Source organism: Nicrophorus vespilloides, unplaced genomic scaffold (genome assembly GCF_001412225.1).
Source record: "Nicrophorus vespilloides isolate i.1.1-1 unplaced genomic scaffold, Nicve_v1.0, whole genome shotgun sequence".
NCBI classification, from domain to species: Eukaryota; Metazoa; Arthropoda; class Insecta; order Coleoptera; family Silphidae; genus Nicrophorus; species Nicrophorus vespilloides.
In genome coordinates, this window is record NW_017099680.1 from 238,095 (window position 1) to 382,273 (window position 144,179).

The window sequence follows — 144,179 nt, forward strand, 5'->3', positions numbered from 1 at the left end:
AAACTATACGAGCCTACAGGGATAACTATAAAGTAAAATATCTAACTCGTTTATTAGTTTACCATTTCACTAATTATTACGTATTATTGCTTCTATGATACACATCTTTTGTTAAATCTATAATATTAGTAATAAATAAACAAAAAAAAATATAGATTGAAGTAATATCATTAAACGCATGAAACTAAAGTTTCTTTATGTAGATTATACATGAACGGAAGATATTTTAACACAATTTTTTATACAAAATATCCTTATTTCTTTGGAGATTTCCGTCCTAACTACAATATTCTTCAACAATATAAATTATGTGTAATATACACTCGTATAACTCGTTACTCTATTAAATGATCCTTTACAACCAATCTAAAAGTATTCCCTTACAACTGTTGCTTAACTTTTGTTAGCTATAAAACAATAAATATATGTTTGATGAATATAGTGTTTATTTTTTTAGAATCTTTTTCTGAAAATCTTTGCTTTTATTTAATAATAAACTTGAACGATGGAATTACAGTTTTATATTATTTTTTATATATTAGAATCTGGCGATACTTTATGTATCTCATTATGTAATTTTAATACGAGACTATAAAAATAAATATGTTTGGTTTTATTATTTTTTAATAGAAAACACATTCTATAAAATATATTTAGTTTTATTGGTAACAAACTAACCATGAAAATAGTACACATTTTATTGAATCATAAATTAAACGTTCTGCTAAGAAATAAATAAAATTCAATGGACCGATAAATATCAGCAAACCTGAATACGGAGAGCCGTTTACGTAATGTTATAGAATCGAGCTTCTAATCTCGATCCCATTTTAAGAATCTACATAATTACACGTTGTACAATTGAAGAAGTAGAAGTAATCTCAAGAGTTGTTTTTAATGAGGCTACTTAGAGATTATATTCATTGAAGTATCATACGTCCAAGTTCTCTCAAAACTGCTGTTTTTTTCCTGAAAAAGCTATATGTTAGACCTTTAGATTTGCTGCTTGAATGTTTCTATAATAGACTACATAATAAATGAATCCGGTCTGATAACAGTTGGATTATGCGAGGTATTGTTATATTTTATTTCTATTCTTTAAGATAATTTAAAAAACTCATGACAACTCAACATTTTCTCTCTTCAAATAAAATTGAAATTTCTTTAAATGACAGCTTTCTATTAAAATGATTGAAACCATTGAATGTCATTTTAAAACCAAAACTTTTTGTATGTTATAAAAGATATTTGAAAAGTCCAGTTTATTTAATATCAGTGCCGTCCTTTGAATTTCAAAGATAAAGTAGAAATATATTTTGTAAAAACTTCAAACTTTTATGCATGGAAAAAGTGACCAGTAGGTGCCTAAAGTTTCATATTTGTCAAAATAGATTTTGTAGTGAACAAGTTTTTACCTTTTGTAACAATTGTTAAATTAGGTTTTTACCCGCTGACAATTTATTTAAGGTTAATGAATACGGTCGTCATTACAAAAACTATCTAAAAATCTATATTCGAACAATTACAGAGAAATTAAAAACGGCTTATTGGTATTAAATCCATGCCAATCAAAATGCTAAGTTAATGCTAAACCACATTGCACTTTTAATGATGAGGATGTAGTTCGCGCTGGTACTGGAAATGGATGTTACATAAGAATGATTTGTCAAACAACCCCGATTTCAATGTCCTCGATTTGGATTTCTTTAAAGCTATTCAAACATTACAACACAAAGAGTCCCCGTCGAGTATTGATGAACTGATTGCGACCATGTATAAAGCATGGGACGAAATTACCGCGAAAAAAACTATACAATGTTTTTATTCTATTGCAGAAGTGTATGGAATTGACCATGCTTCATAAAGGACGCAACGATTACAAGCTTCCTCACAAGAGCAAGGACAAACTGCGGTTGCAGGGAACTTATCCTTTTATAGTTACTAATTTGTTAAATGTTACTCATATGTGTTAATATTCAAATGTTTTCCATTTATGTTATATTTTTGTTGTGAAAATACACGTTATATATCCCTTTGCATATTTTTTTATAAAATTGAACACTTATTTTGGAACAAAGATAATTTCTAAATCTGACACTTATTTTGCAAAGAATGTAGCATATCATAAAACAATTATGTATTTGTACGATGCTTATAGTTTCAGAAAAATATAAGTTTGAGAAATAAAAGAAAATACAATTTAAGATCATCAACTGATTTCAGATCGTGTGCATTTGGCCCGCATGCAATTTGATTTCGAGACCACTCGTTTCTAATCCACAACATTTTTCTTTATACGTTAAGTAAAACATCTAAAAGGTGCAGTCTATTCAAATGTTAATGTTTACAATAATTTGAAACACCCATGATGATTGTATTCAAATATAATTAGAAATAATTTATTTGTTTTCACAAATTGAAGGTGTATAATGGTATTCTTTATGAAATTATAATTAATTAATACATGAATAATTAAATGATTGTTTATTTACTTACAAAAAATGTATATAATATACATACGACAAAAAAAAACAACAGATACATGTTCCAAAAATATTATATTTTATTAAAGAAATTATCAATTTTTCTTTTATCACTATAAATCTTATTGTAACAAGTTACAGCTTTTAGAATTTTGATCGTAAGTCCGGGAGTTCATAAGTTGGGGGATACCTGTATAGCCTTAAGTTCTTATTTATTGTCATGTGTAATTTATGACTGATATATAAATATTTTTGTATACATCAGCTCTGCGTGAATAAAAGGATAATTAAAATAAATGTATCCAACATTCTATATTATAACCATTATGATTATAACCTATTGACCAAAGTGGCTTAGTCATGTGGTATTCACGACTTTAATGAATCTGTGAGTTTAGGGCGCGTTTCAGGTAGCTTCAAATCGACCTACACGACTTTCAGATTTACATATTCCATTTATACAAGAGTCTATATGTACATCAAAAGAAAATAAAACGACTGCATGAATAACTTTTGAATTATTCTTCAAATATTGACAATGATCAGCCACATATTTTTTCTCCTTAAACATTTTAAGGACTTGGTCTATCAACGTCTTTTTTCTTTTAGTATTAAGTAAATAAAACAAATATAAAAAGTGAGTACAAATTTAGTTTTCATGTAAAAAAAACGTGGTCGAAATGTTGAGAAGTTTTAAATGATTTACGCCCCGACGAAGGCACATAAAACTTACCCCCTATTTATAAGCCATTATTTCCTTAACCACTCGAAGGAAAAGAACTTCGACGGTAAACGAGACCACCCAGAAATATAATTAGAATAAATTATATAAATTTAATTACGGTTAGCAGAAATATACCGTTCGATTTTTTTTTATTATTTCGTCGTCCGTTTTTCATTTCTCAATTATTCAACCATAAATAAATGAATCGATTTGCAATCGAAGTGGATGCAAATTAGCATGAATTTCCTTTCCAATTTCCGCGTCCATTTGGGCGTTCCTTTCCGAGGTTGGAGGAGCGGCGACGGAAATGGGCGAAATAAAAGTAAATTTAGGACTGTGTCTCGTCGGAATGGGGAAATAAAAAAAATGAGGAACAAAAAAAAAGGAAGAAGGCGACCGCCAAAAATGTGTCGGGAAGAGAAAGGAGCGATTTTTAAAGGAAACCCAAAATGGAAAAACAAAACAAAAAGAAGGTGTGTTTCCTTTCGGGTTTCTATTCCTGTCCTCGGAGAAGAAGGAGGACACCACCGACCGAAAACCGATGTTGTCTAAGCGTACCAACATTTCGGTATGCAATACAAACATGCCCGTTTATCGATTAATATTTACGAATAAAGCACGAGCAAATCGCAAACAGAAGTCGAGTTCGTTAATTAAAATACTTAAAACAACGCGAATCAACTGTTATTTAATAAGGTAAACTAATATAATTACAACTCCGGTATGTAATTAATAATTTATGTAATCTCTATGGATTTAACTCGTGGGAGTGATTAATACTGAATCATTCGTTAAATATTGAAATTGCATTTTCGTCATGATTGTGTTCTGCGGAATTTACAATTAATCCAATTGATTCGAGCACAATTCGATATTCAATGTCTTCCTAATCATTGAAAGAACAATACTCTTACGCAAAACGAAATCCATTCAAAACAATAGCTTTTGAAAATTAACGAAAAAGTAAGTATTATACCCATATTTAATTTAATGTATACTATATACTATATATATTATTTATGTAAAATGAAAAGCGTAACATAAAATGAAAAACCAATCATAACAATAGATTATAAAAATTAACGAAGCAATCATTTACTTTCTTACTGCATTCAATCATATATACTTTATGTAAAATGAGGAATACATATAAATGCAAATCCTCATCCTAACAGCGTTCATAACATCAAATTAATTGTGTACAAAGCAGAAGTTATATTATGGTGTTCTAAACCAACCAAAGGCCTAAAGTTTTCATATTCGGGTTAACCTTTAGCCCGGGGTTACTCAGACTTGAATGAAATTTACAGCATAATCTCTAGATTAATGTTAACCCGAACATGAAACCACCAAGACTATGTTTGCATTAACATGGTGAATAATGTTATTTCTGCGTAATGTAAAAGATTCTGTAAATCTAAAATTATATAGTGTTTTTCTTTATTGCAGTAAACATATTAGTTACACTTAATGATTTTAAATCAAGCGAATTTACATAAACATAAAACACACTAATTTTCAGGATTCTTCAAACAATTAATATTAATTATGTAATAAATTACTGCGATTCTACTTATTCTCACAAATATGGTTAATATTGAAGTAATGCAATAAACAAGTATTGTTTTTTATTGTAAAACTATTACAAAGTTATATTGGAAAAGTTTTGAAAGAATTAATAATATAATAATCTAGGCAATAAATAATTTCATAATGAAATTGATGAGTTTATTTGATTACTACAATAATATTTTTCAAACAATATTATATTAGAAACCCTTACAATTGTATATTAGTTATCCAAAATTACTTGGTTTTGCATCTGGAAAGGCGGTTTATTTGAAAATGAAAACACGTGAACAAAACGAAAGATAGGATATTCTGAAAACAATGTTAAATAGTCACAATTTCCTTTACATAATAAACTGTTTATGAGCAAAAACTATTCGCAAACTTCTGTGGTTTAATGATTACATAAAATTATCAATACATCATAGAAACTACCTAAGATTTGTGAAATTGAAGTGAAGATGAAATACAAAATAAAGGAACTAAAACTATTTCGTAGTAATTAATCTAGAAAATAATATTTGTATTATATAACTAAATTTATTTTAATTATAAAAATATTGTTTTGAATGATTTTTTTTCTTGGTAAACAATATATTTTTCTAATTATTATTAAATGAATTTGAATGAAAGATTAGTATTAAGTTAAATAACTAGTATATAAACAAATTGTAATTCAATACTAATATTTATTTATATATTAATGCTGACCTATATAAATATGAAAATAAAAACGATTATTCAAATAGTTCTGTAATATCATAAGCATAAATTGTTTATACGAAATTCCAGTTAGATTTATAGAAGATGATGCCAATATCATCTCTTATAGTTTATATAATAACCATATTCCTCGGATCTGGGCGAGCGAAAATAACCCAGAATAATTTAATATTTTAGCCATAACTAAGGGTATATCGTTGATATATAAAAAAGGGTATAAGTATTTATGCGTCCTCTGAGAGGTTTGTTAGTGAGAATGACTTGGGCGCTCTTCGCACGCAGCAAAATTGGATGAATTTTAATCAATTCCACATAGAGTTTTGGGATTTTCGTGGGCCCAAATAAATGGCGTAAATTAGGGGGACGGCCGGAAGCCGGCGTTTCCGTTTCGTGTTCCTACGGGATTAATACGTAATGGGGAAGTTGGGGCGGAAGTGATCGGAGTATAGGATGACGTCGCAGCGACATCGCATTCCGGCAAGATTTTATTACGACATTTGGGCGGAGAAAACCAAGTCGAAGACGAAGATGAAGACGAAGAGGACGGAAAAATAACGACAGCACCGGATACATTTTCGCCACTCGGAAGAGGGATTCGAAAAGTTGCGTCCGGAATTTTCTCATCAATAAAGTGGAATAATCCAGCAACAACAACAAGAAAAAAAACAAACGATCAGGAAAGTGGAGATGCGGAAAGTCGTAAACGACTTTAATCCTGAGTGGGTGGTTTCAGATAAAACTATATATTTTTTTAATGGAATTGACTTCATCCAAACTAGGAACATTGCCTTTTCTCACTGATCTTCATTAATACAAACCATTTATTTCTTATATCATTTATGTACTATTTATTATGTAGATAAAAATGAAATTGTAGCTTAATAATGAAATTAAATAATTGTCTCATTAAGAACAATAATATATATTAAACTATATCATTATTAATTATGTAACATGATTAATTTATCAACGATAATGTAGTTGATTTATTTAAAAAAAAACTTAAGAGACAAATTGAACACTTGGAAACAGACTTTTAGATCATCTGTTATGAAGTATCGTTATATAAAGTTTTACTAAGAACATTATTCAAATATGAGTCCTGCATTTAAATTATATAATTCGATTCTATTTTCATGCTTCTTTAGATGATCTTTTTTTCACCCTTTCGACCTATCAATCACAATATATGAAAACACTTGTAAAATATATAGAAAGTTTTTCTTATTTGATTTCTTATTTTTTTTATTTTACAGATTTTCATACTGTTTTGAATGCAACAAAAACAGGTAATTACAAATTGTTTGTTATTGTTGTTATTGTTATTTTCATCAATAATTTCAGTATCAATGTATAAAAATATTTTATCATTAGTCTTTTGTAATTTACATCTTTAAAAAATTATGAATTAATTTAAAAAAAATATTTTCACGCCGTCAAACAATATTTATCATATAAAAATGTATTGATAACTTCTCTGTTATATCTATTAGTACATATCGAGAGATGTTCTTGCCACATGGGCATATAGATTAGAAATACAAATTTTTACTTGTTACATTTATGAGTTAGGCAAGTTAACCATTTGTGCTTCATATGCTCGTTACGGCTCTGGATAATGTTAGTACAATTACGAAAAGAAACAATTTTCTTTAACCGTTTTATTCTTGAAAACAAGTAACATCTATATTTATCATAAACATTTATTACAGTTCTAAAGAAATAATAGTAATTAATGAAGAACCGTATATGCATATTTAAACAGCGCCAAAAGAACTAAACTTCAAGTTATAGCTATCTTCATATAGATGGCAGCATGAGTTATGTTTGATTCAACGAGTGAATACTCTTGCATAGCGTTATTCAATTATATTTGTGCTACAATGCTGTAATCCAGTGTATGTAGTACATAAATTACGTAGAATTAGATTAATCAATGTGCATACACTTGTAATTTAAAATCGTTTGTATTTTGAACCTTGCATCCTTTCAAGTCTTCCAGTCACATATTTACGAATATTCAAGTTACCTTGGATTTAGCAACTATAAAAAAATTACAATATTTGACAATAAATATTATGTAATAATTTAGAGAGTCTGCGGTCAATATACCCATTGTATATATATGAAAATACATTTTAGTTATTATTATGTAACACAAAAGAGATGTGTAATAAGGAAATGCTATTTCTATTAGGTTTATAATTTATTCTGTATAAAATAAGTATTAATAAGTTATTACTATAATTTTGGAATGGATTAAACTCATTAAGCGAGGTTCCACTGATTTATTTTTTTTCTTCAATTTACAGAAATTTTACAATTAATATAGTTACAAAAAACAAGGATATGTTTTTTTGTTAATAAAGTGCAGATTATTAAATTATGCTGATTTGGGAGGGTTGGATTTCCCCCTAAGAGGTTTATGACAGCAAACATTATTTGTGTGAGTTATTAGTCAATAATCATTGGTAGGATTTATCTGTTAGGGGGACAAAGGTATTCATCCAGGCTCACAGAGCTCTATATCCGGGTACTTTGTGTGTCTCCACAAAGCCACTTCATTCTTGCAGCCAACCCCTTTGAAGAATGTCTAAAGAAGTTTTTGTGGTTGCGTCGGGGCGTCTGATTCGAACTCTTGAAAGGGACTCCAACATTGACATCCTTAAGTCCGGTAGACTATGCAGACATACAAAAACCGCATTGCCGACACAACAAAGTAATTTTACATCCTCCCTTTATCTTTTGATTTATATTTTTGTAAATACCCTTTAAAAAATGTATACAACAGTCAGGTTTTCTAATTACAAAACAAACTAAACTTTAATTGAGTAAAATAAATTTTATTTCCCTTTAAAATAAAAATTGAGATTTGACTCTATATAAGTCTCTATTTTTGAGCCTAATTTAGACTATCGGTCGAAATTATTCTGCTAGAATCATCTATTTATTTTTATCTCTAGCAATATTTGATTTTGTACATTATGTGAATATTATTGCTATCTTATTATATTATTATAAGGAATCATCTAAGTTTTAACAGAGACTACCTATTAAATTACAATTCGCAATACAACTTACTTACAGTAAGCTGTGAAACATTCAAGTTATTACCAGAAAATACAGTTTTCAGCTAGGGTATTTCATTACGTTTATTATTGGTTTATTTACTTACTTTTTACTGTTCTCTGCATATGTCTCATTTCATTCCTATATCATTCAATTACACTTATATTCTCATATACATTTCACACCAATTCCCACTCTTTTCAACGCGAACATTATAATTAATATAAGGATAATTATGTAATCGACGATCGAAGAATTTGACATTTACATGAAGTTTATTAATTACTGTTTTTTAATATACGTTTACGCAACTGAGATTGATGTTTAACAACTGATTACCTAGGTAACGAACTATTTCCACGTGGAGATCTTCCTAGATTTATTTTCAATCTATTTCATACAATATGTTCATTAAATCAAGTAAATTGGAAACTTTTTATAATTTATTGGACAAAAATTTATTAAAAAATAAACTAAATTTTATAGAAAAATAATGATTTGCTTTTGATAATGCTATAATATTATATTGGCTCAGATTTGGATTAATTCAATAACGATTTTTTTAATTTAATTTATAATTCTACTAATTATTATATAAATGATATAGTATAGTACATTGAGTTGGTATAATAATAACTATATCAAGTAGTTTTCATTCGTTTCTTTTTATATGATAACAGTTTTAGGAACAATTACTTGGTTTGACGATAAAGGTTTAAGTGGTTGCAAAATTTAAGAATTTAAAGAACTTAATTAAAAGAACTTTAGCAGACAGTATGTGCGGAATGATGTCAATTCAATCCTTAACATAATTAATCGATGAAGACATACAACATTTGATTGTGCAAAGCGTTTCAAATAAGTCAAAGCAATAGAATCTCTTCGAGTTATCAATAAGGTAACGTCGGGGTGGCGCAATTACACAAAGTTTCGTAAATCGGTCTGATCCCAAGAGGTGGGTGGGCGTGCAACATTGTTGCAGAGGATCAACTTCTTAATCTTTGCGGCTCTTTGTATGCGAGTGATTTGCCAGTCGGATAACCGAAAAGTTTTCCGTTCGTAGATGGAGAGCATACGCAACGGCAGACACGTGCCTGATCTAGTCCTGGGGGGCCCTCAGGCACTTGTTGCGATTCTTTTCTCCACTCCATTCTTTTGAAATTGAACTCGCACTATACAAATGACTGTGTGTGTGTATGTATGTGTCGCGAAATGAAATTGGCACACGGCGTGGAGAGTCGTCGACACATGTGTGTCGAGCATGCAAGAGTTCGTAAGAGTTTCCATTCCAATCCGATCCAATCCAAAAGCCGATTCTGGGCTGTCTCGAACTCGCCCCGATGTTGACGCAATCCGTCCCACTTTGCTTGGTTTCCAGGTAGAACAGTAGAGTACTCTGCTGCACCTGTCGGGTAACGAAATTAACCGCAATAACAGTTTACGATAGAGCCGCTATTTTATCCCTATCCTGCCTAAAGATGGGCACGGGTCGGCCTCGCCGTTCGCACAGAACACGCGCGCTCCGTTCGCTCTCTTTGCTGCTCCGTTCGTTCTTCATCCTACTTCTTCCGAAGTGCTTCGGGCAACGACGACGCCATCGACACCAAAAAAATCAACGGCCCACACCGAATTTATCCTTTTCTCCCGAAATCAGCATCCTCAGAAGAAATAAATCCAACAATTCTACAATACATTTCCAATTGTTCAAATAACTTTAACAGTACCATAAGCTCAGAAGAGCGATGCCCAATTACCGTTCTTCTTTCTTTTCTTTTTTTTACATTTAGGAAAATCCCGGAGTACCATTGGACGTAATCGAGCAACGTCTTCCTCGCCTCTTCCACCGGCTGATCTCGGTCGATGTCCAAAAATTTTTGCCGTGGGTCATTGACGCCGCTTCACGTGATGTTCCCTAAGGCGACGAACCTATTGATTCCCAAGTCTATTTTATTCTTCACGCTATTTTTACACTTACCTTTGGCAATAGAAGTCTTCCGAATACAAATGACTTTATTCTGAACAAATACCGGTAACCGACTCCGAAGGGCTTACTTACCATTACCTCGCTTAATAGCTTTTTGTTCAAATTCAAGTCACAAGTCAATAATCGTCTTCTACAAAGTATTTTTTACCGTCAGTTCAGCGCAACAAACATTTATTTTTATGGATGAACTCAATTGGATATCTGACATACACTTGACGTCTCTAAATGATGATAATTGTATTTTTTATACATATAAATAAAATATACGATAATTTATGATTAAAAACTTGTGGTTTTTCATTAATAGTTCGATATTTTAACTAGGAAGATATTTTTTGGCCACAGTGTTCTCATTTATTCTCTATGTATTCTCTGAGAGGATAGACCTTAGTTTGACTATTAAATATGTTAATATAAAATAAATAAATAACTTAAAAACAAAACATTTTTCAATGCGGTATATAAACATTATTAACTAATTTTACTGAATAAATTAATACTATATTGGAAATATTAATTGAGTTAATTAAGACTAATTATTGATAAATGCCACATATAGACATATGGTATCATTCTATTTTTACAGATAATTAATTATTTACATCTTTTTTTATTATCATTCATTCGATTACATAATTTATGAATCTGTAAACATATTAAAGCATTAATAATATCCTAAGAATTTTATAATAAGTTTAACTCTATATGAAATCCAACCAATTCCAACGCATCATTGTAACGTTTTCAATCAGTATTCTCAAACGATTCTGTTAGTCGATTTTGAACCAATTCATCAAAAGAAGATGCCTGTTTTGGATTAACACGATTAGCAGTGTTGATTAAAAAAATATGTATTTTTATTAATTATAATTAAATTTGGTTTGTTCACGTTATCCCTAATATTAAATTAACACCAGTAACAAAAAAAAAACTGTTCTTAAATGACATGCAAGTTATATCATAATAGTAAAATATGTAACGAACAATTTGTACACCTCGTTTGAATATTCTGTTGTGTCCAACCATTATTATTGTAATTTTATTATTAATATAGTGTATTAACGTACTAGAGACATCCAAGGCGTCTCTTAGTCGCATTATTATATAAACATAAACAACAGTTTCTCAGGATTCTCTACCGTGATTCCAGTTCGATACACTTTAATATAAACAAAGGGAATCAAGCGTAAACATTCCCATCGATACTCCTATACCTTTACTCCGAATTCAAGTCATTATTATAAACACATAATGATCGTTACATGTACAATCGTAATCGATCATCTTTTTCATATAAACAAATGCATAGGAATTTGTCCCGGTCTTATAATAAACAAAACCACTGAGGCCAATTTCCGTGGGAACGCTTAATCATCAAAATAAACAAACCCTACTCCCGATTACAACTCCCACCCCGTATTAATAAGAATTAACTTTGTAAGTAGAATAAGTATTTAGAATTAGTCTTAGTCTTAGTCAACCTACCAAAGTAATCACATTCACTTGGAAAAGGACCCCAAGAGTACCAATTATTATAATAAAGTTATGTAAAACCAATTGAATTATTTAATTCCTATAACTGTGTCCCTGGGACACAATAATTCATCATTTTCGTCAGTCAATGTAAACACACCTGTTTGTCGGATGTGGCCATCTGGATTGACCACTCGATGATTATGATCAGTTTTGGAATTTTCGTCAATTAAGTGAACTGCTTAAATATGTGATAGTTTCAGGAAACCATTTATTGCCGCTGAAGCCGAACGGTGAAAGAACCGCTCAAATGGAAACCCAAATCTATCAAACGTTGAAAGAAAAATTTAGTCGCATACTTTTGTGAAACATTCGGCGATCTTTTAATCTTTGAATACATTGTCGATGAACTTTCTATTCTTTGATTTTACATATGTGAATACGATTTTATTGCCGGAAGTAGGACATTAATATAACATGATTGATTTTTTTGTATATATATATAATTACAGATATTCTCGTCTTATTTTTATTGAAAAAATATAATTATTTAAAATAAATAGACTTTTTTATATCACTTTCTTAAATGTTATTGTTTAATTGTTGCTACAATATTATTATTATTTATCACTTACTTTATAATTTTATACAATAAATAAAAAATATTTGTTTACACAAAATTATTCAATCTAACTTTCAATAGAAATAACAGAATAACGAAATTCTACATTTTAAATGTAATTATGTCAACTGATGGACAAAGAATCAAATTTGAATAACCTTGAACATTAGAATTATCTTAATTAGAATATTCTAGTAAAGTCCTGGAAAATTACTATTTACATATAAATGTAACAATCAATCTTCTTGAAACGAACAACATATGATTAAAGTTGTTTACTTAACACTTTTAATGGATTTTCATTAGAAACGCAATTTCCATGCGACTTTTTAATAAGAAATGTAGATTTGCAAAGGTAACAGGTTATCAAATATTTTAAACATTCCTTGTAGAAAGTTTTATAAATATTCTAATATTATGAATTATTAACAAATACACAAGAATAGAACAAATTTGGAATATTCAATATAATTTTCTTCATAAAAAAACGAGAAAATAAAAAATGTAATTCACGAGATTATGATTTTTTTATATAATATCGAATAAAGTGAAAATTTCAACGAAAGTAGAACATTTCTTGACTATTTATAGACGCAATATTAGCAGATTACTAAAAAATAATAATAGCAGAACACAATCCATACTTTGCACCATGCACCGAACGCTTATGGAATAAATACTTGTATAAATGTTCCCTTATTTTTTTTATAATTTATTCAAACTAATAGAGAAAAAATAAAATATTTTCAATTTTATTAATAATAAAAATAAAATTAAATTTAAAATGGAAAATAATAAGAAATATCACATTTCTATGCATACAAAATAAATATTATAATATAAAATAGCCACAATTATTTTCTCATCGTTATCCAAAAACGGTTTGTTACAATAGTATATAATTAAATACTAATGTAAAATGTTTTAAACTACATCATAGTAATCTAGCAAAATATATATGATAAATCATAAATCAGAATAACAAGTCCAATATTTATACTATACTGAAGATACCTCTAAACAAATACAGATATGATGACTACTAGGACAATAGTTTTATTTAAGTAGTATCTTTACAGTTTGTATAAAAATATGTTTTAATTTGGTAAACATTCTTATTTGTAGTTGGTAGCTATAACGATTTGTATAATTAAAAAGCAATTATGTGGTCTTTTGGAATAGTCAACACGATTTATTTATATTTTTTATGGGATTGCGCATCTGGAAGTTTGGTAATCGTTGTTAGGTGGTTGGTCAAATCTTCGGTAACGAGCTTGAGAAGATCGTAAGCGTCCGATGGAGAGGTGACACGAGAGATGTTGAAATAAAGAAGGAAGGACTCGGAGGAAAGCTTATGGGAGCCTCCGGCTCCAGTATTGTGGGTTGCTGGACTCCGGAGTAGGAACGGCGACAGGTCTGCCCGGAGTATATTGTCGGAGCGCGCGCGTGTTTTGGTATTCCGGTGTGTTTGTGTATGTGTGTGTGTGTATGTCGGTCACGCGCTCAACTCTACACACGGTCTTCGTGGTTCCCACTTTGCTCTACAGGTCAAACCTGGAATGGCCGAAAAGCGGTCAAGCGATGTACAGGTGTTTTTTCGTGCGTAGCTCTTAGGCCTGTTCCGAGGGTACCCCACGGGAACCACGTAAGTTATTTCCATCAACCTGTGGTCCCATTGAATCCCTCACAACAACCCACACCACATAACACACACACGTACATCATCATCAACATCAACACACCGTCTCCTCCGACACATTCCGTTTTCCCTTCGCGGATACAGGTTAGGTTTTTGAGCAGCAGCACCATCAACAGCTACGATTATTTATTTGTTGTTATTTGGTGTATAAAGTTGGCTGGTCCGGTTATGTGAGTGCATCTTTCTATCTCTCTCACTCTCTCAATATCTTCGTGCATGATGTGTGTGTGTGAGTGAGTGCGTGTGTGCAGTTACATGCATATGTATATACTCGTATGTATGTATATGTGTAATAAGACGTTCAGTGCGGGAAGCCGAAATTGTATTAAAGTAACGTTACTTTTTCTTATTAAATTAAATTGCGTCCGTGGTAACCCGTCTGCAAATTGCAAGAGTGTTCACCACGGTCGCGGAATGCGCCCAATTTTTCCCCAAACAGTTGTCCAGTATATATCTCTTAAATACGAGGATTTTTGAATATTTATAATCATATATTTTTTGCGCGTTTTACGTTTGAAATTGTCGATGTGATGTAATGCGGCACGCATTGGAAAGTGGCCGTTTGAAAATAGGTCAATTTTTTTTCGCTCGTATGTGTATATCAGTTTTATTCATTTCAGTGCGCTGCAAAAAAAATTAAATGAAATTAAATGAACACAATGTAATGATGCGCGATCTGTTAACAGTACAACAATGATAACGTATATTTCTGAATGCATCGGTGCTAATTGTTTACTTGTTGTGTTGTAGATGTGCAAAGCTTTGCTAGTCGAGATTAGCAAAGTTCCACTTCAAACGAAGTTTAGGATGCGGTGATCATGGCAGACGCAGGTATAGATAATGAGGCGGATTCGGGCACGAATCCGCCTCCGCCGACTAGTAACAATGATGAAAACGTGGAATCGACACCGCAAGAGGAGGAATCGGAACAGAACGACGCCGAAGGGACGGTCTCCGGGAGCAACACGAATTACGATTCCGCGGGCGAAGGGAACCACAGATGCGACAGCTGCGACTTCGAGGCTATCGACAAATCCTCGCTGACCGCCCACGTGAACCAAGTGCACGGCACCAAAGAATCTGAGATGGAAGTGGAGAATAACAATCCGCCGCAGGAACGGATACACAGGAAGTTGTTCGAATGCGACGTCTGCAATATGAAGTTTTCTAATGGAGCGAATATGAGGCGCCACAAGATGAGGCACACCGGGGTCAAACCGTACGAGTGCCGAGTTTGTCAGAAGAGGTTCTTCAGGAAGGACCACTTAGCAGAGCATTTCACCACCCACACCAAAACATTACCCTATCACTGCCCGATATGCAATAGAGGATTCCAAAGGCAGATCGCGATGAGAGCGCATTTTCAGAACGAGCACGTCGGTCAGCATGACTTAGTTAAGAGTTGTCCACTTTGTAGTTATCGTGCGGGATCGATGAAGAGTCTTAGAGTACACTTTTTCAATAGGTACCAGTTGAACTTGTGACCCTATAAGCACACCCAAGTAAACGTTTTTCATTTTAGGCACGGCATAGATTTGGATAACCCCGGTCCAGCAGGTTCTTCTGCCTCTTTGTTGGCCGCAGCTGCCCAGCAGGGTTTCCCCATTGATGGCACACTGACATCCCTCGGGAACTTGTCGCAGAGCGTCTCCGTCAGCATGACTGCAAATTACAGCGACAGCGGTGATTCAACGGGCGCCCGTTCCACCGACAACGCCACACCTCCGATGCATTTTCTTACGCCTCATGTTGAAATCAGCATGGCAGATGCACCAGCACCAGTATTTTCGCCAACATTGGTAAATTAAACTATTATTTAAGATGTACAATAAACAGTTTAAGTGGATCATAACACCAATTGACCTGATACTGCAGTGTACGCGCTTCATTTTTTGCACAAAAGAACTAATAAGCAAATGTTCTCGTTACTTGTGGATTAACTTTTAGTAGTTTTTTAAATTTATATTTCCAGTTCGCTTTTTATATGCATCAAAATTTCATTTTGCTTGGTTCATTCCAATCTTTCTATTTCTTGAATAAATTGGATTTGCATCGGATAATATTACAGTAATATCCGTTCAGATTTTTCATATTTTCTGTCATTGATACAAAAGAAAACGTCTTCAGTACGCTTTAGTAAAGAAAAATATCTTTATAGAAGGTTAAATTTTTATTCATCCATTATGGCACACTGCATCAATCCATTTAAATATCCAAGAATGGTGAGCAATATATTCTATACTTTTTATGATATTTTCTTAGTGTTGGAAATACTAAGCACACTGTCACTATATACATGTTTTCTGGAAACAGGTCACATGTATCTTAATATAATCAAATGAGCATAAATTGGGAAGGTCAATCTAATGATTTAAAACCAAATGCGCACACTGCAGTGTTAAGATGACAATACAAATGGAGATTAATGAATGTTACTTATCAAACAGTCGGATCAGCATGGAAATGCTCAACCTGGTCAAAGCAGTAGCGGCGAGAACTCGCAAAGGATGAACGGCGATTGTCCTGGATCACCTCAATCTGCAGATTCGAATTCAAACGCCCCAACGAGTTCGCACACGAATTCGATGCGGATGGACCACGAGACGAGCATCACTCCATCCATTTCGTTGATACCTATCAAGCAGGAACCCAATGAAGAATATGAGAAACGAAACGGACCAGTTAATCTAAGCACTTCGCCTTCAGGTATTTTTAGATGACTTTCTCTCAACCATTCACAATTAATTAATATTTTGTGGTAATTGTAGGAAGCGTTCAAATGCAAACGGCGACTTCAAGTAGTCTAAGCTCGCTAATCAAGGTATCTCCGTTGAAAAGTTTACTTCGAGACGATCTGAAACGAAAGATCGTGACGCGCAGCTCATCATCGAGGACCCGATCCTCCGGATCACCAAATCATAACAATCCAGAGAGCAGTCCAAACGATTCGGCGACAACCACGAACGGTACCATCACCTCGACGGGTCCAGAACAACCGTCGGATTCATCTGTTTGGAGAGCGAACAGCAAACGCTCTATGTCCGGACTCCAGTGCGTCTTTTGTGGCATCGCCTTTCCAGATCAGACGCTCTATTTCCTCCACAAAGGCTGTCACTCCGATGCGAATCCGTGGAAATGCAACATTTGCGGTGAACAATGTTGTAACGTTTACGAATTCAACTCTCACCTGCTCAGCAAAAGTCACCAGTGAAACCTCACACAAAACAAGTTAAAGGTAGTACAAGTTCAAAGGCCTTAGAGAAGTGTTTAATTTTTTTCTCAAACACGTAAGAAAACATGACATGTATTAATTTAAACAAAGATTTGTGATAACAAGAAAAACATTGCAAAACATTCCAACGCTCGGCGAATTGTAAACGGCAATTCGTCTGGGACAACATCAAAAAAGAAAATAATATCATTGACTAGTAAGGCAATTAAACTTTTTGATATCCGCTACTACAAAATCAAAATTTTATCGTCATTAACAAATGAAGATGCAATCGTGAAACTAGATATTTTTAAATATTTATACATATTTTTTTTTAATTTTTGAATTAGTATTAGCTGTAAAGTTTATTTGCTTCTGTTACTAGCTATAAGCTTATTTTATCCATAATTTATTTATTAATCAAATAATTGCATTATCAGTTTTAAGCTCAATTAAAATTCTTTTTTTTTAATAATTCTTTCAGAGAAACACAATAATCTTATTATTGTCAAATTAAAGTTTATTATTTCTGTTTAGGGAACTAATTAATAATGTGTTAAATACGTACATTCGTTAAATATTTTTTAGGACATGAGAAAACAAATGACGAGATATTTTTATGTAAATATGTTTATGTTTTGTTTTTTATAGTCGAGTGCCTATGAAATGTGATGACATGAAACAATACCTGATGATATATTATAAAAAAAATGAGATACAAAGAGAGTAAGAAAGAAAAATTATAGATACATTCCGTCCAAAAAAATGTTCTACAAAACAAAAAATCTAAATGAAAAAAATATTTTATAAGTATATTGGAGAAGAGATTAATGTATAAGGTTAGTAATATTTATGTAAATCGAGTTATATATAAAAAAAATTAATAAATAAAGTTGAAAACATTCCAGTTAGCTTAAAAGTGCAATAAAATTGTTAAATGAAATTGAAAGTTCGTTCGTTTTTGCACTAACTTTTATATATAAATATATATATCATGATAATTGAACAGTAGAACCCAAGATTCTGAGATTTTAAATATAATTTCCATCAAATTTGTGATTATTTTTTATGTATTTTTTAACATATAAATATATATATATATTTATTTTATTTATACAAACTGTATATTTGCTGGTGAAAGGGGTTAAATAAATATATATTCAATATTGTTTCAAACTGTTTGTTTAATTTCAATTAATTTTTAATATATAAGAAATAATGTATATCGAATCACTTTTTGTGTTTCTCTAAGGTCTTTAATAGCTCATCGGCGTCCTCGGACGATTTAACTCTGAATAAAATCGGTGTTGGAGGAGGTTTAGCATCTGGCACGGGCAAACAAACTAACATAACATCTTTCTTCCCCAGCCTCTGCATGGGAATTCCATCAGACAATATAAAATTACACAACAAATTACCCAGATTCGTGTCGGCGCGAACGATCAGTTGCACCTTCTCTGAATCTGGCACAGGTTTTAAAAACAAATTTCCCACACCTCTATCCCCAAAGGCACCATCCTTCTTCACAAACACTTTGCACCTAATGGAGTATACGCTATTATCCTCGACAACCGGTGTAAATTCCACCTTTGGGGGCTCATCTTCTTCGGCCTCCTCTGATTTCTCGGTCGTGACTGCAGGTTTCGTCACATTATTGGCGGCGGCGAAAGGAGTCGAGGTGACCGCTCCAAAACTGAAATTGTTTGAAGCGCTGCCAAAGGTGAATCCCTTTTTGTCCTGCTCATCTTTACTACTACCAAAACTGAAATCCTTATTCTCATTTGCTGTATTTGTAGCTCCAAACTTGAATTCTGGCTTGCTACTTTCCTGCTTTTTGGGTGTACCAAATGAGAATTGTGGTTTACTCTCTTCTTTACTATTACTACCAAAACTGAATTGTGGCTTCTGTTCCTCTTTCTCTTTGCTATTACTGTTAAAAGAGAACTGTCCTGTTTTAGTCTCAGCTTCTTTATTGTTTGTACTGCCAAAACTGAATTGTGGTTTAGTCACTTTCTCATCTTTACTGCCACTTCCAAAGCTAAATTGAGGTGCACTTTCCTTTGAATTGTTATTGTTTTGATTATTACCAAAACTGAACTGTGGTTTACTTTCCTCTGGCTTCTTATTGCTTCCAAAAGTCAGTTGGGACTTATCTTCCTTTGCTGGTGTTTGAAATGTAAATGAACTCAATTCTTTTTTAGTTTCTTCACTGACCTTTACTTTTGTAGTTTCAATTTCCTTGAAGTATCTTTCATAATCACCAAAGATTGGCCTCAGATCAATGAATGGATTTTCATCAACATGAGTCTTAATCCAACTTGAAACACTCTCATTCAAGCCTTTCAACTTTGCCAGGTACTCATTATTGGGCTCCTTCTTGGGGGTCTCTACAGGTTTAATAACTTCCTTATCAGTTCCGTTCACATCCTGTTTCAAGAAAGCAAAAGCAGCATTTGGATTTGTTTGGGCCTTATTGAATGCTGTAAATCCGCCAAATACGCTCTTCTTCTCCTCGCCATTGTCAGTCTGAAATAGAATTTAGAAAGCGTATTTTGAGCTCTCTGTCTCTGACTTGTATTGCTTATTGATCTAACCTCTTTAGTTGTCGTCGGGGCTACTCCCCTCCTGCGTGCCGTTTTTATAACGCGCTTCTTCAGCACATCTTCTGAGGCTCTCTTGAAGGTTCCAGCATCTTCGCATTCGTCCTCCTGGTCCCAATTATCGTGGTTTAACTCACTTGTTGCGCTCCTTTTGCCAGCCATTTAATTTATTTCTATTTTTAAGGTTATGATTATGGAACTAGTGGCACTATGCAAACAGGAATATTTGCCAAGAAAATGTTGGTGATTCACACGGTGATGCTATTCTTTATTAGAGCAAACGTTCGATTAAAGTTCAAGCACGATTGGGAAACCGTTTTGTAAACGTTTCGACGAAGAAAGTGCGGGAAACTAAAACTAAATAAAAAAAATAACGCACACTTGGGAAAGAAAACGGTGACAGATATCCAAAAATCTATCCAAAGAGTGAAAATAATTTTCGTTCCAGATAGAAATCATTTGTTGAAAAATGTATATAATTAAGAAAAAAAAACTTTACACACACTAAAAGTAATTTACTCTACAGGATTTGTTGCAAATACAATTAAAATTATTGATTTGTTGATTTAGTTGCCTATAATAAATTTATTGGTATTTGGAAAGTTTATATGTGATTTACATTTAAAAATAAGGATAAACAATTTATAACAAGATTTTATACTATTTTTATAACACAAATTTTACATCAATGATTTCATGTATCAATACTTATTAAGAAATTGTTTATCGTTCTATAATTATTTCTTTTGTATAGCCGATAAACACGAAAAGGGGTAGAAAAAGGGTTAAAGAGATTTATACCAATAATAAATTGATATAAATCTCTATATTCAAAAATAGTATACGTAAAGTAAATATTTTGTAATCCTTTAGTTAATAGATACTAAAGTAAAATATTTTCCTGTTATATTTGTGATAGTTCAGTTGCCTAAAAAATTTTGAACTTATGATTATTATAGAAGTAATTTTTATAATAAATTATTTACTTTTTAATAATTATGCAAAACACATAACATATTTTAATATAAATTGGCACCCTTCATTTTTAGTAGTATTTTTATGGTTATATATATTAAAACGAGCATATTAGTACTTTCATTTTGGTAGTGCTAATTGGCAAATATTAAAATATTTTTGCTATATATAGACTTTTCTGTGTTTAAAGTTCATTTGTAGTTGTATGTCTTTAATTAAAAGTTATATTATTTAAATAATTATATATTTGAAAATTAAACACTGATGTGATTATTTCGGGAATAAATCGCGTAAATTGTATATTCTATTTATTTATAATAGTTCACTCAAATCAGTCTAATAGTAAAGAATGCAATTCCAAGAAGAATTGCAGATAAGGACACAGTGGACGCATCATTGCATAAATCTCCTTTACAGAAGCACATCAGAACTGGACGGTATTGCCATTTGGTTTGTCCGCAGCGATCCTCGCTGTCCGAAGGTCCTCGTTGCAGGCATATCCTTTGTGTAGCCACACCATACTCTGCAAATGTTGAATTTAATATGATTCGATCTGTCAAAATCGTTCTTCGTCTATCATTACCTTCTTTCAACGCATTTTCAGTCTCCACGATTTTCCCACACCAACCGGAAGCGCAAGGGATCGTATCTACGCCCTTTTCTTCGTCCGCCTGTGTAGCATTCAACGTGAACGGATCCTTGCAACTTCCATTCTCACCTCTCGATCTACACACGTAACATCTCTTTAGGCCTCCTAAAAAGAGCACTCGATCGTCATGCAGCACGAAAATTCAACTAATTATCGATAAATACCTTCGATGTTTATAGGGAAAATAGTAAATATCACAAACACTATGGCGATAATTCCAACTTTAAGTTCCATTTTGTTTAGATACGGATCGCAAATGGGACTTAGCAGAATGTAACCTTCTGTCGACCATTACTTTCTCTTGGCCACTTACGCAGCGTCACCGGCCGCGATTACAAATGCAAGACGTCGAAGAAGTGGGGAACATCAACTTTGGAGGAAAATAAAAAACCAATGACTAAGACCTGTTTCAAAATAAATGTTGCGATGGTGTACAGCTTATGAAATTTATTTGAACTACGCGCGAACTGACTAATACTTGACATTCTTGTTACTCCTTTCATCTAATAGCTCCACCGTTTCCGATGTCTTCACAACATTTGTGTTTTCAGGAGGCGCATCATATGGGCTTTCCTCATCGTCCTCGTCCAACAATTTGTTCTCGCGCTTCAGATCCTCACGAAGTTGTTGATAACTTTTGAATCTCCTTCTGCGCGTCCACGTTACAATCAAACCAGCGCAATAACACGAGAGTGTTAAAGATAATACAAATGCCAAATACATCATATGTCTAACAAATGCTAAATATACAATGAAAGAAGTAGTTACATTTCATGAATATACCTTGCGTCAACAGTTTTGCTTTTGACACTACGAACACCCGAACTTGTTGCATTCTGACTTCATCGACGTAACACGTATAATTTCCTTCCTCATCTTTAGTTACTCCATACAAATATAGAGTATTAAAAGTATCTACAGTCACTTTAGGCTCAACGTTTGAGGGTTCGACACTTTCCCCAGCTTTTATCGTATGTCCATTAATTTTCCAAGTTACCTGATTCTCCAACGTAGAGCTTCAAAATTACATTAAAAAAATACATCTTGAATGACTTAATACACTAAATAAGTTACTCAGGACAAATTAGAGTAAGATGTGCATCTTCTGCTAGCACGAATGTTTTCTTGTATTTAAATCCAGACTTCTTGGTAGATTTCCAACCTTTATAAACTCCCTCGGCATCTAGGTTTAATAAATAAGCAAGTAAAGTTAATAAAGAATGTTTGATTACAAACCAGGATTGCAAAGTCCATCGCATTTCTCGACTTCGATGAAGTCAGGGACAACGCTAGTGCCGTTATAAATTCCTGGAACTAAATACTTTAAAGCCATCGACCTGCACGAAACATGTGTAGCCCTTAGCAGCAATTTCTCATGGTAATTTTTACCAACGATTTTTATATTCTGCAATTTGATTAATTAATTTCTTATATAAGTAAGCAACAGGTATTTAATTTTACCCCAACTTGACTGACTTTTAATTTGCAGTGTCCTTTTTTCGAGCGCTCTCCTTGACCTTTCGGCTTACCGCATATTTCGCAAGGACCTGCCTCATCCCACTCAGTGACCATCTCTAATGAAATTCTCAAAGTTAATCGCAAATAGTCATACTCTTTAGTCGTAGAACGCGTTAATAAACGATTGATCGGTTCAAATGTTTCTTCTTGGTACTTCGTCCACAGAGATAATGATCCGATTTCAGGTTTTACTGTATTAAAACCAATTACTAAAATATCATTATATCAGTCAATACTTTATAGCATTTTTATTGTTTACCATCAATGTAAAAGTTATATTTGTTTTCCACTTCGTCTCCATCTAAACCTCTACAAAAATATTCACCAGCATCGTGTTCCGTTAAGTTCGTTATTATAAGGGTGTGATCCGGTGTTACTCTGATTCTGTTCAACGTCATGTTATTTTCCATTCCCAACTTGACTTCATGTTTAATGCTGCTGTTTTTCATGTCCAGTTTGTACCAAATTTTTGGATGGTCGTCGTCATTTTCGTTGCTGCAATTAAAATTTCATTACTTTACAAATACAATTAAATTTTGCATCATTTAAAATACATTATATATCTGATTTTTATAATTTTCTTTTAATTCAAATACAAAGTATTTGTTATTATTAGATATTATTGTTTTATTCAATACAATATATATATACAGTGGAACCTCGTATAAAGAGAAAAATGATTCGCTTAACGAGCGAGTGACGATGAGATGAGAAGTCATCATTTTTAAAACTTATACACATATTATGAATATGTTTCAGTGTACGAGTAAATATCCGAAAGTTTTGAAACAAATTAAACTCGTTAAGCGAGGTTCCACTGTATCTGAATATGTGATCCACATTCATTTATTATTTACTTGGTTATAAGTATAAAAATCAATGTAATATTATCATACCCTCGAAGCGAATTATGCGGGACAAACAAAGAGTTACATGAAACTCAATTGACAAATATGAATCATCAGGAAAAATATGAACAAAATTGTTGAAATTTGTTAATAATTTATTTGGTAAATACTCAAATATTGTGAAATCTATAATAAGCTGAATAAGCTTATAGTTGATATTATAATATTAGAAAACCAGAAAGAAATAAACAATTTCCACTTCTAATTATAGTGCATAGAAATATATTGTTTTCTATATTTTGTACTATGTACTATATTATTGTTACTACATTCTTTTCAGAGATACATAAGTTCATATTATAACAAAACAATGTGTAATAAAGGATATTTTAAGACGAATTATATGAAAATGCTGGCTATTCACAATTGAATCATGATTCCATAAATAATTCCAAGTCATATTTCTCTATATTTTTTTTTTACAATTTGAATATTTAAATTTTATTTTTAATGAAACTGCATAAAACTAATGTAAATCTTTTATTAATACAAAACACATACCAAAAGTGACATTGTAATAAAACTTTTTCTTGTTCATATGCTTCAACAATGTTGTACAAATCATCCTTATCATTCGACACTAATCTGTTTCTTTCTCTGCAGAAACTTTCGCTCTCAGTGGTTATCTCAGTATCATCATCGGATGAAGTGAATTTTAAGAAAATTAGCAATATTAGTAATGGATAAATCATTTTTATCAATATTTATATGAATTATCCATAACAACGGGTACAATTCAATGTTGCTGAAACAAATTTGATAATAATTATTTCCATGTTTATCGCTTAGTGTCTAAAATTGCTCGCTTTCATTACGTAATAATATTTATTATTTTTTAGCTTTGCAATATTTGCGTTTTTGTTCCTTTTACATAGTTTACTTTGAACAACGCTACATGATAGTATGCAGCTAATTTCAGGTTGGTATTTTGTTATTGGAATTATTTTTAATTACAGTTGTTAATTTGTTGATAAGTGATGTTTATATGAATTTGCATAAGCAAAGTGACGAGACGGAAGCAAAAGCGTAATGGTTTTCTATTTATTTTGCTGATTAGTTTATTTGTTTGGTACGACATGAAGTTGGCAACCAACAGACTATACACAACAACTCCCAGAATCCCCCGCATTTAACGTCAATATGGCGGACGAACTTGAAAGTGAGTTTACGCTTGTTTTAAATAGCATTAATCAATTTTCAATATTAATCATCTAAGTATTATTTTTTTGCATGAACGTCTTCAGTGCTTTGTGCGTAGTTAGTGTGTATTGTTGTTCCATTTTCGCAAAGATATTAATACGTGTGCATATCACGACCACAGTTCAAATTCAAATGAAAATGGAACCCAATACAAAAATTCAAATATTGCCCAAGCTATTGTTTAACCTCTAAATCATTTATTTTTAAGGCGAATCTGCAGTTGCTTTGCTGGAATTCAAGAACGGCAGAAAAATGAGTGACGACAATATGAAAGAGGAGATTTTATCGGATGACGAGGATATGGACGTTGATGAAGAATTGGAGTTGGGACCAGCAGCCCTGGGACTCCAAAGAGTTGGCACCCCCATCAACAAGCCAACACCAACACAGCCCACCCAGGTACTCAATGCTAGAGGTATGCCAGCTCGGATAAGGAAGAAGAACAAATTGTTTTATGATGATGAGCTAGTTAATATTCCACATCATCGAGTGCCCTCTGCTAAGAAGCAGAAGCATAGTCCCACCAAGAAATACCATAAATCGCCTTATAAACTCAGAAGGGAAGTTAAATCGTATGACCTTCGTGAAAGGAAACATGAAAAGTCACCACGTCCAACTTCACCAACACCATTGCATTCACCAGATAGGAAAATTGGTCAGAAGATTGGTCTGCGACTTAGAAATCTGTTGAAACTTCCTAAGGCCCACAAATGGGTTTGCTATGAATGGTTCTATAGTAACATAGATCGCTGTTTATTCAGTGGTGATAATGATTTCACAATATGCTTGAAGGAATCTTTCCCGGAACTGAAAACAAGGGAACTGTCTAGAATTGAGTGGACTAAAATAAGAAGAATGATGGGCAGACCTAGAAGATGTTCACAGGCTTTTTTCAATCAAGAGAGACTGGATTTGGAGAAGAAAAGGAATAAGATAAGAGCACTCCAGCAGAGGAAAGTAACTGACACCTCTACATTTCAAGATCTTCCACCAGAGATTCCAATGCAGTTAGTGATTGGTACCAAAGTAACAGCTAGATTAAGAAAACCGCAGGATGGCCTTTTTACTGGTAGCATAGACGCTGTTGATACTTCCAACAACACTTATCGGATAACATTCGAGCGAGCGGGATTGGGTACGCATTCGGTGCCAGATTACGAAGTGCTTTCAAATGAACCTCCAGAAACGATGCCACTAAATCAGAACAAGGTGAGGAGAAATGGAAATACGACAACGTTGAAGAGCCCGATGAAGTTGAAGAAAGATCCCTTGTTATCTGGTTTGATTTTGAACAAACCACAATTACCAGGCGTAGTTACCTCGAGAGGATATCCAGTTAAATTACTACAGCATATGGTGTATGTGAAAAAGATCTTGGCAACGAAACGCGTTAAAATTAAATTGCTTCAGAACATGAACTCCGAGGCGGAAAACTACAATACCTTCAATAAGGATATCCCGGAAGATTTCGAACGTAGATATGCCGGAATTCTGATTGAATTAGAGCAACTCAATACGGATTTGCAATATTATTTGAAAGAAATGCAAGATCAGTGTCAGGAAATTGCACCGGAACATAGTCTTAGTTCCATTGTAGCTCCAGATCAATTGCGGGAGAAATGTCGAGAAGAGGCAGCAGAGATCGTTATGAGAAACAATTCTGCGATGTCCGACAGACCAGTTGCGAACGAGAAGATATTAGATTTGGTGACGGATCTTACTGGGCTAATGATTCAGGTGAAATGCCTCTCAGACTCCGATCAAGATCCTTACAAATTGCAGGTAATCGAAGGAACTATGGAGGACATCAAGCGGAAATTATCCGCTTCCAATCAAACTGTATTTCAGACGAACGTCGAAATCCATATGAAGCATATAGAAATAGGTCTGGGACAAGTGTCCAAAGCCATTAAGTGATTATTATTTACATTATTTGTATATTTCTGTTCAAGGGAGTTCACTTTCGAGTACAAATATTTTAAGAAACGAAATCGGTAAAAACAACAAAAAAAAAAACGCAGTTTATGTAAATATTTATCAGTTTTATGGCTTTGGAAGCTGCTGCATCTTTTAACTTCGCGGGCTGACCAAAGAATATTTCGACTGTAGATCGTAGAATATTTGATAATCAAAAGCGAGCAAGTTTCTTTCATTAAACCTAACAAATAAATTAAGTTATTTCCGATCTTTGCGTTGTAGCATTGTTCGGAAATGAATTTTGCTAATAATTAAATAGCAAACAATATGCGCCTTACTTTTTTAACCTATTTAATTATTAGCGAATTTAAAAATATTTAGTTATGATTGTCATTGAATTGATATATTTTGGTCAGCCCCAAATGACTATGTACATATATAAATAATAAAAAAAATCTTTATATTATATCATAATTGTTAATAGCGACCCGTAAGTGGTGCAATAATCATGTAATTTTTATAAACTGGATTAGATAGTTAAGTTTTTTTTGGTGTTAAAATACTTTTTTTTGTATACTACAATATCTACGAGGATTTGTATAACACTTTATTGTACACTTTATGTTATTTACATTGTATACAGTGGCAAGTTTAATAAAAATTTAATTATTTAATAAAATATCAACCAGTTTTGTTTTTATTTACATATTAAATGAAACAAGTACTTAGGTATCATTTGATTTTTCAATAAGAATAGAAACGAGTTGCTTGAAATTCTTCAAATACTTATGAAACATGTAGTTATGGAGTTACTGTTCTGAACTCAACTCGGTTTTTATCATCTAATCTAGTTGATGACCAGTATGAATAAGTTTTATTTAACAACTAAATATATTACTAATATTTCATTATTTCCAATATAAATTTGCTTTTATTGCTGACAGCGCTCCTCTCGGAACGCGTCATAACTATCACAATATATTTATACCTGAATGTGAATTTATATTTTTATTTTTTTCAAAGTACGTTTGAATACAAAAATAGAAATAATATTATTACAAAATATTTTGCTATTTTAAAGCATTTATAAATCCTCCAAATTCATGCTAAATGAAACACTTTTGCCATTTCTTGAAGCATTAAGTAAATTGAAAACAAGATGCAATTTATAGCAGTTTTGGAAAGACAGTTTTATATGAGATGTCCTCCTAATAATAAAATTTGTAATTTTTATTTTATATAAATGTGTATATGTACATAGAAGAACATTTCAGGTTGTCTAATAAAAATAAAATAGTTATAAGAAAACTTGAAAAAAATGTATATTAAAAAAATATTTTATAATAAATAAACGCATATATTGCTTAACAAAATATATGCTCACATGATATGTTAATGTAAAAAAAAATAGAATAATTATTAAAAAAATATATTTAGTAATGCTGCGTTATTTTCTTAAAAAACAATACACTTAATTAGAGGTTTGAGCGTAATGCCATTCAACACTTAGAAATATTTAAATTAATTACAAAATAGAGAATTTATTTACAGCAAGGAAGGTAATCGTCGTTAGAAAAAGAAGGGTTTTTTAATGCCTCTGTAAAATGGTGATCTATAATTCAAAGAACCTAATCTGTTCGGCGGTAGACCGTTCAGTTTCCTTTCCTCTTGCACTCTGAGAATAGCTCTAGCATGAGGAATGTCGTTGTAGAAGAGTTCACCACGACCGTAGATGTAATTCACAGCTCTTCTAGCATCCAGGCCTGTTAGAAGCAAAGGATCTGGATACGCTGAAAAAGTAAAACAATATTTGTTATTTCAATGATGAATTAAGAGAATTAGATGTACAATGGAACCTAGCTTAACAAACACCTCGTATAACGAGCGTTTTGCTTAACGAGCAAGATAAATTGTAAGAAAAATTACTTCAAAATAGAACGCATTATCGCATATTACATTAGTTTATATGGGGAAAATTGTTTTACTATACGAGTAAAAATGCGGAAATTTTTGAACGTTAAGCGAGGTTCCACTGTATTTTGGTATAACTTTTTTTCAATAATGTTTAAGTATAATTGTTTTTTTTTTTCTTAATATAGTAATAAAAATATTTCAAATCGATATTTATAGATTATGCTAATAATATAGTTTACAATTTGCAAGATGATCTTTAAAGTAAATAAAAGCAATTTAATGACTGTGAATTACAATCTTAATACAAATATCATTAGCTAGAAATTATTATGCAAATATTTTCAAGCATGACAAGTGTGTGTAATTACAGTGCTAACGATTTATGAGCATATCAAAAGCAGGAGTCTACCTAAGCCGTTAGAGAAATCTGGCGTGTGATGAGTTTCGCCTCCATTAAAGTATCCATTCAAAGAGACGTCAAGGAAATTGTCACTGCCATAAGGAAATAGATTCTCGGCCCAAATTTCCCTCGTCTCCTCCAAGAATTCGACCGGAAGAGTGAAGCTCCTCGCATTTCTATTCTGCTGCGGGCGATTCGAGCCTGCATTCCCGCCCTGTTTGCCCTTATTGCTGTTGTTATTGACGAACTTAACGTACTGGTAACTGGTAGAGGTGGATGCCCAACTTCCGGCAAACAGCATCCCTAAGAGAACCACGTAAATCTGTAACTGTGATGAAAACAAAATTAACATGAAAGTAGAGGAAGAGCATTAACAAAGAAAAGAAAACATTTAATTAAGATCCGCTAATTAAGATCGCGCGAGTTACGCAATTCAGGACGACTTCCAAGTGCAAGTAAAAGTGCGGGCTTATTATCTCCGGGCCAACGCGGAATTGTCATGACGATTTCCATAGACTTGCGTAACGCTGAGTGAAAAAAAAACATGCAGCATCCGAGGCGTTAATTATAATCGAATTCAGAAGCAAACGTAACATTTCCATTGATTGTTTTCAGATTTTTTGTTGTAATCTCCTTACGTCACGTTATTAACATCACACGCTTTATACGAATTTTACAGACACACTTGATTATTAATGGAGATACTTGAATAGCGCAATCATGTAATTCGATTTCTGCCAATAACTAACGCGATATTATAGGTAAAGTCTTGATTTCACATTCAACTTAAATTCGTTTTGAATGAAATATAGGTTAACGATTTCTGTTTTACCATTAACATTACGATTTTTAAATTTAACATAAAAATAATCATTTGTTGCTTCAATAATAATAATAGTAATGACTTTATAATTCAAGATAAAGTTATTGTTTATAAATTGAAATATTTCAATTCAATTCTTATATCAAAAACGTTGGATGATTAATAATGTGAGGATAATGAAAATATCCCAAAGGAAATTATAGGAAAAGCTTAGTATTGTGTATAAATTAAGTAATTATAACTAATTTGAGTTTTTCATGTACAAGAAAAAAAATTCCCGACAAATTATTTCATAATTCAATGTTAACAATAGATAACAATAGACAAGCAAATATGTAATAAAATTAATAATAAAATCATTGGTTATTAATAATTATGTAGGATGGGAGAAGCAAGTGAAGATCCTTGAGCTGTTTGCTTATTGACTAATTAAATAAATTATTTCTTTTCGGTAGAACATGGAGAATTCGAAAGCATTTGCAATTACAAATTTAGCGTCTCCGCGTTTAATTTATTAATAAAAAATACAATGGTTTACTATTTCGATATAACGAGTGGTATTGCGAAAGGGAAGATTTATTCTCCGAGTGAAGGGAGTAGAGCGTTTTCAGTTTCATCACTAATATTCAACCTTGCGCAATACATTTTTTTTTTCGTTAAACTAAACAAAAAAAATGTAGGTAAATCAGACCATGTTTTGAGCCGTTGATTTGTATGCAAATATTATTCAAATTTTATTGCGTCGTCTTTACTTGCTCTTTAAATGATTTAATGTGCTGTTTCATCAAAAAAAATTGTTACAAATACATAACTTTAAGTGGAATCTAAATGTTTAAAATCTTAGAAAAAAAATGTTTTATAATTCCTTGACTAACTCATAAATTTGCTCTTTAAAATATTTAATGTATTATTCTTATAAAAAAAATATGTTTAAAATAGTTACAAATAGTTCAATGGAAAAAATAAACTTGAAACTAGTTCTAAGTGTTTCAAATTTCCAAAAAAATATGTTTCAAAGTTCTGATTTTATAAATATTTAATTCACGCAAAACATGAATACATAATTTTTAATTCATTTACTACATTTTTGTTTTATTGATTTTTGTGTTTAATTACTTTAGTAGTATCTTCTCTTATTTTTACTTCATTTTTTAATAACAATTAGCAAAAATATTTATGTTCATGTAGATTTTGAACTTTTGTTTTTCATTGTACATTTTGAGTTGTTTTCGTTTAGTAAATACATCTTATCAACATTTTATTTGCATTTATATGAATATATAAACATTTGTTATTGTAAATATTTTTAAACAATTATAATTCTTTTATGAATGAATGATTTCAGTTTCAAAAGAGCAGAGGTTCCCAATATAAAGGACATGACCCATAGAGGTCGCAAAATAGCTTCCTAGCAGTTAGGTGGCAAAACAATTACAAATAAATGCTGGCTCGCGTTGCAAAAAGGTTGAGAAACGCCCTTGTACTGTAAAACTGCATAACAAAGTATATAGTGTTAATTATATGTAATTTCTTACGATTTTTAATAGAATATGTATAAAATGTGTATTAAAAGGATAATTCTTTATACAGAGGAACCTCGCTTAACGAGCATAATCCATTCCAAAATTTCCGGATTTTTACTCTTTACGACTATAGTGAAACAGATTACCCCATATAAACTAATGTAAAAGACGATTATGCGTTTCATAATATATGTACACAAGTTTTGAAAATGATGTAGCAGGCGAATAATCAGGAACTTTTCTTCCAATCGGCGAATCATTTTTCTTACAATTCATTTTGCTCGTTAAGCGAAATGCTCGTTGTGCGAGGATTAACGGCGAGGTTCCACTGTATTTGAATTAATAACTAGAAATATTACTTACTAAGAACACTATTTTTTTTAAATATATTCATAAAATTGTAACACTTACAAATCTTAAATTTTATGAGAAATATATATATAATTAGTAAAATTGTTGTAATTATATTCAATATTACATTTGTTTCGTTTTGTTGAATGATTTTCAGGATGTGTTAAATCTATAGATACTTATAGACATATAATGGATGTCTTCACTATTTGTGTGTGTCTAAGTTACATACCTGGATATTTTGCACTATATATCTAATGTATTTCTTAGTTAATATTGGCTATGGCTTTGTCCTCATTTGTAAAGATGACATAAGCCAATTTGGTTTCGTTGACTTTAATACATAATTTCCTAATACTCAAGTTATTTCTCAAGTTAATTTGCAGTTTATGTAAGATTATTATATTATCATAAGGTATTAAGACGAAGTTATTTAAAATTGTAAGTAGATTTATTTAGAATATAAATAAGACAACGTTTATGAATATAACAATACATTATGAGACTTATAATCTTGATTTAAACCAGCGTTTCTCAATGTTTGTGCCACGCGACCCATATTTGTTTGTAATTGTACTTCGATTCAATTACATATTTCACAAGTTTACTCTTTGATATACTGATATGGCGACAGTATAAAGTTTTATATTAATAAAATTAATCAAAAATTCCATAATTTAAGCTTTTGAAAAGCCAGAAATACCTAAATTTCTAGACCCAAGTTGAATCAGACAACTTCGTCAACCGAATCAACATCGGATGATACGGATTCAAGATAAACAACTTCAAATTCATCCCTTTCCTGGATATTTTCTAGAAAATTATAATAATGCCCCACTAGGCAAGTCCCACCGCCCCTGAAATAGATAATAAGAAAGTTTTTACCTTTCATTTATAAAGTATTACTATGAGTGATGATTACATTCCATTAGTGTTGTCTTTAATCAGATAAGACATTGTGTGCGAACGCGGCAACGCTCTTTTGTTGTATAACGTAAATCAGATTAATATGATGAAAATTTGATAAAAATCTAAACAATATAAATCGGCACATTGTTGCTTCGCATTATATAATTCCGCACTTACAGTCTGCAAGCTGCGTAATAAATGGATGAGTTGCAATTTGCGAAAAAGTCGCGGATGCAAATGCAATCGTTCGAATCGACAATGTCCACAATTTGGTAATAAACACAATCGAAAGTAGCACATCAATCCATTAAATTTCCAAAATGCAAATAAATTAAAATAGAAACCGAATTTTTAATGATAAATAATTCATACTTGAGTAGAAATTATGATTTTCGCGTCGCGTCAAACTGGATCGTATCAGTTTTTGGCTGCTCAATGGTAACCTGATTTCTGTAACGCGCAAAAAAAAACTTGACGATTTTCGTATGCCGAATGCACTCTGAGCAAAACGAATTGCAAATTATAATTTCAACAAAACAGAACAAACAAAAAAGATTAAATGAAACAAATACATATTCTCAGAGAATAAACATACCGATGCATAATATTGCTTCGTACACTTTCACGAAACACTTCCTACTCTAAGCAGGCTCCTCTTCCCAGGAACAGAACCGTATTCAATTTTAAATTGCAGCTATTTTGTATACAATATTGTTATGTCAGGCAATTTAATGGAGGAATAAATCAGAAATTGAAAGGAAACTAATTTTACTTTGTATGTATGTTGTTGTGTCATTGAAATTGTTAAAAATAGACATGTTACATTGTAACATGATAGATAATCTTGTAACAGTTACATGTTTAATCTGGATATATTGAATACATCTTCGATCAGTGCGGATTCACTATAATATGGTTTCAATATTTTAATTGAGCAAAATAAATTCTAAAAAAATAGTACACTAAATTACATTAATGAACGACGTTTTTTTCATTATAAAGTTTATAGCGTTTTATTTATATTTCTCGATTAGTCGGGTTTCAAACAGTCCGAGCTACCGGAAACGGTTACCCGCACTATTCGAGGTATTGCATTATATTATTTACACTTCAATTAAAGAAATCTTAGAGTTTGTTATGCGATAACTAGGAAATGCTAAAAGAAAATAATTTGAAAATATTTCTATGATTATAGAAATATAAGTTTTCTATAGAAAACTCTAAAAAAATATTACTAATTAAAAAATTCAATCAAAAACATTTTACTTAATCTATACACTGTTAAAAACCGGACTTTAACACCGCATAAAGATAAACAGCACAAAAAGAAACTTGAATGTATAAAGTGGAAATACAATCATTATAAAGATTTAAGTATTCAAGAAAACTTAAACCATAACTTCCACAATTGCAATTACATAATGTACTAAAGTACAAGTAATTTAATGTTACTGATGATGTAATAAATTGTTTAATATTGATATTATTGCTTTTAATACATATAAAATAAATTAGAATTTGATATTTGCAATGAAATTGCAATAATTTTCACATTTGTCATATATTATACTAAATCTGTACTTACTAATACAGTGGAACCTAGCTTAACGAGCAAAATGAATTGTAAGAAAAATGACTCGCTTAAAGAGCGACGCTTCACATAACGAGTGACGATGAGAAGAGAAGTCCCGGATTGCGCGCCTGCTACATCATTTATAGTAAAAATCCGTTTTGACTTTGTAAAATTTACTTCATCTTTTCCTTTTTTTACTATTGAAAACAATCGGTTTCTTATTAAGTTCATGCAGTATATATAATAACATAATATTTAATGTAGCCTAATCAAATACGACCCATATTATAATTATCACTAAATGTAGAAAGTGTTTCCAACAAGTGTTAAATCCTCTCAATGGAAATTTGATGTTTATATTGTAGTTAAAGTTAATAACTATATTATTGCTTTTAAATATATAATCTGCAGAATAATTCTCTGTGTATCTTTAGAATGCAACGATTATTATAATACGTATAATCAATATTGATATTCATGAAAAATAGATAGAGCATAAAATAACACGTTATCAAAGGTTCCAAGTTCTTTTCCATATAATTTATCGTGAAAGTAAATGAATAAAATCGATTTATAATCAGTTGAATTTCGCAATACGGATCTGCGATTCCGGTGAGTGTAAAGAAAACCACGTCTCTTTGACCTTTCACTCGATTTGAACTAATTGTCAGAACATCCAGACAGTCCATAATACAGCAGACAATCGTTATTCGTCGGCGCTTTTTTTAAATTCTTATTCAATAAAGCCAAATGAGCAGGTTTCACATCAGTTATGAAACGGAAAAGGAATGATATTAATGACTGAAAAGAAGGCAGAAGGTTACCATATATGATCCTATTGTGTAGGTTAAAGAGAATGCATTAAGAACGACGACAACAACAACAAAAATAATAAAGTAAGTTGAATACATGTCTGCAGTTATTCATCGAAAGAGCCTTCATCTGGTTTAAGTAGAGCGAGCGCTTTTATTTTCATCTTATATTCATTTATTTTTTTTGTGAGCAATCTCGTGCAAGGTCTCAATTTGCATCCGCGTAGAATCCGCGAAATTCTCGTAAAACATTTGCAAAAAAAATATAAATAATATATTTTTGTCCGTCGCTAAATTTGCATGACAAAAGCTTTTAACATTGAGCAAGTGAATTTCTAAACGGAATTACCAACTTTGGAAGATGCGAGGTTTCCACAATCTTGCGAAACGCTTTACGTTCGCTCATATGCATTACATTTTTTTTCACTTCTCGTTCTTCCTTTATTTATTTGCTACAACTCTGATGTATTTCCATCAGGATTTCATCAGACTTCAATAATCGATTTATTGTGTTCTTGTTGCTATTTTTTTTAATATATACAGGCTCGAGGATTGTGAGTTGTGACTTAAAGCGGCTTCGATCTTAATTGTGGCTGGATTTCCGCGTTGCGAAAGCTAACTGAGAGAGAAAGAAAAATAGAGATAATCTAGTGAATTATCCGGTAGGAATGCGTTTCCCAATCTAATAACAATAAATTATTGGAACACTTGTGTATTTCCCCTGCACACATCATTACCCTTTACGATCTATAATTACAAAATACTTATTAATCACAGGAAATCGATGCTCAAGGTGATTTAATTAGTATCATTATTTTTTTCTTCGATAGAACCTTATGATCTTGAAGAAAGTGGCGTTTCACTATCACTCATCCTTTAGCAATTTTCAAGGAAATTGTTATTATTAAATAGGTACTTTTTTACGATTGTTTAGTGGTTTCAAGGATCGTGCCTTTTACCGAGTTAGTAGAGCAATCAAGAAATTTATGTTGGTGCATTCGAGATTGATTTCTGGGTGCTGATATTTGCAAAAAATACATATATATGTATGTCCTGAATTGCATTAATCGTCTCATGGAAACAAGTTCAGTTTATGTGGAGCAACACTCGGTTTTAATCGCCTCTCGTTCAATATACAATCAATACTTCGAACTAATCTGCAATCATAAATACATATAAATCTTATTTATTTCCTAATAATCGTTTAATTGCAGTTCCAAATTACAATTATAGCTTTATCTCTTACATATATTTCAACTGCATTCTTTATAGATTAGTTGGTTTACTATTATTGGGTTCAGTTTGTGATCAAATTAATATTATTTGTATTTTTTTTCGAAAAACTTGATATCATAAATATTTATGCATACGTTTTAAGATTAGAAAACACTAATTTATATCATAAACTTAATACAACAATACTTCGCATAGTACGGATAAATGGTTCCGCTAATAATTGAGAAATAAAGGGCGAAAACCAATAATTTATGAAGAAAAAAATAAAATTTTTAAATCGGAATATAGAGAATCAGGACAGTTCGAAGCCATACTATGCGAAGTATTGCTGTAACTGTATATTATGTTTTTATAAATTAGACGAAAAACACAAAACAAATTTTTCCAGTAATATTACGAAGTTATAAAATCTAGTTCAATCAATGTTCAATGCTTTTAATATCATTTAAACACCGTTTGAAATCTTTGGTAGCAAATTCTTTAATTTCTTCCACGCATCTTCTTCTGCATTCAAAAAATTTCATAGATAATTTCTTGTCTAAATTCTGGAACGGTTTGGAACGGAAACTCAAAGAAACGCGTTATTTTGCGCTCTTCGTCATACCTGATGCGTTGGGAACGATTGGAAGACCTTAACGAGGTGGTCGGCGAATAATTCCGCCTTATCCCTATTCCTTCTTGCTCAAGTGCCATCTGGTTTGCGAATTGGTGGTACACTCTGCTTAGGTTGTTAGGCTCTTGAGGTAGTCTTGTAGAGCTTCGTTCTTCTGGTTTTCCAATGCATACTTCTGTTTTTTTGTCAATCTATTCAGAAGATTTTCGTTCGACGGATCGTGAATCCATTGGAAGATCTGAGAAGTTATTTTCTTCTTCTAGATATATTTTCTTTAATATTACGGACTTCGTATCAAATCTTTGTTATCAGAAGTAATGTTAATCGAGGTATAAAAGTATTAATTAGACACCAAATAACATAATTTTATTTAATTTATTAAATTGAAAATGAACTATAGAGCTTCATTTGCTCAATCAATTTTATGATTAAATAAAGTAATTTATTGACAAATTTTTTGCACAATCTGATTCAAGTTCCGTTTCGTTATTAGCTTTTTGCAAGGTTACAAATAAATCATCGTCTTACATAACTATATATTTGGTGGGAACTCATCTCTGAAGAAAAGTGTATTCATGTTGGATCACTCGATGGCGTAGGTTGTTATCCCTTTTACATTTTTTCATTGACATTTCGAATTGCGTGACATACCGTTTTATTTTTCGTTCATCTATATTTGATAAAATTACTCATTCAGCCTATTTTTGGTTATTACTTTCTTACTTACTTAAGGTCAGTCAGATAATCTGAAAATATGATAATCCCATTTATTTGGTATACTAATGTAATAACGTGATAGATAATTTATAAAAAAATATTGCAACGTTATAAGTATTGCATAAATAAAGTATTAATGACAGCTTACCAAAGTTAAGCAACGTCTGTTGTGGATAACCACGTCTGTTGGGTGACCAATAAAAAGCGATTCAACTAGATTTACCAGAAATGTATCACTATTAAACTGTAAATATGTTTTTTATTTGTATATTAATTTATATTATGATTAGTACTTAGATTGTCTAAGTTTCGAAATCACAACATTTGTATAACATTTTGTGATTTGACGTGGTTTTTCTGAATTCATACTTGAAAATTTAAAAATTACTAGATGACAAAAAAAATACAGCACATAATTTCTTAACAAATACCAATATTATTTCAATAAATCCTACCAGTTGTGGAATTTAAAATTTATAGACTATTGTGCTTTCACAAGACCTTATTTCTAAAATCATATATTTATTCAATTGTATTTTGATATATTATATATATTATAAATTTGGTTAACAAATTAACTGCGTGGATTGAAAGATTTATCTTCATTTGTCGTAATATGCAGCAGTTATTGCAAGAAAAATAATAACCAGACAACTTGACACTATAAAAAAATGCTTAATTAATTTATTTTATGCTGACTTAATAACGTGTACAATTTCATTGAAGAAATTGTTGCTGCAGACAAGAAAGCCTTCGCAATTAAATACGTTTCCCTTTTGGAAATACCAAACAAATTAACCTGAGGCTAATTTCCCCGAACAATTGCGTAAAGTTCAGATCATCGCAAACTCTTACATGAAGTAGCACTCTGCTCTCTAGTAATAAACTGAACTAATTAGTGGTCGACTAATGAGAAAAAAAAGTTTGAAGAAAAAAATGAGTGTGTAAATAATGAGCACAATTCAATTACATTCAGGTCGTCATTTGAATTCGTTTTTGGCTAATCTGTTACAAGTAGATCAGTTAAAGTACATCTGCATAGGAGGTAATATTAGGTTTCGCAAGAAGTTGGTCGCATTTAATTTAAATTGCGAGACAAAAAGTAGTTTGATATTTATTTTGTGCTTGTTGACTAATCCTTGATAAGTGCATTAAAAAAGTAACTGAACATACTTGATTCCTTTTTCGACGCCCATGACAATGATATTTAAATGTTTTGAAACTCTATTGCGGATATGACACATTGCATTTCCAATTTCTCAGTTTCCATCCTTTATTTAGTTTTTTTTTTAATATTACATGTTTGCATTGAGTGTAAAGTTCTTATGTGATCTAATAGTTTAAATGTCAATTTTGATAGGTGCATTTGACTCAGAGTGGTTCATTGCATAAAACGACATTAATCTTGCACGGTGATGTCATATGATCTGTTGAAATAGAGATAAGTAATTGGTCAGGATAGAAAAACGTGCCATCATGGTCTTAAGAATGAAATAATTGATTGCGTTTTTCTTCAGATTTCAGTTCGATTAGCATAAATATACGATTCTGACGATAGCCACGTTTACCTACTTTTTACCAAATTGTTTTCTTTTTTATCCCTCAAAATCATGTATCACGTTCAAGTTTTTGGACTCGCATAGAAATGTCAATAAAACAACTTACGGTGAAGTAGTTAAACCTTACACAATATTAATAGACTACAATACAAATTGTGAAACTCAAATTTTCTTTAAAATCATTCTCTGTTCAAATTGTTCGTTGATGCAAAAGATATATTATTGTACAACAAATTTACAAATTTAAAAATAGATTTTCTTATAGATGAATGAAAAAGATCAGTAACAGTTTTAAAAATTTCATAAGATTTTTACCTTAAAAGTCAATATCGTGCCAAACATAATTATTGTGGTGCCGAAAGAAAGACAATGTGAATTACCAAAGAATTTGATTTAAAATTTCCATTATTTGTAGATTTTTAATGAAATTCTAAGACAAAAATTCCAATTTGAAGTGATCAGAATTGATACAATACATCGTCGGGAAATTGGTTCCGTTAATATTCCGGACTGTTTGAAACCGGACTATCAGAGGACTTTAACACTACACAAAAAGTGACTGAACTCTATACAAGAATAACAAACAATCATTTATGTATAATAATAATAATTTTGTGTACTAGTTTTTTTATAATTTATTTGTATTTTCTCCAATTAAAATTTAGTTTCTTTTAAAATTGATGTATTGTACATATACTTTATTATAATTGAATCTATTTGTTTGCGTTCAAATGCATTTCATGCATATTTATGTATATTTGTTGTGGTTCTATTTTTCTATAGCTTCGTAATCCGATCCGATGTGAATAAATTTTAAGATCATCGAGAGTTTCACCAAATTTGCACATGTTTTCTTCAAAATGCACACGCCTTCTGCATTATATCTATCCAAAATATATCTTTTATCGATACTTTGAACTTTTAACCTTTTTTCTATATGTGTTTTTATATTATTTATTAACATTTTATGTAATCACCTAAAGGTTTAAATAAACATTAAATATTATGTAATTTTATTTATAGTTTTAAGACTTGCTAGTTGTCTCCACACTACAAATAACCACTCATTTAAATTAAATTGACTATGCAATTTTTGTCCATAAATATTTAAGCTATTGATAAAGTAATCAAAAAAACTAAATTATGTTTAAATTATTACCAAATTTTGAATTGTTGTTCAAAAGGAAAAGTTCTCTAATTTATAATCTCTTTTTTATTTAATAATTCAAACTTTTGAATGTTTTGAAATTATTAAATAAAATCAACTAAAAATATGATTTATTGCCATTTTTTTTAAATTAAACTAACGAAATATTTCTTTGAATTATTTATATAAATTCAAATGAAATGCGGAATGATTTATAATGATTATTATTTCAAAGGAGGTGAAAAAGCGAAAAAAGAACTATTACAAATTTAAAGAAATTAATTAAGGCTAATTACAGTGAGTGATTATATTAAGAAAGTATGAAGGTTTATTAGATTTCGCAATTGCAAAAATTTTAGAAGAGATAAATAGCAAATTTATTATATAATAAGTAAAAACAATATTTTGTAATAATAAACACATTCTCGATTCGCAGCGAAACGAAGATCGCGTATACAAACAGAAATATACAAATTCGCTAAACTCGTAGCCTTCACGACAAATTAAATAAAATTAATTGACGATCAATTTTATACATAAATGAATACTTCCAATGCGATTTAAAGAGGTTGTGCATGATGTAATAACATCTATAATCCGATGCAAGAGGTTAATGCATAGTGTAAACATGAGCATCGAAGTAGGCATAAATAATAAAATTATGAATGAGAACTGTACATAATACATACACGATGGAAATCAATACACCGGATTATCTAGTTTACAGTAGCAACAAGCAAGAATTGGATAAAAAAATCTTACCATTATTATAATGTGAATATTTTATTTAAAAACAAAAGTCCAAAATGTGGTCGTCAACTTTTCGCGCAATTTGCATGCACCTATGGTAACGAGTTTGAGTATCGCACTGAGCCGCTGAAGAATCGCGAAGAGAGTGAAGAGACTCCTCCTTTGATCCCAAATTAAAGCACACCGGTCACAGTTATAGAAGGAGAAATGGGTTTCAAGGTGCAAATAGATGCAGAATCGACCGGATTAATGTGCGCGTTTCAATCACTATATCCTCATACATAGACAGTTTTTTTTTCTTTTAATTTATTCTTCAAATAAGGTCGCAAATTGATCCCCTTGATATTTAAATGAACTCGAGCTCGGAATTTATTGCGAGTTCATTCATCAAAAGTATTTTGCAACTGCAATGCACGCAAATCCTCCTGATCAAGTTTTGATTCGTGCATCAATACTTCTTCGTAATATATCTAATTACATCAGAACAATAAGCTATAATTAATTGCTCTTTTTTTTACTTCTTATTCGATGATTCAGTTCTACCAAAATTTATATCTTTTCATGTTTGTTGACCTTCATTTCGTTAACGTCCCCTTTTCTATGATCTCATTTTATTTGATATATATTTTATGTTTTTATATTGTTGTTCTGCGATAGTCCGGTTTGAAAATTTCAGAATGAACTAAATTTTAATTGAGTATAATAAACACACAAATATCTATTTTTTTTCTTTCTTTACACAGACAAGTCTCATTGTTATACAGTTTATTTTTAATGTTCTCAATTAGTCCGGTTTTAATGAGACATTGGCGATTACTCGCACTATAAGAGTTATTACTGTGGTTTTATGTCTTCTTAATTTAATAAATTATCCCTAAAGCGTTGAATTAATAATATTTATTGCAAAGTTATACAAAATTGTCGTTTTTTTTTTCTACAGCTTCGTAATCCGATTCGATGTGAATAAACTTGAAGATCATCGAAAGTTTCAACAAATTCACATATTTTTATTCAAAATGCACACAGTTTTATAACCATCTGCATTATATTCTTTGAGAAAATTCAGTTTGAAAATTTGAGAACAAACTACATTTTAATTGAGTAAAATAAAAATATTACACACTATTATTACATATGTGATCGTTTTTCCTTCTACACACAAGTCTCATTGTTGTACAGTTTATTTTTACGCAGTCTTAATGTCCTCAATTAGTCCGGTTTTAAAGAGACATTGGCGATTACTCGCACTATAAGAGGTATTGCTGTAGTTTTAAGTCTTCTTAATTTAATAAATTGCCCCTAAAGTGTTTAATTATTAATAATATATATTACAAACTTATATAAAATGTAGAAATTTAAAAAAATACATAAGGATAATTAACATTATTTTAACTATTGTAACGTATAGAGTCATTAAAGTATTAACAGAAACAGATTTAATTTAATTAATCTACAATCTAATTTATTATTATTACAATGAAATAATTCAAAATTTAAATTCTATCAAATCTATTACAAAATTTTGAATTGTATTGAACAAGGATATCCTACTGATCCAGATTAGATCCGTGCGATACATCATCACAAATTCGAATTACTTATTCGTAACAAATCCAATTACAACAGAACAATGTCTATAATTAGTTGCTCAATTTTTTTCTTGTTGTTCGTCTTAAGTGCACGAACTCGAACGCAACTCTGTTCTTGTACAAATGGATTGTTGTTCTTTTTTTTTCTTAATGGGAAAAAAAGAGTGCAACCTTCTTGCTTGTTTTTTTTTCGTGTGCGAAGCGAATGTTTATTGGGTCGATTAAGTAATTTTGCGGAGATGATTCCGCAGTGAAAGTGCTCTTATTGCTCCGAAATTTTTCGTACTCTTTTGATGATTCGCGTTCTGACCAAACACTTTCATTTTTGTTTTCTTATAATTCATTTTAAATCATCATCAAGTCCGTACTGGAATAACAACTTTTCATTTGGGAATTACATTTGTTTACTTAAATTAACAAATTGCGTAACTCATACTTGATAGTAATAATAACCTTTAAAATTTTTAAATTAAACCATAAAAATAAATGTTCAATGAATTGAAAATAATCACAAAAAGTTAACGTTTAAATTCACTCATTTTATTTAATTAAATACTCATTGACTACAGTCATTGTAATGATTAATGTATTGTTTTACATTTTTCTATGTAATTTTATGGTTGTTGTTATTATTAATTCTACTTTTAACGTAAATGTTTATATCTTTGTTTATTTGATTAGTAAATGATAAGTGAAAAAAATCAAAAGTACAAGTCTACACAAGTATATAGACAGAAGTTTTCGTATTCATTACAATTAAACTAATGTGAGTAAAATTTATATGTTGTGATATTCACAGAATTTGGTATACTTAAATATTTTCAATGACATTTTACACTAAAATGTTTTTTTTTACTATAATCAATATAGTCAATTAAGTCATTATTTCTAAACTTTCTACGTAATAGTATATTTTTGCAATTATTATGTAATGAGATTAGTGCTGTGTCATCTATAAAGAATGTAAAACACAATAATAGAGTACACTTACATCTCAATTTTATACCTAGTACAAAAAAGAGCTCCTGTTGGAACTTTGGAAGTTCTTTGTTGAATATTTCAATAATGGTTTTTAAAAAGTAATTGATATAATTATTCGTAAACTGTGTTGCCTACATGATGTTCTTTCCAATCTTCCTAAGTTTAGGAACTACTTTAAACTGTAATAATTTTCATTAAACATTGATCATCATATTGCGTAATTATTATATTTTTTAATCATAGATTATTTCTTTATTTTACAAATTTTATTGGCACCATTTTGAACCAAAATTCATTGAATATTCTTAAGATTTATTTGATTTTACATTGTATTGCCAACAAATTACATACATTGTATGTGGAACAAAACTTTGCTTATGTAAAATGTCTGAAAGGTAAATGTTTCTATTCAAAATATATATAATATATTGTTTCAATCATTCTTATTAGGCAAAAAGGTATGTTTATTGCATCAATCGTACAAAAAAAACATATACAGAAATAAAAAGAATAAAATAAATATATATAATTTCAAAAAAGTCAACTGATACAAAGGGCTATTGACCATTGGTTGTTCTGCCCGGGGATTTTTTTTTCTTGTTTATATTGATTGATTTTATAATATTCTTACCGAAATTGATTGAATTCATAATTCAATAACGCCTTGTCAAATTGATGAAGATAGACATTCATAAGTGTTCTTTTTTTTTTCACTACTACAAACTTCACATTCACATCCATCATTTTTCCAATTGATTTCGCATTTATTGCAACACAGAATCTTGTCATGCGATTTAAATAAATTAATAAGATTTAAATTTAAGTATTACATATTTTTGGTTTGGATTGCTTCCATTGAAATGTCTTTCATAAATAATTGAGAATAAAAAATCCTTGCCCACTGACAGCTTCCTTTCATTAAGCTGCACTTTTGATTATTTTTTTGAGATTTAAATAAAGTTAGCTGACGACCATGAATGTCACTTTAAAAACCTACTTTCAAAAGCATTTTTCTGTCGACATTTGGTAGTTTGGCAATTATCTTTGCAATCGATAAGATCTTATTGCATCTTCTTCTAGAAATCGTCCTTGCACGACAGGAACAGGAAACTTAACATTTGGTTTTGTTTCTCTGTTCCTGGAGATTATTAGAAACCAGATTTATATGAAGATTTATTTAAGTTTAAGATTTAGTTTTGTATTCTTATAGAGTTGTGTGTGGGATGAATAAATATTATTGTTTATTGATGTATTCAATCCCATCAACTCTAGATTACATAATTGAAATATCTAAGTTAGTGGTGATGGGAAAAGTACAGTGGACTTTCACTCTTAAAGAAAAAATAATATTGTCTAAATATTCCAAACTAACAAATGATCTGGGTGGTCCGTTGGTGGTCTTCCGTATGAAGAAAACGTGCATGTTTAAGTTTGTAATCATGACTCTTCTTTACACATACCATGAAATATCTGTTAAGAAAGTATAAGAAAGATGTAAAATTAATGCGAATTGACCTTTTTGAATTTGTAAATATAATAGATACCAAAATAAACTACTCAAATTAACAAAATGAGCATTCGTTAGACAAAAGTAAAAGATTTCTCTATTTGAAATAGTCTAAATTAAAAAGTCTTAGAAGTGGAAACTTTCAAAAACTATTATTTGAATTCTATAATTAGTTTTTTTTTTAATTAAGTTTGTATAATGTGAAATTTATCCTCAAATATTTAATAATTAATTATTCAACTTATTATACAGTAGAACCTCGCTTAACGAGTTTAATCCGTTCCAAAATTTCAGAATTTTTACTCGTATAGTGAAACATATTCAAAAATACACATAATATGTGTACAGAAATTTTAAAAATGATGGAGCAGGCGCGCAATTGGGGACTTCTCTTCTCATCGTCACTCGTTATGCGAAACGTCGCTCGTTAAGCGAGTCTTTTTTCTTACAATTAATTTTGCTCGTTAAACGAGGTTCCACTGTATTTCTAAAACTGCAAATTATAAAATTTAATGTTATTTATTGAACAATATACTACTAATAACCAATGTACATTTATTTTGCAATAGAACACATGTTGATTCTTTCTAATTATTGGTCTTATGTAAAACAAATCTTCGTTTTTCTTGATATTAATGTATTATGTAAAAGCAATTAGGAGATACAAGAAATAACACGTTAACACGTAATTAGTTACAAATTAAAGGTTTCAGTGAATGCAAAATATATAAATCTGTATGGGAAATGTGTATATATTATTATCACTTCTGTTGAGTATGTTTAAACAATAATTGGTTAATCTGCATAAATTAAATGATTTGTTGTTTTTTTTTATAATAAAAATAAATAAATTGATATAAATCTCTTTTATCCCTATTCCTACCCCTTTCGGGTTTATCAGCCCCCACAAATTTTTGTTGGTTTTTGGGAATCGAACCAACGACCTTCTGTATCAGATTTTCTTAATACAGGCGACCATAATTTGTTATGATAAATTAGCTATTTAAGAGTTGACTTTCCTTTGATATTTAATTATTTGTAAGATATTTTGCATTATTGTCAAATGTTGAGGAAAGGATATAATTGTTAATAGAAAGTAAATTTCGGAGAAGATTAAATTGCAATATTTTTATTTATTTCAATTTTAATTACATTCGTTTCTATGTTAAAGATGAAGTAAAGAAAACTGGTTGTGTTTTCGAAGAAATAGAAAAATGAAAGACAATCGGCAACACCGTTTGTTTACAAATAGAGTACTAATGGGCAACTTCATTGTAGTTTCACGACGATCGTTTATGGTAGTGTCTGCAACTCGGCAATCATGGGTAATTTCCCATCATACCTTTTTTTACTACAATCGAAAATATTTTGTGCTGCTTGACAACAAACTTGTCCTTCGATTGTTATAATAACACGCGAGATATACGCTCTTATCAGACTTATCGCGACGGATTCTCAGTTTGTAGGTTAAGTTTGTTGGCTGCCATCTTAAAATCATCGATTGTTTTGAACGGAGGGACAACACAGTTCCATATTTTCGTAACAAATTTGTTTCCGCTTTTCTCGATTCAGATAACGAAGAAGAAGCAGTTTATCAATATTACACCATTGTCAGCGATGCCGACGATTTGCTGGCGGACAATGGAGAGCTGGCATACATCAACTATCCAGACAAAGTTATGTATCTTTCGCTTAGTCAGGGCGAAGATGAGGAAGAATCTACAGAGGCACTCATGAAGTCGTCCAGTGAGAGTGAAAAGACTGAGCAGGTTCCAAACATTGAATTTATCTCACTGGATAATGGTGATATGTACATGACAGACACTCTTGGTATGAATTATATTTAAATTTTTATTATACCTATGTCTAATTTCTTTGAATTTTTAGGAGATACATTTACAAATGTTGAAGCAGACATTGCAGGTATTTCAGAGAATGATTTAATTACTTTTGATGCAACAAAATTAGAGATACCTTCAGATGATATTGAAGAAAATGGTAAAATTAATACCTTTATATTAATAGCTTATCCATTGATTACCAAATGTTTGTAGCAGCAGATTATCGTCAAATCAAGTTGGAGGATGGCACCTGTGCATATATTGATAAATCTGTTTGGAATTCCATCATTGAAAATGCAGCTGATGATAATGACACAGAAGCTAAGGAGGTTGAAAAACCTGTGAAGGAGAAGAAGTTTCGGTGTTCCACATGCAATAAGGTTTACTCAACAGCTAATCATTTAAATGTAAGTACAAATATGTCATTGTCAATTGATATATTACTCATTACATTATCCTAAGTAAAGCTAATCTAACTTTACCAATTATTTAATCAAATTGTATAAATTATTATTACAATTATTTGGTTTATGTAACAAGAAGTAGTATAAAATCAATTGTTTAACAATTTAGATTGTGTATTTACCAAAAATATTAGCTATAATATTTAGATTAAAATATTTTTTGTTTAAAAAGTATTTTATATAATTAAAAAAAATTGTGTTTGATGTGTAAAGTTATGAATTTGTTTCAGATTCATGTAAGGATTCACACAGGACAAAGACCTTACCAATGCATGGTAACTGGTTGTGATAAAGCCTTTGCAACTGGTTATTCTCTGAAGGCTCACTTACGAACGCACACTGGTGAAACTCCATACGGCTGCAACACATGTCCGAAGCAATTCAAGACATCTGGAGATCTACAAAAGCACATTAGAACACACACTGGAGAGAAACCGTTCAAGTGTCCCATTGAGGGATGCGATAGATCATTCACAACATCGCACATTCGTAAAGTTCACATAAGGTCTCACACTGGTGAGAGACCTTATGCATGCGCGTACCCAGATTGTGGAAAAGCTTTTGCATCAGCGACAAATTACAAAAACCACATGAGAATTCATTCGGGAGAAAAACCGTACGAATGCACGGTTCCGGTAAGTAGAAATACAATTGAGATGCAATAAAATATTATTGAGGTTCTTAATAATTTCAGGGTTGCGGCAAACGTTTTACAGAGTACTCATCTCTGTTCAAGCACAGTACAGTACATAAACCCTTCAAGCCGATCAAATGCGAATACTGCAATCAAAAATGCAAACACGAGAACACGCTGAAGGCGCACAAACAGTCCGTACATAAGATATTGATCGCAAGCGACGGCACCGAATATCATTTAGCCAAAGATCCGAACGCCGGTCTTTTCTTGCAATAAGACCGAAGACAGGGTTTTAATTATATAATATGTATATTTTATAATATCCAGCATGTAGTTGAAGGGGACATTCCATGATTTAGTTTGTTTTAAAACTATTATTATTTATACGTTTTTTCACTGGTGGGATCGCTTTTGACATAGGTTTTATGGATTTCTTTATCGAAGAGGAAGTCGACACAACCGCAGCCGCTGCAGTTGCCTTGTAAACTTCCGTATCGCGACAACCATCGACCAAATTCGCAGATAGATCTTTCCTTTTGTATCGAAAAACAAAACGTAATATGCGATTCACTGTGAAAACGAAATTACTGTAATATTTTACCTGTTCGTTAATAAAGTCTGTAACTATCATATCCATTAAATTCAAGTCGTTGTGTGTTTCTGCCACTTCGTGTACCGAGATCAGCTTCTAAAATTTGATCGAAGTTAACAAATTAATAAATTGAAGTGCTTAACCCTTTACCTCTTTGATAAGTTTTTCCATTTCCAAACCGACAGATAGTGATTTGCTTATACCCCACTCGGTGCAATCGCTGCAGGTCAAAGGACACAGCAATACCTTACCTCCACGCAAATTTTGGTACTTTATTAATTTCTGTGCATGCTGTAACTCTTCCACTTGCATCGCGTTGAAGAAGCCTTCGCAGCCAGGAAGAGCCACGTCGGTACGACCGAAGTAAGCAGCCATCGAAAGGTAAGCGTAAGCAGCATTGAGTTCTGCAATAATCTGGTTATTTATTGCTCGTTCGCAGTCTTCGTGAAACAAATGACGCGGGCTGCAGGAGTTTGTGCAGCAATGGTTAATTTGTTGGGAAATCAATTGCTTGAATACTAGCCTAAACATTTTATTAACATAGTGTTTCTGACATTACGGGATTATATGACAATTACAATTGACGCATTTTTTTTTCGAAGTATTACATAGCGTTAAAATATTATATATTTTACTCGTGCTTCTCGAGCTGCTTATCGAACATAAAGACGCCCAGCCCTTCACCAACTCTCTTCAGATTGGTGCAGTGATCGGCGATCTCCTTGATGGCATCGACCTGCTCCTGCAGATACCAGGTTTCCAGAAAATCGCAGAAGTTGACATCCATGTGACCGGATGCGATACTGTGCAAATGCAGGAGACTCTGAAAGTCATATTATTGAAATTAACACATTGGCGTACAGCTCATTGCAGAACAAGTTTTTTTACATCATTGACTTTCTTTTCAAGCTCGAGCGCGCATTGCATTGCTTCATTTCCCGTTGCCCATTCTTGCTTTTCTGGAGGAGCAACATCGGTTAAGACGATTTTACCGCCGCGCTTATTGATGTACTCCATTAAGCGAGTTGCGTGCTCGCGTTCTTCCTCTGAGCACTTTTTGAAGTACTTATGAAAGCCTGGCAGTGCAACATCGTCACGATCGAAGTGGTATGCCTAAAATATTACAATTTAACATATAATTTATATTATACACTGATCGATATTGAGATAACTAATAATTTATTGGCCAGATAAAAATAAACAAAATATTATAAGTTCATAATAAACCATGAAAATAAGAAAAATTCTAATATAAATTAATAAAACTAATTGATTAATAATCTGGCCAAAGGGCTTTTGAAAGATAACAAAAATACTTCAATTTCTATGCAATAATACAGAAAACTATTTACAACCGACTTGTGATTAATACATTCAGGTAAATTTAATTTACTTCTTATAATATTCAAACTTTGTTTGTAAATATGCAATAATATTATTGTAATTTCAAACATCAATATTTTCATAAATAACGACCTTGTGTTAAAGCAATCAACGCAATATGTGAAGCGTTAAGTTACTCAAGTAAACAAGTGTACTCATATTATGTTTACATATTCTTAAACTAAAGAATATACACAAAATCGGCTGTAACGTAATTTAATCATCGAAAAAGAAGATATAACAGCTTTAAGCAACATAATATTTGTATTATTTTATATTTGTTTCTTGAATATGCTTAATTTATAGATTATTACCAAATTGCTTTAAGAAAATATCATAATTATACTCGATTAGTATAATTGTATATTATTACATATTATTGAGTTCGCATCTTTTCAAATAATTATTTCGTAAAGTGTTGTCAATGACGCAATATCTAATTGTATTACTGAAATGTACAGATGTGGGTTTCATCAAGAGAAAATTACTTCTATATAATAAATTGATGTGCTTATCTACGTTAAGTTGCAATCATTTATCCATTAAATTAACTATTTATTTTGAATACTTGATATTATATGATTTTATCCGCTAGATGTCCTTTACGTCATCGCAATTTATTGATTGTTGCGCCAAAATGCGGCTCGATAATTATTTATTTTTTTCGCATCCTGTACAATGCAAAAGCAAAAAAAACGCTCGCAAAAAATCTATTTTTAAGTCTACTCCTTTACCTATCAGTTTATGCTAAAAATAGCGCTGCAGTATTTATTAAACTTACCATAGCTAAATAGGTGTAGCTGGCAGTCAGTTCCATGTTTATCTGCTTATTGGTGGCATCCTCACAATCTTTGTGAAAATTTTGACGAACTTGCGAATGCGGAATAGCCATTGCTGTTGAATTATGAAAAATTAGGAGCGGCTGTGGGCAATGGTTCCTATTCAACTGCTTATATAGGCAGCCCACTTCACGTGAGGTAATTTTCAGACTGACGTCAAACGGTCATTTCGTTTTAAGAACTGAGAACTTATTGATTTTTCGTTTATTTCCGATCATGTACGGTTAAAATGAATCTATAATTATTACTACATATTTTTTTATTACTACATTTTGCAAAATATTACAACTTAGATAGGTACTTTGAATTGTTTTTACTAAGTACTAGTTTGTCTGATACATGTAGTTGTATATCTGATGAATGATATTATATTATTCGAGTAGGTTGCAAATTGTACATGTGTAAACGTACTTTAATCAATAATTAAAACTTAAATTGTATTCTTTTCAGCACTTTTCAGTGGTCGATCGGGACAACTTCATTCGTGTTGAAGCGACTTGCTTATAAGAAGTGTCAAAACTGACAAGTGTTGCATGTATTTTAAAAATATCGTTTGGAAATGAGGAAATTTTCTCTATCGAAGATCTTGGTGATATTGTTTCAGTTAACTCACAATATCCATGCCCACACCCATTGGGTGGTCACTGAGAATGGCCGAATCCAATCGAAAGTATGTGGTGAAAGTCACTTAACCTTACCCAACAACTGTTTACTATTTATATTTATGCTATTGTTATAGTTGGATTCGCCGTTCAACTTGCGACGGCCCTACGATCTTCTAAGCCTAATGGACCAAGAGAAACGCTATGATGATCTGAATAAAGTAATTGAAGACCTGGAGAGGCACACAAATAGAATCAATAAAAAGTCTGATGCTTTATCCACTGGTGACCAAATTTCCTGGGACAAATGCTCTGATATCACTGATATGGTGGATGGTGATTATGATATGATCACATCCAATGGCAGTGATAGATTTAAAATTAAAATGTTCAAGTCCAATCAATTGAAAGGGATCAATAGAGAACCTGAGTGCCATAAGTTCTCTGAACTACATTACAGTCCTTTTAGCTATGATCATTTGGAAAGTATTGCTAACAGAAAGAAATTTCCTATTTCTACTTATCACATGTTTGATGAGAGCTTTCCTATTAAGGATGGTAGACAAATTGTTTATGGACTCATGAAGAACAGCAGTTCTTGGGTACATTATAATTTGGGACTACTTTATTGGTGGAGGAAAGGGAATGCTTTTGAAGCTATTGAATGTGGTAGGAGAGCCCTATATTATGTGCCAAGGTGAGATATTATAATATTTTATCATTTCTATAATCAATAAATGATATGCTAATGTTACTTTATTAAAATATGATTGGTGAATATCTTTAACTCATAAAATGGCATTATTTTATTTATGTAGTAATATAATAAAATATAAATAGTAAATAGCACATAGATACTTCAAATATGGTATTAACTGCAGTTAGTATTATCTGTCTATGTCATGATAATTACTTAATTTGAGTATTATATATAAAATTTGACCTACAATTTATAATGTGATTTAATGTCAGTTTAACCAAGATTATTAAATAATATTTTTACGTTTAATCAAATATGCATTATAAAGTCTATAATAAATAAGTTAAACTATATATATATATAAATAGTGCTATGTAAAAATTTGATTGTTTTAGAGAATATCGTGATATACCTTTATTAAATTTGGGCGGATTGTTATTTTGGGGTTTTGATTCCAAAGATGGTGTGATTTTGTTAAGAGCTGCTGTAGACCATGCGCCACTCGAAGCGAAGAATTATTTGGCACTGAGTTCCGTGTATGGTGAGATGAATGAATTAGGTGATGCAATAAAAAGTTTTATTAAGTTTAATACTATGAGGCCTAATAGTGATGTACTTAAAGTTGCCAGGCAATACATCCAGTGCTACACGAACATGAGAACAGATATCTTGGAATACCACGAGTAAGTTGAAGTATGCACATTTATGTTAAAATAATGTGAGTAGTTCGTTGCAGGATATTCTCACGGATCTGCATGATTTGCACGGGAAGCAGCAGCAGATCCTCGGTCTGAGGGAGAAGATATTATGGGAGGTGGTACCATACGAACTGAATATGATCATGGAAAGATCAAAGCAGCAGAACAAAGCCAAAAGGAACTGCGTCCACGAGATCGTCGATGAAAAATTGGTCATAACGTGTTATGCAAAGATACAAAATGAGGACGAAGAGCAGATGGTTAATAAAATGGAATACTACCATATTGCGAACAAGGCAAATTTGGTCGAAAAGGAAGTGGTAATATTATTAAAAGATTGAAACTCATAACAGATTTGTTTCAAACTGTCTGTTTTCAGGAGGAACATATTGTCGAAGAACCAGATCCCAAAAAAATTATCATGAATGGCAACGATGTGGGCAATTTTGTGCTTCCGAAAATTCCACCAAAATATCCCACCACCATGGGAACTTCCAACAATTTATACTTTGACAGCGTTCGTTGGCCAAGTAAAGACGAATGCGCTGAATGGGATCTGCCGCTGAAAGAAAAGGAAAACTTAGATTTGCCAGTATTTATTCCTTTAGAAAACAAGGGTTTCCAGTAAGTTTTCAATTACAAATTGTGAATTGATAAAATTGAAGTTGTGTGTTTGTTAGGATCAATAAAATGCTGTCAGAAGATTTAGCGATTGAAGACGGTGCGGAACATCCCTTGCCTTGGTATCCTCCGCTTTGCGAACACCCGAAAGCCGAGGAATTGGGATTGCATCATCCAGTTTTACGCATGACAATGCCCAAAAATCAACCACTTTCGTTACATCCGATACTAAAGAATCACTTCTTGGGATACGTAAACGAGGGCAAGGGGGATGAGGCAGAAATAGGTCAAAGAATCTTATCCGCTGTGAAAAAAGTAATTATTAAATATATTTTAGAAGAAACAACATTTATTTTTCTTCATTTTCAGAAGTCTGGACCTAATTGGGTTTTATCCGTCTTAGCTAGTATGTATTGGCGTATCAGAACAAATGGTAAAAACGCTCTTGCATGCCTAGACATGCCTTTGGATTCTGTCCCAAAAGAATTCACTGACGTCATTCTGGTCTCCATGGGTTCAATCATGCAGCAGCAGGGTATAACGGAGAGCGCTTTAAAATTTGCTAGTTTGGCATTCAAAGTGAACTTCCTGGAGCCGGCAACTAACTTCTTGTTGGCGCTCATCCATTACCAGAAGAACAATCCGCTATTAGCCATGTATTACTTAAAGAACGTTTTGAGGGTGGATCCTCATTATTACGGTGGAGAGGCGGAGCGTCTTTTGAAGTTGTGGGCGTGTCGCATCAAGATGGGCAGTTACGAGCATTCAAAGGAGGAGAAATCTCTGATGTGCGGAGAAAAAGATGGATTCAGCGGTGAGGGAGTGATATGTTCCACAAGCGGAGAGCAATGTAAGACTGCGGCAATCCAATGTTTTAGGGCTGACAATGATAAAGACGGAGTAGGTATGTAACAATAAAATGGTATTTACATTTTTGGAATCAATTGGTTATATAAAAATATTGATTTTAGTGAAACCAATAACCAAGATTATTAATAGCGGCGGAGATCAATGTGGGAAACCGAACAACTTGGGTGCCGGTTCTTTGTTATCTACTTTACTCACTACCGACGGACCTGCCGATTTTCCAGATTCTGAGAGTCATGAAATGCACATGAAAGCTTTATTAGCCGATGAACAATCAAAAGCCGGAGGTCACAATCTCGGTGATTTTTATGGTATTTGAGTTTATATAAGTTTGTACATACCCTATCACTAATATTCTTTATTTTAGTGTTCGTATCTACTGAGGAACCATCGACTGAAGTGATGCTGCACGTCTACGATAAATCTGGTACTTATGCTTTGACATGGAACAAATGTAAAGATATCAAAGAGGCAGATTGGTTACATTTTACTTCCATGTGGCAAACCATTGCAGCTAGAAATTTCAAGTAAGATCGTAAAAATGATTCTTCTTCTTTGTCACATTCAAGTCGAATGCTTGCTTTTTAGCGTTGGACCCTATTTACAACCACTGCCAAAAGGATTAAAAGAAGTAGTGAAACCTCAATGCACCGATAGTGTACCTTCATCTTCGGCAACGCTGGACCATTTGACTGCGATGGTATTGCGTAAAAGGTTACCCCATTTACCCGAAGATGCACTCTTCGAATGGTTAGCTTTGATGACGGGTGATCAAGAATCGTCAGTCAAAGAGATTGGTACCAAGATCGCCATAGCATTGAAAGAAGTAATAGTTGTATTTGGAGATATTCATTCTCTAAATAATTAAATTATATTTTAGAATTCCACTTCTTGGGTCTTGACAACAGCGGCTGCTTTTTACTGGCGAGTGATCGGTAACAGCGAAGAAGCTATCACCTGTTTAAGGAATGCTCTCACTTATGTTCCATTAGATATGCGAGACATCCCTCTGATAAGTTTGGCCAATGTGTTACATAGGTAACATCATTAATTCAAAGTCATTACTTTTGTATATTGATGATTTTGTTTTGCAGAGTTGGATTTTTCGTTGACGCACTGGAAGTAGCCTATATAGCTTTGGAAACTCATCCCAACTATGTTGTTAACCATTTCACCACTGCGAACATTCACACTTCTTTGGTATTATTGACTACATTCAATGATGAAGAGTAATTAATGTTTTTAATTTTAGGGAGATTTCGAGAAAGCATTGTCTTTTTACCGATCGTCTTTGGCTTTGGATACGAACTTTGAGCCCGCTCGAAACCGTTTGCAGACAATCTACTGCACTCTCCTATTCGAGGGAACCGTCGCTTTTCGTGAGAACGGTGATCCCATCGAGAACTGACAAATACTACAATTGACGAGAATCGTCTAATTTAATTTTATTTTTTTTTTATAGAGGATGTACAATTAGTTTTAACCTTTACCAAAGACAAGAAAAAGTGTGTTCATTGTTAAGGAAACATTCCATTCGCATAAGTTGTTTTTTATATTGTTTTTTCTCTTTTAGTATCTTTGAACCAATACGTGTACCTAAAAAAAAGAACAATTATATCTCCTATTGCCTATGAACAGATTTTTTATAAATCATATTTTTTATTAACATAGAACCAAAACAAGTCTTTACTTGTGATTTCTAGAAATTTGCATATTATTTTTCGAATTTTACTTGTTGGTTACCTGCACGACGTTTCGCAGATAATCCAGAATTTTTATTTGAAATATTAACTGACCGTTTGACTTCACTTCGCCCCCATTCGGGTCTTACTGTATCATGATTATAGGATATATTAAAATACAAACAGTTCTACGTGAAAATTGTTTTATTGACAAAATATAGATGTATTGACAAACATAAATAAATATTTAATAATACGATCACTATCCTATTATCACTGGTCGTGTAATTCATTAAGAAAAAATGAACAATAAAATTTCAAATGTTTATATGACTTTTGTTCAATTCCCCAGGAAAAAAAAACAAGAGTTTAGTAGTAATATCAGTATAGAATTACGAGTAAATGTAAAATGCGATACGAAACATGAGATGAGATGATTAATCACAATAGGGTCAGGTTTTGTTTGATAGATCTAATAATTTAATTATTATTAGATCTATTTGTCAAGTTTTGCGTTGTTTGCGATAACGATGATCTGGGAGAACACTGACCGTCTTTCATAATGCTATTACTTGTAGCTCTGAAATATTCCACTATTCGTGTTTGCGGTGAATCGCATTTGCTTTTTCGTCGCTTCGGTTGTCTGCTAGATCCCCTAGGACTGCTTTCACTGATTAAACGTGGCACTTTAAGAGGAGGTGCACCTAAAATAATATAAAAAAGTTTTGATTATTTAATTTACATTAAGAATTTAATTTCATAATAAATTAAGTAACTTAATTACCTGAATTAACTAGCTCTCGGTTTTGTCGAAGGAAACTTCGTTCAACTCTCATTTTCGTCAGCCAATCACAATCTTGCTTCTTTTGTGGTGAGCAATGTAAATGCGGAGCTTCTCCATCAATGGCAAAGTTGGGTAAGTTTGTGGTCGGTGAAAACACTTCTGGTGGGGTAGATACGAGCAAACGCTTTCTTCCGTTTGTTGGCGGAGTTTTGTTCATACTTTCTAAAATTGTTGCCAATGGGCCATCATCTACAGTGGAACAAGATGCGACGCTATTCGTTGCATCAAACAATCTACGTCCTGAATTAAATCGTTTGGCACTGTTACCACCATCGTCAACGTCTAGTTTTCTTTTACTGCTGCTACTGTATCGGAATCGCTTTGGCTGAGAAGGCGTATTTTCATTTTCCTCAATAAAACGTTTACAATTAATGGGACTTTTGGCGACGGACTCGGCATAACCGCGTCCTATGACTTCCCAGTTATCTGGAGGATACTCATTCCCTATCCTCCATATCTTATGCCGCACATCATCGGAGCATGTTACCAGAGCTTTGGTGTCCTTACCCCAAGCCACGCAAGTAACTTCTGCTGTATGTCCTGAGAGTTTGATTATCGGCTCCGATTGATTAATCTTCCAAATGTACGCAGTTTGATCGCTGCTTCCGCTTAACAAATACTTGCCGTCGTCACTCAGCACCGACTTTATGTAAAACGTGGAATTTTGAAAACCTTTATATTCCATAACCGGCTGCGTATTGTAAGTAGCGACATTATAACAGTAAATCGTATTATCCAAACAATTTACATATAATTTCAACGTTGAAGGATCTAAGATGAGATTACTGAAGCCGTTTCTTGTGGTGCTACCTGAATATGGTATTTCATGTTTAGCTGATGGCTGGTGTTTCAACGTTGTGTAAGTTTTCCGCAGGTCCCAAACTTTGATTAAACCGTCTCCGGATCCGCAGGAAATCAGCGTATTGTCGTTCTGGAAAACAAGGCCGGTCACTGAGTTTGCAGCCGATACGCTGCTCGATGAATAGTTTAATCGCTTTTTCCATGTAGTAGGCGTTGTTTTGCAGTGTGAATGCTGGATAACTCTATCAGATGCTGCAATTAAATTAGATGCTTGTATGGAACGCGTATCCCAAACCCTGATGCTACCATCTCGACTACCAGTCGCAAAAATCGAAGAGTCATTGGTTTTAACTGCAATTGTTTTTACTGATCTTGAATGTCCAGTGAACATCTGCTCTGTTCTCATGTCTCCTCCACCCACATCAATTAATCTTGCTGTATGATCCCCAGATACAGTCACCAGTTTCAGCGAGTCAGAGAGCCATGAAATATCAAATATAGCATTGTGGTGGATCTGTTTCCCTTGTCGTGGCTCTACTTTATTAGTGTCATGTACCACTAATTGACCATCTTCATTTGCCAATGCCAATAAATTTTCAGATCCTGAGGAGATACCATTTCAAAATTATGTTACATACAAATATAATTTTACTATATAGACTTACCTTGCTTTTGAGCAAATTTGCATGCAAATATGGGGGTAGCACCTTCTGACTCTGAGCTATCATCTTCACCCCATATACCTTTGAATTCTTCATCTCTTGTGCATCGTAAACGCCTCAATACATTATCATATTGATCCCATTTTTCTACAGAAAATTAATAGATATTTTACAAAATTCATGAATGAATAAACAAAGATTGCACTTACTGAAACCAAACTGTTGATTGTAGAAGTTCTGCACTGTGTTCATTATTAATACAATTTCCCAGAAATTGTTTAATTAAATACACTTTAGTTATCACTATTTCGGAATGGTTAAAACACGTAACACGATTATTTAGCGCGGGAAAAGAATACATCAGTTATTGTAACTGATGGATTCGCGGGCTTTCAAAAAACCGTTGACAATATTAAGGAAACATAACCAATATCAACAATATTCAAATTACGCTTAACTTTATGAAGCACTCACATCCAAACTTGTATATGGCAATATACAAGTGTTTACTGGTAAAATAATTAATTATTTTTTCTTTATTCACTGTTAATTATAATTGACACTGTAAGCAATTTCCGCATCACATTCACTTCTCTTGTTTCGTTCATTTATACTGGTTTACGCCAGTTTATACAACCATATTTACATTCAACGATGGAACTAGTAGGCAATTTAACAATCACGTTTTAGGCTATACTAAAACTTTCCAATATAAATTAGATAATAATTACATTTTATTAACTACGTTTCGGAAAGTTTATGGCTATAAAAAGTAAATATTTTTAAAACAATAAATATAAGCTTTATTATTGTAAATGGTAACTATAAAAGTAAATAGGCATTGAATGAATATGTTGAATACATCAATTTTTGACATTAAAGATTATGTAATTAAGGGTTTAAAGTTGAAAAAATTGTAATTGGAAAACTATTTGTACATATTCTGCTGTATATAACAAAATGAATAAATTAACAATAATTTATTTATAAAAGAACAAACAAATGCGACTGTGTAAAAACGTTAAAAAATGGCTTCGCTCTTTTTACAGAACATTCTTATAATTTTAGGTAGCAATGTTATTTTCACGGGTTTCACTTCGAAGTCTTCGTTATCTATAGAGAACCAAATCTCTTTTCCTTCTTCTGCGGTTACCGGTTTGATTTCCATCTGACGAGCGAGTATAGTTTCTTTGACTTCCCTGTTTCCGCCCGTCTCAGTTTTGAAACCAGCAGAGACAAAATCTACGTAATCCACAGAGTCAGGTCCTAAATGCAATTGTAGCTGCGGAGGTCCGCTAGTTTCGCCGAGAATATTAGAGGTAATCAATGCTAAATCAGTGGTCGATATTTGCTTCTCTTGTTGCAATTTGCACTGATCATTAATAATATGAGCCTTGGATTTATTGTCTTTGGGTGATGAGAAGAAACGGTGATACCACCTTTTGTCACTTTCAGTTCGTTCTATTGTGCAATTGGAACATCCTTCACATGGAAGAGTATAGGTGACCAATGCATTGCAATTCCAGCTGAGGCTATCCTTGTATCCACTGAAAATATATGTTGCATACTTTCTTAATGGTCCATAATACCAGTATTTGTCCTTCCTTGCTGCAGCATCCCTGTATGCTCCCCATTCAATTCCAGAGAGGGCATACACAGGTTTAGCCTCCTCAGGTTCTGGTCCTTCATTGATCAATTCAATTTTCATTACATCTATTGGCTTGGTGGCTTCCTCAACAATAGCCAATGATGCATCAGCCATTGACTTAACTTTGGGTAATCTACTTCCACCAGGGAATAACGCTGATCCCACACTGTTACTTATACCAAGTGGCAACACACCTAAAATATCAAGAATCAATATTGAAAATATAGGAAATAAACGTTATTTACCAACTGGAATAACATTCCCATTACTCTCTCCTGTTCGTCTCAGGAGGCCAGTCACAACTTCAGAAAGAGTTCCATCACCTCCAGCTACTATAACTGCATCAGTATTTTGTAAATTTTGTACCAATTCCTTTGCATGTCCTTCACTCTCTGTCTGCACGACATCGACGCAAATGCCTGCTAGATTTAAAATGGGGGAGCAATACTTTTCAAATTCCTCCAGAGCCTTTCGTTTGTTTGCTGCAGGATTCAATATCACTGTTACTGTGCGTGGATTCACTGTTCCATTGATTGCTTGTTGCCCATGTTTCAGGGCCTCTTCACAGTAGAATTTCATCAGGTCATCAATTCTAAAATGTTTTGTTTTAATTCAACATTCATCATTTTAGGTTAATATTAATACTCACTCATATTTCTCTTTCAACCAACTTCCACCGTAAGCCATTAGGCAGGCTGCGAATGTGGACTTTTTCCAGTGATTTCGCACACCCTTCGCGAACTTTATTACGAAAGCCATCTCCAATATTATGTTACTATTATTGAAAGAGAATATTTGAATACAATTTAACCGTAAAATTATATTTGTTTGACATGTGTCAATTTCACATGGAATCACATTGACACATTTGCAACTTCTTTTACATTATTCATTGTTGTTAGTTATGTAACTAAAGATACATTACAGTTAATCATGTAATAGAACCGGTGGTAATCGCAAGCCCGACAACCGAAATCCCGTCTATCGAAATCCCGACGTTCGAAATCCCGGCTGGCTCAAAATCCCGACTATATCGAAATCCCGACTATGTCAAAATCCCGACTACCATAATCCCGACAATATCATGAAAAAAGTTGGTTTGAATCCCAAAAACTAACAAAAATTTCTGGGGCCGATAAACTCGAATGGCGTAGAAAAATGGCCAAAGAGAAAAAAAATATCATATTAATGCTACTTATTATATAATGTATCCAATAATTAAAAATACTTTATTTATCATTATATTTTATGATGTTAAAAAAGATGTCTCAAATAATCAAAATGTGATTAACGTTGCATAATGACAACTTTTTGTCAGAGAGATAAAAACTACATTTATTTTATAATAACAATTAATTTGATTAATAGTTATTTTTAGGCTCTATAATAAAAAAAGGAGTTCTAGGGAATGATAAACATTATAAGTGTTTTGTACAACTACTCTATATTAAAAAATAACTATTTATAAAGTTTGTTTATTAAAACACTTATTCAAATTTAAAATTAAATCTTGTTGCCTAGTGTACATCAATCCTCTAGTAAACTACATCCTTAGAGTAATGTAGTGATTTGCATTTCAATTAAAGTTTACCATTAACTACAAACATAAATACCAAAGTACAAACATATATATCAAAGAAAAGTGGTGCTATACATATTTCGACGCGTACTAGAAGGATAAAGAGCAAACATTTTGAAAGAAATACTTCAATAGTAAAACCCCAAAATATTGAAACTTAAGCCTGTCGTAAAATGGATCACACTGTATATTCGTCTGAATCCGTTCATATAACTTGTTGCGCCATCTCCAGGTTATTTGAAACACATATAAGTTCAACCAGTTCGGCGCTGCATGCTGAATAATTTTGTATCGATTTATGGCGACTACAGTTTACATTATTTATTAGATATATGATATTCATTAAAAATGATTTACATGTAATTCAAGTTATATAATAATTTGAAAGATATAATCGCGTTTGAATGTCATAAAAAGAATTTATTTAAGATTTAGATTTAATAGTGTTTTTTATTTATGGACAATCATTATTTGTTATGTTTCTTTCTGGGCTTTCAATTTGGCCTAAAATTGATTTGTATATTGGATTTGTCTCAAATTTATTTAGGAATGTTTGCATCGGGTGCCTAAATAACGTATTGTTGTTGTTTTGCGGGAAATTGAAAGATTGGTGTTTTTAAAAAGACCGCTTCTTCTAAAAAGAATGTATGAGATTAAAATTATACAAAATTATGTTGGCGTGTGCCATTTGTCTTATTTTAAAAGAGACGTCTAATAAATGCTTTGTCTAAACAGATTGAGATTAATTCGTTGGCAAAAAATAAAAATGTTCACGGTCGTATCAACTAGGAGTCTTTCACATCAGTATTAGACAATCTAACTGCTTAATAAGTCTCTGGATTACTAACAAAGTTCTAATTATCATGTTTCATTAATATTTAAACATTTTTGCAATTGTTAGATAAGACATATCAGACTTTCATTAGTTTTGTAAATACAAATGTTATTGATATTTATTAGACTAAATGTATGGAATTATAAAATTAAATGTTAATGTGTTTTCTATTGTATTTTATTATAACTTCATTCTGATCTACATAAACATCAAAACCAAAAGATTTACTATTTCTTTAAATTAAAACAAATTTGTTTCTTTATTTTAATTTTGCTTCTTCGTATCTACATAATAAAAAAATTAATGGAAATAAGTTATTTGTCTTTGAGTTTAAAATAATATTAAACATGCATGAATCTATTATCTTTAAGCATGTATAGTTTATTGAAAATTAAAGTTGAATTTAAATAAACTTTACTCATAGTGCTGACAAGTGAAATCTAGTATTTTTTTCCTAATTTTGTTTCCTAAAATATTATATAAGAAATATATGAAAGATATATTTACTGTATTCAGTTTAAAGTTGAATAAGACTAAAATTTATTGAAAACAATTATACATTAGATTCCTAATTTATAATTGTAAAAAAATGTGTATACTATATAAATATTTCTTACTACAATGCTGTGTGAAGGCTCTGAAAGTATTATATAACAATTTAAAATTAGTTACGAACGGAGCGGCATTAATTAATGAATTGTTGAGTTCTCGTTAATTGAATCTCGTGGCAAGAGGGATTAAGCAATCTCATATTGCTTAATTCGTTAATGAATGTATCCTCCTATGTTTATTTTCTTTTAGTTTCCGAATACTGCTAATCTCCGCATTATTTTGAATATTATTTTAAACGTTCCACCCGAAGCCGATTCATTCAATCTCCCCTTGCTTTCAATAACACTACACGCATGGAAATACGTCTTCTACGTCCGAAGGGATGTTGAACATCAAGCAACCCCCGTCCCACCACCCCACGCCTTGCATTGCTACCCGCATCGTATAATGCCCACTATTTTGCAACAGCTCCTGGACCCTGGACCCCCTCGTGCCAATGTAAATATAAACTCACTGTTTTCTCACTCCAAACAAACCACTCTATTTTTGTTACAGATTGGAAACCAACAGAAGCAGCTTTCAATCAAAGTCCAAATGCATCATTCATTCACTCTAAGCCTTATCCTCTCCAGTTTTTTTTTGTTGCATACGTACATGATTCTGGTTTGATTCGGACGATTGTTTCTTTCGGAATAAAAAAAATGTTCTATTTTCTGTTTGACTTGTGATTCATGCTCAATGTCCAATCGAAAATTAATGTAAACCTTGCACCCGCATGTCCATTTCCCACGGCAGTTTATCTTAGCGTAGGTCCGTTGCGGCTCCAGAATTTATTAAATGCATGCCTCCTCTGGTGTGAATTGGTAACATTCACTGCAACAAGATACACAAACAAACAATGCACCAACATCCCAATTACCCTTAAATAGTAAATCCGCTTTCACACAATTCACCCAAAAAAAAACTCGCTTTTGTTAAAGGACAATACGATTTACCCAATTGCAGCTACATTTGTAATTAAACACATGGTCTATTCGAATGTTCCTCGTTACCAATTAGGTTTCTTATATTTATAAGTTTATACATCTTTTGTAATATTCATTGTCTATTCTATTGTTATTTTTATAATGTTAGAAAAAATATATTTCAATTACTGCCAAATGTATTAACATTTTTTCAACATTATTTTTAGCCAAATTATGAAACAAAACTTCCTGTGGCCAAATTTACAATTAAAAATACTTTTTAACCTGAAGAAGTTACGAATATCAAATTTACTTTATACTTACTGCTAACTTTATGGTAGTCGGCTTATATCATAGTAAATGTTGAAAATTATATAAAGCAAATTTTCCATTTCACTCGCTGGTTCATTATATTGATATTTTATATATACAGTGGAACCTCGCTTAACGAGTTTAATCCGTTCCAAAATTTCCGGATTTTTACTCGTATAGTGAAATACGTTTTCCCATATAAACTAATGTAAATTACAATAATGCATTCATAATTTTGGTTTTCATTTCTATGGTTATTTTTATTCTTTAGCTATTTATTCGGAGACATGCCAATGTTATTAAATTTTGAACAAAAAAAAATCACAAATAACATACCTGATCACAAGTTAGATGCAACAAGAATGACCACTAACAGCAGGTTTGCCAATTCACACACGGTGAAGTGAGTTTATATTTGTTTATATTCCACTTCTCTTTATACTTTTAATATTTTATAATAGAAAAAAGCGTACATAGTGTGTTTATATATTATAATAACGATTGGACACAATACATTTGTGTTTGCATTTACAACAAACACAAATTGTAGTCCGTTGTAAACAAGATGACAAAGAGAATCGAAGATGGTCAATATATTGAAAAATACACATAATAAGTGTACACAAGTTTTAAATGATCGTAGCATGCGCACAATTAGGGACTTATCTTCTTTTCGTTACTCGTTATGCGAAACGTTGCTCGTTAAGCGAATCACTTTTCGTACAATTTATTTTGCTCGTTAAGTCACTGTATATCATATTTTGTTATATCAAAAGTTTAATAAGTTGCTAATTGTTCACAGTTATAAGTATTCATAGTAAACTAATTGTTACAAGTATCCCTAAGTTGATATTTTACCTAGGAAAAAAAATATTTGGTCTAAGAGAAAGCAAATTTGATTTGCTGCGTGGAAGAAAGTTGAAAGTTTCTATAGATAACAAAAATACTGATTTGAAAAGCTGAAACTAATTTGTTTCAATGGAATCCAGTTACGGGTTTCAGCCAATAAGTTTAACATACTTTCAATTCTAGTCGAATAACAAATAACAAAGTGTTATTTATATTCAATAAAATACAAACGAAAAATTTCAAACATTAATTAAAATTGCAGTTGAATTGAAAGAAAATCATAGAAAAATATGCTCGTTTTTTAATTCTGAGATTAAATTATTGAATACAATTAAATTTGCTACCTATAGAATAGATCATATCCGCATTAGGGCCAAATAAAAAAATCAGGGCTGGATCCGGACCACAGGCCATTCTATTGTTACATCATTTATTTTAGTTTAATTAGAAGAAATTATTATATTTATACTATAGGGTAGAATAGGGAGAATAGGGTAGTAAAAAATGATTAGGAAATAAGAAGAAAATACTAATTCTGCTGAAGCTATAAAATAAATTAAAAATTATGTGTTTTACATAAATATCACTGTTACTCAAATTAGTTTTAGCAAAAAAGAATACATTGTAAAAATGTATGAGAAGCTGTAAAAAATACAGAGTTAGTCAGCGCTTTGTTCTAAGTGAGGAGGTAAAAAGAAGTCGTTAAATGTATTTCTTTAGGTTACTTAAGTATTGAAATAAACCAACAAAGTTATTGTGGATGTATATGTGGAAAGATATTAAAAAAAATCGTAATAATTGTGGCTGCAATAAAATTGAGTAATAAATCAAGGAAAGTACGGAACGAAGGAGTTTGAAATAGTAACAATAAAAGAAAAGAAGAAGAAGAAAAAAAAAACCCAGCTAAAAAACTTATTTTATTGCCGGCCACTTAAATGAAGAACTAAATGTACAACAAATTAATGGATTTCACGGGAAACGCGCTGAATATGCATGAGAGACACACACGCATTTATAATTTATTAATTTCAGTTTACAACTCGGAAGACGAACGAATGGGAACAAAAGGGCGAAATAAAAGGGAAGAAAAACAAGATGAAGAAGATGAAAAAATATGTGAAACTATGTTGGTTTGGTGGTACAATAGGCATTAGAACTCGGTCACGTTTATTGGGTACCCTAATAAAGTTGTGGCCATATATCACTGGCGATTGTAAGTAACCCGATTTCACTCGCTCCTGTGTGATTTTCTTTGACCACAATGAAACAGTTTTGGCAAGAGAAATTTACAAGCGCGCTCCTTTTTAACGATGATTTCTCCTGGTCCAACGCAGATCTCATAACAAACCAACCACGTGGTATGTGTGGATAATAAGTACGTATACGTACGTGTATCATTCGTGTCCAGGAGCATTACACGAAATAACTTTATGAACCATTTATTTGACTTTTATTATGAGAACAGAATGAAGACCAATAAAAACTGGTATAGCTGCGCCATTAAAAACTCCTCGTGTATGCGTTATTTATTTATTAGTCCGAATCGCCTCACAAATCTTCTCCGCAAGAATAGTAACTGAGTTTTTCCCATGCTTTTTCATTATTCCAGGGGGTTGGTTTGTTTTTCGTAAACAGCGTATGGGGTGGAGGATGTTAAAAACTCATTTCAATTTGCGTTTCCGTATGCAACGTATTTGTGTTTTGTTTTCTTTTTGTTTCCATATGTGTTTGTGTGTGTGGGTCACGTGTCCGTAACGCGTGCATCACCCTCTCGTGATCTCGCGGCAAATCGCAAACAAAACGTGGTTTAATAACAATTGGGGGAACCCCCGTCGTCACCAGTGCAATCCCTAAAAAAAACATATTTTGATTTAGTCTCTCTCGCTCCGCAGCTCATAGCAAGCGAACAAAAAAAAATATAACATAATAGTGAAACTATTGCGTAACGAGGGTAGTAATTACGGGAAACTGTGTTGCGAAGAAGGAGGAAAAAATGGAACGCAGAGAGAGAGAATGCAACGTGTGTATGTATGTATGTATATATTGATAAAGCCCTTGTTAGCACAGTTTCTGATTACCACAATTACGCTTTAAGCTTGTAGCCTCGCCGGTCTTCCTCCCCTATAACCAGTTCAGGACGGTGGACGACGATGACCAGTATTGTGTACTAACGATGTTCTTCTGTTTCACGACTTGTTACGTCCTCGAACGGGCTGTAACAAGAACCGAAACTCTATATAATGACTCTCGTTATTCTGCAAACTCCGTTTCTCGTAAGGGGGGTGGAAATATTCTTGCGTGTGTTAAGGGAAAACAAGAAAAATAAAAATACACAAAATAAACATCACACATAGGGGTTGCCTGATATCCAAGTTTTATAGAATTGTCCCGAAATTCAAATCCCAAAATCATCGTTTAGCTTTTACGCTTATTTTGCTATTAATAATTAAAATGCATTCAAGAATATAAGTAATAATAATAATATATAAATATTTATAAAATCATAATAAAATAAAAATATAACTGTTACAAAGGGCCATAAAAATTTTGTATTAATCATTATAAATAAGTAATAATAAACAATAGTTAACCCCTTAAGTAGTTATGTCGTATATATTCGTCATGGCTTATATTATTTCTTATGATGAATATATTCGCATCATGTACCAATATATATGTTTGAAACAATTCATCACTTGATACACTTCATACAATTCATCAAACCGCTTAAGGTTTTAAACTTATGCTAAAATTATGTTTTGGTTGTTATACATCTCAAACTTTACTTGATTTTTTAATGATCTTTTCAATACTCACTGAAGATATGAAGATGTCAAAAATTGAAGTTTTAGCTGTTTCTTTAAATCTATATATATATTACTTAACATATAATAATTTGAATGATAAACAGTTAATATATATAGTTTTATGTATGTAATACATATGACTCAATTTTGGGCCAATAATTTTTTTTTGTATAAATCGGAGAAATTTATAAATCATGAAGCAATATAAAAAATTCAGGAAATAAATTTTCAGTTTTTTTTTAATGTAAATTTAAATAAATACCCGAATGGCAAAAAGTCGAAATACTTTAATAATTAAAATATTAGCAATAACTTTGTAGATACTGAACTAAATTTTTTGGAATGCATTTCATCATCAATCAGAAATTTCCATGAAGCAATATCAGAATTTCACGAAATAAATAAATATTTAAAGGATCATTTGTTAAAATAGATTTCAATTTAATGTTTATATATATAACACATATTTATTAAATCAATAAAAATAAAGTCTTCGGGCTATAGCTTCAGAGTATTTTGTAATAATATTCATGAGATCAGGGTTTCCCAAACTATAAAAATGAATATTTTTTCTCATTTTCATTTGAATTTTATTGATTATGTGTTCTTACCTGCACTATAAAATAAACAAGGTGTTTCGTGGAAATTTCAGGATTTACGAAGTGTTCTGTTGCAGGAGAAGTTTGGCAAACCCTGCAATAGATAATAGATTAGAAAATTCTTAAACCTAACAAATTTGTAAGACATGACTTAATAGTATTGTAAAAAAAATATTTTTCTTTAGTGGAAATTTAGTGGTCAAACTCAAGTTATAAGATTGAGAGAAAGTAGTGTTGCCTGACTCTAGGTTTTCCGGAATTTAACTGATTTGGATAAAAAAAACCTCATATATGCCATTTTTTTGCTTATTTTCCTCTTGATGTACATGTTTTCAGAATGTTAAATATTTGATAAAAGGAAACATAATTTCCTGAAAAAAACCAAACAATATTTTGAGGTAAATACTGAACATTTATAAAACAAGCTTCGAAACAAAATTTTATTACTTATTTATAAAAATAGTACACTCACCTCACTTTACAAATCTAGCTACCTTTAAGAGAAAACAATTTTTTAGAAAGATGCGGTAAATTTACATCGAATATTCATATATTCTATATACTTTATACTTTATTTAGAAAAAAAAAATGCCTTTCATAAATGAAATATATATGAACAGATATCCGGTTATGATATTTACAAACTCGGTAAACCTTAATCACACACGACTTCAGATTTTTTTTTCTCCTACCGCTGTATTCGTAATTCCTTGCTGATCCGAATAAGGACAAAGTGCTCACCCGGATCCAACCCCTGGGCGTATTGTTTTCGAAAAACCGCGACTCGTTGTGTGCACCAGATGCCCCCAAATGCTGCCGAATCAATAGCAATTAAAGCACCCATAAAGTACACACAGAATGGAGGAACCCGTCGGGAAACTTGAGGATCAAATCGATTGGAAAACCATCCGTCGATCGGAGGTGAAGCGAAAAGGAAAAATAATTTTATACAACGGCACCCATTTGTCATTCGACTAATCGAGTTCTCTTGATTTTTTTTTCATTATACATTTTTTTCTTCTTCTTTCGAGTCAAAAGCGTTTGGGGAATATTGGACCAATACACTCGTACTTTGTTTCCCGTTCCCACATAAGCATAATGGATTCGAGTGTGTATTTTTGTAAATACATTATGATTTGCTCGACAATGGAACAATGGAAATAAATGTGCAGAAAATCGAATAATAATTCCCAATATCGGATTATCGGTATACATTGCATTCCCACTATATTATATGCTATGCGTAATGTATTGAGTAAACATGTTCTTTCAACAATAAAAACCGACTTTAATAAATGGTCAATTAAAAAAATATTCTTTTTTTTAAATTATATATTTTGATAAGAATAAGAAATAAAACAATGTTTTATTGTCACTTAGATAAATTACTCTGTTATTTGTATAGTTTTCTATAGAGAAAATTATTTTGTTATAGTTTTATGTAGCTTCACTAACCTTGTCAGGAAGTTGAAATGAACTACCAGGAATTTAAAATCGTAGCCTGGAATGCAAACGGGTTGATCCAGCACACTCAGGAGGTAATACATTTTATAAAGACCCTGAAGTTGGACGTGATGCTGGTCTAAGTTACACTGTCCAAAGTTACATTAACATCCCAGGGTATACCATCTACGAGACAACAATCAAGCACTATGAACTACCAAAGTTCCGGAGAGAGCACCTGCAAGCAACGAGTTATTGAGGACTGGAGAGGCACACAAAAATAAGATGATGCATTTTCTGGAATTTTTCGAAACCTTAGGCGAGCGCTTCATTGCTGTGGGAGACTACAATGCAAAACATACAAATTGGTGCTCAAGATTAATCACTACCAAAGGGCGTGAACTACTGAAAGCAATGCAGTCACTACACCTCGCGCCTGTTTCCATTGGTACCAACTCTACTCTACCAACTATTTTCTTATCAATTCGTGTTTGGATCTGTCATCGGATCATTCTCCCATTATATTGACTCTAATGGCGTCAATCCAGACGCGAACTAAACCACCATCGCTTTTTAATAAGCATACTAACTGGAAACTCTTTAGAGATCATTTAGATTCAAGTACACAATCTAATATCAGTTTGAAAACAGAGCTACAACTGGAAAGTGTAGTTGAAAATGTAATTACCTCGATACAATCAGCTCTACGAGTGCTACACATACTAACCCTACAAGGCAAGTGACTTATAATTGCACAGCGAGTGTTGCCAATCTAAAGGAGATTAAGAAAGATCTGGCAACGGACTCATGATCCGTCGGACAAAACTCTTCTGAACAGATCGACAAAAGAACAGAAGTATGCATTGGAAAGACAGAAGAACGAAGCTATACAAGACTACCTCAAGAGCCTAACACCAACAGAAGCAACTGACTAATCGCTATGGAGAGCCACTAAACAACTAAAACAACCTAAGCAGATCACCAATTCGCAAACCAGATGGCAATTCGGCAAGAAGCAATAGATATAAGGCGGAATTATTCGCCGACCACCTCGTTAAGGTCTTCCAACCGTTCCCATCACAACTGCCTGATGACGAAGAGCGCAAAATAACGCGTTTCTTGGAGTCTCCGTTCCAAATTTCGCTTCCAATAAATCCATTTAAAATCAGGGACGTTGAATTGATGATACGGTATTGGTATTGGATTGAAATATAAAAAATCGCTAGGTTATGATTTAATTACATCAGAGGTTCTGAGGCAGCTGTCAACTGCTGACCTGAGGAATGTTACACTAATTTTTAATGCCATCCTAAGACTTGGCATTTTTTCAGTGGAAGGTTGCACAGATTATCCTCATTCGAAAACCTGGAAAACCAACTGATGCTGTCACTTCCTACAGACCAATCAGCCTCCTTCCGGTCTTGTCAAAACTTTTTTAGAAGCTGCTGCTCGCAGATTACGACACTGGCTACTGGAAAACCATGTCATACTTGACCACCAGTTCGGTTTCCTTGAACGTCACGGTACAGTGGAGCAGGTACATCGTGTAGTGGACGAGATTAGCAGAAGTCTTGAGGACAGGAGATACTACTCCGCTGCTTTCCTGCTTCGCAGGCTTTCGATAGAGTGTGGCATGAGGGGCTGTTATACAAAATTAAGAAGTGCCTTCCCCACCTATATTATTTTCATCTTTAAATCATACTTAACGGGGAGGAACTTTCAGGTCAAACACAAAGACGAAATGACTACTCTACGACCTATCAGCTCTGGAGTCCCGCAGGGAAGCGTTTCGGGCCACTTGCTATATTTCCTTTTCACGGCGGACTCATTCACTGATGACACTGCAATCCTGACGTCGCACACTGCTTCACAAATGCTCCAAGCCAGCCTTATTAACATCGAAAACTGGCTGAAAAAGTGGAGAATTGTAGCCAACGAAGCCAACGTCAACTTAGTCGGAGCATGTGACGTTTACTATGCGTCGACAGACCTGTCCTCCAGTCCTATTAAACGGATCCACTTTGCCTCAGGCAAATGAGGCCAAGTACCTTGGTATGCACCTAGATCGACGTCTTACTTGGAAAACGCACATAGCATTCAAGAGAAATTGTCTCAATCTGAGGGCTAGGAAGCTGGAGTGGCTAATAGGAAGACACTGTTGCATATCAACAGAAAACAAAGTGCTCCTGTATAAAGCTATTCTAAAACCGATATGGACCTACGGCATTCAGCTTTGGGGATCTACCTGTAACACCAGTATTGATATAATACGGAGATTCCAGTCCAAAATGCTGAGGAAAATTGCCAATGCTCCATGCTCCAGAAATAGCAAAGGCTAGCACAATATACCATAACCAACTGGCTACGGAGCTGATAAAGTGCATAAATAATTATTGTATATGTGAAGTGGGGTTGCTGGATCATCTCTTCATTAAGTATTATAGTGTCCTTTTTTTTTAATTTACTTTTTACCACATTCATAAGGCTTGATATCTATGTCAGATGATAGATTGCTTTAATAATAATAAATTAAAAAAAAGTTTTATGTAATATTATAAAAGTTTTTAAGTTTTGTTTTGTGATTGTATTTTGTATTATGTATTTGAATTTTGTATAAAATTATGTAAAAAGAAATTGAATCGTAAAAATCGTTTGTTTCTATTGTTATTGTGAAAATTCGCTTTGTCGGTTATTGTATAAAGACCGGCATGTATATATTTCTTAAAAATAATGTACAAATATTAGGAAATTCAAGAAATATAAAATAATAATAATATTTCGGTCGTTAGCCCTTTGGCCAGCCTATTAATATATTTTTTGTTTTTTTTTATTTTATGTTAAAATTTATTTTTTTCCTTGTATTGATGTTTGGCCAATACATTATTATTATTATTAATAATATTTATTGCAACAATAAATTATAAAAAAAAAACTTAATACAATAAACAATATACAAAAAATACATGATTTAATTTTCTTGTATTTAGATATTATTAAAACTTGAAAATGTAATGAAATTCTATATGAAATGTTTAGTAATAACACTTTTTTCTTCCTTCCGTCCATTTTTTAGGGCAAATATTCATTTTCCTCCTAATTCATTTATAGACACTATTATAAGATTTTGATTACTTCCTCGAATTATTCAAATGATACAAATAATAAATCGAAATGTATACATTTTTTTCTTTCTTCTGACCGTTTTTCAGAGCAAACAGTCAATCAAAATGTATTCCTTTTCCCTGTAATTAATTTATAGACTCTAATATAAGTTTCATATTAATTCATCGAATTATTTCTTAAAAATTATAATTAATTAACAAAATTATTTCTAAATCATATAAATTTAAAATAAAAATCTGTAATGATAAGTAATTTATATAATTCAAAATCAACGAATATTGAATCAAAATGTATACATTTTTTTCTTAAAATAAATGTAAATTTTATTTATTTACAAATTTCAGGAAATTCAATAACATATTTAAAAAAAAAATAGAAAATTTAAGTTTCTAGTATAGATTATATTATACAAATAAGTTATGAATAAAATTTGTTTACCATACCGAAATTGAATGTGAAATGTACAGCACTTTTTCGTTCGGTCCGTATTTCAGGTTATAGATTTTCTCTGTGTCTTTATATTGACTTTGTCAGATTTGTCTGTTGCTTTCAAAATAATGTTAGAGACATGGATTTTCAAGTGCGTTAATTGGTAAAGAGGATTATTTTGTTGGTGCTAAGGATTATCGGGGTGTCAGATTTTGGTGGTGGTTCTAAGAGAGTTTAAATATTACATTACCTTTTGCCACAGCTTACGAGGATTAAGCAACCATAATCTACCTTAGGTCGTCTACTAGATTTTCTTAGTAGAAATTAAATCCCGGATTTAAATATATGCAAAGCAGTTTTTTCAATCATCGTTCAAAAAATTAACAAATTTTTACGTTTACGTTTTTTAATTTAATTTAATTTTGATCTAGTAAATTCGCACTTATCGAAGACGGACTATGCGAGGTATTTCTGTATTAATATATAAAAAAACATATAGATTTTGAAAGTGAAACATAAATTTTATTTATGTTTCAACTTCAAATTGTAGGTAAACCAACTTTAACTTGTCCTATTACCAAACGCCTTTTTCTCAACAAATAACGAAATTATATTACCTTACCTTTACTTTAAATATATTTACCAATCTGCTGCAAATGTCCTCGGATGGTCGACCAGGGTTGTTTAAGAGTGTTTGAGAGTTCCTCGATTGTTTGACACAAAACATATCACTTAAACATTCAAATGTCTCTAGCACGAGTTTGAAGTTCACAAGGAGCTGACAAGTGATAAGCAAATATTGACATGCGCAGAAACGACATTATTTTCCTGTTCCAATAATAGTTTATGTATATACGCAAAGTAATAAATTTTAAATACTTCCTTGAATATTATACAAATAAATGTATGTTTCCTTGTAAATGTATGTCAAAATTATTTTTATTTCAATATAACAATAAAAAAAATGGTTACTGTTGTACGCAATATACATTACGGTCTGAAAGGTAAGTCCTAATCCCCTGCAATAAAAATAAAGTTAAAAAATGATCGCATTTTAATATCGTTGACTTATAAATTTTAGGATATTCAAGAAACATAAAATCATAATATTTCTTTCTTTGCTAATATTTATTATATGTCAATAAATCGATTTTTGGAATTGCCATAAATATTAGGTCGTTTTTGGTGAAATCTTCCTTCTTGGAATTATATTTCCCGAATTTCAGAAAATAAATGAGATTAATTAAAATGTATGCTCCCTTACTGGATACGCGACAGCTCGTCGACGGACAAGTGGAGACGGATACTCAAAAAAATATTTTTAAGAAACTCATTTTTTTTTTTTTTTAATAATTATTTATTGGCCAAGAAATATTATATAACATAAAAGAAAAAATTAAAAAAATATTAATTATAAAATTTAAAGAAAACAGTGTTTTTATAAAAAAAAATAAGTACATACATAATCATAATAATAATAATTTATTAGCAAAAAAATTATATAACATACAAATCAAATTAAAACATATTTAAAATAATTAATAAAATTTGCCTGGTTATTATAACAATAAATTAATTTTAATATAGAAGATTTCTTAATTTTAAGGTTTATTATGGATAAGGCAACAAAATATATATTTTAATTTAATGTTTTTTTGAGTATCAGTCGCTGTCTTGACCATCCCCCACTCGTCCGTACCCCGCTTACTAAATCGAAAATAAAAATCTCTTAGACATTTATTGTGAAAGAAAATATTTTATTTTTCTTGCCTCTTAATTTAAAAATTTTAACGAAAAAAAAAAAACAATTTACTGATTCTATTTTTAATTTTCAATTAAAACACATTATATCTTTAGAATATTTTTTTAATAATAATAATTTATTGGCCAGACATCAATAAATAAAGCGAATAAATTCTATAAATGATAATAATAACAATTCAACAAAAAAAATAAATTCTAACATAAATAAAAATAAAAAATATATATTAATAGGCTGGCCAAAGGGCCATAAATTTAATTCTTTAAAATATACAAACAAAAAAATATTTTAGTTTAATTCATAACATTATTTGTGTTTACTAACTAAATAATAATTGAAATACATTTTTGGATGCAATAAACTTAATTGTTTGAAATTTTCAAATAACTTATGAAGCCATAAACAAACAAAAAATGAAATTAAACATTAATTTAATTCATAAAAACTTTTTAACTTATTTTCTATTATTCCGGGAATCCCGGGAAATCCAAAACATTAATTTAAAAATTACGGTTTTATGAGAAATCAAAGTATCTAGGAATTGTATGTTTTTTTTAGAAATTTAAATTTAAATATTTATTGCATTTCCATAAACTTAAACAAATTTTTCAATTATATTAATTTTAAATTAAATTATATCTGTTAACACAGTGAGAATTATTATTTATATAGATTTTTTTATACTTTTAATAATTTACATTTACTTTAAATTTTAGTTTATATATCTCTGATCAACAAATTATTGTTATTATTATTAATTTCAACTATTAATCAAAAAATATTGTTATAAATCTAGATAAAAATTATTTTTGTTTAATAACTAATATTTGAAATAAATTTATTGGTGCAATAAACTTAACTTTTTAACTTATTTTAATTCAATTATTATAAGTTTTACCTTATTTTCAATTATTCCGAGAATCCCGGGAAATCCAAAAAAATATTTTAAAAATTTTGGTTTTCCAATATTCTCTACTTATAAATGTTTATTGCTTTTTATGAGAAATCAAAGTGCGTATGAATTCTATGTATTTTTAGATACAGGTATCCTCCGAATTACGAACTTTTGGACTTACGAACAAAATTCTAAAAGCTCTAACTTGTTACAAGGAGATATATAGTGATAAAAAAATAACAGTTCGAACAGAAATTGATAATTTCTTTAATAAAATATAATATTTTTGGAAAATGTTTCTTTTGTCGTTTTTTTTTTATTAAATTATTGTGAAAATTATTTGTAATTATTGTGTTTATTTTAATCTACTTTTCAAATTTATTCGGTCAGTAATACGGAATTTACATATATAAAAGTAAATTTAAAGTGTGGTAAGTATATTTTGAATTTTTTTAATTTACGGATTTACGGATCCGTTCGTAAATCGGGAGATACCTGTATTTATATGTAAATGGTTATTGCATTTCAATAAACCGAAAAGTTGAATAAATTTATTGATGCAATAAACTTAATTCTTTAAAATTTTCAAATAAATTATGAAGCCACATTGTAACTTTTTTCATTTTTATTCTTAATAAAAAAAATCTAGGACGGAAAAAAAAACTATAATTTTATTAATAAAACTTCTTAAATTATTTTCAATTATTTTAAGTTTTTCCTTATCTTTTTAATGAAATCCAAAAAATGCAGTACAACGATAAAAATAGTAACATCCTAAATTCTTTAATAAAAATAAACTACCAAACAAAAAAATGCGAGCAATTATATTGCTCAATTAAATTAGCAGTTGAGTATTTTGTATACTTTAAACTTAAAATATAGGAATATTTCTATTCAAATATTTATTATATATCAATAAACCGAAAATTACATGTACCTGATTTTCTTGTCGAATTTGAGAGATATTTTTGGATTTATATTTCCGGAATTACAGAAAAAATAAATGGGATTTTGCATTTCAATAAACCACACAAAAAAAATTGATTTCAAAATTTTTCACTTCAATGATTGGTAAGTGTGGTAATCAATTTTCATTTATCTAAACGACAATTTGGATTAAAGCACATTATATATTTACATTACAACATTCAGATTTTTATCTTTGATTTGCTTTTTTTTGTTTTATATTTATTATTAATACTAAAATTTAATTCTATAAAAAATACAAATAAGTTATGAAGATATTTTTTTTTATTCTTATTCCTGGGAAACACTAAATTAACAATTTCAGTTTTTCAATATACTTCACTTGTAACTGTTTATTGCTTATTCATGAGACATCGAAGTGTATATGAATTGTATGCATTTTTAAAACATTAAGTTTTAATTTTTATTGCATTTCAATAAACCAAAAATAACATTTAGTACAGAATAACATTAGTTTGCATCATACAAACTTTTCAACTTATTTTCAATTATTCCGGGAATCCCGGGAAATACAAAACATAAATTTAAAAATTTAGGTTTTTCAATATTCTTTATTTGTAACTGTTTATTACTATTCATGAGAAATCGAAGTGTATATGAATTGTATGCATTTTTAGAACATTAAATTTTAATATTTATTACATTTCAATAATCCAAAAATAACATTTTGTTCAGAATAACATTAGTTTGCATCATAGAAACGTTTTAACTCATTTTCTATTATTCCGGGAATCCCGGGAAATACAAAACATAAATTTAAAAATTTAGGTATTTTAATATTTTTTATTTGTAACTCTTTATTCCTATTTATGAGAAATCGAAATGTATATGAATTGTAAGCATTTTTAGAACATTAAATTTTAATTTTTATTGCATTTCAATAAACCAAAAATAGCATTTACTACAAAATAACATTAGTTTGCATCATACAAACTTTTTAACTTATTTTCAATTATTCCGGGATTCCCGGGAAATACTTTATCTGTTCAATAATCTTTTCATTATCTTTTCAATAAACCAAAAATGATATTAAGTAAAGATTTCTGTGTTTAAATAGTAATCAAACGTAAGAATTTTTAAAGTTATCATTATTAAAATTTAAAAAATTATAATATTGATTATTTGAATAAAGTTATTATTCTTTAAGTAATTTTAAGGACTGAGTGGAATTTCATTAAGTAGCAAGATATAAAGATATAAAGCTCCGTAAAATGAGAAGTATCAAATTGATTTCATTTGAGGAGGATCGTTTAAGTGTCTAATATTGGCAATTAGATGTGAGATAACATCGGGTTTGGAATGATATCAGGGGGGAATGATGTTTCAAAGAGGATGGTGATATTAAGATGTTTATCTATGAAGCTTGTGCATGAGGGCCGATGAGAAGGGCAGATAGGAATCTGTGTTTTATTAAAGAGAAAACTATATAGAAATCAGGATGTAAGCAGGAAAACACCTCTCGATAGAAAAACCGAAGCCCACAATTGTCTGGTGAGCAACATTGACTGAATTTCTCGTTCTCGGTTATGAAACAATGCGTATTGTCAAAGATCAGCTACTGAAGAAAGTAGCAATAAAAATTGGGACACCAGAGAGAATGCATTTTGGAAATATGGCATGCCCTAAAACTGTATCGTCCTGTGGCCTAGTTTTAGAACCCAATTCAACCAAATCTTACCACGGAAACAGAGGGTAGGAAGAAGCAGTTTTCTAGGGCGACGACCGCATGCGGTTGCCCAATTGTTCTCTATTCTCTTCAGGAAAGTCGTAAATAATAATAAAAATTGGGTCGAGGCGAGGAAACTGAATCAGTTGAATCCAGATTTTTTATTGCCCCTGGACCGTCCGTCCGGCCTGTAGTCCATCCGACACGCAACAACCACGGGCCAGAGGAAATAAAAGAGCTTCTATTCTGTCGTGGAAGGAAAATCGGTGGCAACAATGGACAAGTCAAGTGCAATAAAAACAAATCGTAAAATGCGATATCTATTTTCCCTCTTTTGCTTTATACTTTTGGTTTACTTTATTTTTGTTTCATGTTTCGAAAGTTTTCGAGGAAAGAAAGCGAGGAAGTCTAGTTTTATTAAAATTTTGTTCATACTGCGAATAGTAATCGCATAACGAAAGAGTGTAAAGCGTTACCACAACCAGAACTGATTTCAACTATGGCACAATTTTTATTAGATTTCCAACTAGAATTGACTTTAATAACTTTTGAAGCAAAAGTACTGATTTTGGAAGAACCAATACACATTTAGTATAATGTCGTACCAAAAAAAACATATACAGAAATAAAGAGAACAAAATAAATATATATAATTAAATAAATAAAATAATTAATTTTTATGATAAACTTTTGAAAATATTATTTTGATCCTGAGCGAATCTCTTATGTCTGAATTTTAGTATCGTTCCGTAGTTTCATGTATTTGAAGTGAACAAAAATATTGGCCACCCAATGTTAAAAAAAATAAAACATTTAAAGAAAAAAAAAACGTAGCTCGGTCCACGTTAATAAGCAAGTTTCAGGTTTCAGAAAATGCGTTCTTGCTGTATGAGAAAGAAATATTAAAATAGGTACTTGAACTTGTCAATAGCATCTGGCTTTGATTTATATCAAAAGATTACAGAACAAGAATCTAGACGACATGTCATTAGTTCGTTAAGAAATAATTTATGAAAGAAGTTTGTTTAACATATTTTTTTATGAGACATGTTAGAAAGTTATCAATTACCATGAACTAAAAAATAGAAAATTTATCCAATGTTTAATAATCCTAGAATGAATCTTATTTATTGTTATATTATCATATTATAAATTGTATTTGTAAGAAACTTGCACGAAAGTATTATTTATTTAATTGTTGATAACTTGTTCGTTTGTAAGTATTTGTAAATAATAAATTTTGTGTAGAAATACGAAAATGTTCGAGATTCTTAACTGAAATTGACCTGTTCGAAGGTATATACGGAAACCTCCTTCTTTTCCACCATTAATTTTATGGTTAGTTAATATTTTCTAAGGCGGCTTGGGCGGTCGCCCTGCCCAGACAATTTCAAAAATGCATAGATCCAATACACAAACTTTAACGAACAATGCACATTTTTAATGATCAAAACTAGTTCTATAAGTTATATTTTGAATCCAATCTATTTAATTAACTAAATTTGTATTTTTTTTTATTAATTTATAATTTTGCAAATAACATTTCCGTAATTTTCTTTATAATTACTAAATTAAACAATTTTATTTTTTTTTTCAGCTTTTCTTAACCAAATAAACTCCTTATATTTAGAATACTAATTCTTGAAGTCAAGTCATTCAATGAACAGATTTAGAGATTATCCTATTCAATCGCAAACAATTTAATCCAATTTCGCAGTCATTCAATAGTTTTCGCACAAAACTATTTACAATTTTAAAACTCCCACACTCAGTTTCGTAAACATCTATATTATTTGTATTCATAGTAAGCTGGCTTCTTGCTACATATTATATTCGCATAGTGTACTTGCACAATGAAAAAGTAATTACTTAGCAAGTATCAAGTAGAGATTTAATTATAGAATAACATATTTGTATGTTCTTATAAATGCTAATTTTTTGAAGTAACATTGTGAATTTAATAGATTAAGAAATTCTATTTCAAAATAGAAAATAATTAATTTTAGTATAATACCAAATATCAATGCATACTTAATAACATCAAATTTAAGGTGTTGCTTCAAATTAACAAGAATGTTAAATCTTGAGTTTATGTCGTGAAATGAATAGATTTAGAGATTATCCTTTTCAGTTGCAAACAATATAATCCAATTTCCTAACCATTCAATAGTTTGCACACAAAACTCTTTACAATTTAAAAACTCCCACACTCAGTTTTGAATACATCAATATTTGTGTTCATTTTCAACCCTATACTTACTATAACTTATATTTGCTTCCCAAGTATAAGTATAAGTTTTCAATTGCAGTATTCGAGGAAGGTCAAGTACTTGCTCAAAAATAATAATAACTAATTTTATATTAACAGTAGAAGGATTTCTGTTCAAAAAAGTAAATTAAATTTGAAAATTTGTTGAAGAATCAGAAAGTTAAAGATGGTTTTAATTTGCAATTGAAATGAAGTTATTGCAGAAAGGGTAGACCTCCCATCTCGATGGTAAATTGTATTTATTTCAGAAGTTATTTTCGTTCATTTCTAATTGTGAACGAAGGCTTTGCGGTGAATGGATTTGCGTGACGAGGAGGGGCGTTAATGCGACCAAATTTTGTAAAGATTAAAAATTAAGAGTTCTCCTCCGAAGAGTGTGACTTTTGGTCGTCAGGTGAAACGCCATTATGGTTACCTACATATATAATATTTTTTAAGTCGACACAAATAATCAGCTTTGTCATTGGATGCGAGAGATGCAAAATACGTAGCCTTTCATCTCTTTGTGCGAAACCCGCCGCCCTGAAATCCGCTTATGACTTCTGCATTCTTTTATTTTTCCTCTCTCTTGCTGTGTATACGAATATGTGTGATTGTTGCTCCTTTCTTCTCATTCTGCTTTTCACTTTTTGACTTTTGTGCGATATTGGTAAAAGTCAGTTTCACGCGCCGCCAAGCAAACACAGTGAGTAAGGACACCTCTCTCTTTCTCTGACTGTGCACGATCATCATTGGCTTTGCGACTTGTTGACACGTACTTTGTGGGGGCAATCGCATCATAATTTCGGCTGTGAAAAGAAGTGAATGTCCGTACCATCCGAGTATGGAGCCATAAACGTTAGGAATTTAATTGCTCACATCGTTTTTTTTTTATTGCTGGGCCAATCGGAGTCACGGTAGTTGATTTATACCAGGTGGAAATTATGTTTATACAAATAAGTGCGTTACATAAATCCTCATTTCCCAAGGCAATAAAATCATTTTAATTATTGGTAGTACGTCTATTTAGGAATTTATTTAGTGCCGCTTTAAATTTGAAAAAAAAAACACGAAACGATCGTTTTATGGATTCGAAATTAAAATGCTCTAAGAGCAGCTGGATGAGGTTTCAACCATGCACTTGGTTGAAAAGCGTTTAAAACGAGACCACGCTCCTCATTGCATTTCATTTTTTTTTCTTATTCTCGGTTCCGTTCGTATTGTTTTGTTTTGTCCGAGACATCTCCCCCCCGCGGAGACGAGAAGCAGATGAAGTTGTTTATTGGGACTTTTGGCTTGTCAATGTCGGAGCATGAGGATAAATCGGACGCTGCCGAAAATGGAGCCATTTATTCTCTCCTCACCGACGTTTCGCATTCGACACACAGATTATGCCCAAACAAATGCTGCCCTTTGTATGCGCATCTCACTAAAGCCAAATCGCTTTTCGTACCTGGACTACTTCGTTTTATGTGCGATCTCCTTCTTTTTTTATCTTTCGGTGTATGCATATTTCGAAATTCCATCCTTTTTAACGAAAACTCTTTGAATTTCCGATTTGCTGGCATCAATATTTAGCGTCGGGCGCAATCAATCAACGGACTGTTGTGCTAACAACAATTTGAAGTCGGGGTTCTAGCAGAGACAGATACATCAAAGTTATGCTGACAAGTCTGGTGCTTCTGATATTTTCATTGCGACCGTAAAATATTGCTACTGAAGACTCCTCCGCCCACCGAAGCGGCCCATCTCAAATGAAACAAGACCCACTTTGGAGATCGATATCATCGGCTGTCCCTGCTGAAACGTACACACACAAAAATATACACACACTCGCATAGACACACAAAAAAAAACTATATGTACCGGGGAACATACAGGATGGGGAAGGAAGGAGGACCATTAAATACGACCGGGGAAATAATAATGGGATGTCCCCACTTAATTCGTAAAAGTGGAACAATTAAAAACAGCAATTTTTCCCTCGACCCTTGTTATACATTGAAGAGAGGTGTTTTGTGTTTGCATGCGGGTGGATTTCAACGCGCGACTGCAGCTTTTATCAATTTCAATTGTACAAGATATTATTCAATTTTCATTCTTTGTAACAATTAACACTTTTAAAAATGATTAAATTCGAATTTACTTCAATATGACAATAATTCTTCTCATATATTTCAAGAACAGATTTATTCGATTGCTAATGTTATGATCACGCTAATATATAAATCAAGTTTCATTATTTTTTTTACAGAAATAATAATGTTTAAGTCGAGAAAAGTTAAAATGTTTTGAAATTGCTTCAAATTTTATTTTTATATAACAACAATTTTTCGCTAAAATTTCATGAAACTGTTGAATTATATTCGCGAAGAAGTAACAAAACTGAAGAAATCATAGGAAAATATCTGAAATTTGAATTCTAGTTCGTTGTACCTGTTTTAATTTACAAGTCTGGTTTTATTCTATATTAATCATAAACTTAACTATTTACAATTTACAATATTTTGTTGATATTTTTAGAGCTTATGTAAATCTCAAGACTTATATTTTCTACATGTTCTTTGTATCACACAAAGAATCTATAGTTCACTTTGAAAATGTCAAAATAATTGAGCAAAATGCAAATATTAGTTATTACACAAAGTTATTATTAACAAAATCTATAAAAGTATATTCTAAAAAATAATATACCAAGTTATTTTTCTATATAAATGACATGTTTTCCCTTTTTGGCTGTAAGTTTCATTTTATACGGTTTTAAGTTCCTCAATTAGTCCGGTTTCAACCAGCCGGGCGTATTTGCAAAATCTCTAAAAGTATATTCTAAAAAAATAGTATACAAAGTTATTTTTGTATGTAAATGATAGTTTTTTTTCTTTTTAGCTGTAAGTTTCATTTTATACGGTTTTAAGTTCCTCGATTAGTCCGGTTTTAAATAGTTCGGCGTATTTGCGGAATCTATAAAAATAAATTCTAAAAAAAATAATTAATAAGTAAAATTCACAAAATATTTTTCTATTCATACTTTTACTCTTTTTGAAAGTAAGTTTTGTTTTATACGGTTTTAAGTTCCTCAATTAGTCCGGTTTCACATAGTCCGATGTATTTGCAGAATCTATAAAAATAAATTCTAAAAAAATAAATAATAAGTAAAATTCACAAAAATATTTTTCTATTGATACTTTTTCTCCTTTTGAGAGTAAGTTTTGTTTTATACGGTTTTAAGTTCCTCGATTAGTCCGGTTTCAAACCGTTAGCCATATTGCGAGATATTACTGTATTTTACTTTAAATTTCCGATAAATTTCATTTTCTGCAAATTTTGTAGTAATTTTCTTAAAACATACATATTTATATAAAATTGAGTTAAACTAAATTTACGCAATACTATAGATTTTAACACGGGTTGTATCTTACTAATCGTATACACTCGAAGTGTAATTATTTTCGGCATCATCGAGCTCATTTGCAGACGTTCTCTCCACAACTTTTTTTTCTCTCCTTCTTTCTTTCCACGCAAACTACATAACACAAAGGAAAATATTTATTTGAACAGAAGTGAAGTCTTAATATTTATCCGTGGTTCGCTTTAAGCAGCGGCCGCTTTATATATTTTGACTTTGCAAAGATGAATGTGGTTTTTCGCCGCTGTTTATTATTCGACTTGGCCTCTGGAAACCTAAACATTTATCAATTTGTACACATCGCTGTAACAAGAATGGCATTCGAATTGTTACCAATTTATACACACACACATATATATATATTTGAGAAATCGAGTGTAAGCAACATTTGATCTACAGACTCTTTGAAGCAAGCTGCCACGTTGAGTGATTCACTAAATATTTAAATTTTCAGACCCGGCTACCATTAATTTTTTCCTTTCCACCAACGAAAACATCTCACTTCCATCAAGAACCAACAGCAAAAAAAAACACACACTCACGCATATTGTTACCATCTTTGCAAAAGCAATTTTCCACGAATTCAACGCAAAACTAAATTTATATATTTCCACGCAACGCAGCTTCTTCAAAGCCTACAAATATTTGCGATTTATTTATGCCAGAAGTGTTTATTTAAAAATCGGTTTTTACACGTGTTTTCCCCATTTTCGTGCATATTCTAACCGGGTTTTCCCCATATTTTACAAGTTGAAACAATTTCGCATTACTGTATTTTTTCATCCCCCCACCCCACCATTCACCCCACCCAGTGTATATTATTATTTTGTAACATGACAGAAACGTGTTTTATTCCATATTGAATCAATTACCGTCCGGCCGAGCTACGTGTAACAAATACGACTGATTTTCACAACAGCGCGGCCGTAAAGGCCGAAGGGAACGGAAAGAAAAACGAGAAAAATCCAATGCAAAAATAACAAAGATTTTTACTTTTAATTGCTTCCCTTTTTCTCTCCACACAAAGGTTCTGCAATTGCGTCAATTAGTTTTGGTGAAGAATTTTCAGTATTCCATACTTTTATTTGATATCAAAAGAAAGCTTTGATTAATAAGAAATTTAACTCGGGATTGATCGAGATTAGATCCCTTTTGTAGTTGTCTTTCGTTTTCTTTTTTCGGTGAGATTGAAATATCTGTGGTAAATCCAGGTAGACGACATCTTCATCGGACAGATGCCACGTGAGAACGAGCAAAAATTAACTCTAGATTGATCATTGATCACCCACTATCAGATCTGAAGAGTGCATCTATCCTACTTCCATTCCAATCATTCCTCCGGTTAGTATATAGCAAATTAATGCATCCACTTCTCCGTTTTTATATTCCCATTTCGTTTCTCCTAAAGCAGGTGCGTTAATATTATTCAATATTATTTTATGATCTATATTTTTTACTTACAATATTTTAATTATATTATTTTTTAACGAGTTATATATACATATTTTTAGTATTTTATGATACTAACTTTACTATTTCCTAGAACATTAGTAAAATAATGAACACTACTTGAAATCGAATATTTTTTACTTTACTCTTAGATAAAACTACAAACTTATTATTATCTATAATAAACCAAAACAGTGGCATTTATAAAATCAATTTTACTTGTAATTTGTGTAGAAATACTTAAATTACCGTTTTCTTACCTTTATATAATCAAGTCACGGTTTATTTTTATATGTATTTAGTACCTCGATTAGTCCGGTTTCAAACATTATCCGCACTGTAATATTTGTTAGAAACGATGTTATTTTTACTACCAAATACACATATTCTTATATAAATATATCAAAAGGAAAAAATAAATAAGATATTTGAAAAATGAAGCATACATTTATTTGAATAGAAAATATTTATTAATAACAGTGTTACTTTTTGCTACTAAATGAATGTATTGTTATATTTGTATAAGAAAAGGAAGAAATGATGAAGCATTTCTAATGTATTCATTCCATATAATCAATGTGAAATTACATTGTTTAAAATCATAGGGCAAAAATCTTGGCAAAGCAAGTGCAATAAAGCATCCATTAGTTTCAATGCTACTACAAAGCCCAGAAGATCTCTTTATCCGAAATCCATTATCTGTAGAAAAAGGAATGTAATTATTTGTACTTAAGTGAAAACTGTTACGCTTTTGCAAAGGACAATGAAGAATAATAAGGATCTTAGAAGCCAAGTCGGATGTGCTGAAAAGAAGTATTTAATTTGGCGAGACGAGGCAAAGAGAAGCTGACCAACGGGAAGGGAAAAAAATGCAACTGTAACGAATACACAATATTGGAGTGAACTGAAACATGGATGAAGTTCGTTCCATGTAAGATGTGCGGACAAAAAAGAGAAGTTTGTGTGTTTTTTTATATTTACGCATTGAAAGAGATGGAAATGTATACAGAAGTTGTAATTGACAATTTCTTCTTGGATATTTGTAAAATTGTACAATTTAAATAGAAAAAAAAAATGAATAGTAACAATTTTAAAAATTTATTTGCACATTTCTGTTCTCTCAAATTTTTGACCAAAAAGCCATCAACTTAAGACTTTCTGCCCAAAATAATTATATATATATAATATTTACATATAATGATTATGATAATAAATGTTAAAAGTTAATTTTATAATGATATTTGTATTTTAATGATGTCGTTTGCACCAAAGTGAGATGTGTCAATTATTTGCTTGACTGAGACGGCTCTTCGAAGATTAACTCACCTCAAAGGGTATTACACAGATGGATGAACATTCTATTTGAAATATTATACAAATGGATCGAGATTTAATTGGATGTATTAACAATCATAAAAATACATAAGCTTGTTTTCTGCAATATTAAATAATTATTTTATTTATTGATAACTTGTTAATTTAAGATTTTTTATTGCCTAAAAGTAGAAATTGTTAATAGAGAAAATAAAACTTTTGATATATATACATGTTATAATTGCATAAATGATTTTTTTTCTAATAAAACGTAGAAATGATAGAAAATAAATATATTAAAATTAAATTAAACATATTGCTAAAAAATATTAGTGAAAATAGTATTCATTCAAATTTGTTATTAAATTGTTATGGAATTTCTAACCGGGTTTTCCCCATATTTTACAAGTTGAAACAATTTCGCATTACTGTGTTTTTTCATCCCCCCACCTCACCATTATGTGGTAAGAATTATATATTTTAAATTGAATAATAATCTATTAGTGAAAGTCTACAAGAAGTAGGGTCCCAATAACTATGGTGTCAATTGAATTTACGATGTGGATACGTTAGAAGGTCTAGTTACTAATAAATTTCAAGTAAAAAAAAATCTGTATGCATTGAAAACCATTTAAAGTATAATCAAGTTGTTTTTTTATACTTGACGCTATAATGATATGTAAACTAGTTGGACAAATTATATTAAATGTGTAACAGTGAGAGGAGGATAAATGGTTATGTTCGTGTATTAAGATGAATGAAGGATTAAATTCAATTCATCAATAGGGTGAGACCCTTAGGAGAAAAGAAAAGTGATTCCAATTGAATCAATTCACGATTACCTCAATTGGTATTAATTGAAGGCATTCAAACGTGTACGGATGGTTGGATGGATTGTTGGTGGGGGAGAAGGAACAGAAGAAGTGGTCGTGTCCGAGGTCCACCGCACGCACTCATCATTGTCCAATGTCGTCGACAAGCGTTCGGCGATTTCTTGAAGACGCCTTTGGACATTACCTTTTGATCTTATTGTGGCCACAAAGCGTTCGTTCTTACGTGCGTGCCCTCCAATTGATCGGAACATGCGTAGGCACATTCCCTCAACAATCGGCCCAGAAATGAGCAAATAATGGTCGCAGGGTTGAGCCCCTCATTAGAAACGGAGATGAAGAGTCGAAAAACTGACGAAGAATTGCGACCATCTGCCAGGTTCAGTACAGTTCTTGGGTTTTGTTACCGGGAAGACCATTGTCCGGAAACGTTCGGCACGAGGCTCCGCATGTGTAAAAACAGACAATGCCTAACAAGTGAACATAATGGGAACGGTGCAAGAAGGCAATGACTGGCTGACTGACTTGTTGACGTTTCTAGAACTGGACCTCTCTCAATATTTCTTGCTCGGCTTCCTTTTCTTTTTCTACTTGTTTTCGATAGATGATGAATAGTTCTGTCAGAATGAGTGCAACTGCCAATTACTTTCACGATCCAATATTTACAGTCGTTGTTTTCGACCTTTTCGCACTGCGACCATCTCTCCAGTTTAATTGAAACATGAAGCCACGAACTCCTCCGAATCCCCAACTTCCCATAAAGAGTCCGCATCCCTCCGTATTACGCATATATAAATCGTAAACAGATATACCAATAAAATCAAATGACGTCTCCTATGACAATTAGCCGTGCACAAAAAACGCAAATAAAACAATGCTATCAATCACGCGCTTTTTTTATTTCATACTTATTATGTAAGAAATTTTATGGTTGCTACAATAAATTTAACAACAAAATTTTATTTCACCATAAAATACAATAATATTTATCCAAAAGTTTCTCATTTCTTCGTCACTTGTGCAGAATTACATTACTTAAATTACTTGAAATAGATATTTTTTTATAACATTTTTTTTTTAATTTAATTATTTATTTATATACAATTTTTTATTGGTCCAATTTCTATAAAATTTTACAAAATACCAGTTAATAACTAATAAATCTTACATTAATTAGTTATTATAAAAAATATTCAATAATGAACATACATTTTATTGTCTCATCAATTTGTCTGGTGCATCTTATGGTCTGAGGTAATTAAATGTGCAAAAAATATACAGAAATACCTGGCAGAGGTCAAAAAAAAACATATCGTCAAATATCGTTAATTTCGTTTAAAGCCAAACTAAAGCAATAAATAAGATTAAAGCGGCTAACGTTTATGCTAAAACTATGATGAAACGAAACCTTCGGCAATAAACTGTATTGAACTGAGAATAAGTACGGCTTCTCTGAAGAAGAGCTACGTCTAACCAATGTTAATGCAGATTATGTTTTACAATGTTACAACCTTTTCGCTACTGCTACTATATTTTCTCTTTTAACATTGGTCATACATTTCCAATATGATATGTTTTCTAATTTATTGCAAGTGCCAATAATAAACGGTGATTTTTAGCAAAATAGAAAATACTCCATGCTGTATATATTATTTCGTCTTGTAAAAAAATAAAATATTTTTAGCCCTAACAATAATAGCTATAAATCAGTTAATTATGGGTGTGGTCAAGCAATATATATTATTATACTAAATTTCTATAGTTTACATAGAGTTTTTCTTGTTGAAATTAAAAAGTCGTTTTTTTTTAATCCCTGTTCTATATATAATTTCTTACTGACTTTATTTCAAGTCACAACTCAACGACGGTCAAGTCGGTCTTGTCAATTTTTATTAAAACATTTTATGTTTTGATAGTTTTATTTGCTATACAATACTTGTTGACAGAATTATGGTCCCGCAATGAACTTAATCCAAGTGGTATACCAAACTTAACCATTTCAGTTTTATGTTGCAAAATAGGTATTCAGTTACAAGGCATGCCTGAAGTCATGTCTACCATAAAAGTATTAGGCGGTAAGCGACTGACTCGCTTAACGAGCGGCGTTTCGCATAACGCATATATAAATAAGTATTCTCATTTAAATAAAGTACATGTTCTATTTATTACTAACTTTTTTTGAATGTCAGAAATTTCAAAAATATAAACGACCGTCTTAGCAACCCTTGTGTATAATTATGATAGTGTTGTAAACAAATATTTAGTGGAAGTCAGAGGTCAACAGGGTACCTGCCAACTCGGCGATGGTCAATTCGGCGACGGATACTCAAAAAAATATTTTTAAGAAATTCATTTATTATTGTAATAATAATAATTTATTGGTCAAGAAATATTTAACATAAAAACAAAATAAAAAATATTAATTATAAAATTTAAAATTTATAAAAAAAAATAAGTAAATATATAATAATAATATTAACAAAAAAAAATGGATTTTCTCTACGAATTTTTTATTATTTTATTACATGATTGTAAAAAAATAACACATTTTAAATGTCCATATATTTTATGTTCATATAATAAAATCGGTTTATCCAAAACCAAAATTTATAAATAATTTCAAAAAAAAAAATAACCGGAAACATTCTTTCCTCAGTTTTTAAATTAATAAATCTGACCGATTTTATTAATGGTTTTCTTCTATGTAAATTGTAAATATAGTTTGTATTGAAATCGTACTATAGAGAATCCGATTGAAACCGCACTATACGAGCTATTGTTGTAATTGCATACATTAAAGAATACACTAATAAATCAAGATTTCAAGATTTGGAACAAGATATGATGAGATCATTTATATTATTACATATTAAAGCACCAACCTTGTCGTTAAGTTACATAAAGGATCCGTACGATAATAGGAGGAACTCATAATACAAGGTGCGAACTTAGATAAAACCCATATAAAGGGATGCACTCGCATTGTGTATTTTTTTTGTTTGTTTGAAAGGAAATACGTAACCGGTTTGATGTGCCGTCCCGATTTTTTTTTCGTTACCTCTTCATTTGGAATGTCGCTTAAAAAGCTTCATGATGGCTATCATATCGTGTCATCGAAGTTATTCCATCATTGCCACGTTGTCCTGAGCCGACTACGATTAAGATCGTTGGGGTGTGTAAGCCGTATTCCTGCCTGCGTCGAAGAGACGCTCATCTTTGTTTTTATTTTCATGCAGAAAAAATAAAATACTGTTCAGAATCCTAATTTTTATTACTTTTATCTCTACAATAACTGTGTATGTTTCAATTATAGTATTACGTAATTAAATTAGTTTGAATTTAAATTATACATTTGTTTTGTTATGGTTTATACAATATATTTATAATAAATATTTCAGAATAATTTATATTTTTAAATAAATTAACAGTAATTAATAATTTCATTAAAATTAATTAAATCATTAAAATTTGACAAAAATATAACAAAAATTACATTTTTTTATATAGATTATTTAAGTAACAATTGACTCAGAAAAAGACAATTAATCAAATGGATCAGATTTAGTAATTTAAAAATGAGTAAAGAATGTTTCTGGTTAATTATTTTTTTTAATTTTATTATATCTACATCAAATATATATAATCAAAAATGTGTAGAGAAAATATCGAAATGATAAAATCATAAAATCTATCAAATTTTATAATTGAAAAATGAGTTTTTTTTTTTGTAAATTCAATTTTTGAAGGAAAGAGTTTGAGGAAAACCAGTGATCAAATTATTAAATCGATCAAATTTAATAATTGAAAAATGAGGAAAATAAGTGTTTTTTTTTGCTAAATTGAATTTTTGAATTATTTATAAATTTAGAATTTGGATAAACCGATTTTATTATATGTAAATGAAATATATGGACATTTCAAATGTGTTCATTTTTTTACAGTCATATAATAAAATAATAAAAAATTTGTAGAGAAAATCCAGATTCGGAGGAGAAAACCAATTTGATGATTTGAATAAAATCGATCAAATCTAATAATTGAAAAATGAGGAAAATAAAAGTTTTTTTTGGTAAATTCAATTTTTGTATTATTTATTTGAATTATTTTTATAAATTTTAAATTTGCATAAACCGATTTTATTATATGACTATATAAGATAAATAGATATTTAGAATGAGGTAAATTTTCTGCAATCAATAATAAAATAATCAAAATTTCATGGAAAAAAATTCAGACTCATGGAAAAACCAGTGATGAAATCATAAAATCAATGAAATTGAAAATTTTAATTATTTATAAATTTTATTATATGAACATTAATTAATTCCACGAATTTTTCTTCTATTTATGTCTTACTTACACTCGTAATATGTTGTCGGCAATTATAGTTGTAGACTGAAATAAAACGATTATTGTAATAATGTTTATTGCACACTTGCTGTTTTTATAGTATTTCTATATTTTGCGAAAACAAAATACTCAGTAGCATTTTAGTGAACATAAAATATGACCGCAGTTTTTCTGCCCACATTTCCTTAATCTATTTTTGATTTACTATTGTTTGGTGTAATTCTTATTGTATTGTAGGCAATTCTAGTTGTAAACACTTGCTGTGTTTATAGCACTACTATATTTAGCGAAAAACAAAATATTCAGTAGCATTCTAGTGATCATAAAATATGACCGCAAAGTGTTAACTTCCGTCAACAATCATAAATTCACAAATTTTATTGCATAACAATAACTGTTGACAGAAGTTTTTTTGCCCAAATTTCCTTAATCTTATTATTGAATGAGATTGAAATGTTCCGATGGAATTATATTACCTAGATTGCAATAAGACCGTCAACTTTGAAAGAAACCCAAGTTACCGCAACAGGTTATACAATAAAAAAAAGGAAAATAATATTTATTTTTTTTCAAAAAATTATATTGTAGGATTGTAATCTTCAGAAAGGTTGACCGCAAATACCTTTTTTTTTGTGACCATTTTTATTGAACTATCAATAAATTATATAAATTTTACACTATACAGCAATGTTTGGTACAAAATACTAATATTTTTATTATTTGATGTATAATTTATGAACAAATATAAAAATTATCGCAAAACCAAAAGAACGCTTTTTTCTTCTTCTAAATATATCCTATTTATTTTTTGTCAGTTTAAAAGAAAAACGCCGCAAAATTAAAGATAAAAAGGATTTATGTTTGCAGTTTTGGTATTCGTTTGAAAATAATAATGTGACAACGAGAAGTGTTGCTGTAATCCATTGACGATTAGGAAAAGAATATTTTAGCCGACAATTTTTTGAGAAAATCGACGCATCGTAACTTTTAAGTAAGTAAGAAAAAAAAACTTCAAAAATTCTATAAAATAATTTCAGATTTTTTTTAAACAGAAATTTCATTGAACTCGAATATAAAGTAAATTTAAATTGTATTAGCATATATATTAACAGTTTTACATTAGTTTTGAAATCTCTGAATTTATATTAACACAATAAGATAGTTAATTTTAATTTAATTATATTTTAGCTTAATCATTTTCAGTCCTTTTGTATACTTAATAGATTTTCTTAACATTTGTGTTTGTTAATCATTAGATAATATTATTTGTTTGTTTGCGTCATATGATTTGAAAAGCAGATACATTAGTAAATAAGATTATTTACAAATTGTAAATTGGATTTTATTTGTTAGTTTGGAAAGAAGACTTTGGTCGAAAGTTCATTGATTAATATGTTTGTCTACTGTATAATTAAATAAATAATAATCTTTATTTATTAATAATGAGTAACGTTTCTGGTTGTGTTTGAATATTGGATCTAAAATATAATTGGTATTTATATTTGTATATTTATATTTGATTGTATAGAGGGGATTCTTCTATTTTGAGAAAAACGTGGTTGGGACTCAATACTGTACGGTGCACAATTGAGAAAACAAAGTGGATCAACTCCTGGATCCTCTCGCCCTCCCGTCGTGATGTTACAACATAGGAACCGCCTTTGTTATCGGTAAATAGGGGGCGCGTCGAGAATCCGGATTGGCTGCAAGGCACGACCTTCCAGTATAACCATGGGTATATAAGGCCCGACGTGGCCTTCCACAGTCAGTATTGAGTTAGCATTAGAACTGTTCGCACCACATCTTCGCCCCAACCGAAATGGTACAATCAGTAAAAATGCAAGTCTCAATGAAATCAACATCGTTTTTGATCAGCTCCCTCATCCCGGAAAGTGTAAAAGATGAGAGAATAGCCCAAATACCATCACCAGTGTCAGATATAAGTGATAGCAGCGATTTAGATGTTACCACAACTCCACCGCCATTGGATTGCAGCAACAAATCTGGAGATGAAAAGGAAGAAGACAAAGCGAAAAAATCGAAAGATAAGCCGCCGTACAGTTACAACGCGTTGATCATGATGGCCATCAGGAATAGCGATGAACAACGACTAACATTGAACGGAATCTACGAGTACATCATGTCGAATTTCCCATACTACAGAGAAAATAAACAAGGATGGCAAAATTCTATAAGACATAATTTGAGTTTGAATAAATGCTTCGTGAAAGTTCCGCGACACTACGACGATCCTGGAAAAGGAAACTACTGGATGCTCGATCCATCTGCGGAAGACGTCTTCATCGGTGGTACTACTGGAAAGCTTCGACGACGAACAACACCGGCATCGCGCTCTCGCATGGTCCCCTTCAAACGTTCCATGGTGTTCTCCTCCTACCCAACCCCATACCAACCCTACAACCCCATGATGGGACTTTACCAAAATCAAGCGGTAATAGCTTCTATGTACAATAGATACAGTCCACCATTCCAACCCATGACGATGGTCCCGAAACCCCATCATTTCCCATCTACATACATTGCTCCCCAGTACGAAATTTTCCATGGAATCACGATGCCGACGCAACAGTATCCCATGCTAAACCAAACCATGGCGCTGTCGCCAGTCAGCAGTTCGGGTAGTCCGGAACCCAAACCGGTCGACATCTTTAAACCATTGGCAGTCCTCACTCGACCCAATTGATTTAATATGTTACCTAATTCAGCTAAAGCTCATTGTGATCTCTTTATTTAATTTATATTTAACCAAAAAATTGATTTTTTTGTAAATTTGTACATAATTCCTGTATATAAGATTGTTTTATATGTTATACTAAAAATTATTTATTTATATATGTGTCCGCAAGGATCGTCCGAGTTTATTTATAACTCGATTTAATTATAAGTTTTGAACTGAACTCAACTCTCTTTTAATCTACAAACTTACCTTCACACCCCTTCAAAAAAAAAAATCGAAAATGATGCAAACGCAATTCCTTTTACTGCCGCTTCATTCAATGACCTTTCGACATTTTTACGATTCGGAAATTTATAGCACCCAAAACAATTTTCGGAAATAAATCCAAGGTTGCGTAACTCATTCGTTTCTCACTTCAACAATAAAATTTAACATTTTTGGGTTCGAGTATAAAAAGGAAATCGAACAACTATTGCATTAAATTAGAATTCATTTTACAAATAATTAAAGAGTCAGAAAATGCTTAAATCTTGGCCACAGATTTTATGGCATTCTATTTCTGCAAAAAAAAAAAGTAGAAGACTACAGAAGAAAATATCTATTTTCTATTGCTATGAAAAGCTGAAGAAATGCTTTGTGAATGCCCGGCAATATCGGATCTACCTGATCTCCTCTGTCTCGCATGTTTACACTTTTTCTGGAATTTAGTTTATTGCCTTTTTCTCTCCCCCAAAAACCAATTTGCGGTGAAATTCAAAGCAGTAAAGTTTGGTCTAATAGAGTCATATTTTTTCCTTTTTAAACCATGCAACTTGTCTGAGTCCTATTTTGCCTGGTTCCCTAGGGGAAAAAAAATCTACGGGGATTTGTTTATCCACATTTATTATTACAAATATTTTCAAAACCAATATTTCCGTATGAATTATTTCACGTTTAAAAAGTCAAACGTCTAATTTAGTGGTGTAAATAAACCACACACAAATATTAGTCAATATTTTTCTAAAGTATAAAATAATAATAATGTTATTGCATCAGTCGTAGAAAAACAAACATATACAGAAATAAAAAGAACAAAATAAATATATATAATTTCTAAAAAAGTCAACTGATACAAAGGGCTATTGACCATAGGTCTTTTTGCCCTTCTAGTATATCATATAAACATTACAGTTATATTAGAAATAATAATAGTTATTGGAGTAGCTATTAAAAATATATAGAATGTAATAAAAGAAATATTGAGAAATACCAATATTTTTTTTGGCAAAACTGGGGCACATACTTTTTGCGAATATGACAGAAATAATTTAAATATTGCACTGACAATAAATAACAAATAAAAAATAATAATTTATTGGCTAGACAGGAAATACAAAAAAAAATACATTATATGAATAAATAAATGATAATAATGACAACTAAATAATAAAAATAACTATCAAAATAAGTAATAAATTCTAACAAAAATTAACAAAAAAAAATATTAACATGCTGGCCAAAGGGCACAAATAAAAATTTTCCTGCAAATAAAAGTTTTCTATTAGATTTTTTTTGTTGATATTTTTTCAACAATTTTCTTGGGAGTATATTGAAAAAGTTAAATGTTTAATTGTTGGAGAGGATTAAGTGGGATTTTAATATTAGTTGTATTCCTTTCTTTTCGTCTGGATAATCTTTTTTTTACATTTTTAATCTGATGGTATTACATTTCTAAATATTTAAGGGTAAAAACTTAGTTACCGCAAGACTTGTACCAACAAGGAGTTATAAAGGATTTGGATTAGCAAGGATCTTACATTTGAAATGGTTGCGGGCGGATGAACGGTCCCACAACATTTTATTGACTAACATCTTGCAATTATTGCTGGCACTGCACAATTTATTCAAACGTTTTTGGGCTTACACATTTTTAGTTACATAAACATTTGTTGCTTTCTAGAATATTAAACCCAAATTAATATGATAATTATATAAGAATAGTAAAATTAATTTTTACGCATACATTAAGCATTAAATTAAATTGTAAAATTAATGAAGTACCAGTACTAGTTTTTTTTTTAATGTACGAAATATTCCAATTCAATAAAAGTATATGTAATTTAATACAGTTTCAACAGTAAATGCATGTATAAACACAATAAAATTAAAATTCATATACACATATGTATTATACATACGAATTTTCATTCAGACGTCACGAATTTCATATTAATATTACGATTACAAAAAAAAAACATTATACTTTTTAATTTACAAGATTCCTTTCAATTCCTTTCAATATAATTATTATTAATAATATTGTGCGATCACACGTTTATATAATGTCATTAATAATTAAGTTATCTCCATTATTTTAGATAATAATTATAAATTATCACATAGAAATTATTACTCAAGTACAATATTTACCCATTTTTCTACTAATAAATTATTTATTTTTTTCCAAACATATGTATAACAACAATTTCTATTTAGAAAACAACTATATAACAGTTTACGATTGGTATCATTATATACGAGCATGTTTTCATTTTAAAATTCAAATTTAATCAAACCTTGAGTATAGAAACTATTAAAAATTGTAATTTTGTATTTCAATTGAATTACAATTCGTTTGAATGTATAATTATTTATTTTCGAAATACAATCGCTGTTATTCCTTGATACATTTGTATAAACTAAAAAATAATATTTACTGATTCGAATCTGTTAGTTTTGGAAATAATTTAGTATCGTTTTTGCAAATTATCAAAAATCATTTTTTTCTATTTTTTTTAAATTATAATAATAACTATTTATAATAACCTTAAAATTAAGAAATCTTCCAAATTAATATTATTTTATTGTTATTAATAATAAATAATAACAATTATTAAACTAATCTTATTTTAGTTTGTTGAAATGTAATTGTTACATGAAAAAAGTTCATGTAATAGAGAAAACTGATTCACTGTCGTCCTTTGGATTTTGATGTTCCCAACGTGGGGTAAAAATAAAAATTTATGTGAAAAAGTGGAGGGTAACATCCAAAGAAATATGTCGATGTAAGCGATAAAAAAAATGTATATGTGATGGGGTAAAATTTCATATTTTCATAATTCAAAAAAATGGGAGTGAATTTTGATTTAGTATTTTTTGTAAATCTTGTATCAATTCTAATTACAGCAATACCCTCGCATAGTGCAGTTTCGATCAGTCAGGTATAGAATTTCGAGGCTCGTTTTGTGTGCTTTCTATTTTATTTAGTTTCTCGATATTTGCGCAACTAATATCAATAAAGATAAATAACATCTTTATTGTCATTTTAAAAAACTGACATTGAATAATTTTATAATATAATAATCAAAATGCTTATGAAATTTTAGTTTGAAAAAAAATATGTTGTCATAAGAAAATGACATTTTGTGAGTGATGTTAAAATAAATTAAATGGTAAATAAAAGTGTTTAAAAATAAATGTAACTGAATGTGTATGGTCTTGGTGATGGTGATTAAAATTAAATTGGACGGAAGAGAAAGAAGGGTTGGATCTCATGACGTAATTTTGGTTGGAGATTGCGGTCCTTGTGATGTGCGAATCCGTGACATTTCCGGGTGTAATTATTGACGCCTACGGAGTCAGCAGAAGCTGTCTTAAACCGCGAACGGAGGAGGGTGAGTTTGTTGTTTGATTGTGGAGGGCACGAATACCCCTTTTCTCCGTGCCGGTCGCGATGATGTTGATGAGGACAACGACGACGATAATGCGATGTTGACGATGACATAAACGGGCGTATAATAAACGCGTCGCTGGCGCAACGATGGCAATTTGGGAGGCGTCGCGACGCCGCGCCCTCGCGTCCCAACGCCCTTGCGCCCCTGCATCGCAGCATCCCCGAGCCACCGCCTCCCAATTAATCTCGTCCCGGGGGTTGGCGCGGTCCCTGGCATCGTTGATCCTTGCGGTCGAGTCGTTTTGTTGTGCCGTTTCATCTTGTGAAGATCGCTCGGCAGGTAATTGACATACCAATTTTGTCCACGCAGCGGTTACCAATAAATAATATTATTTATCGTCGCTACACTCGCAGAATGACCATAAACAATCCCAACGAACCTACCTACACTCGCGAGCGTTTCTTCCCCAACCCCCACGAATTGCATTAGTACCGCACGATTTATTATTATTTTATAAATGGCCACGTGCAATTGTTCAATGCAGACGATGAAACAAAAACTAAACCGAAAAAAATGCATCGATTGCATCTTCATCTCTCGTTCCGAAATGCGGCATCTCTCAAAATATCCCACTGCTTACATTTTTTTTAAGCATTTATTTGAATAAAGGCTTCTTCAAATTACATGTTATTTCTCGAGTAACTTGTCAAATATATGTTTATCTATTAACATTCATTAAAATGTAAGATGAATACACAATACACAACTTACCTACCAAATTTGTAAATTATCAAGTAGCTATCCATCAACTGATTTGCATTAAGATGTTCCCATCATACCTAGAAATATGATCAAATAAATTTATTTTGTAATATAAATATTTATCTAATGTTTACTAACCTAGCTTGTAATGCATGTAGATAATACTTGAAACATATTTATTTGAAACAATGAATTGATATTGTGATTTTAAAGTAATATATATAGTATTGAATTTTAAGTCACTTTAAACTAGTAACAGATTTGAAAATATTTTGTGACAAATTATAATAATTATAATTTATAAGGTAAGTAAATTTTTGGTAATTAATCCAATGGAGATTGTTAAGTTATTTGAAATATTTATTAACATAAAGTGGATGTAAGTAATTTATTATTTGTTAATATATACAATTAACAATAATTGGATAGTTTAAAGATTCTAGTGTACTTGAAAAATAATTAATATATAATTTAACAAATATGTTTAATAAAACTATAAAAAAAATATATTTTGCTGTTTGCAGACAATTCATAACTTTAAACATATCATTTTTCTTAATTATTCTTTCTTTTTAAATAAGATTCACGGATTATAAGTGTTTTAAATAAATAGTGAATAAATAAATAGTTATAATGTATTTCATGTTTTAATTGCAATGATTAACGTTTTTTAGTGATTTTACCCACATTTATACCTAATTTATAGGTGAATGCAATGGATTTTTTTTTGTAATACAAGCGATAATAATCATTGTATTAATTGCTCCCATTGAATATATTTCTAGCGCATAATTATTTGAAACTGACTAAAGATTAAAAATGTTATAATTATAAAGTTGACACATTTGAAAACATTGTAAATTTTATGGTTAAGTGTATAAACTGTTAAATTACTTGGGATTGTCTCCGAAATGGTATTGAGAATTTTACAAAACTAGATAGTAAATACATTTAAAATTTTATTTTCTGTCGTTCTTTAATGGGCGAGGGAAAATGTTCCGAGATGACTGTATAGGAAGTATAATAGTTTAAAAAAGTAAAATAAATATGTTTATTAGGGGGTTCGTAAAAGTTGCCAGTTTGTTTTGCCTACAAACATTAACAATTCAATGACTTCGTGTAATGTGATTTAGAGGTCAGTTGGTTTAGAGTATTGTAAGAATAGAAGAAATACTTAAGTAATAAAACGATATTTCCTGTGCTATCGTAAAGATGCCAGTCCGCATCAATCGGGGTTGTTTCTCGGTCCAGTGGTATGAAAGGTATGCTGGGTCCGTTTACGGCCCCGTTATATACAAAAATGTAGCATAGACCAAAAGTGGTTTATTGCATATTTGCTGTAAACATTATTAGTATCCATTGACTTCAAGGCCTTTAATAAAACTGTTCATTGTATCTCGGTGCGCGGTGTTGTGAAGAAGCGTTTTCCTCAATCTGCTCTTCACGGTCTGTTCATGGGCTGGCGGAAGGGTGCGGAGGCGGCAGCGTTCTTGTGCGGTGCGTGGCGATTCCGAGAGAGAAGGTGGAGGAGGAAGGATGCCTGACACCCGAGATCAACAGATCAACGCAAACACGAGATAAATGAATGGATGGTACGAGGATTGAGATGATGGTATGAGGAGAGGTGACGTGCAAACAACGGAGAAGCTTCAGGACTTCATAATTGAACGCGCAATCATCTAATTAATCGCGGCCCGACCTAAGTGCCGGTAATTGGGGCCCCGCAATTGCACTGTTGACTTCACATTACCATTCAAACATCCTGCCACACATTCCTTAAGCAGAAACAAACTGCGCCAACACACATCAAATCCAATTCGTCTTTTCTGTGCTTGCTACACAGGACCTTAATTGATCCGAATTGGTGAGCACCGCGTCCATTTGGGTCCAAACTAATTGGACCCGCGTAGGTAGTCCGTACAACCTCCTCCTCCTCCATCTCCTCCTCTCTTCACCAGCCACTAACTCAGGGGAGGTCAATATTTATAAACACTCTGACCCGAACATCATTTTCCAATTGACCTTCTTGCTCATCGTGCGAGCCCGTGGGATAATTACTTTCAATTGATTCCAATGTAAATCAAGTTTCATACAACATAAACACTATATTCATATTTGATAAACTACCTAATGCGTCTAATAGATTTATTTATATTTATTTATATAAAATAGTTAATTGTATACATACAAAACTTTTCAAGACATTTACAAGAAAGTTCTAGAAACTAAACTAAATTATATAATTGTTAACTTATTAGAGATTATTTAATATACAAAATGTTTGATGTAATTATTTAGATTTTTGTATAATATTTTTGTTTATAATTAAATCCAATAAAATTTATTTCATATATATAATAGTAAGTTATACATTCTAAATTATAAGAAAATTTTGAAAAAAGAAAAATTAAAATATCCAATACATATTTATCATTCTTATCACTGTTTCTCTTTACGATAACTTCTTCCATAGACTCAATTGAAAATGCCATGTCCATGAATTGGTGATGTGTCATTATGCTCTTTCAACAAACAATTCATTTTATTTTCATATCAATAATAATATTTATTATAAATAAAACAAAAAAAATAATAAAGCGTTACAAAAGACCATAGGTCATTTCATCTGTATTTATTATGTGGAATAAAGGTCTACAAATTCTTGTGCTACAAAAGTGAAATTTTTGTAACTTTAATTACTATATAATTTTCCTATTGATTATTTGACATTAAATACGAATTTTTATTCAAAAGTTACGTATATTCATAATGATACTGATGTAATGTTAAATGTAATCTACAATCAATGTAAAGATCTTCATGAACTAGTAATAACCTATGTTTATTTCGAATCAAGAAACATGAGATATTAATCTACAAAAAAACTTTTAGAAATTTGTTAAAATAATTTCAAATTTAATTTTTCATTATGAATACAAGTTTGAAATTTATAATTATTATTTTTCAATTATATTTCTATGATTTCAAATTTAGATGCTTTTAACTAATAGTTAGATTCATTATTTGTATTAATTTTTATTACAACAATTTCAATGTAAAATCTAAAGTTTATACAAAAATAATTAATTAAATGAATGCAAACACATATGAGCTGAAATAAATTATTAATTAGTTCCATTATATTGACTATAATAGAAAGCACTTGAATTTCTAACAGAGATTAATCTGTAATTTCCTGCTTTATATTATTATCCAGTTATCTTCCTGACAATGTTATTCACACATGGCAGGAACAAATCTTCCACTTGGTAAGCAGCATTCATCCTTGCAATATAAGAGTGCAACAATTCAATTTGTTGCAGCAACGGAGACTGCGTGCTGCTGTGTGAATCGATTACCTTCATACGAGGTTCATTCGGTACCGCTGGGTCACTTCTTCGAATCGATTGTAGAATAAATAAGTACTGAGATGAAATAATAAATGACAACTATGAATGATTTCATCTATTATTCAATCGTGGCAGCAAGTGTGTATGTATGAATGTGTGTGTGTCAGTTTGTAGAGGAAGTCGGGGGTCAAATAAGAGCGAACTCGTGCGGTTGGTGAAGAGAGTAGAGTGAGTTCACCGCTCGGTACAGTTCAATTCTCGAAGGCTCGCGCGAGAATTAAGCAATTTACTCTAAAACGACCGGATCCTTGTGGTTCATCTGGCTTTTCCTCGTTTTCCATCTTTCACTCGCCCATAGAACTGCCCCACACGAAATCCTCGCTCCATCTCTATTTGTTCAATTTTCGGATCCCCTTTATTTTAATAGCCAAACAACAGCTGTTGTTCCAAGGCACGGGACATTCGACACCAATTAACATCGCCCATTAACTCCCATTGATGGAACACTGGTTATTGCATTCACTCGTGCCTCTTGCACTAATTTCACTGTTTCCCCCTTTTTTTGTTACTTGCTTTTATTTTTTTAGTGTTTGTTAACCAAAATCTGTCGACGAAATTTCTTACGTGTTTCCACTTGTCAAGCGGGCCCCCACGCCTCGCTCCAAATTGTTGTTGATATGTGAATGAGTGACTCAAAGAATGTAAACTAATTGACCTGCAGGCCAACACTGGATCAAGGATACACCTACATTCAATAAAAGCAAATTGGATCGTTAAATAAATGGCTTTAATCAATGGAAGCAACAAATTATTTAATATAGCTCTCCATTAATAATTCTCCGGTTCTCTCGTTCAAAACAAAAAATTAAACAACAAATAAGGTCACCCGTATTCTATGCAGGAATATTCTATTAACGCATTTGACTACGCGGAATTTTTGCATTGTTTGCGTAACCACTCTTAGAAATTGCATCCAGTCATGATACTTTGCATCAATCAGATGAACAAATTAAGATTCATAAAACATTAAGGGCGACTAATAGCCGAATGGTTAAGTCGTTCTACTCACGATAGAACCGGCCACGGTTCGAATCCTGGTCAAGCCAGGCCCCCTGTGAACCCTCTAGGTACTTGCAGAAATAGGGCCATCATTCATCACAGATGGACAGTCAAATGAATGAGGTTCAGCATATGTATATGTTCAGTCAAGTCGATGGACAATGACAGTGTTAAGGATAGTAGCATCTTCACAGTCAAAGGAAATAGTGGAATCGCAGAACATCAATATACTACTGAAGTTCATCATAATGGTAACTATCCACCGGGAAAGATTACCTACCTAATGTCAACCGCGATCTTAAATTTACTCAATGTTCACATTGATGAATAGATTGTAAATAAAATTATACGACATAAAAAAAACATTAGATTGTTTTTTTTTAATGAAATTTATTATCATTTGAATCACTACAAAGCTTCAATTTCTTAAAACTTTAATTATTTGATGTATACATAACTTAAGAGTTTATGCATTCAATGCGCGGAATGCTGTATTTTTTTACGGTGCAACTAAGTTATTTTCTAACAAATAATTATGTCATAATGCCTTAAAATTATTGAAATAATTTATCTAAATTGTTAAAGGTAACAATGTATGTATGTATATAATTTTCCAAGATCGTGTAAGCTAAACAAATAATAAATGAATTGTGTAAATCCATGCAATTTTCTGATTCTCCAAAACGGAATTTTTAACAATTCTAACATGTGCATAATCTTCATAAACTTCACACATCTCTTTGTGTGTCTCATCAGCTTTCTCAATGTTCATTTTTGCACTTCTGTTTAAATTTACTTTAAACTAACAGCTGCAAGCAAAATAACACGCAATTGGCTTCTAATAGAAGCTAAAAGTGACATCTTTCAAATGACAGAAGGAAGATATCATAACATTGACAGAAGTCTTGCAAAACAAGCATAGTGCTTACTATTTGTGAAAAACAAAATTACTTTCTGACATACCCAATTTACTAACATTAACAAGCACCTCACATAACGAGCATTTCACATAACGAGCAAAATGAATTGTAAGAAAAATGACTCGCTTAACGAGCGACGTTACAGATAACGAGTAACGATGAGAAGAGAAGTCCCGAATTACGCGCCTGCTACATCATTTTTAAAACTTGTGTTCACATATTATGTGTATTTTTGAATATATACTATACGAGTAAAAATCCGGAATTTTTTAAACGGATTAAACTCGTTAATCAAGGTTCCACTATATTTATATTTTAATCTAACATTTTTAATGTTACTTTATTTAGAATTCCTATGTATTTAAATATATGAAAATATTTACATTTGTTTATTATATATATGTATTGTATTATGACGATACATTTCTTTTTTGTTGATAAAACAATGAATCAATAATAACTAAACAAAAAAAAATTGGTTACATTACATAAAATTGTGACGCACTTACATTAAGGACTTCCATTGTATTCTAATGAAATTTATATTTGTATACACCTATGTTAATATTTGCGTCAACAGAAGCAGTTTTCTGGTAGATCAATTATTCGCATATGCGTATTTGAATTACTAATATGTTTTTGTTTAAGCGGTATTTACGTCAGATTATGTTTTTCATTAATAAAATTATAGTTATTTGCAGCAACAAATGCTTATTCTGAATATTCTAAAAAATAACATTAATAATGTATAAGAAAGTATGAATTAAAAAATTATCATTAATGAGTTGTAAAATTATTTTCTATTAAAAAAAAAGACAATGACTTTTCATAAAATCAGTCTAGCGTCCTCCAAGGATGTATATTTAAATATACATTTATGTTATCTTAAAATATGAATATTTCCTTAAAACAATTCGTAATCTAATTAACAAAGTAAAACTTTACACAAAAGTTACATTTCAAATTAGGATTGGGTAGCAATCGACGTTAATTTAAAATAAGAAATTTTATGATAATATGACATAGAAAAGAGTAATTTTTTTGGTATTTAACGCCTTTACTGCCATGAAATTTTTCACGATTCCAATGAGCCAATGAGCCAATTTGCACATTTCTTTTCGAATAAACTTTGTATAATTGTATTTTCTGTTCATTTAAGCCTAACCAATTTATTTATTCTCTTTCTTGAGACCATCTATTGATATTAACACTGTTATGCTACTAGTTTCCTCGTAGCTGTACAAATATGGCAAGTAATAAAGGGAGGAGATAACTCGTAGTAGGCGTCCTGGGCAAATAAAAAACTTACGATATCTCGTCAACGTTTTAATAAAAAAATATAATAAATATTTTTATTTTTTTGATAAAATAATATTCAATAAATTTAAACACTCTGGAATGAAGATATAAGTTCCGAAAATGTGAATGAAGACGATGTTAGGAATTTATAGAACGCAGAAGATGATGGATTTTCAATTAAAGATTAAAATAAACCTTGTGAGCAATGAAGGCAAAGAAAATAAAGACAAATTAAAAAAAAAATACTATCATTATCTGGTATAATGTTAACTACCAAAGACGCTTATCCTAATTCTGGCGATAGTATTTGCAATTCTAAAAACAAAGTTTTGCTTAACGAAGTAATTTGTGTAATGTATTTCATTCGTTAATGGAGATATGACTTTATTATAAGAAACTTACTAGAAATGTTCTTTATAAGAGAAATATTATATGAAAAACGTTCTAGACATTAGTATAATAAACTATAATGAATGTGACATATTGTTCTAATAAACAATATCGCTTTCTTTTGGTGGGTTGTAATATATAATGTGGACTTATTTTCACAAAACCAGTCTTAATAAAGTGAAAAAGGAAAAATCTGAATTGGAAATTAATCACGTTGTAAAGAATTAAGAAAAAGGGTTGTGGAGAAATTATTACTTAAAAAAAAACCGCGCATATTTCTGTGATCTTAATCTGACACGTTCCTTGGCCTTTGGATGAATTTATGCGGAACGAGCAGAAAGAATTTGCAGGACAAAAAACATTTTTCGGTCATTCTACCGAAGGAGCAGCAGAAATGGCGTTAATGAATTTATAGTTATTAAATGGAAATTAACGTTGGCGGCGTTGCTTTATTAATAGAAACATAACTCTGATACACAACTACATGCTGTTTGACCTTTTCCCCCTCGCGCTAGAGGTTTTATTATTTTATTTCTTTTTGTGGGGAGGTTGTCGGTGAGGGTAGTAGAATTGGGAAGGGGGATGAAGCCATCATCGTCGAGACCGTTACTACTACAACAACGGCATACACCGACGAACCGACAGACCGACAATGGGGCTTAAATATAATTTATTAAATATTTTCACGCCACCCCTCCGACAAAATAATATCGGCAAATATCTGTAAATATTATACATGTGTTTGTGCGGTTTTGTTGGACCCGCAGTGGCGCGCACCCCTCGTTTACGACCATGAGAAACACACGCAGAACATGTACAGGACGAGCGAGCGCCTAGGTAACATACATAGGGTACAAGGGGGTACATAACAAGCGAACTGTAATTGCGGCTGAAATATATTAGGTGTATTCAGTATTGGGGATAGTGGAGGATCCGAATGAGTTGCACTCGCTCGGATTTATAAATTACCTGGATGAATTGGCCTCATTGTTTGGCAATGACATGCAGGTATCGAAATCAATTCTGAAGCAGAAGTCGGCTTCGAATCTGTACAATTGAATCAAAACTCAAGCATCCTTTCAGATTTTTGCTTCTTCTTTAAATTTAAATAAATCAATATTTGTTTGCAATTTTTAACAAAAAAATGATGAATATATTCGCAATTGGAAGACTTTCCAAATTTAGATTAGCGCCTAAGTTGGATTATCATCTCTATATGGTATTTCCACCCTACAATCTAGCTTGTCTAGACATAAAGTTGACCTATACAATTCATTATTTAATTTTAAGACTGATATTCTTAACTGTCTTTAAGTAACCAAATATGTCATTATTTCTTTGTAAATATTTGTGAAATTTTAAATATGAACAAATATATAAGAAAGTTCCTAAAGCTAAAGTGAAAAGAATTGAAGAAAGTACAATTATTACAAATTATATTTCATTTTCAGTTTTTTTTTTATAAATTATATATTTTTTATGATAGAAATATTAGGTCGTATAATATGAAATTTCGAATTATTCAAGGAGATGATTTATTTGTTTTTATTTAAATAATTTGCTTCAATACATTTAAAAAAATGTCAAAAATATCCTCTTTTTAGAGTCCATGAAGTATATATTGTTCTTAATTATACAAAATTCCTATAAAAATTTTAAAAATAAGAATAGCAACTTTATGAGATTTGTATTAAGGTCACTTTAGCACAAAAAAAACAGGAAACTTTAAACAAGTGTCTATTGATTTGAATATACAATTATTTAAAATTACATTTATCAATAAAAAATGTTTGATAATGAATAAAGTCGATTCGTTTGTGTTTTTATGAAAAACATATATTTTGTTAAAAAAGTTCGTACCTTTAAACTGTTGTATCATATTTAACATAGTTTATAGAAATTGCATTTAATACAATATGCTATGACCTTTAGACCTTTAATCTACATTGAATACAGTTAACGTATAAGTTCCAAGTAACTTGTTTATTACTTAACAATCTTATTGACTTACAATAGTTTATTAAATTAATAATTTTTGACATCTTGGAGCTGCTTCAAGAATCATTTATTTCTCTTTTTGTAGCTAAATCATAATACTTAAAAAGTTGTGAATTCTATTAATACAAATAAAATCTATTATTCAATACAGCAAGCAAAGTACTAGTAACATGTTTTCTTCTAACCCTGCGCTAAGTTTGTGCAGTTTATTTCTATTTTAATTCCTCTATTAGTCCTGTTTCAAATAGTCTGTGATATTGGCGGAACTGATGGTGTTGTTGTATATTAAAAATAGTAAATATTTTGAAACCATGCATCATACGTTAGTATCTATTGCAACAATAATACTAATTATCTTATTATAAGTAGCACTGTGTCTTCTATTTCTAACTTCTAATATGATTTCTTTATTTATTGCAAGATCCATTATAAAACATTTTTTGATAAAAATCGATGATCATGTGTAGTCGATATTAATGCTATTGTAGAGAATTATACCTGTCCCTATTAAATCCTCGTTTCGATCGGATTATGAACGTCGCCTAGGAATCCCCGTATGTGTTAGATGGTGCGTCGCGACGCCACGTGCGTGCATGCGTGACGCCTGGTGAATGTGTCATCGCGGCTCATCTTTCCAACGATACTTCCATTGTTAGGTCACGTTCTTCTCTTGCGGAGCTGCACGTGCCAACCTTTAGATAAGCACTTAATGAGCACCCCCTGGTGTCGAGGATGCATCGTTTACATTGTTTTCTCTACTTCCTTTTGCTATGTAGTTGTTTTTTTGTCGCCTCGTACGCCTGGCAACATTGATTTGCGTGAATAATCAAAGTTTCAACGAGCCATTGTACGTGTAGGGGTGGTTTTGGATGCAAACGATGGCGCCGATAAGTCCTGTCATCTTCCTCAATATTTTATACATTATAGTCTAACTGCAATCTCATTATAAAGTTGATGTATTCTAATAATAGCTGATGTGTATATACTTACATGCATCTTTATAATATACAACAAAAATATTGATTGAGTGTAGTGAATAGCTCGGTCAGTTTTTTTTAATTCTCAATGTAATAAATCATATTTTAGACCTGAAATTAAATAATTACTAAATAAATAATGAACGTTTTTTCTCATTTTTTTAAAATCTTATTGACCCTACAAAATAAACAAAGTATTCTGTAGACATTTCAGGATTTGTGAATTATTTAGTTGCAGGAAAAACTTTGGAAACCCTGTTTAAGTCAATGAAACTACTACAGTTAACGTACTATATACTTAAAATTGGAATCATAGTTTTCGAACAGAATTCCAATAACTAAACCTGTAATGAATTATATACATAAATTTACTTGGCTTTATATTCTGATGGTATATTAACAACTTAACAAACAAGCAAATACAAAGAACCACATTGTATTTATTTATATAATTATTAAAATAAATACGATTATCTTTTTTTTATTATTTTAATTAAAATAGAACAAATACTAAAAAATATTGTAACCGTTTACTTTTTAGCTACTTCATAACTTTTGAAACATATATCAAACTATTATATTTTAAAACTTTTAAATTCCAAAATGTTGAATCTAAAATAACTAATATTACAGTCCACTGCTTTACCATGAATTATTATTATTTTAATAATTAGTAATAATTAGGTAACCGAAAAAGTTCTTGCGATTTTTGATGGTGACACGGCGAGATGTGTTAAAATATTGGAATTCAAGTATGGTTACGTTTTTTTCCGAATTTTGACTTTCTAAAAAGGTATGAACATTTGTTCCCTATCATGTGAATTTATTATTTATCTGTCTGGTAAAGAAAAACGAATAGTTTCATCATTAACATTGAACATTTCTGCGCACGTTGCGCTGGAATTTACATCCAAAACTTCTTTAATATTCTCGTTGTTAATGATCTTCGGTTTCCCAGAGCTGAAATTTTGTTTCTTGTTTAATGTTTCTTATTCTATGTGAAGTAATAAATATGTGTATTATTTAGTATATGTGTATAAGTTGTATGAAGAGAGCAATAAAACAGGTGTAGACTACAAGTGCTCTTGCGTAGCTCATTGAACGATTGCTCATTTGGTCTCTTTTCTTCTAAATATTCGGTACAAAAGGGAGGTCACAACCGGAAATGTTTTTGTCCGCCGTTGTTAATTAATTGTATGCGTTTGTATGGAAGGAATGAATTGTATGTGAGTGTGTGTTTGTATGTATGCAAGGCCTTAATGCACTGGGGAGTAAATGTAAGTTGGTTCGTTCCGTCAATGAGTGGAAAACGGGTTCATGAATGGGCGAGTAAACAATTGAACTATGCCACAGTAACTAGATAATTTAGTAACAACGGCAGCTGTCTTAATTGAGAAGAGACAGAGTGAGAGAGAGGAAGGGAGAGGAAGCAGAGTGCAAGAGGAACGAGAGTTTGAGGTGGAGTATGATGTGGTGGAGGACGAGGTGGAGAGGAGAGGACGAGTACTCTCGTCTCCACGGCGGCGACACACAATCCGGATATGATTCAGACCCCCAAGTAGTCGCAGCGGCTGCCTTTTAATTGCCAATTGATTCGATTCACTCCAAGTAAAAATATTGTTATTGTTACTTGCGCTGTAAGGAAAGACGTAGGGAGCATCTCTTTGGATGGACGAATCCGTGGCGATGCTATCTCCGTATCACTTTAATGAGCCGTCGGCTTAACGTCCGAAAGCCTGCGGTGACATTAATCCCTTCCGACTGACCCGAAAAGCCTTCATTCTTCCTCACGTAATCATTTAATCCAAGAAGACCTCTCTCGTCCCGAAATTCGCTTGCATCTCAGATCACCTTCTTTCGTGCAATTCAAATTATTGTTACAACAACTACTACTATTATTATTATCATCATCACGGTGATTTCTGTTACCGTGTCTCGGTGAAGGCATCAAATGAGGGATGATTTATTCATGACCGCTTTCACAATTGTCATCACCCCAAATGCGGCGCGTTTATTAACACGTAAGCTACAACCCCGACTAAACGCTGGGCTGGTCGGAGACCATGGCGAATTGTTACGCCATAATGTTTAATGTTACAAGGGTAAATATGTATAATGCCAAGGGTTTCATCCCATTTATTATATATATGTATATGGTTGGATGTAACATACATAGGGCGAGAAAGAGTGATCTAGCGTGGTGCAGATGTCCCCACATTTCAAAGGCCCTTTTTGCCACGTTACGTCTTTATTATGGAGCGAATCTCTCTGTGTCTGAAAGAACCGAGCACGTCAGAAATCATTTGTCCGACAAACAGAAAAATATTAACAATTATTAAGGTCGTAACGGTATTTATGGATGCATTTCTCATCCTTTCATCACACATCTTTTTTTTTTTACCGCTATGTTTTAGAATAGGAGAATTTGTGTTTTATCATTAACGATTTAGTTCATTGCAAATTTTAATATAATATTATACAATAAAAAAAAATATTCTGAAGAAAAACTTTTTTAAACTATATCTTAATTATTAGTTTTAAGGCAGCAATTTCCAAGTGATTTGTAAATTTAGGTAATGTTTTATGTACATTACCGAAGCTATCTCCCTTTAAGTCTCAGATAAGAAGAATTCTCAGTTATTTGAATAGTAAAGTTCACAAACTTATCTCTTATTGTTACATAAATATTGAACAATACAAAATTCGATAAGATTAATTTTCAAACAATTCTTCAAATCAAAATAATTTCAGTAGCAGATTCTTAAAAGTTCTTAGAGTATATAATATTGTTTATTAAAATTAATACATAATTCAATGATAATATATTCATATACGTTTAATTATTTTAATCTGTATTATTATTATTATTAATATTTTTGTTAAAATTCATATTTTTAAATATGATTTTATAATTATTTTTGGGTTTTATCTTAATTACTTTACATATTTATTTATCTACTTTAAATTTGACATTCAAGACGTAAACAACATAAGTTAGTCAAATATTAGAGTTTCAGTATTTAAGTCATATTGACGCTTTTATCGACTAAATTGCTTGTTGACGTAAAGTGACCTCTGTTTGTATTTCCTAGATAAATTTGTGATTACGACTCTCCAACTACAAGTTTCTTTTCAATGCACAAACCTATCTGCCTTTGGTTCAGGTATTTGTCATTTTGTTGGTACTACGTTATTTTATCAAGTTTTAAATTTGAACTTATGTAGCTTGCAAATATCAAAAAAAAAACATATCTAAAGCAAGCAAATTTATGTTGATTTTTGTTGTTAAATTGTATAATTTATGGTAAAATTTAAACATTCTTTTGTGAGCTTAGACTCTTTTTCATAAAGAAGGGCAAATTTTACACGGATTTTTGTGTACGCCGATGATTAATTTTGATCTGTCACGAGGCAGCTGTTACGTGGGTACGTAAATGCTGCGTTTAATTTAATAGCATACAAAATACATTGGTTACACTTCATCCTGTAAAATGCCTCGTGTCGCACGCTGCATTTTTTTATGTTCATCTCTATTTTTTTCTTCTTGTAATTTGTAACATGCTTCTCAATCGTTCCTCGGTGCGTATGTTCCAAATACCGAGAACATCAAACAAGTTGACACATAGTGTGAACAAAATGATCAAAATAGTTTACGTGTATTTGTTACAGTTCAAAAAATTCTATTCTTAATCGTAAATCCATCATTATTATAACATAGTTTTGTGTCAAAATTTACATAACAATACTTATTAATTTGCGATATTTTGACATTATGATTGAGTTTTAGTTATAACGAATGTCGATTTATTCATTTACAATAGAAATTAAGTAATAATAATATTAATTACAACAATAAATTATAAAAAAGAAACTTAATACAATAACAAAAAATAAAATGCAACTACTGCAAAGGGCTTAATAAATATTATTTTTTACAATTTTTATTTTTTTAAATTATGTTTAGTAAAATCGATAATTGTTGAATTATTAATTTAAAGATGAAATAAACATTTCTATATATTAAGAGATGTTTATGTTTACAAGAATCGACTTAAATTTTCTCACAAGAAATGAGATTTTAATACTTGTAGACAAATGTTTTATTTCAGGATGTTGCATGAAATACTGACATTATCATTCATTTGATTAATATTACAAGACTGTTATAAATCAAAATAATATGAACATTATTACATTAATAGTTTAATCTAATATTATATAAAATAGAAACTTTCAGGAAAAATAAATTTAGAATGATTATTATATAATAGAATTTACTAAAACTAATTTTCCTGTTTTCTGTTATTATCTTTCTTTATATTGAATTATTTATCTTATTTTTATTTAACACCTGCTCGTTATAATACTAATTATAAAAGGTTGAGGTTGTGTATTAGTAATACAAATGATTAAATATTTAAATTGAATTTAAGAAATATAAATATTAATAAAATAAAGAAAGCCGTTTTGAAACTATTTTTTGTATATCCTAGTTTATTAGGAGAAGGATGCATTCCATTAGGTCGGCTTGTCGTAATTTGAAAAGTAAGTCAAAACAGAAACTTCTAAGTAAAATGTTGTATAAAGTGGTTGTATGATGTTTTTAATAGACGGAAGATGAAAGAGCATCACCGCGGTGTGATGTTAAGCAGATTAGTGTTTTGCGCGAAATCTACCTTGGAGGTCCTTCGGTTCTATTTTATTTTTTCTACTCTTGCATGTTTTCTTTGCTGCGTCTTAGTACTTGTGGTAGGATTAAGAGGCTCTAATTATGGAAAAAGGGCCAAACCATGTGCAGCCAAGTATTCGCATGCAAAACACCACAACTGGATGTGTAAACAGAGTCCTCCGTTCAAAAGCAAGGACGAAAATGAGTAAGCCGCTTAACTAAACCACCCACATTACAAAAAAAAGAGGTAAGAAGTAGTAATAATATGCAAGAAGAGGAAAATAAATGTGATGAGAGTACAAAATAATCTTTGGGAAGCTACGTAGACTACCCATTGACTTGCGAATCAAGTGGTTGTGAAAAAATAATCTGAGAATTCCCAATTCGATTCTCGATAAATCAGCTGCTGCATTATCGATGATTTCATAAGTGGAAATTTGGTTCCCTGTTTCTTTCTTTCTTATACGTTTCGTTACGCATTAGAGCGAACATTAACTTCGTCTCACGGTATAATCGAAGTCGAATGGCAGCAATGATTTCTTCCGAGGATGAGAGAATGGTAAGAGCAGAGAGAAAATAAGATTCGACCGGTTTATGACGTCCACCCCCTGGCGGGAGGGTATTTAGGATTTCGTGGAAAGTGACGCAAAAAATATATACACAGTGATTGCAATTACTTCGGCTTAGGGTGGGGATGGGAGGATCGAGGGGGTTGGGAATTGTTTATAAATGTAGTCCGAAAATATTGCTGTTTCCGCATTGTCGACGCTCCGAGATATTAGCCCTTTGGGAGCGACCAAACTCTTCAAGAAAAAAAAAAGGAGGTTCGGCATGGTACCACCCGCCGCGCACAACCATCATTGAGACATAATCTGTCGACCATTCATTTGGGAAGCGTTAAAAATTCCTCTTTTTTTCTTCTCGGGGAGCTTCCTTCGGTCCGGCCGGATGATATATTACCGTCTCGAATCGCTTGACGAAGTCGTAAATGCATTAGTACTTTACAGGTTATACCATGATGGATATATTGCGAGATATTGTTGCACAGAAGCCCAGCGAATCGCCGATAACGCGCGAGACGTCCACTACCAAGAAGCTATGAACAGTTGGACATTGAGGTCCTGATTATCCGCAAAACTAGCCATGATGTTCTGCATTTATTCTATTATTTGATGGTTTTCGTTACCATCGGAGGTTGTCCCCTTTTTTGCGTCACGAGAATAGAAGTCTCCGTTTCTTTTTTCTTTCTTTTTTTTTTTGAAAATGACGAGCCTGTGCAACTTTTGTGCACGTCAGGTGAAAACTTTGAATTTCCTCTGCACACAAAGGCATTTCGTGGCAGTTCCGAGGCGTTAATTAAGATTTCCGATGCCGGCGCTTCTTCCACACCAAATCGCATGCCGCCGCCATTGTTCGTATTACAGCAGAGTCATCGCCGTGAACAATGATCAAGAAGACCCCGTCAAAATTACTTCACCGACTAGTAATTACTATCATCTCTCATGCGATCATTCCGTTTCCCACTTCACCCATTGTAACAACTCATTATATCCCTTCGTCCAATGTGTGTGTACATTCATATACATAATAATGAGAAGAGTATATAAAGAAGAAGGAGTAAATAAGCAGGAGGAGGTGGAGGAATAATCATTTCATCCACCTGCCGAGTCCAATTTGCAACGGGGTGCTCGAAATCCTTCATTGTTTCGACTGTTCGTTCCTGGAGAAGCTTGCAACATCTGCGCTAGGTCCAGAATATGTGGGTCCACTTGAATTTGCATTTGCAAAACCCATGCTGGGGTATACACACAGAAAAAAAATCCCGATGCGATTCCCACATGGAAATATTGTCGGTTGCAAGACGAATATTTACACAGTTTGTGCGAAAAAATGTCTGCAAATGTTTTGTGTAAACATAGGTTGTATGCACATCGGACATCGTGATGGAATGTGTCCAAATGTTTTGTCGGCGATGTTTCGTAAACACCAGATCCCCGCATTTATAAATAAATCCCGGACACAGTTTTTGTGCGTTCGATGATAACAACAAGCATATTATCCTCGCCGACCGGAAGGACATTGTACTCCTTGTTCCGCCGTCTGAGGCCCTTTGCTTTCAGCATTAACTAACCATAATAGCATTAGCCCTTTCAACGCCCCACGTAAACATTCCAAATATGTATTACAAAATAGACAAAGAAAGAATAAATAAATCTCACAAGATTTTAGAAGTAGAAAAAAAAACGCGAAAATATTGAACAATGGTAACTCGAAACTATATTATTATATTAAGAGAAAAGATATGAAAAATTGGGTTGAACGAAGAGTTTCTCCGTCGGTGCATTAAATTCATTACGCAAAATTGCACACGAATGAAATAACTGTTATTTTAGGGTTTTCCTTTCCTACCACCGCGAATCGTACAACAATGAAGGGCGTAATCTTCATTTAACCAAACAATGAAACGCAATGCAAGATGAAAATTAATCTGGTGTGAAATATGAGTTCTTTGAGATACCTCAGTCGTGATAATTTTACCGTAAGATTTTTTTTCTTTTCTTCTCATATAACGCAAACATCTTTACAGAAACTTCTCTAAATAAAATAAGAAAAAGCAATTCAATTATCTAGTAAATAATACTTTAACATTGTTTCTTAAAAAATAAATTTTCAAAATCTTCCGTTTCAAAATCTATATTTACTCTTAGAAGTCAACAAACACTCACTCATAGTGGATTTTTACAACGCTACAGCTACCAAACACAAACACACAATAATATTCCATAGAATTAAAAAAAACTTCCAACAATAAAAGAATTTTATAACAGACGTTTTTCTTTTCATATTTGTAACTTACGATTTGAATCGAAAGATCCATCATAGATTTGACAATCACATTATCTCCATCCGTATCGGAATTTACATGTGACTTTATTATATATTCAGAGAATTCTATTGAATAATAATTTTAAACTGAAAAAAAATGGATGTATTTGTAATTGTTGTTTTTGTATTTATTATTAATTTGAAACGTTTTTATGTTTATACATTTTATTTTTAAAATGAAAATGATTCATGGATGAAGGACAAATGCATCCACTTAAACGACGGTGTAATTGATGACTATTCATTACTGAAATATATGCTGCTACATCTATTAGCAATGAAGGATGAGAGCGCTCTGTGTTCAGTATAGAATTGCGTTCAAGTGTTTATATCCTAATTAACACAGCCCTAACTCGGACAACTGAATTGGTAATAATCAAAGATATTAATTTATTTCATTTACCATCATGCTTAACACAAATTCATTGCTTCTTCAATTTAAACTCATTTTTCTTTTAAAACAAGTATGCACTGTAATTGTGTGCATCTATTGAAACACTACTTGAGTTAGGTGGTAGTTTTAAGGATCTGAGGAAGTAAAATGATTAAATTAAATTTATTAATAGTAATAATTGTATTAACAAGTTTCTTCAGCATTTTTTCTAAGAAATTCTTAATTCTGACTTTTTCATTTAATAAGATAATCCATTCAAGAATCCGCAGACGTTGGTTAAGTTACATAAATTATGAAAAATTAAGTACTAAATATGATTTTAATTGATAATGTTAACAACTTTGCAATACCTAGAAAAATTATATAATATAAAAACCTACAAAACTGAATACGAACTAAACACAAATATATATATTTATCAAATCTTGTTGAATAAGTTCAAACTTCAGTTTGAGAAACGTGTCGATTGAAGTCGTGTTGTGATTTGTTAAATTATATTTTTATTGGTTATAGGCGATGGGGATTTGTTTACCAACTGAAATTATATTAGGGTTTTACATTTTATGAAGTTTCTTTCTTGTCCAACGTTGTTTTGGAAAGAAATGTGATGTTATAAAAACGTATTGAAAAAAAAACAAACGTTTGTGATTTATTAGGTTGGATTAAATATTTATTGGTGCCATAAAGAAACTTTGTTTATTTAACCAAATTGTATTAGGGTTTTCATTTTTATGAAAGAATAATAAAAGTGTTTGAGTAAAATTTATTAAACGGATTATCAGCAATAGAAATATATTTTGCGGTTCATAAAATAAGTTCATTGTGTATTGGTATTAACACACCTCTAAAGTGAGTTCACAGATCTTGCCATTGTTTTTTTTTTTTTTTTTCCGAGTAATTGTAAAAGCAGAGAGTGAAAAAAAAAATGTTCCTAATAAGTATATTAATAGTCGGGAGGGGGCCCCCATGGAACGATACACAATGCGCGTAAAAGCTGCTGGTTGTTTGACTTCTGTGTTGAGCCCAGTGGGTGATGTTCGATGTAAACGGCCCGGGGGGTGCATGGGCAGCAAAACGAAAGTCACAACACGCAGCACCCCCGAAAGCTCTCCGGGGCTGCAGAGGGTACACAGGCATTAGGATGAGACTTTCTACGTAAGGACGGACGAAAAAAATGTTTAAGTAGCCCCAATAAATCGCCCATTGTCTTTAATGAGCTTAGGCATTGTGGGGATCGCGCAAATGCAGCGGCAAGGCAATTGAAATGAATGTGATTACATCTTGAGCCTTCTTCCAACTTTAATGGACTTACATCCAAAGGCTGTGGATTACTCGTTCGGTTTTCTAACTTTTTTTTTTCATGTCTATCTGATGTCTCCGTCAAGGGGATGCGGTTATAATATTTCTGGGTTTAAGAGGATTGGAGCTTAATGGGTGCCGTGAGGTGTCTGTTTCATTTGGGCGCAAGTTCAAAGGGCCGCCCGCCATTATCTTATCGTTATACGTGAAATGCCACCCTCGGCGATGTGTGGCCGCAGTTCAATGAGGGTTGCCATCTCCATCCTCTGTGACGAAACCGCAACTTGACGTCGTGTGTGGGAGGACACAGATCTCCACTTCTTGTTATCGCGAGGAAAGCGATACGTGCAGTATAAACATATCCATGGTCCGTGGTTACAAAGGTTTCGCTTTACCTCCACCTCCTTCTTCCTGTTCGATGATAATTTGCCATTTGGAATATTTGGTGTGTATGAGGGTGGCATACACGTCCGCGTCGCTCAAAAGTTCTGAAGTGTTGAATGTTTTGACGCGGCCATGTGTTTACTGTTACTGCCAGAACCGTTTGATGTCGCCGATGTAAATAGATGTGTGTGTATGTGTGTATAAAGCTAAGGACTAACACACCAACACACATGTATCCTAACAAGCTGCGTCATTCAGAAACACTCCAGATAGGATAATATTTTCCAGCCATTCATTAAACCCAAGACAATCAATCACAACTAATTTTTACCACCCCCGATGGATGCGGCGCGGACGGACAAGCCCCGTCGTTATCGCAATATTAGTTTTGCCCCTTTTTTTTTTTGCATTTTGGGGGTTCCATCTATTCTTTCGGAATGCCAATGCTTGCGATGGCAAACAATTCTGTATAGGTAGACTCGCATAATCACCCCTATTGTGATCGGTTTTTGTAATGTAATAAAGACATTAACCATGCCAAAGCTACCGAAGCCCCTTTGATCCTCGTCCGCTTTCCGTAAACATCTGAATTCTTACCTTACAAACACCAACTGCAGGTCCGACACCAAAGCCCACGTTTTACTTTAAATATTTATACCTCATTAAAAATAATCTTACAATAACCCACACATTTTTCAAGCTTTTTATAGACACATCTTTTATTTCTAATCTATTCAAATTAAAATAATTAATATAATAATAAATATAAATATAAAATTTGCTAACCACTTATCAATTAATTAAGTAAATAACAATAATTATTATTAATATTAATGACTACATTTATTACAGCAATAATAAAATTATATAAATAATTACTGAAAAAAAATAGTATAAATTAATTTAAAAAGGTATTAATAAAAATTATTGGACTTTGTAATATTATAATATTAGTGAAGTAGTACTGAAGCTAATTGCTAAATAGATTAGTTTTCAAGACTTAGTGTCTTTAGGTTAATTACATATACCTAAAAAAATATGTGTATTAAAAGTAATATAAATTATTAGATTTTTGTCTATATTATTTATTTTTCAAAAATTCAATGCTACAAATAAAGTATTGTAATATTTGTATATATTTTTAGCATTAATAAAAAAATTAATGTTAAAAATATATACAAACTTTGCAAGACTTTATTTGTAACAAAAGATACAATATTCATATTAGATTTTGACAAATACAATATTTTTTTATTTTTCTCACATAATTAAAAAATTACATCATATTTATTTTTTTTTAATTTATGAATTTTTATTTTTCCTTGCAAAAATGTTATATATACATGTTTGCGTGTAGTCTGACCAATAAATGAGCTTAATTATTATATAATAAATACTATATTTTATGTAGTTTAAACATTTTCCTAAAAGTATATTTATTTTTTTTTAATTTATATTAAATTAATCGCATTACAGAGTTATATTAAATAAATATAAAACATTATTATAATCTTCATAAATTTATTTAGATACTTTGAATAGATAGTTAAGCAATCTTGTTTGCGAAATTTAGATGATATCAACAAATATTTGCTGTTTCTGGTGTACTGCAATTAACAAATCATTATAAAAAGATAGATAATTGCTGCCTCTTGATGTTGGTGTTATTTTCAATACGTTGAAATCATTATTTTCAAAACTCATTTATTTCATATCTTATCAGATTGTTAAATTTGCAAAAGAAAAACCATTATCAAAAACAAATAAAAATATATTAATTTAGAGGCTTTATTATAAAATTATGTCAAAACTTAATCGATTATGATATATGTATTGTCAATAATTTATAATCTTATATATACAATAATATAAAAAGTTGTATAAGGATTGTAAAATACAGCGGGAATAATGCAAAGGAAATTCATGCAAAGTTTAAATATATTAAAACAAATTAAATTGGTCAAAATAAAAATAAAATTCTAAAAAATAATATACAAAATTCTTTGTCACGTCTCTTTTATCCAGTTTTAAAGTCCTCGATTAGTACTGTTTCGAACTGTGCGGGATATTGGCAGATACAATTATTGGTATTGCCATACTTGTAATATTCGAGATTATGATGTAACAACGCCGCTTTGAAGCTGAAAAAATGTTAAAAGATTCTGTACTGCTGTTTGAAATGTTCGTGTTCATCTCAGTTTTCCTTTCTGCCTTACCGAACCGCCCTCATTGTCCCTCTTCTGACTTTTTCGGCAGCGAGACCAGTGATTAACGATCACCCATCAGCGTTTATTTATTCACAGTGTTTTTGGTCTTTTCTTCGAGTAGAGAATGGGGAGGGCATAAAAAAAGAAAATATTTTGGGAACGGCATCCGACCAAGATCTTTCTCTGCTCTTTTGGGGTAGGAAAAGGCAATAATAACGATGGCATTTGTTGTGCTCCGTCGACGATCAAAAGGTGCCGAAAAAATCTGCAATAACATTGTTGTAGTTGGGACGTTTGTGTGCGCCTGAATGCGTGCATTTCTTCTCCACATCTAACTTCCTATGTAAATAATTGTGGCAGAATTTATTATTATTTTTATTTAGACTTTTATTTCTTCTTTTTCTTTCGGTGAGAGAGAAAAAAATATTGAATACAAACGGGCCTGCTTGAAGATTTGCCGCCTTCAAAGATTGTTTGGAGTTCTGCTGACAGCTCAATCATTTAATGTTACGAAATTTTCTCAGAAAATTAACTTTTTCTGATTTTGAATCAAATAATAAACAATAATTACTATTTGTTTTTCATTGTTCTGTATTATTACATAAGCCATAGTATACGAAAATAAAGTAAAGTCTATTATTTGAATATGTAAATAGAATTATTGAACTTAAACATATACATTACAATGTTGACAAAATTTCCCATTAATAAGTAAACATATTTACAAAATATAAACAGATGAGGAATTTCACTGGTCAAATAATAAATACATGTAAACAATACTTTCCAATTACTGTTTTATTTGTTTTACATATGACGACAATGTTCTATTTACTACTTACTTTAGATAAAGCTTTGTCTCCATTCGGTATCTCACCAAATATTTATTATAATGATCAGCATGAAAAATATTTTTGTTAAAATGTTTACTGATAACTAATTCACACAAATCAAGTTAAAATAACATTTAGTAATTATTGGGTAAATATATTTAATTAATACAAAGTCAGCGTGATAAGAGTTCATATTAGTAAAATAATATGTAGCCTTATAAACAACTTCAAGATAGTGTGACCTATTTTTTAAATTTATAAATATTTACCTATTTTAAATTTGTTATATATGTAAATACTTGTTATTTTATTTGTGATTGGATTCTTATATAAATATTTATATTTGTTTGTTAACAAACAAAATATAATACTGATTGCTTTTGTAGAAGAAAATGGAGATAGTAAAGTGTAAATAAAAGGAAAAACAAATAGCTGTGATATTTAAAATATTCCTAAATATATAAAGTAAATTTTCCATTACTTGTTTATATTATAATTATGTAGTGAAATGAGATACTTCCTAATTAACAATTATATTTCCAGGATATTGATTGTGGCTCCTGGAATTGGTCGTATATAAAAACAATAAATAATCGATACGAAAGAAAAGTTACTTCGCCTGGCAACTAATGATTTCGAAGATGATTTATAGCTATGTTGAGGTGGCCCACATGTATCATCGCGCTACCTGAGCCCATTAAAGATCGACGCGACGACGAGAAGTAAAAGGTAAGATTAAAATGCAAACCGAAGAACATATTGACGGCCTTCCAATTATGGTGTTTGATAAGGTGTAAGTTATTGTCTGAACGTGCCACGCTGTTTTACCATCCATTAGAAACATCGATAAGCATCGGTAAATTGAAACGTGCATTTCGTAATCCCGTTATTCGGCAATTTTTCTCTGTCCGTTTTTGCTCAGCTTCACTTGTAAATCCCATTACTTTTAATTCCTCCCGCACACAAGAAACGCAAATAGTCCACTAAGTAATCCTATTTGCATTCGCAATCGCGATCCGAGTTCAAGAAGATTTCGTGTGCTTTTGTAACGAAATTTTTCAGAAAATTGCGTCGCACAAAGCTGGTAAGATGGGCAGTGTTGATGTTACGCAAGGTTCTCGAGTATCGAATTGCATTCCGGGCTTGAGTCTCTGGGATGAATGGAGACGGATGTGTGAGCATAAGCAGATTATTGGGGATGAATGGACCAGAGGCTGGACGTTTACAGTTTAATCTCATTTCTGTGGGATGAGGGATGAATGCAGTTTCTTGTTTTTTACTGAGGAACGGAATCAGATAACGGTGGCAGCAATATGTTGATTTTTGTGTAAGTTTATTTTTCTTTCATTCTTTATTTCTGAACGATTTGACCATGGTAAAAGAGCAGCTCGCGAGCAATTGGGTTCCTCCCTTGCTCGTTCTTTCTACTTTTTCCACCATTATTTCCTGAGAACAATGGACTTTTGGGTATTGTTGCAGCCCGCTTCCATTAGGGGTGTAATTGTATATACACAAGTTGCAATCTTATCGGGAGCAGAAATTTGTATATAAATACTGTAGCAACCTAATACTTTGTGTATGTTTTGGGACGCTTTTGTTGCAAACAGAACAAACAATTTATCACGGAACCATCTATTAGGGCATCGAATTACCAGGATTTTTACATACGTATAAACGGCGACGTGCCATTGCGTTTTCTCACAAATCTCCAATGCTCCTTGGAGCGATCGAAATCAAGATTACTGTGATTTCGCGAGGGGCGGCTTCCAACGATTGACTCGTTAAGGGTGCACCCGCGGCGAAGACATTCTCAACATACATTTCCTTCTTTTTTTTTTGCTCTCCACTCTCTTCCAAGTCAATTTCGTCCTGAGTGTGTGTTTCAAGTGGCATGGGAACACACGGTTCCGCGTTCCCAGTTGGTGGCCAATTCCAATCGGATTCCAGAAAAACCGAACTTTTTCTACCCTCATTTTCCTTCGTTCTCTCCATATGCAAACCCGAAACAATGATGATTATATTTCGAAAAACGACCGTTTGTATTATATGTAACCGTGTATATAACCGTATTTTTTTTTTGGTCTCGCATCGACTGAGGGTGTTTTCGCGCGCGCGTGTTTTTCCGCTTATTAAATTAATTTCGCCGCCCCCGATGCGAAGGAGACTCGTCGAGTGTGCAAATATCTCACCAAACACAAAATCCACAATCTCCAAAAAAATATATATACATAGAACGTTTCATAACAAAAAAAAAGAAACATGTACAAAGTTTTAAAATTTGAAATACTTTAAACAAAAAAATATATATTTTAAATTTCCTTAAGAGTGAACTGATTTCACTAACCTCAATAAACTGATATAGTACAAAGCATTATTTTATAATTAATAAATAATATTATTATTACAATTCTATCTTTATGAAGAATGTTATAAAACTAGATGAATAAAATCTGAAAATTTCATAAGAAAATAAAATCATTAGATGATTTTTATTAAGAAAGCAATAAAGTTTTTCTTTAAAATATAATGAAAATACAGTTGGAAAAATATATAAAGATTAAGTTTTTCTAATTATATAACAGAAGATGTGTATAATGAATGCATTAACTATGTAGTTGAATTTCATTATAAAAATAAACTCAACAGTGTAACAAAACCCTTGAAAAATAACAGAAACTATCAAAGAGAATACTGAAACATGGTACGTATATCCTGTTTGGTGAGATATTTGTATATTCATTTTTTTTTATAAATATTGGGGTACAATTTTGAAATACAAATATATTGAATTACTACTGTGACATAAGACTCATTGATAGAGCCGCATCCGTTTTTATACTCCTTGCATAAAATTCAGATTGTAAAGAAAAATATTACTAATTTATATATAAATTAAGTAAAATAGAACACATTCATCAAAATTTCATAATTATATTTAACTAATAAGAAACTAAAATATCAATCTTATTGTAAAATTTAAATATTGGTTAGCTAATCATTCACATGAAAAGATAATTTCACAGAAAACATAGTAATTGCAAGTATATGACTTAACTATCAAGGATAAATGATATGGTAATTATAGAACAACAAATTAAGGAACGACTTAATACAAATTTATTTACTTAACCCTTGATTTTTCTACATTTTAAATAAATATTGAATGAAGGGTAGAAAGACTGTGGTCAATAGCCCTTTGTATGTTGTTAAACAATAAATTATGTTTATTATGTACATAATGATTATTACATTCTTATCTTTTTTAGTGTAAGTAATGATTAATTTTGTTTAATTTGTCCACAACATTGTGATGAAGGATTTGGAAAGGAGTTGTCCTTACAGATTCCGAAGATAATAAAACATTGTAGTAAATCTGTTTTATGATGTTTGATATGCGAGCTTATAAGAGTTTCATCATTGGAAAGTTAATTGGGCAATTAGCGTTAGACTATGGCGCTGGTAAGTCTTTACTTTATCACGTAGGAAGAAGACGATCCGAGTGAGCATATTTCTATGAAAATTGAGCTAATTTAAAAATTATTTTCAAAAGATTTATCGGAGCCGTAAAAATGATGTGTGTAATGGGATACGATCGGATGGGTGCTAATAAATCGATGATCCGCGCACTAATCCCCCTTTTCCCTAGTCTTTCCACTCCTCTTCTCGTACAACTACTACGAACGCTCGTATATGTAGGTATATGAATGTGTGTGTGTATAGATGTGTGACTGTATATTTATGTATCCCCGAGGGTCCCCGTTGTCAAGTGTGAGCCTAATTTACTAACAGGAACCAGGTGCCCGGTATCAAAACGGCTAATGAGGCGAGATTTACCTACCTAACATGTGGATACACATGTTACAAGCCAATTTTCTGTTTGCACTCATAATACGCCATCAATTAAAATAAATATATCGCACGTAGATGCAGACGATGACAAGGAGAGGAGATGCAGCAACTTCCTCGCCAAGAAACGAAAGTAACTAAACAAATAAATTATTATTCCACCATCGCTGTCACCGCATTTGACACTTATATTTATAAACATCGGCCGTCGTGTTTGTATATACATTCTGTTTGTAAAAGCCACATTTATTGTCATGTATTTTTGTTTTACATATGTAAGTTTCACTTGTAATTTATATTATAATAATAATGATGTTGATATACTCTGATGATTCTGTTAAATATGCATAAGTTTATTTACTTCCAGAAGTTTCAAATATTTACTTGTTTATAATCTCAATATTTTACTTATGCAATTATGAATTTTTCATAGACAATAAAATCATTAATTCTCCATATATTTTATATGTTATTATTGTTTTTGTTTCATCTTTTCTTTACGAAAATCAAGCAACATTTATTGATGAAGCATACAATTCAACCAACTTTTATCATTTATCAACTTTTTTCTAATAATAATCAACTTAGAGAATGGTCACTATTTGATATAGTTACAAGTTTTAAGGATATATTTTTTTTATGGACAGGAAACAACAAATACAATTAAACAAGCGCATTTTAAAGATGCGTACAAACTATTCAATTAATAAAAGATAATTTTATAATTCAATTTTAAAATGTTTTGCAGCAATAGATAAAATTGATATCTTTTTTAAAATTATTTATTTCAATAATATTAATTGTTCCAAACTAGAAAATAATACTTTAACAGATAAAATATTCGAAATCAAAATATATGCCAATGATGGATAATATTTAGATAAATAATAGTAATTTACACAATAATGCTTGAAACGATCATAAATAATATTTTTGAGAAAAATGAGAGAAATTATTACAAGGATTTCAACAAATTGTAAAAGCAATTTAAAGAGAAGAATATTTTTTATATGTTCATAAAATGTGATTATTACTGTATGAATAATTATCTTAAATATAATAAGGAACAAACAGAAATACCTCGAATAGAAAACTTAAAAATCGCTTAAAAATTTACTGGACTAAAAGAGACAACTGTAATTTTGTATACTAATTAATTTTTCTTTTGTCAAGCAAATGCAATTTTTATACCGGACTATAATGAATCTGGATTGATGGAATCTGCACTATGCGAGGTATTGATGTATAAATAATATTAAAATGTGTTTGTTATTAGGTCTTGAATAAATTCCAATAGCATTATTACATGACGATTAGATCAACAATGGACGCGAAGGAACGAAATGAGAACTCCTCTTCGGTTTCACTGATCCTTTTGGGATTTCGTGGAGAGTGGACAGAGAGCATATAAATATTTTCTAAAATAGTTCATCCGTGTATAATGTCGAGAAGCGGCATCGAAGTTAATCCGGTTTGATAGTCGAATCTTCCAAGAATGAGATAGAAAGAGAGGAAGAGAGGCTTAGGAGGATCTGCCGACCGAACGGCAGTCGCGCGTATCATTTTCATAACATAAATATTTAATCAATTTAGTTCGGATTAATTAGTCGGCTTCGCTTTCATGTTCTTTGTAGATTAGATCAGTTCGTATAACCAAAATAATAATAATAACAATAAAAGAGTGAGAGGTAAAGGGAAAAAATAGAAGGTAGTAAAGGAGATGGGGTTGTTTGGAAGAGTGAGACAGGGAATGGATCGTTTTACCCTACGGGTCAATTTGAATATTTGGGTTTATTATGGTCGCCAAAAATGCACGAGGCTAATGAGTTTTGATGCAATTATCATTAGCATTTTAAGTAGCCGCATAAATACATCGTAGGTGTCGTAATTTATTGAAAATATTTACATTTTTGTGTCTCCTCCTCCTCCTCCTCTTCACTTCTCATCCTGCCGCTCGTATAATTAAGATGCGGCTTTATTCGTGAATAGGATGGAAAAGGAAAGGTTGTGCGGTTAGAATGAGCTGGCGACAACCAGATGTTGGTTGTCTTCGACGCATCCGATGTGTACAGTATCATCCAGTTCTCTCCTCACTAATCCCCTTCGAAATTAATTATTTGAAAACAACATCGGAATTATTTTCGTGTGTACAGATGGCGTGTGTAACAAACCCGCCAAACTGAGTCCATCATTTGCTGTGGGTTGTAATTGCCTAGTTCCTAAAGTTTATTCTTTTTATTTTTCCGGAGGGAGGGAAAGGGAATTAATTGCCTTCAGTTTGTTTTCAATTCCGGCTCGTTTAAGTGTTAGGGAAACAAACATCCCTCCACCCTCCGTCGGCTCTGCATCACAAAAGCAACATATGTCACAGTGCACCCACTAATTCCGAAACATCTCCACTACACCTCTTAATATGATGATACATTCCCATTGCTGTTGAAGGCGGCATCCGAAGGACCAAAAGCACCAAAGGTACAAAAGAAGTCACATAAATATCCCGAATCCATTTGTTGGGCCATCATCACTGCAGCATACAAACGTGTGTACGCGTATCAATGTGTCTGCATTTCGAGAAAATTAAAGTTAAAAAGGTGCCGCAACCTATACACCTATACATATATATATATATGCTCTCTCGCATATAAATATGCGGTTCTATTCCCTTGATGGAATCGTTTCCGAATCGCCGTCAAAATAATAACCGCTGCATTGAGTTGTCACACGAAGCCACGTTTGAGGGTCGCCGCCGCCGACGATGGTTGTCCACGCCCAAACTAAAGATGAAAAAAAAGGAAAGAGAAGAAAAAAAGTTAAATAAACCATACACATAAGTATACAAAAACTTCAAAATAACTCATTTCTATCAAAAAAAAAAAAGAAGTTCTCTCTCTACCTGTTCTCCTCATTAGGGAGGTGGTCTCTTTTAGGTCACAGGGCTTTCATCTGCACCAATCAAGCCCGGTAATGAGCTTAGCCGAAAATGTCCTTAATCCGAATCCGAATCTAGGAACGCGTAATCCATGTTGCGAAGCCGCAACAACATTCTTGTGGAAACATCCTCGGCATTTCCACACGACAGATGCCTCTCTATTAATTCTACGAGATTTATTTCCTCTTTTCACCATAGAACATTCTTGCTTCAGGGTGGCCCAATCGAGTAACTTAAAAGTCGATCTTTTCATCGAAGCCATCCATATATTTCATCATTTTGTGAACATCTGAAAAAAAATCTCTTATCTTCTATGAGAAAAGTCTGGTTCCAGTTAACAATTTCCTTTCGATTAGATCAATCACTACTTTAAAAATTAGCAGAAAGATTATTTATATTGACTGTTATATTATCAATCAGAACTATTATATTCTTTTTTAAATTTGTTTTATATTAAACAAATTAATTCTGAGCTTATAACATATAGTTATTATATGCTATATAAACACGATATAAAGTAATGAACACAGAACAAATATAAATATAGTTGAATAATAGTTCTATCTTATTTAACTATTTATTTAGTAAGTATTTAGTTGGAAATAAATAGGCTTTCTTCTCCTATAATCTATTTAGCCTGTGTCAAACTGACACAATTTTTCCAGCCTCAGCCTTTGTACTTCAAAATTGGACAGGTTCTGTAAAACAAATGTATAACTTTGATGATAAGAATAGTAGAGGAACCTCTGACACGTCAAGTTGCAGTTTTATGTAATAATTTGATAAGAACCGCAGTTATTATAGGTTCGATACCTACTAGCAGCATCTGTACACTTAGCTTAACATGAAATATTGAGGATTGTCAGGTATACCAACTACAATCTACACCTAGTAGCATATATGCTATTACAGTTGCCAGTTCAGTTTCACTTATTTTTTCCATGGCAACAACTAATAGTTGGTAATTCTGAGAGATAATTTAAAAATTCTGCAATTAAAGCAGAATTAAAAATAATTACAAATCATCACTAAAGTCTCCTTGGATTCACAACGATTTTAACTTATTGAACATCTCTAAACTTGTGCTTTTTAATGTAATAATTAATAATTATTTTATTTATTTAACAATTGTTAATTGACCATAATTATCCAGAAATCCAAAACTAATATTTGATACATTAATTCCAGTGTGGTAGTACTTCAATGTTGATTTACTTTATTTTTTATGAAACAATACAATGTATCGGAACGGCTATTGAATTTCTTTTGGAGCAAAGATGTTTTTTTTTGCTTTCTTTCTGTTCTTTTATTAGTTTTGGGGAAGAATTAAAATTGTATCCATTGTAGCGTGTGTGTGTGTATATGTGTTAATGTCCCCCTATTTTGCGATCAGTTGTGCTACAACAACCGCAAATATTTCATAAATCATAATTTAAAAGGTCACCACCGCCGCCCCCCGTCCTGTTCACGGCCTTTTGTGCAGCGGCCGATTCGACCCCGGGGCTTCCCCGGCTGTCGAGTGCGTGTTTGTGACTGACTGGGCACATTCACAAGAATCAACCGACTAGAAGATATGTGGTTACCTTTATACCCGCATATAATACATATAACTATATATACACACATATACATACATATCGACTCGCATATTCAACAAAACCGTTTTGTACATAAGTGTCGAGTGTGCGCTTTTTCACGTTGGCTTCACTCCATTTCCTTCCCTCAAAAAAATGCATATAGATGAAAAGAGAAAAGTAATCCAAGAACAACACCAAGATGTAGATAATAAAAAAAATATATGCCTCGAAGAAGAGTAAGAGCCAGTGGGTAGGATTAAAACTTTTCCGTGCAGCAGCAGATGTGCGAATCGTGCATGCTACATTGTGATCACCAATAATGTTATCACGCTTTAGAAAACACAATTAATGATGTGGAGAATCATGTTTCGATTTCAACGATATTCAATGCTATTCAATTTATGAAATCAACAGAATCTAGAAGAAGAAGAAATATTAATGTTAGTTTATTTAATAATAAGAAATATTGGAATCAATTATGGAAATATTGGAATCATTCTGCAATTTATACTTTGAATTGTAATTCAATTAGTATGTTTACAAAACGGACTTTTTTTATCGACAATTTGTATTTTTTTATATACTATGGTACATAGACTACTGCCAAACATAGATATTTACTAAAAAAATAATACGAAGTGTCTAGTTGAAATGATTTAACTACATTAAAAGTTTAAAAAATAGCACGGTTTTTTTTTCTTTACAGTAAATAAATACAAAGTTTCTTTTTGAAGTCACTTATAACACTTGGGTATTTAAAACAATTTGAATTAATTTTCTCATTCGAAAAATATATTAAATGAAGACATACAATAATGGATAAACTTTATACTCAACTGTAGTTGAAGTTTTAATAATCCAGTAATTCATTAAAGTTAGTTAGCCCTTTATATGTTATTATACAATAAATATGAGTTATTATTTGTTTCAACTAATAACTAAATTTATAAAAAACTTCCCAGTATAAACAAATGAGATATTACATTAATCTCGTGAAAGTTATTTTAAAAAATACTTAAATACAACAAATATTAAGAGATCATTATGAAATGAGACTTTACATGAACTGCACACTATGTGAAATAGTATTTTAACGTGTGGTTGGTAGTAATTACTTGTTAAGGGAAAAAAAGACAGTGAAATTTAACTTGAAACTCTACGTAAGTATATGATAATTGATACGCCTGACAAACAATTATGTCTCATGTCACGCATAGTGAAAATGCAGCAGTACTAGTCATGTAACTTATAAAAATACCACGTAATGATTAAGGAATGTCCGAGTAAATTATTTGCACTTGTTTAAGTCAAACTGTTTCACAGGTATTTAAGTAGACATTTATAAATGTAATATTTGCAACTTGCTGTTCAATTTTAATTGCCATATTTTTCATATATTAAGTTTTCGGTTGATTTTGTACAGTTCCTTTAGCAATTGTTCAATTAGTAAATAACACAAGAAATACTAAAGACTACTTTTTTGCTATATATCTTTTTGTATCTTTTACTATTATTGAATATTTGTAGTAGGGTATGAAGATATATTTAATTGACTACACTTTCGTTAAAATTACTTACTTAATGACCTTCAAAATTATATTTTTTTTCTTTAAAATTTTACTAGTTGAAAACGTTCCTTGTTATTATTTGTACGGCGTAATTAATTTAAAATAAACTTTAGACGTCTGGGACTCGTTGTATGTCAAGGGATTTATAAATATATAAAAGTATTTAGAAATCTTAAGATTATCATTGTAATACCATAATAATTTTTACTAAATATAAGACGCTTTTCAATCAAAGTTATTTCTCTATATATGAAAATTACGTCTTATGATCTAAAAGAAGTAGTAAATTATTTCACAAATAATTGATCAAGTTATACAAAGTATTGCATAATGTGTAGATTTAATGAACTGAATATTTTAATTAAATAAGTTTGTGGTCGAGAAGGACACCCAAAGAGTTTTTAAGCGGATTATGCTAGTAAAAAGAAGATGAATAAATGCAGAAAAGACCCAGAAGTGTATAGAGACAATGGAGCCGTCACTGACCGGGGGTCCTGTCAACAGGACGGATAAGTAATGATCGCCATGGCAAATTCGCTTAAATGCTTTGACGTGGACCGACTCGATCCGAGGTCTTCATCTTCCAGCATATTCCAATACTTTTTCAACTTTTCTGTCGCCGTTTTATTGGACACGGTTATTGTTCGCGGCACGGATTCGTCCTTCGAGTGGTCAGAAGGACTCGCTGCTTTGTTTGGCGACAGGAAGACGCTTCGTCAGCGTGGAGGACGTCCTCGACGCCGTCGCCAAACAAAGCCCCGCCAGGAGGAGGATGCGACCACTCGAACTACGTATCAATCCATGTCGCGCATCAAAGGGCTGGACGACGATGATAACTTTATTAGCAGTACGAAAAGGGTAAAAAGGGGGTCGACTTAACAACAAAGACAATGCTGCAAGGGTTTTTCGATAATAAATTCCCGGTGGATCCATTGATCAATTCCCGCAGAAATTGAAATGTCACAATTCTATATTTTTTGTGCGTCTGTGTCTCTTTCATGGGCTGCCACCACCCCGGGAATCGTCTCACCCGACCCTCGGCCGAAAATAAACATGTAACAACACACTATAGCAGTTGGTTCCTGTGGGGTTCGTGTGGGCCATTGTGTGTAAAATGTCCCTTAATCTATTGCAAACTTAAGGGCCACAATCCCAGTAATCCAGTGTGTTTATTAGACTCCGACCCGATCTCGTTCTCTCACTCTTTCTCTCTGTCTCTTTCCCCGTTCTCCATGGGTTTCTGCGGAGGGAACACTCCGGATTAACACCCATGTTTAATAAATAGCCCCAGCTGTGTAACTCTTGTCAATGGCACGCATTCTCTGTTCCGATTTCGTTACAATTGCTCATTTCGCCCGAAACGTGACACCTTTATGCCACGCCACACCACACAATCCTACTCCTAATTTCGGTATTGGATAATTGGCCTTGTTGTTATCATCTTTCTGTCCGACTGTATGCCTCTGTGTATCTGTCTATATATACATACACACATATACATGTGTACTTACACGCGCCCAACAGTTCAACTTTCATGAGCCTAATTCCGCATGGACAAAACGCGACACCCATCTGTCCATGAAAACATCCGTAATTGGAAACACTTTCGGAATAATTCACATTTTAGGGCGAAAAGGGGGAAAAAAAGGAGAAATCATTCGATTTTAATCTATCCCTCATTACCAACACAACATGCACTTAACTAGAATTATATTTAATTACGTCTACATTCAATTGTTCTTTCTGGCATAACGCATTTCAGTTTAAATGTTTTTTTTACATTCAATGGATTTTCATAATAAAAAATATCCCATTTCAAAAAATATTTAAACCTTTTAAATTTAAGCAATAAAGAAGATACAATTTATTTTACAAAATACCAATGCCATAGATAAAACTAATTATATTTAATTTGTGCTTATGTATTTATAATCATGCATTGAATACGAAAGTTAAGCAATAAATGGGTGTCCCACTGGGCGACACAGTACAAGAATTCATATTACAGACAATATCAACAATTATTATCAAAATTACTTAAATAAGTTTAATCTTATTATTTTTTTTATGATGTAACAAAACTTTTGTATTTTTATAATTGCTCTATCAATTCTTGTAAAAGTTATGAAATATTGATGAAAAATATAATATATTTTCAATTACTCATATAACCAACAATTTTTCTGTCATATTATCTATATAAAAAAATACATCAAATTTTATAAATAATGTTTCCTAATGTGATGTATGAAAGTATTTTCACAACATTTCAATACGCTTTCTCCGTTGTTTATTTACAAATATAAAAATACATCGTGAAACTTTCCCTTTGAATGTAAATGTTTCAATACGATTAATATTTTAAACAATAACATTTTATGTACATGTATTTTTTTGTACTTTTGATTTATAATTGACACGACTTGAAAATGATATATTAATATTTTACATAATTAGCAAAATTTTCACTTTCAATTACTATAAATTACATTTATTTAACATATAATTATATCCTCAATGATACTTACTTAAAATGCGTGAATAAATTATCCGGTAATATAAATTACATTTCTGTTCAATTTGTTTTCTTCTTAATTAGTGATTCAAAATCTAAAGGAAAATTGAAAACACTTGTGTATTATTTTGATGAATGCATTTTTAAACGATAATTAATCGTAAATTTGGCGCCAAGTGTAATAATATATTGTTGGACGCAGATGTTTTTGAAGCTTGCAACATAATTCGTTAAAAGACATGACGTGAATTAAAACAAAAGGGAAGCAGCAATGGAGAAGCAAAAAAAAAATATGCATGTAGAGAAATGCTATAAACAATAATGTGTATCATTAATAATAACAATCTTTATTGTGATCTCTCAGTATGGAGCAATTATATAATTGTATTAAATTAAAAAAGGAATATTTCGAAAGATGTGGAATATAACGCGCTACCAACCATCAATGCAGTTACCATTGTAACACATTATATTAATAATTAATTAATTAAAAATATGTAAATATTGTTTTTAAATATATACACATTTTCTATGATGTTCGCTTTTTTATATAAGAAACATGTTTTTTAATATTAAGGAATTGTAATGGTGATTTTTTTTTGTAGTTGGTGATACTTTGTTATTGGGTTAACAACATTAGATAATAATGCCATAACGATAATTAATAACCTTTCCATTTCTCGTCTATTTCTATAATCTGTAATTATTATTGCAATTCCAAATAAACTAATTATTTTAAATCAATTATTATATAACTAGTTTTGTAATGGAATCCTAAATTTTATATAAAAATATATAATGAATGGGTTATAATGAAGATAGTAATGATAACTTTGTAGATGAATTTGCAAGCAGATATTTTTGGTTGCGTGTATAATAATATATTACTTGTGATTACTTGCAATTTTGTTAAAACGTATTGCGATATCAAATATTGTCAGTTTCTAAAGCGTTGCGAAACTCTTGAGTTCCAACGGAAATCTTGCGTTGTTATGGAATACATAAATTTGTTTCGTATTAGTAGCATTTATTTGGTCGACTTAAAGCTTCTAATCCGAAGGGTGATTCCATTCTCTTCGCTTCGTTTCTCTTTTCATCCGATATTTGTGTGTTGTGCAGTTTAATAATGTTTAATGTTCGGCTATTAAAAATGGATTCGTTCCTGCAGTTTGCGCAACGAAAATAATGAAGGTGTTAAAAGGGGTGGAATCGGAATGATGTGATAAAATCGTGTCGCGTCGCAGTTGCACCTTGGGAATGGGTGTATTTAGTGTTGGTCCGACCCATCAGTCCGCCCGTGCTCCGCCCATGTGTCTGGTAAATATTGTCGGCAAACAGGGCCAAACAATGGACAACAAACGGCGGTCGTCGCCGATTGGCAGGCTGCGATTGGCCGTTGCGCCGTGGGCCGCAACCATTACCGAGCTTACATAAGCTCGGACGACGATCCGGGCCGACTCAGTGTTTCAATCAAAAAGCAGCCGGTCGGTCGCGATACTCGCTCCGCGCAAGAATCTACTACATCAATAGTAACAATAATAATAACAACAACAACAGCAGAATTAGATGAATAACAATGGGAATATGGCTCGCATGGACGGAAAGTTAACTGTAACAACGACGACCACCACTACGATGCCGTTAAAGAACTTCAGTATAAGCTCTCTTCTTCCTGAGACTGTGCTCGATGTGCCTGCTCCGAGTCCGGAAGTGCTTCCGGAAAGTGAATCCGATTCGGATCTGGATGTGACTGGAACTCCTCCACCTCTGGATTGCTCCAAGTCGGATGAGAAGGAGAGCCAAGGAAAGGATGAGAAGAAGACGAATGATAAGCCACCGTACAGTTACAACGCTTTGATCATGATGGCCATCAGGAATAGCCCGGAGAAGAGGTTGACGCTGAACGGCATCTACGAATACATCATGCGCAACTTTCCGTACTACAGAGAGAACAAGCAGGGATGGCAGAATTCAATAAGACACAATCTCAGTTTGAACAAGTGCTTCGTGAAAGTGCCCCGACACTACGACGATCCTGGTAAGGGAAACTACTGGATGCTAGATCCGTCCGCCGAGGACGTTTTCATAGGCGGTACGACGGGAAAATTGAGGAGGCGTTCGACGGCCGCTTCGCGCTCCCGCCTCGCCGCCTTCAAACGGTCCATGGTCCTCTCCAGTTATCCCACGCCTTTCCAGCCCTACAACCCAATGATGGGTCTGTATCAGAATCCAACCCTGCTTGCAACGATGTACCAGCGGTACAATCCCTATCTGACGATGCTGCCGAAGCCATCCCCCTTGCCGCCTAGCAATTTCGGCGTCGATAGGTTGATTGCACCAGAAGCCTTTTTGCGCCACCACCAGCATACCGGGGGCGTCGGCGGCGGCGCCGGGGGCGGGTTCGATCTGTTCCCCTCGTTGAGGTTACCCGGACAAATGCAGCATCCCATGCAGCAGCTGCTGCAGCAGCATCAACAACAACCCCAATCTCTCGGCCCGCACTCCAGCTGCTCTAGCAGTCCTGAGCCCCGGGGCACTCCCGACGCCATCCACAAACCAGTGACTGTGATTACGCGACAAAGTTGAACGGTTATTCCTGTTCGCACCTTTCTGTAAATAGTACCTTAGTAGTCTCTTTCTCGAAAAAAAAGAAGAAACAAATCGAAGAACGCAAGGAACAACTCGTGGTTACGGTAATTCAATTACTCACACCGAATCCAATTCGCTTTGCTTGATTTGATTAATTATAGATATGTACATTTCCTATTTATTGCAATATTTATTACCAATAATAATTATTTTGGCAACAACTATTTAGTTTATATTTAAATTATTTATTAACAAATAAATCACATTATTACCGTTTATAAACATTACTACAATTATTCAAAACATTTTACACCTTCTAAATCACCCTTAAAACAGTTATTTATTTCAATACACTTTAATATATTTGTACAAAATAAAATACGTTTACATTTTTGGTTCAATTATACAAACAAGAATGGATTTAATTTACCTAAAAATATTAATCATTTTTTTGATACAGTCTCATATATTCGAAACACTTCAATCTAAATATTATTCACATGATCATATGTAAAATCATTCTATATTATATATAACACAAATAAGAATATTTAAAAGATGATGATGATTCTTTCAATTGCTACTTATCAATCCATTTTAAACAATTTATTTCATTTCATTTAATATCTGTTAAGCAAATAATGCAATTTTAAATCAGATTTATTTTAAAAATTACTAGATACACTATTCAAAACTATATTAAATATAATATAGTTCTCAGTAATGTTTTATTAAAATACAATTATTTTGGTTCACTTTTGAATTGTAAAAATTTAAGCATATGATGAATTTAAATCATTTATCAATTAATCTTTTACAAATTTTTAAAATTAAAAAGTAAATTATTAAACACTAATTAGTGCGTCTAATCATTTGAAAATTCTATGAAAATGTTATTCAGTTTCAACACTGAAACAAGTTTATCAATTTATCAAGAAACCGTGTTATGCGAGTTTTCATTTGTCAAAGGATATATTTTTTATTTCTATTCAAATTTACAAAAATATTGTATAGAAATATTGAAATTTAACTTAATAAAAATACTTATAATATTCTGGATCAAACATGATAATATTTTTAGGAAAAAATGCAACGTGTTAGCTTTAATTATAAACAATTTATAAATCATATTTATTAATTAAATAACTAAAATATTCTTCTGAAATAATTATAATGGAACATATATAGAAAATATTTGATTGATGTAATTGATGAACAACACGAAGATTTATTATTTTATATTAATTGAACTCGAGTAAACGTGCGCATCTATGAATTAATCAAATGAAGCAAATTGTTATTGATTGTAGGAACTATAATTAATTTCAATTACTGCAACCGTTCGTATTGATTCCTTGCTTGCAAATGTCCGTTGTTATATTTCCCATCACATCTTAACATATATTTTTATTTGTTTGTTTCTTGTACAAATTAAAACTGCAACGTAATGAAAATGTCTGTATGTATATATATATTTATAATGTTATGTAATGAGGAGATCTCGCATCAATGTTATTGAAAATACTTGTTTCACAATCTGTTAATTTAGTATCTGTAAATTAGTGAACACATCCAATTTGACACTGACGTTAACGTACGCAACACCGACACACTTTTAATTCCATAATTATTTCGATAACTGTAAGACTTTTGTGATGAATTTAGTTTTATTAATATTATTATTTTGTTTTTTGTAAATAGCCTGTACATTTTTTCTTTCTCTCTAAATATAACTTTGTATACTTTGTATGATAGTGGAAAAAAATATAGGTCCTCTTTTTGTACTAACGAAATTATTTAAGACTATGCAGAGAAAACATTGAGGACCTTCGTTTTATTTATTTGTTTAATTATTTCTGAATAAAGTCTATAATTCAATATGTAATTACGTGTGTATTTTTTTTATTGCTTGCTTCGCATTTTGCGAAGTATTTAGTTTCCGACGGCAACCGAGTAAGTACATAATTTTTAGTTTTCTTATGATTTATATGATAATTATATAAAGTATAATGAAAATTGGGTATATATTACATAAATCAATGTAATAATTGTATAATTAAATGTTATAGTAAATATGATTTATTTCATTTATTGTCCTGAATTACAATTAAGTTTCTCTTAATGATTTTGAATTATATCTTTGTTAATTCGCAATTTTCATACTTATATAATGCAAATATTGTAGCTAAATTCAGTATTTTTTTTCGGAGATTTGCAGCTAAAATATTTGTCTGAAATTCAATATTGTTGTTTATTATTAATTCTTTACTTGATTTCTTTGATTACATTATTTCTCGAGAAGGACTTGATAAAACCTAAAACGTAAACGAATATATTGGTAAATTTTGATAATTTTATTTGTTTTATAACAACATTAACCGTATTGATATATTCGAGTTTTTGTGAAATGACCAAACTTAAATTTAAGTTGTCATCACTTCGTTTCTATCCGATTCAATTCTCTATCCAGGTGCTTTCCCACACATTTGACTTTGTCGGATGGAAATATTGTTTTGTTATTGAGGGTAACTAATGGATACGGGTCTTTTCTTATTGTAAGTGTGTACCTAGCTAGATTCTTTTTGAACATAAATATTTTTTTCCTAAATTATTGTTAAGAAATTTAGAATTATTTACAAATCGTTATTTATTTATTTCATATATAATTATCAATAAATTTAAGCTATTAGGCCACAACAGAAATCTTCAATCTCTTTTTTACATTGAATTATATAAAATATAAAGAAATATCAAAAATTATCGAAAATAAAATTCAAACAAATAATTTTAAAATTATTAAATAAATTCTTACTTTTTGTAATGTATTTGGAATCTTTATTTAAGACGTTCTATTAGCCCATTTAGAGCCCAACATTTGGTATATAATATAAGTACAATCGTTCTAAGAAATGATTACTATTATTATCATTCTTCTGACGCACGTTTTAACAACATTAAATTATATTGTTGAGTGACTTAGTTCATAAGTTTAAATTATTGAATCATCACTGTAATATAATGCGATTTGCGACTTGTAGCTTAATCATCACATGATTCTTCTTTAGTTGCATTGTAATGCAACTAAGAAGAATCTGTATCATATTTATTTTATTTTATAATATGTTAAGCCATAATGATTTATTTTAATATTTTGATTACACAACTAATGCTATTACTAAATCTATATACTATTATGTATAATCCTATTACATGATCATATGGCATTAAATTCGTGTATATGTGTATTACTAAATGAAACATATATCCAAATTTCCCCCCCAAATATTTCACATTATTTGCATATTAATTATTTGAATTATCCAAATAATATATATATAATTTCTACATCTTTTAATTCATAGTTCAATATAATTTATTGGCCACAACATATAGAATATATGAATTGCATTGAAAGTAAAATAAAGAATCCTTAAACCAGTATATTGAATATAAATTCAAGTAAAAATATAAATTTAATAAAAACAATTCTATATAAATTAAAAAATAAAGTCCTTATCTTTTCTTTAAACTGAAAGAACTCAAGATTTTTTAATTAAAATCAAGAAAATAGAAATACAAATTTTAATCAATTACATTTTTTTATCTATTGTTTCAATATTTCACATTTTCTTAATCTAACTTTCATTATTGTGAGACAACATTATAGTATAAAATTATTAAATTAATTCATATTTTTTATAATTTATTGGGAATATTTCTTTAATAATTTCTACAAATCTTTTATTTCGGTTTAATATATTAACAAGTGTGTATAATGATATACACTAGACTATTTTGTCGCGGCACATTTTAATGATTTCAAGTTTTGACGGCACACAAAGAAAAAGATAAGTTTAAAAGTTGTTTACTTACTTATGCATTATAATTTTTACTATATACATTTCTAAAATTTGGCGGCATAGTGATTGAGAATCACTGCACTAGACGTTAACAGTTCAAGCTTTTTAATAACAATTAAATTAAAAACTAGTAAAGTTTGCAAGTTAAAAGAGAAATTATAATGTATTGATGAGTTACATTGTAGAAAATCTTTTCATATTCGATTTTCCTTCTTAGACTGATGTTTGAGATGTTTAGTTTGATTATTATTCAATAACAATACTTATACAATTATTTATTTACAAATCTCTTTTTCAACCATTTTCTTTGAGATATTTAGCTTAATTATTATGCAATATTAATGAAATATTTATTTATAATAGTTGATTAAATATAAATCACTACAACTACATTATTGTAGTTTGTTATGTTGATTTCTACTATATAGTTTGTATTGAAATCAAGAGTATAAAATCAATAATAGTTATGATTTTTCCATTTTTTTCACTATCCACTTTTTTTTATATAATAACTTGTGAGAATAATGTAAGAAATTAATAATCTTATAAATAGTTAGCATCTTGAGAATGAATATTAAGTACATGAGAAGATATTACCTGGAAATATGATTAATTCAAGTTTGTAGAAATTATAATACATATATAAACTGAGAGAATTGGAAACTTTGGAGAGGTCAATAGGCCACTGACCTTCGCTCATAATTGTTACTATTTTAATAATAAATCTGAAACTTGAAATTTTTTTCAAAATATGATTTATGTAAATTGAATGAAAAAAGTGTATTGGGAAAATTAAAATAAAACTATGTTTATGCTTTAATGATTGTACGGATTGTCGAGGTTACAGTGTACGTAAATGCGTGTGTATGTGTGTGTGTGTTTGGTGGAGACTTAATTAAGTTAATTTGAACAAGAATTCCAATAAATTGTTGGAGGAATAAGTGAGTCTGACATGGCGGTGCATTTATATTAAACACATAGGTGAAACGGCTCTTTATTAATTATCATAATTTATTCACGTGCGGTGTGCAGCGCAGAAGAACGACTCTGCCTGGAACAAGGTGAGGACTACTCTCTTTGGATGGATGAAGAAGCAAGCGGCCAACAGAAACGGCCGACAGATGTACGTACACACAGCCTTGTTTTCTACCATGTCACTTGCCACCGACCTATCTGAAGGAGGACGTCTGGAATTCCGCCACTTTTAATCCAAATTTCAGATTCGCCATACGATCGATCATTGCACTCGGAAATTCTTACTTATATAATGTATCACAATTATCTTCGTTATCAAACGGTACATAATATTGAATAAATATTATACAATTGACAACATATCAATCATTGTAGACGACAGTGGCTGCTTGTAAGAATTTGTAATGATGGGCCAATAAAAGTACGAAAAATAAACAATAAGATTTGAAAATATTTTACATAATTCGTTAATTATAGAAATATATAAAGTAAATATATAATAAACAAAACTGTACTTTTATATTATATTCGAGGGGCTGTAGATTACAGCCCTTATGGACGAAATGCCACTGGAATCACGAAATGTATCACGTCTTAAATGAAAGGCTACTCTTTGTTACTGTAACAAAGTATAATATATTGGGTGAAGTAAAAAGTTCTGAGCGTTTTTCGAGTTTCTTCTTGAGATCAGCCTTATGCAACTGGTTCCAAACGGTTTTCTGGCCAATCTTCAGTTCCTAGGCAATGGAATAAGTGCTTGCATGCTGGTCCGACTCGACGATTTCCATGATTTTATCAACATTTTTGACGATATTACCAGAACGTAAGCATTGGAATCAACGCTTTGCTGATGCTTTCGATACTGTATTGGGTCTATAAACAACATATTTTTGGCCGCCTGCTCTGCTTTTCCCCTTGATCGTGGTGGTACTGAAGAATGTATCGAATTTTCTCTTTTTTACCTCCATTTTGAATCGCTCTAATAAACAACTGGATTCAGTAAACATAAAACCGTCAAAGAACTTTTTTTTAAAGCGTTATGTCGCCTTTAAGCCGCAGTATAGAATGACAAGATGCAACGTATACATCGTGAGATATGGCTCACTAAAGCCATCTAATGAAAAAAGCTCAAAACTTTTTACTTCACCCAATTACTTATGATCATTTTTTATTGAATAATATAATTACTTTCCTTACAGTAATTCTTACCTTTCAATTATAGAATATTATATTCACTATTAATATATTTTCCAATTATGTTATAACCTGTAATGTCTTGCAACTTATATTTAGAACATTTATACTTACGGATTGTTGAGCTAATTCATTTCCTATTCCTGTTTAAAACGCATTTTTTTTCTTCTGAGTTACATTTTATATCAGATACCTTTTTAACTGTTTAAAATTTTGAAATTTATGGGGCGATATTTATAAACTTATATTTGATTACCTACGGATTATAAGACCCAATTTTTCTGTACAAAAAGTGAATCTTATAATCCGAAAAATTTGAAGTAATAATAATAATATTTA

General features: G+C 31.4%; 14 protein-coding genes across 23 annotated transcripts; 6 read left to right on the forward strand and 8 right to left on the reverse strand.

The window, feature by feature from the left end:
* Window positions 1-13,876: 13,876 nt before the first annotated feature.
* LOC108565168 (ikaros family zinc finger protein-like) lies at window positions 13,877-17,915 on the forward strand. Of its 3 annotated transcripts, none has more exons than XM_017924483.1 (5): window positions 13,877-14,292; window positions 15,097-15,811; window positions 15,869-16,145; window positions 16,794-17,052; window positions 17,115-17,915. In XM_017924483.1, the coding sequence occupies exons 2-5, from the start codon at window positions 15,165-15,167 to the stop codon at window positions 17,555-17,557; spliced, it is 1,626 nt and encodes a 541-aa protein (XP_017779972.1). In that variant the 5' UTR covers window positions 13,877-14,292; window positions 15,097-15,164; the 3' UTR covers window positions 17,558-17,915. The 3 variants fall into 3 exon arrangements, with proteins under 3 accessions (XP_017779972.1, XP_017779970.1, XP_017779971.1); XM_017924481.1 differs by lacking the exon at window positions 13,877-14,292 and adding an exon at window positions 14,306-14,516 and having other exon boundaries at window positions 17,115-17,557; XM_017924482.1 differs by lacking the exon at window positions 13,877-14,292 and adding an exon at window positions 14,552-14,676 and having other exon boundaries at window positions 17,115-17,557.
* Window positions 17,916-18,762: 847 nt separating this feature from the next.
* LOC108565169 (nuclear pore complex protein Nup50) lies at window positions 18,763-20,577 on the reverse strand. Its single transcript, XM_017924484.1, has 2 exons — window positions 20,152-20,577; window positions 18,763-20,083 (listed from the first exon to the last, which is right to left on the reverse strand). The coding sequence occupies exons 1-2, from the start codon at window positions 20,317-20,319 to the stop codon at window positions 18,788-18,790; spliced, it is 1,464 nt and encodes a 487-aa protein (XP_017779973.1). The 5' UTR covers window positions 20,320-20,577; the 3' UTR covers window positions 18,763-18,787.
* An 836-nt stretch (window positions 20,578-21,413) lies between these two features.
* LOC108565170 lies at window positions 21,414-22,136 on the reverse strand. Its single transcript, XM_017924485.1, has 3 exons — window positions 21,946-22,136; window positions 21,716-21,886; window positions 21,414-21,655 (listed from the first exon to the last, which is right to left on the reverse strand). Exons 1-3 carry the CDS (start codon window positions 22,013-22,015, stop codon window positions 21,459-21,461), a joined length of 438 nt encoding a protein of 145 aa, XP_017779974.1. The 5' UTR covers window positions 22,016-22,136; the 3' UTR covers window positions 21,414-21,458.
* A 116-nt stretch (window positions 22,137-22,252) lies between these two features.
* LOC108565141 lies at window positions 22,253-24,899 on the reverse strand. The gene is made up of 7 exons (XM_017924429.1): window positions 24,709-24,899; window positions 23,559-23,794; window positions 23,243-23,508; window positions 23,018-23,186; window positions 22,856-22,964; window positions 22,565-22,797; window positions 22,253-22,521 (listed from the first exon to the last, which is right to left on the reverse strand). Exons 1-7 carry the CDS (start codon window positions 24,897-24,899, stop codon window positions 22,253-22,255), a joined length of 1,473 nt encoding a protein of 490 aa, XP_017779918.1.
* Window positions 24,900-25,335: 436 nt separating this feature from the next.
* Window positions 25,336-27,959, forward strand: LOC108565182 (protein lin-9 homolog). The gene is made up of 2 exons (XM_017924499.1): window positions 25,336-25,366; window positions 25,616-27,959. Exons 1-2 carry the CDS (start codon window positions 25,348-25,350, stop codon window positions 27,322-27,324), a joined length of 1,728 nt encoding a protein of 575 aa, XP_017779988.1. The 5' UTR covers window positions 25,336-25,347; the 3' UTR covers window positions 27,325-27,959.
* Window positions 27,960-28,774: 815 nt separating this feature from the next.
* Window positions 28,775-47,805, reverse strand: LOC108565166. Of its 3 annotated transcripts, none has more exons than XM_017924479.1 (3): window positions 47,740-47,805; window positions 29,648-29,966; window positions 28,775-29,114 (listed from the first exon to the last, which is right to left on the reverse strand). In XM_017924479.1, exons 2-3 carry the CDS (start codon window positions 29,937-29,939, stop codon window positions 28,894-28,896), a joined length of 513 nt encoding a protein of 170 aa, XP_017779968.1. In that variant the 5' UTR covers window positions 29,940-29,966; window positions 47,740-47,805; the 3' UTR covers window positions 28,775-28,893. The 3 variants fall into 3 exon arrangements, with proteins under 3 accessions (XP_017779968.1, XP_017779965.1, XP_017779967.1); XM_017924476.1 differs by lacking the exon at window positions 47,740-47,805 and adding an exon at window positions 41,664-41,922; XM_017924478.1 differs by lacking the exon at window positions 47,740-47,805 and adding an exon at window positions 33,840-33,901.
* On the forward strand, window positions 46,997-49,018 carry LOC108565163 (zinc finger protein 143-like). 2 transcript variants are annotated; one of them, XM_017924472.1, is made up of 6 exons: window positions 46,997-47,053; window positions 47,301-47,558; window positions 47,616-47,726; window positions 47,783-47,976; window positions 48,264-48,668; window positions 48,728-49,018. In XM_017924472.1, the coding sequence occupies exons 1-6, from the start codon at window positions 47,050-47,052 to the stop codon at window positions 48,944-48,946; spliced, it is 1,191 nt and encodes a 396-aa protein (XP_017779961.1). In that variant the 5' UTR covers window positions 46,997-47,049; the 3' UTR covers window positions 48,947-49,018. The 2 variants fall into 2 exon arrangements, with proteins under 2 accessions (XP_017779961.1, XP_017779962.1); XM_017924473.1 differs by having other exon boundaries at window positions 47,786-47,976.
* On the reverse strand, window positions 48,943-49,891 carry LOC108565165 (ferritin, heavy subunit-like). 2 transcript variants are annotated; one of them, XM_017924475.1, is made up of 3 exons: window positions 49,413-49,891; window positions 49,272-49,358; window positions 48,954-49,203 (listed from the first exon to the last, which is right to left on the reverse strand). In XM_017924475.1, the coding sequence occupies exons 1-3, from the start codon at window positions 49,791-49,793 to the stop codon at window positions 49,048-49,050; spliced, it is 624 nt and encodes a 207-aa protein (XP_017779964.1). In that variant the 5' UTR covers window positions 49,794-49,891; the 3' UTR covers window positions 48,954-49,047. The 2 variants fall into 2 exon arrangements, with proteins under 2 accessions (XP_017779963.1, XP_017779964.1); XM_017924474.1 differs by having other exon boundaries at window positions 48,943-49,358.
* On the forward strand, window positions 49,568-56,780 carry LOC108565161 (tetratricopeptide repeat protein 17). 4 transcript variants are annotated; one of them, XM_017924468.1, is made up of 14 exons: window positions 49,568-49,643; window positions 51,935-52,154; window positions 52,224-52,783; window positions 53,182-53,469; window positions 53,513-53,804; window positions 53,864-54,108; window positions 54,165-54,420; window positions 54,475-55,009; window positions 55,077-55,283; window positions 55,340-55,499; window positions 55,561-55,798; window positions 55,853-56,010; window positions 56,067-56,172; window positions 56,225-56,780. In XM_017924468.1, exons 2-14 carry the CDS (start codon window positions 52,044-52,046, stop codon window positions 56,378-56,380), a joined length of 3,312 nt encoding a protein of 1,103 aa, XP_017779957.1. In that variant the 5' UTR covers window positions 49,568-49,643; window positions 51,935-52,043; the 3' UTR covers window positions 56,381-56,780. The 4 variants fall into 4 exon arrangements, with proteins under 4 accessions (XP_017779957.1, XP_017779958.1, XP_017779956.1 ...); XM_017924469.1 differs by lacking the exon at window positions 49,568-49,643 and adding an exon at window positions 51,554-51,622; XM_017924467.1 differs by lacking the exon at window positions 49,568-49,643 and adding an exon at window positions 51,724-51,781.
* On the reverse strand, window positions 49,808-51,616 carry LOC108565167 (soma ferritin-like). Its single transcript, XM_017924480.1, has 3 exons — window positions 51,427-51,616; window positions 50,151-50,375; window positions 49,808-50,085 (listed from the first exon to the last, which is right to left on the reverse strand). The coding sequence occupies exons 1-3, from the start codon at window positions 51,535-51,537 to the stop codon at window positions 49,894-49,896; spliced, it is 528 nt and encodes a 175-aa protein (XP_017779969.1). The 5' UTR covers window positions 51,538-51,616; the 3' UTR covers window positions 49,808-49,893.
* Window positions 56,781-56,851: 71 nt separating the features above from the next.
* On the reverse strand, window positions 56,852-59,557 carry LOC108565162 (protein lethal(2)denticleless). Its single transcript, XM_017924471.1, has 4 exons — window positions 59,171-59,557; window positions 58,965-59,108; window positions 57,439-58,902; window positions 56,852-57,358 (listed from the first exon to the last, which is right to left on the reverse strand). The coding sequence occupies exons 1-4, from the start codon at window positions 59,211-59,213 to the stop codon at window positions 57,135-57,137; spliced, it is 1,875 nt and encodes a 624-aa protein (XP_017779960.1). The 5' UTR covers window positions 59,214-59,557; the 3' UTR covers window positions 56,852-57,134.
* A 385-nt stretch (window positions 59,558-59,942) lies between these two features.
* On the reverse strand, window positions 59,943-61,449 carry LOC108565149 (acylglycerol kinase, mitochondrial). Its single transcript, XM_017924444.1, has 3 exons — window positions 61,259-61,449; window positions 60,855-61,201; window positions 59,943-60,803 (listed from the first exon to the last, which is right to left on the reverse strand). Exons 1-3 carry the CDS (start codon window positions 61,366-61,368, stop codon window positions 59,983-59,985), a joined length of 1,278 nt encoding a protein of 425 aa, XP_017779933.1. The 5' UTR covers window positions 61,369-61,449; the 3' UTR covers window positions 59,943-59,982.
* Window positions 61,450-93,906: 32,457 nt separating this feature from the next.
* LOC108565148 (fork head domain transcription factor slp2-like) lies at window positions 93,907-95,816 on the forward strand. The gene is made up of 2 exons (XM_017924443.1): window positions 93,907-94,000; window positions 94,538-95,816. The coding sequence occupies exon 2, from the start codon at window positions 94,829-94,831 to the stop codon at window positions 95,711-95,713; it is 885 nt and encodes a 294-aa protein (XP_017779932.1). The 5' UTR covers window positions 93,907-94,000; window positions 94,538-94,828; the 3' UTR covers window positions 95,714-95,816.
* A 40,874-nt stretch (window positions 95,817-136,690) lies between these two features.
* On the forward strand, window positions 136,691-138,019 carry LOC108565151 (fork head domain transcription factor slp2-like). Its single transcript, XM_017924446.1, has one exon. It carries the CDS (start codon window positions 136,789-136,791, stop codon window positions 137,806-137,808), a length of 1,020 nt encoding a protein of 339 aa, XP_017779935.1. The 5' UTR covers window positions 136,691-136,788; the 3' UTR covers window positions 137,809-138,019.
* Window positions 138,020-144,179: the final 6,160 nt, after the last annotated feature.

Bases quoted from the DNA above. Each gene is read 5' to 3' on its own strand.
- LOC108565141 (XM_017924429.1), bottom strand. From the start codon at position 24,899: ATGATTTATCCATTACTAATATTGCTAATTTTCTTAAAATTCACTTCA. The intron at 23,509-23,558 runs GTAAACAATAAA...ATGATATTTTAG, and splicing joins ATATAACTTTTACATTGATG to TAATTGGTTTTAATACAGTA. The intron at 22,522-22,564 runs GTATATTCATGA...TTGTATATTTAG, and splicing joins AGCAAAACTGTTGACGCAAG to CATTTGTTAGACATATGATG.
- LOC108565169 (XM_017924484.1), bottom strand. From the start codon at position 20,319: ATGGCTGGCAAAAGGAGCGCAACAAGTGAGTTAAACCACGATAATTGG. The intron at 20,084-20,151 runs GTTAGATCAATA...ATTCTATTTCAG, and splicing joins CCCCGACGACAACTAAAGAG to ACTGACAATGGCGAGGAGAA.
- LOC108565162 (XM_017924471.1), bottom strand. From the start codon at position 59,213: ATGAACACAGTGCAGAACTTCTACAATCAACAGTTTGGTTTCA. The intron at 59,109-59,170 runs GTAAGTGCAATC...AATTTTCTGTAG, and splicing joins CAATCAACAGTTTGGTTTCA to AAAAATGGGATCAATATGAT. The intron at 58,903-58,964 runs GTAAGTCTATAT...GTATCTCCTCAG, and splicing joins CAAATTTGCTCAAAAGCAAG to GATCTGAAAATTTATTGGCA.
- LOC108565165 (XM_017924474.1), bottom strand. From the start codon at position 49,793: ATGTTTAGGCTAGTATTCAAGCAATTGATTTCCCAACAAATTAACCAT. The intron at 49,359-49,412 runs GTAAAGGGTTAA...ATCAAATTTTAG, and splicing joins TGGAAAAACTTATCAAAGAG to AAGCTGATCTCGGTACACGA.
- LOC108565149 (XM_017924444.1), bottom strand. From the start codon at position 61,368: ATGGCTTTCGTAATAAAGTTCGCGAAGGGTGTGCGAAATCACTGGAAA. The intron at 61,202-61,258 runs GTGAGTATTAAT...AAAACATTTTAG, and splicing joins TGGTTGAAAGAGAAATATGA to AATTGATGACCTGATGAAAT. The intron at 60,804-60,854 runs GTAAATAACGTT...TTGATATTTTAG, and splicing joins TGGGAATGTTATTCCAGTTG to GTGTGTTGCCACTTGGTATA.
- LOC108565170 (XM_017924485.1), bottom strand. From the start codon at position 22,015: ATGGAACTTAAAGTTGGAATTATCGCCATAGTGTTTGTGATATTTACT. The intron at 21,887-21,945 runs GTATTTATCGAT...TGCTCTTTTTAG, and splicing joins TTTCCCTATAAACATCGAAG to GAGGCCTAAAGAGATGTTAC. The intron at 21,656-21,715 runs GTAATGATAGAC...CAACATTTGCAG, and splicing joins TGAAAATGCGTTGAAAGAAG to AGTATGGTGTGGCTACACAA.
- LOC108565166 (XM_017924476.1), bottom strand. The intron at 29,115-29,647 runs GTAGACTCCTGC...TTACTTTTTCAG, and splicing joins AGATTTCTCTAACGGCTTAG to CGTATCCAGATCCTTTGCTT.
- LOC108565151 (XM_017924446.1), top strand. From the start codon at position 136,789: ATGAATAACAATGGGAATATGGCTCGCATGGACGGAAAGTTAACTGTA.
- LOC108565168 (XM_017924483.1), top strand. From the start codon at position 15,165: ATGGCAGACGCAGGTATAGATAATGAGGCGGATTCGGGCACGAATCCG. The intron at 15,812-15,868 runs GTACCAGTTGAA...TTTTCATTTTAG, and splicing joins AGAGTACACTTTTTCAATAG to GCACGGCATAGATTTGGATA. The intron at 17,053-17,114 runs GTATTTTTAGAT...TGGTAATTGTAG, and splicing joins TCTAAGCACTTCGCCTTCAG to GAAGCGTTCAAATGCAAACG.
- LOC108565161 (XM_017924468.1), top strand. From the start codon at position 52,044: ATGAGGAAATTTTCTCTATCGAAGATCTTGGTGATATTGTTTCAGTTA. The intron at 52,155-52,223 runs GTATGTGGTGAA...CTATTGTTATAG, and splicing joins ATGGCCGAATCCAATCGAAA to TTGGATTCGCCGTTCAACTT. The intron at 55,284-55,339 runs GTATTTGAGTTT...TCTTTATTTTAG, and splicing joins CAATCTCGGTGATTTTTATG to TGTTCGTATCTACTGAGGAA.
- LOC108565167 (XM_017924480.1), bottom strand. From the start codon at position 51,537: ATGGCTATTCCGCATTCGCAAGTTCGTCAAAATTTTCACAAAGATTGT. The intron at 50,376-51,426 runs GTAAGTTTAATA...GTAATATTTTAG, and splicing joins GCTACACCTATTTAGCTATG to GCATACCACTTCGATCGTGA. The intron at 50,086-50,150 runs GTAAAAAAACTT...TATGACTTTCAG, and splicing joins TTGAAAAGAAAGTCAATGAT to AGTCTCCTGCATTTGCACAG.
- LOC108565148 (XM_017924443.1), top strand. From the start codon at position 94,829: ATGGTACAATCAGTAAAAATGCAAGTCTCAATGAAATCAACATCGTTT.
- LOC108565163 (XM_017924472.1), top strand. The intron at 47,559-47,615 runs GTATGAATTATA...TTGAATTTTTAG, and splicing joins GTACATGACAGACACTCTTG to GAGATACATTTACAAATGTT. The intron at 47,727-47,782 runs GTAAAATTAATA...AAATGTTTGTAG, and splicing joins AGATGATATTGAAGAAAATG to CAGCAGATTATCGTCAAATC.